At 41.4% G+C, this 144,179-nt stretch overlaps 2 protein-coding genes across 2 annotated transcripts; both read left to right on the top strand.

Annotated features, from left to right (window-relative positions):
• Positions 1-12,692: 12,692 nt before the first annotated feature.
• LOC109867308 (SH3 domain-binding protein 4) lies at positions 12,693-83,327 on the top strand. Its single transcript, XM_020456411.2, has 5 exons — positions 12,693-12,861; positions 56,321-56,544; positions 56,632-59,018; positions 80,473-80,661; positions 81,999-83,327. The coding sequence occupies exons 2-5, from the start codon at positions 56,424-56,426 to the stop codon at positions 82,221-82,223; spliced, it is 2,922 nt and encodes a 973-aa protein (XP_020312000.1). The 5' UTR covers positions 12,693-12,861; positions 56,321-56,423; the 3' UTR covers positions 82,224-83,327.
• Positions 83,328-101,371: 18,044 nt separating this feature from the next.
• On the top strand, positions 101,372-103,456 carry LOC109867318 (ADP-ribosylation factor-like protein 4C). Its single transcript, XM_020456422.2, has 2 exons — positions 101,372-101,788; positions 101,882-103,456. The coding sequence occupies exon 2, from the start codon at positions 102,096-102,098 to the stop codon at positions 102,672-102,674; it is 579 nt and encodes a 192-aa protein (XP_020312011.1). The 5' UTR covers positions 101,372-101,788; positions 101,882-102,095; the 3' UTR covers positions 102,675-103,456.
• The last annotated feature ends 40,723 nt before the right edge of the window (positions 103,457-144,179 follow it).

A 144,179-nucleotide genomic window follows, 5' to 3' on the forward strand; every position in this document is an offset into this window, starting at 1 on the left:
TTAGTTTGGGGATGAGAAAAGGAGGTGTGTTTGAGGGGTGGGTGTGTGGAGTTTGCCATTACTCGCCATGGAAACACAGTCAAAAGAGATCTAGGTGTTTGATAAGTTAATTTGGAGATGATATTAAAGCGTTGGCAAATATCCAATAGCTGCATGAGGGACGTCTCAGAGAAACATTTGCATTTCTAAAACTCGATACTGTGTGAGGAGAAGTGAATGATCAGGACTCCTAAGTGTGTTGACTCTCTCCTTGCTCCATAGGGGGGCATGCAAAGACTTGGGTTTCCTCAATCAATATTTAATGTTGTTTTTCAGAATTTCACCCAATGCAGACATTTTCTTTTCATTGCAAAGCATGAACTGCTTTTATTACCATTTTTAAAACTCGCCCAAAATCATCTGAGTTAAAGCATGTCGACTGTCCCACAGACTACTCAGGAGAGAGGACACATACAGAAGCCTTTGGAGGTTGTAGAAAGTTTTACACTGTGTGCGTGTGTGTGTGTGTGTGTGTGTGTGTGTGTGTGTGTGTGTGTGTGTGTGTGTGTGTGTGTGTGTGTGTGTGTGTGTGTGTGTGTGTGTGTGTGTGTGTGTGTGTGTGTGTGTGAGTGAGTGAGTGAGTGAGTGAGTGAGTGAGTGAGTGAGTGAGTGAGTGTGGCTAGATATATTTTACAATATCTACAATACCTTTTAAATGACCTAATTCAATTTGAGTAAACCAGGAAGTGGAGGAATGCATAATGTGTGTTGCTTATCAATGGCTGTGAAGAAATTGGTGTTCCTGTTCTTTGTGTTGTTGCTTCCACCTTTTCTTTCAGAGGTGGTGCAGTAGTTGGCCCTCTTGGATTGTGCCAAATGTAATCATTTTTTTAAAGGGCCATGTTTATAGTTGTTTTGGAGGTAAACATTTTCCTGTCTGGCAAAACACATTCTCACCTTTCTAAATGTCCTCAAACTCTGAAAGGCCTGAAATGCTGTTGTGAATAGATTAGCTTGACTGTCTTGCAACAGTTGACCAATTTTACACCAAAAACACATTCTCCTGTAAAAGCTCGCTTGGATGATAATAACCGATACTGTAAACAGCTACAAGTCAAAGACTTAGCCATGCATGGTGATGACACACCCAGTCAATGCTCCAACATGAGAAAACACCACAACCCACTGTCACGCATAGGAAACATGACACAGCATGTGCTCCTCACTACATTGCATAATTCTAAATATGTGCCCAACACACGTTGCCCCTGAACAGTCCCACCTTCTTGCAAGGATCACACAGCAGCAGTAAATATGTATTACATTTATAATAGACATTGCTTACAACTTTGTTAGTCATGAGGCCTTCATTCCAGTTGCTTACACTTGACTAAATCTGTATCATGGCTTTATACCTAATTAATCACACAACTTCTATTAGTTTCATCTGAAATGCAACATTTACTCTGTGAAACAAGACTAAAATCAACGGGATATCAACTTGAATAACACACACTCTCTCAAGGAAGACAGTTGTCTTGCCCCACCCAGAAACGTTTTGATTGAATTGAATTGGGCCCTCCATAGAAATGAAATAATGATATTTATATGCCTCAGACTTTACACAGGCTGCATCCCGTGTCTTTCTCTCTGTTCTGTGAGCACAGTGTCATCTTGCTTCATTGCCTTATTGCTGCTGACCTGCAACTATTGTATGGTTATGTAACAGCTCTGTCACTCATGATGTAGAATCGAATAGGCAGCCAGGCCCCACTCTCTAAATTGAGACACTGTCTCCCAAAGCCAATTACTCAACACACCCATTACTTATCATCTATCAACCCGAGACAACTGATTTAAGGAGTTAATAATGATAATACAGAACACATAACTCAGTTGGTGCCTCACTTTGTATTTTTTTATGAGAATGATTTGAAACTTCTGAAATTACTGACCTGACTTAATTTTCTTGGCCCCCTTTGGGAGCGTAGGGCATCCACCATGGGTCGATCTCCACCACACTATCTTCTGTGCAAAGAGATCTTCTGAAATGAGCATATGACATTTTTTAATTGTATTTTTACCTTTATTTAACCAGGCAATTCAGTTAAGAACAAATTCTTATTTTCAATGACGGCCTGGGAAGAGTGGGTTAACTGCCTGTTCAGGGGCAGAACGACAGATTTGTACCTTGTCAGCTCGGGGGTTTGAACTCGCAAACTTCCGGTTACTAGTCCAACGCTCTAACTAGGCTACGCTGCCGCCCCATGACAATGACAAGATACGAGGCATCATGACATGGTACGATATGACATGATTTCATGTGTTACAACCTTAAGTCAATAGAACACTGCAATACAATACGCCCACTGTGCGGTTTGATATGAGACACCACACAATAGAATTAGGATTCATAAGCTTGTGTGCAAACTTGTTGAAATCATATTATGCTATTCATGCAATTTCTGGAAAATGTTTAGGGCTGTACGTGAACTCTGATGAAGGCTACACCAGGCACGTTTTTCAAAAGCTTCTGAACCAAATTATGTAAATAGAATTAATTATTTATTTGAGCAATGAAATCAAATAATGATAGAAAATCATTCAGAATATTTACAGTATTTTATAGAACCCTTTGCACCATAATGAAATATTTAATTGTGAATGATAGTTCAGGAGCATTGTGCAAAGACTCATATGAGTGTATCCAATTAGCAATGCCTTTATTACTGTAATTAGAATTGACACCTTATGGCGGCAAAAACAGACCTAGTAAAGAATGCTTGCCTAACAACTCAAACGGAATTCTTCCCCTGACCTAATGTTCGCTACACACTTCAGTCTGAGACTTCTGTCTATGAAGTAGTTTGATTGGAGCGGGGTTAATGGAATGGTAAAAAATAGATAAAACACATGGTTTCCCGGTGTTTGATACTATTCCATGTGCCCGTTCCAGCCATTATTATGAGATAATTATATTTTCAAAACGCTGCTTTACCCACATGTTTTCTGTCTCTGGCTCACACCATCTGGTACCAATCAGAATGGTTAGAATATGCATGCGTTCTAGAAATAGTTGGGGAGGTACTCAGATCCACACCAAAGATGGTCTATTATATTGACAAGATAGTCAAGTGACCACTCTAATAATGGAAATGCGTGTCCTCAAAGATGGAAGGCAGGCGGGAGGAGGCGAGATCAGGTGGGACCATTCTAGCCAATGAGAGGGCAGATACACAAGTGAAAGGGCCATAGAGATAGACATTGAACTCATCTTTGTATCTGTGCCATTATACCGTCTGTGACAGCATGTGCAGCGCCATTGAGGCTATTTCCATTTTAAAGTACTACATTTTCTTCTTCTTCATTGACTGATTGCTCCCAACTCATAGGAATCCCCTCCCAGTTGACTACTTTAAATTTGTGGAAGCCCCATAGCTCCCGAAAACCCTTCTCTGTAGGGTTTTCAACAGTTAGCTTTGCTCACAGTTAGCAGCGTGTGAACTATTCATTCCACCGCTGTTTTAACATGAAGAAATGTCAAAAATCATTACTTGCATATGCTGATATGCCCCTTATATTTCATATCGAGAAAGAATCTTTCAAATCCAAAATGTACACTTACTGTAGGAGTTTTGCACAGATCCATGTGCTGTGTGTGCCTCCAGTTGACGAACTACAATTCCTCGCCAGTTACACTTACACACAGGTGTTAGAGCCAACAAGATAGCTAATTAGCACAGGTGGCGACCTCTGTCTTCCGTAAACAAGCACTGTAAAATGGAGATATGGCCGTGTGGGAACACTAACCCTAACCATATAAAGGTGTGTAGTAATTTAACCTTTAGTTTTCTGAAAATTACATCTCACTGTTATGAAAGATATGATCCTTATGTTTTCAAAACTGTCCCGCAAGTGATGTATTTCAACGTTCCAAATGAACGTTGGGGCTTTTAACAAAATTCCCCCGGGCCAGAAGATACATTGTCAATAGGCACTAAAGTGAGTTAGCATCTATGCATGACTTAGGAAGCCCTCACTGGCAATGTCCATGCTAAAATGGGTAACGTCCATGAGTCCTCTATCTATTTTTATGACAAAAGGCACAACTCTGATCTCAAGTTTGGTTTTTTGAAGTTGCCGGAATGCCATTTACATCAGTGCATTCGTAACAACCTAACCTGTTGTGTCATCTGCAAATTTAACACCATCGTTAAATTTTCCGATGACACAACCAGTGGTAGGCCTGGTCACCGACAACAACGAGACAGCCTATAGGGAGGAGGTCAGAGACCTGGCCATGTGTTGCCAAGACAACAACCTCTCCCTCAACGTGATCAAGACAAAGGAGGTGACTGTGGACTACAGGAAAAAGGGGACAGAGCACGCCCCCATTCTCATCGACGGGGCTGCAGTGGAGCAGGTTGAGAGCTTCAAGTTCCTTGGTGTCCACATCACCAACAAACTAACATGGTCCGAGCACACCATGACAGGCGTGAAGCGGGCAAGACAAAACCGATTCCCCCTCAAGAGACTGAAAATATTTGGCATTGGTCCTCAGATCCTGAAAGAGTTCTACAGCTGCACCATTGAGAGTCTCCTGACTGGTTGCATCACTGCCTAGAATGGCAACTGCTCGACCTCCGACCGTAAGGCACTACAGAGGGTAGTGCAAACGGCCCAGTACATCACTGGGACTAAGCTTCCTGCCATCCAAGACCTCTATACAAGGCGGTGTGAGAGGAAAGCCCTAAAAATTGTCAAAGACTCCAGCCACCCTATAGAGTGTTCTCTTTGCTACAACACGGTAAGCTGTACCGGAGCGCAAATTCTAGTTCCAAGAGGCTTCTAAACAGCTTCTACCCCAAGCCATAACACTCCTGAACATCTAGTCAAATGGCTACCCAGACTATTTGCATTGCCCCCCTCCTCTCCACACCACTGCCACTCTCTATTGTCATCTACGCATAATCACTTTAATTAACTCTACCTACATGTACATACTACCTCAACTAACCGATGCCCCTGCACATTGACTCTGTACAGGCATTGTTATTTTATTTATAATTTTTTACTGCTGTTCTTTAATTACTTGTTACTTGTATCTCTTATTCTTATCTGTACTGTTGGTTAGGGGCTCGTAAGTGAGCATTTCACTGTAAGGTCTACTACACCTGTTGTATTCGGCCCATGTGACGAATAACATTTGATTTGGTTTGATTTTAAATCATTACGAAACTTCTATTTGATCAAATAAGCCCCACGTAGCAAATCAGAAATTACATTTTTTGATGACCAAATTGGACACTCTCATCGACCTCCATACACAAATTCCTCACTTTGTGGGCTTATTTGTGGTAGACAGATTTTGGGCCGAGTAAAACCTCTCGCTTCGCCTCTTCCTTTCTGTCCAGACTCAATGAGGACAAGAAACTAACATCTGTGGGCATGGAGTAGCATTTGGGGAGCCAGGCAAACAGAATGCACCAAGTTAACAATGAGGGGAGATGGAAGATTGAGCACATTGTACATGAGAAACGTAATACTCTTTCTGATTATGTTTAAAGTAACTGGCAAAAATATTGGCACAAGGAGTAGGAGACGTGTAGTAGCCCTAGAGCTAATCTGGGGGTAACCTCCAAACTGGTAAAGTTAAAATATAATTTTATTCAACAGTATGGTCTGTAGATGTCATGAGAGGAAACTTTCCTTATTCAAACTGTCATTTATTAATGATGTAGAAGTTTTTTTTTATCAGGAAAGTTTCATATCACGACCTCTACAGGCCAGAATGTTGAAAAAAATATATATTTTAACTTTACCAGTAGTCGGTGAGGTTGGTAATTTTGCAGGTAGAAATGTGAGACACATGAGGATGCTGAGGGGAGGACAGCTCATAAGAATGACGCAGAACGGAGCAAATGGAATGTTTGATGTATTTTTTTACCATTCTGTTCCGCTCCAGTCATTGCCACGAGCCCATTTTCCCCAATTAAGATGCAGCCAACCTCCTGTGATGTGAGACAATATATACACAGGAAAGTATAATTAAATCAACTTTTCAAAGCACTGGTAGTGCATTCGGATTTCTATCACCTGATTGCATGCACAGAACCACACACGTACGAGCTTGGCAAGTAAACACGCAATTGTACTTTCCTGTGCATATCAATTTCCTTCAACTGTTTAACGACACTCTGAACCTCCACAGGCTGTGGGGCATCCACTGCAATATCTTCAGCTCCACTCACTCCTTCAGCTACTTCTCGTGCCTCCGTGTAGGAGACCTGCTGTATGTCCCTGACCCTTACCACTTCAAACTTCATTACCCTAAATGGGCTCTCAGGGGAATTGGGAATGTGATTTCCAGCACAGTTGCAACACCGTATATCCTCAGATTCCATTAACAACTTTACTCCTTTTGTTCCATTTTCCTTTATTACTACCTTCCACTCCTTTTCACTATATTTGCTCAACACTTCTCAAATTCAAGTTTGTCCATCCGCCTTCAATATTCATCCAAACCGTCATCCTTCTAGTCCTCTCGTTATATCTAGCAAGCTTCTCCATTCCGTCTACCAACCTTGCTGTCTTGACAGTTCTCTTTGTGATCTTCGCCTCATTAATTATTAAGCAAATGCTGAGCATTTGTATGGGGGCCAATGAGAGAGTGTTGAATTTATTTAAGATAAAAATGTATTGCTATTTCAATACGTGAGGCTTATTTGATCTAATAGAAGTTTAATCAATTATGCTTAGGTTGTTACGAGTGAACTGATGTAAGTGTGATGCGCGTTGGCCCAGAACAGAGCAGCACGGCTGGCCCGTGCACAGAGGGCGAATATCAAAAACATGCATGTCAATCTATCCTGGCTCAAAGTAGAGGAGAGATTTACTGCACCACAACTTGTGTTTGTGAGAGGTATTGACATGTTGAAAGCACCAAACTGTCTGTTCAAACAGCTAACACAGCTCAGACCCCCATATATACCCCACAAGACATGCCACCAGGAGTTTCCCAGAGAACAGTCTCTGGGAAACCCACAGTGCTACATAGAGCCATGACTACATTGAACTCTATCCACATCAAGTATTATACACGTAAATGCAGTAGCATATTCCAATAGCCCAGGATTCCTGGTGGTAAGGAGGGTATTTTAGTTGAGTTCGACAGTGAAGGAGGGGAACAGATGTGTATGGTGCGTAATTTGAAGTTTGGGCTGGGCCAATATATTTTGCTACAAGTACACAGAAGTTTATCTTCTTGTAAATACGTTTTTATTTGGTCTTAAACACATGAATGCAGTCGTCAGTCTGGAAATCATCTTTCCTCCTGTGCCTGCCTAGCCCAAGATATACTGCTAAAGGGAGTCAGATGAACTCTTGTATACTATGTTCATGTCTCGGCGTCCAGTTTGATGGAAATTTGCAAAGACTGTAAGTCTTTTGGTACAGCCACCCGAAGACTTCCAGTATTTGTTCTATGCTAGCGCTAACGCTAGTTACATCGGCTCGTGAAACTACCTCTAACTTCCATCATACTGGACGCAGAGACATAAAAATGGTATCCACAAGTTCATAGGACTCTAGGGAAGGATTTACTGACAAAATAACTTCTCCGTTAATGTCCAAAGACTAGAGGTAAACTGGCACTGGCAGCCAAAACAACCAAATACTCCATGTAAACGTGAATCGATTCTCAATTGCAATACGGTTCTAGTAACATAAACCCATCTACTTTCATATCACATCAAAATAATTGTATAAATGCAAATGTACAGTCCCCTGTTTTAACACAGTTGCAGCTGACAGTATTTTTCTGTTATAAGTCCTTATTCCGTTACACACAGGTTAGGGTTGCAAAGGGAGGGTAGGCCTACGTTCGAGGTTTACCAGCAAACTACCAGATTTTTGGTAACTTTCAAGTTTTGGGGGGAATTATATCACATGACACAGGTGTCTGTAGTTATGTCTGGCCCTCTGTGTGGCCTTATCCATAGGGATGTGTATAGATCGCAACATTGTATCTGTCCCATTATGGTGTCTATGAGCGCACGAGCTGCACTATTGAGGCCATCTCAATTTTGAAGTAGTCAATTTTATTCTTCTACAACATATATGGGTTTGTCAACAAACTGAAAGGGTGCATACTGCCACCTGGAGTGTGTTGTTTGAACAGGTATAAAGCCAAGATTGGCAATTTACTGCCACCTGCAGTTGTGGAATATTTGCTCACTAGTATAACCCTTTGGCTGATTTCTCGTTTGGGTAAAAGTCCATCCTCCGTCCTCTCTCCTCCGTGACCTGGAAACCGATAAGTGGTCGAGTGGTCGAGGAGTGTGTCAATTTGTTAGTAGGCAAACGAAAGATGGTCCTACCCTCCTCGATAGCTTCCTTTTGGCAAAGAAGCACAATTGTATCCTACCTCGGTCGCTTTGATATCTGCCACACCTCTGAATCAGCTGTATTGTCGGAGGAGAAAACCATGTACACACTTATAAACAATATGCTACTTGTTTTATCTATAAAATGTTGTGCACAACTAACTTAATGTGTTTTTATCACTTTACACATTTATTTTGTGATCCACTCCTGTAAACGTCATTTTCCTGATGACGCACGAGTGGAGAAGGAGCTTCTCATTTCATACAAGCGCACTTTCTTCCACATTTACACTCCTCGCTGCCTCTCTAACTTTGACACTGGATAGAATTATGTGATCCTTCCTTAACCGATAGGAAATCCCTCCCAGTTAACTACTTCAAAATGGTGAAAGTCCTCAATGGCCCTACCGATGCTAAAACTGGCTTCTGGGCACTAGACTCCTCTATACATCTCCTCTATACATGTCAAATATATCAAATCAAATGAGATTATTAAAAAAATAAAATAAATAGAATGGCATAGTTGTAAAACATTATCCTAAAAATAAACCTTAAACTTGGTGGATACCATTGATGCTTATTATGAGGGTTTGAGAAGGAAATATCCTTATATATTTTTTTATGCACTTTTACTTATTTTACCATGTCAATATGACATTGTTGTAAATATTTTGAAAAAAGTAAATAGTTGGAAGAAGTTTGGGGAAATCATTTCATTGTTGATTAGATGCCTTTTCATTAATTAGGCTATTTTCTCTTGAACCATGTGTTCTATCCACAAGAAAGTAATGGACAAAATGGACACATATTGTATATAAACATTATTTCTGTCCAATATGAAAGATAAGTTCCAAATGTTTCCAAGAACGTATCGCAAGTGAGGTGTATTAACGTTTAGACTGTAAACCCAGAAGACCAATGGATTGCAATACCAATGACTGTATCTGTGAATGGACAAAGCCATTGATCACGCGACACCATTCATTCCTATGTGAAGACTCAATAGCACATTGAAGCCAAATGAAGACGGCTAAGATGGCGATTCATGGAGAGATAACATGCAAACTTCGAGCTACTCCAGGAAGTGACGTTGCAAGGCTAGCTCAGTTCTGCCCCCGCTCAATGAGTAACTCAAGTTGAAGGCCGACCAGGTTACTGATGTTTGCATTAGCAACTAAATTATCCATATAACGTCTTCTGTGTGCAATATTAAAATAATCGGTTCAAGGACATACATCTGGTTCATTAGAAGCAATTGTTGGTACCATGAGTGTCTTTAGAAAAAAATGTGACCACGAAAATTGCCATTTTTCCATTCACTGTAATGGGGAAGCTGTTTTCTCCTAACAATGCCTGCAGTACTGCAGTCGGCCTTGAACTTCCGTGGTCGGCCTTGAACTTCCGTGGCTTCAATGAGAGGGGACAGTCCTCCCCTGAGCAATACATTAGGGGGCAGTCCTCCCCTGAGCAATACATTAAGCACAAGCACAGCCTACATTGCGAACAAATATATACATTTTAGTGTGTGTGTGTTATCTGATGAAATTACTTTTAATTATGTTGTAAAGTCACATAAGTTTACATTGACATTTTTGTCATTTAGTAGATGCTCTTATTGTACTTTTTCATATATACACAAGTGAAATCAAATTGTATTTGTTACATGCGCCAAATAAAACTGGTGTAGACTTTACTGTGAAATGATTGCTTACGATCCCTTCCCAGCGATGCAGAGTTTTAAATGAATCATAAAAATAAAATAGCAACACATGAATAAAATAAACAAGAATGGAGCTATGTATAGGGAGGACAAGTACCACATCAATGTGCAGAGCAGTTGTGTAAAAAGTACCCAATTGTCATACTTGAGTAAAAGGAAAGATAACTTACTGTCACGACTTCCACCGAAGTCGTTCCCTCTCCTTGTTCTGGCGGCGTTTGGCGGTCGACGTCACCGGTCTTCTAGCCATCGCTGATCCACCTTTCATTTTCCATTTGTTTTGTCTTTGTTTTCTACACACCTGGTTTCATTCCTCAATTACATGTTCATGTATTTAACCCTGTTTCCCCCATGTTTTTGTGTGTGATTGTTTCTAATGTTCATTTGGTACGTTATGGCTGGTTTTCGACGGGTGCTGTTTTCACCTGTGTGTAATTGATTACCGTTTATTGTTGGTCAAGTATATTGTTACCTTGTGCCTTTATTTTGAGTAAAGTACGTTGCTCACTCATTCTGCTCTCCTGTGCCTGACTTCATGCACCAGCTACACCCACCTTCTGACACTTACTCATTACTCAAGTAAAAGTGAAAGTCACCCAGTAAAATTCTACTTGAGTAAGTCTAAAAGTCTAAAAGTATTTGATTTTAAATATACTTAAGCATCAAAAGTAAATGTAATTTCAAAAATATACTTAAGTATCAAAAGTGAAAGTATAAATCATAAAACATTCCTTAAATATGGCAAACCAGATGGCACGATTTTCTTGTTTTTAAAATTTACGGATCGTCAGGGGCACACTCCAACAATCAGACATAATTTACAAAGGAATTGTATTTAGTGAATCCGCCAAATCAGAGGTAGTAGGGATGAGCAGGGATGTTCTCTTGATAAGTGTGTGAGTTGGACCATTTTCCTGTCCTGTTAAGCATTCAAAATATAACGAGTACGTTTGGGTGTCAGGGAAAATGTATGGAGTAAAAAGTACATTATTTTATTTAGGAATGTAGTGGAGTAAAATTTAAAGTTGTCAAAAATAGAAATAGTAAAGTAAAGTACAGATACCCCCAAAAACTACTTAAGTAGTACTTTAAAGTATTTTTTACTTAAGTACTTTACACCACTGGTGCAGAGCTACATAATATTTGAAGTAGATACTGTATGTACATGAAGGCAGGGTAAAGTGGCTGCGCATCAGGAAAGATAATAATAAGAGTAAAATAAAGAACAGAGTAGCAGCAGAAAATGATGAGTGTAAAAGTGTGTGAGTGTGCGTGTGTAATGTGTATGAATGTGTGTTTGTGTTGTGTCGGTATGCGTGTGTGTTGTATGCGTGTGAATGTGTGTGGGAGTGTCAATGTAGTGTATGTGAATGATTGTGTATAGGGTGTGTATACATTGTCTACTGACTGTGCGTAGGGTCAGTGCAAGATCGAGTCAGTGCAGACAGATAGAGTACCATTAATAGACTATTTAGCAGTCTGGCTATTTGCAGTCTTATGGCTTGAGGGTAGAAGCTGTCTAGGAGCCTGTTGGTCTGAGAGCCGATGCTCCGGTACCCCCTGTATATAGCCTCGCTATTGTTATTTTACTGGTGCTCTTTAACTATTTGTTACTTTTATTTTTATTTATTTTTTTAGGTATTTTCTTAACTGCATTGTTGGTTAAGGGCTTGTAAGTAAGCATTTCACTGTAAGGTGAAATGTTGTACCTGTTGTATTTGGCGCATGTGACAAATAAATTGTATTTGATTTGATTTGTTCAGAGAATACTGGGTGAATCAGGCCTTCATGTTTGGATTTCTGCAAAGAAACCACTACTAAACAACACCAATAATAAGAAGAGACATGCTTGAGCAAAGAAACAGGAGCAATGGACATTAGACCGGTGGAAATCTGTCCTTTTTGAGACTCAGAGTAGGTCAACAGATTATCTCAGCATGTGTGATTCCCACCGTGAAGCATGGAGGAGGAGATGTGATGGTGTGGGGCTGGTTTGCTGGTGACACTGTCTATGATTTATTTAGAATTCAAGGCATTCTGCAGCAATACGCTACCCATCTGGTTTGCTCTTAGTGGGACTATCATTTGTTTTTCAACAGGACAATGACCCAACACACCTCTACAATGTAGAAAATAGTAAAAATAAAGAAAAAACCCTTGAATCAGTATTGTAGGTGTTTCCAAACTTTTGACTGGTACTGTAGATATTACATTGGCTAACCTGTACCCCACCATGTATTTAGCTTTGTTATTGTTATTTTATTATTGCTCTTCTATTTTTTACTTTAGTTTATTTAGTAAATATTTTTCATTGTAAATAAGCATTTCACGGTAAGCTCTATAACTGTTCTATTCGACGTATGTAACAAATAACATTTGATTTGATTTCACACATTTGCTTTTCACATCAGTTTGAGAACTCTGCGTATTGACCTTACGAATCTGTTATGTGGTATTTTGAAGCAAGATTGTAGTATGGTGAGAATGAGAATAGTAGGCCAGCCTATTATCATATTTCTTCTTTACACTAAAGCCAAGACAGTGAAAAGTTATCTGACTGCTAATGACATCGTTTCCATATGAAACTCATCAGATCCTCGCCCCTCCCTCTCGCCATGACGTCACCTGGGTCCTGCTCTCGCTCTCTCTTCCCATCGCGAAGTCATTCGCCAAAGACTGTGGACTCACACTAGGCTACAACTGGATAGTCGGAGCACGCAAAACTACGCCCATTTGATGCATTTATTTCAATGGACTTATTCACAGGACTTTTACAAGGTGAGCTAAGATTTTAAAGTTATTATTCCATTGTTTTCAAATGTTAAACGTGTTCTCTCACCCAAACAGAAGTGCTCACGTCGACAAAACTGTTTGCATCATCTAGGTGCGTTCCCGTAGTTTATGCCGCGTTCAAAACAACACGGAACTGGAAATTCTCTGACTTCAATGTGCTCAAGACAACAGAGAACTCTGGAAAAAACGATACCGATTGGTCAAAATCGTATTGAACGGTCATCCAACTCGAAATTCCATGTTTGAAACTCGGACATATTTCTAGTGCACCGACTTTCCGACTGTCTTGAATGCACAATTAGATTCAGGTTATTACCACATTTTATGAATAACTTTAGATACATTCAGATTGTGGACCATATAGTTGTAATGCTCTATCAATGGGAATTGTTGTCGTTTTTAATGCTGGGACATTTTTAGGAGCTGTATTCGGTGAGGGGTAATGCCGCGTTCATAGGTAGTCGGAACTAGAAAACTCGGTTATTTGAAACTTGCTAACTGTTTGTAGTTATACACGTGCCGCGTTCATCCAGTTATCAAGTCAGATATGTCCGAGTTATCTAGCTCCGACTATCACATGAACGCGGCGTTACTCCCAGAGCAGCCACTTTACTGCGCAAAGGTGGGTGGGCTTTTCTGTCTTTGCGGTCCTAATTTGTAACAATTTATGACTAGCTCTAGCTACATTGTTGCTTTTTGTTTTTTTGTACCACGACACGCATCCTATACGTTACTAATACAATGTATGTCTTCCACCTCTCAAGTTTAGCTCCCATCAGTTAGAAAACCAGTTTTGCCTTCTTGAGTAGAATTGACTCCACTCAGCATCATCCATTGAACACAATTTGCAATGTTTTATGAGTGGTGCATATGCAACATTGATGTAGCTTAATCAAGTCTCTCCCCGCCATATAAAGTTGGTATAACGGCACTGGGCTCGCATGCGTGACATTCGTTGGCAATCGCCATGGTTTCAAACAATCCAACTCACCCAATATGTGAATTGTAAACTCACCCAATATGTAAATTGAATTTATGTTGGGTGGATATGGTGCGCTTTCTGCTCTTCATGTTAAGTTTTCCCAAATTGCATTCAATTTTCCTTTGTGAGTCACTGCGTTCTATTCTAAAACCTTGATAGCAGAGAAAGCTTCATTGGTCAGAATGTTAATTTATGCATTGGATGCTAAGAGGGACATCTCACAACCTTTTTAAACAGTAAGCCTATTTATCTGTTCGTTCCTCTATGCTCTTTTGTCAGTGGTGGAAAAAGTACCCAATTGTCATACTTGAGTAAAAGTAAAGATACCTTAATTAATAGAAAAAGACTAAAGTAAAAGTAACCCAGTAAAATACTACTTGAGTAAAAGTCTAAAAGTATTTCGTTTTGAATATACTTAAGGATTAAAAGTAGAAGTGTACATCGTTTCCAATTCCTTATATTAAGCTAAACAGGTGGCACAATATAACAATATATTTATTAATATTTACGGATAGCCAGGGGCACACTCCAACTCTCAGACATAATTTAAAAAGAAGCTTGTGTTTAGTGAGTCCGCCAGAGGCAGTAGGGATGACCAGGGATGTTCTCTTGATATAGTGCTTTCGGAAAGTATTCAGACCCCTTGACCTTTTCCCCATTTTGTTACGTTACAGCCTTATTCTAAAATGGATTAAATACTTTCCTCCCCTCATCAATCTACACACAATACCTCATAATGACAAAGCAAACCGTTTTTTTTTATGTATGCAAATGTATAAAAATAAACATATATCACATTTACATAAGTATTCAGACCATTTACTCTGGACGTTGTGAAGCACCTTTGGCAGCGATTGGCACACCTCTGCAGATCCTCTCAAGCTCTGTCAGGTTGGATAGGGAGTGTCGCTGCACAGCTATTTTCAGCTCTCTCCAGAGATGTTAGATCGGGTTCAAGTCCAGGCTCTGGCTGGGCCACTCAAGGACCTTCAGAGACTTGTCCCAAAGCCACCTGTGTTGTTTTAGCTGTGTGCTTAGGGTCGTTGTCCTGTTGGAAGGAGAACCTTCGCCCCAGTCTGAGGTCCTGAGCGTTCTGGAGCAGGTTTTCATCAAGGATCTCTCTGTACTTCGCTCCGTTCATCTTTCCCTCGATCTTGACTAGTCTCGCAGTCCCTGCTGCTGAAAAACATCCCCACAGCATGATGCTGCCACCACCATGCTTCACAATAGGGATGGTGCCAGGTGACAATTGGCATTCAGGCCAAAGAGTTCAATCTTGGTTTCATCAGACCAGAGTCTCTTGTTTCTCATGGTTTGAGAGTCCTTCATGTGCTTTTTGTCTACGCAATCTCTACTGCACTCCACACTGCCTTTTCCCCCCTGGACGAAAGGAACACCTATGTGAGATTGCTGTTCATTGACTACAGCTCAGCGTTCAACACCATAGTGCCCACAAAGCTCATCACTAAGCTAAGGACCCTGGGACTAAACACCTCCCTCTGCAACTGGATCCGGAACTTCCTGACTGGCCGCCCCCAGGTGGTAAGGGTAGGCAACAACACATTTGCCACGTTGATGCTCAACACAGGGTCCCCTCTGGGATGCGTACTTAGTCCCCTCCTGTACTCCCTGTTCACCCACGACTGCGTGACCAAGCACGACTCCAATACCATCATTAAGTTTGCTGACAACACAACAGTGGTAGGCCTGATCACTGACAACGATGAGACAGCCTATATGGGGGAGGTCAGAGACCTGGCAGTGTGGTGCCAGGACAACAACTTCTCCCTCAACGTGAGCAAGACAAAGGAGATGATCGTGGACTACAGGAAAAGGAGGACCGAACATGCCCTCATTCACATCGTTGTGGCTGTAGTGAAGCGGGTCGAGAGTTTCAAGTTCCTTGGTGTCCACATCATCAACAAACTAACAAACTATCATGGTCCAAACACACCAAGAAAATCATGAAAAGGGCACGACAATGCCTTTTCCTCCTCGAGACTGAAAGGATTTGACATTGGTCCTCAGATACTCAAACATTTCTAGAGCTGCACAATCAAGAACATTGTGACTGGTTGCATCACCGCCTGGTATGGCAACTGCTCGGCATCCGATCGTACGGTGCTACAGAGGGTGGTGCGTACAGCCCAGTACATCATTGGGGCAAGCGGTACCGGAGCGCCAAGTCTAGGTCCAAAAGGCTCCTTAACAGCTTCTACCCCCAAGCCATAAGACTGCTGAACAATTAATGAAATGGCCACCCGGACTATTTGAATTGACCCCCCCTCCCAATTTGTTTTAACATTGCTGCTACTCACTGTTTATTATCTATGCATAGTCACTTTACCCCTACCTACATGTACAAATTACCTCGACTAACATGTACCCCTGCACATTGACTTGGTACCAGTACTCCTGTATATATCCTGATGTTATTTTATTGTGGTATTATTTTTTACTTTTGTTTATTTAGTTAAGAAAATAGTTCAGAAAATATTAACTGCATTGATGGTTAAGTGCTTGTAAGTAAGGATTTCACTCTAAGGTCTACACCTATTGTATTCGGTGCATGTGACCAATACAATTTAATTTGATTTTGGCAAACTCCAAGCGGGCAGTCATGTGCCTTTTACTGATTGGTGGATGCCTGATTGGTGGAGTGCTGCAGAGATGGTTGTCTTTCTGGACAATGCAGAGATGATTGTCTTTCTCCACGGAGGAACTCTGGAGCTCTGTCGGATTGATCATCGGGTTCTTGGTCAAATCAAATTTTATTGGTCACATACACATGGTTAGCAGATGTTAATGCGAGTGTAGGGAAATGCTTATGCTTCTAGTTCTGACAGTGAAGTAATCTAACAAATTCACAACGACAACCTTATACACACAAATGTAAAGGGATTAATAAGAATATGTACATATAAATATATGGATGAGTGATGGCCGTGCGACATAGGCAAGATGCAGTAGATGGTATAGAATACACTATATACATATGAGGTGAGTAATGTAGGATATGTAAACAAAATTAAAGTGGTGTTATTTACTAGTGACTTGTGATACCTTTTATTAAATCCATTTATTAAAGTGGCCAGAGATTTGAGTCTATATGTTGGCATCAGCCTCATGGCTGTTTAACAGTCTGATGGCCTTGAGATAGGAGCTGTTTTTCAGTCTCTCAGTCCCAGCTTTGATGCACCTGTACTGACCTCGCCTTCTGGATGATAGCAAGGTGAACAGGCAGTGGCTCGGGTGGTTGTTGTCCTTGATGATCAGGTCAAGGGGTCTGAATACTTTCTGAATGCACTGTAAGTGTGTGAATTAGTCCATTTTCCTGTCCTGCTAAGCATTCAAAATGTAATAAGTACTTTTGGGTGTCAGGGAAAATGTAGTGAAAAGTATAATATTTTCTTTAGGAATGTAGTGAAGTAAAAGTTGTCACAAATATAAATAGTAAACTACTTAAGTAGTACTTTCAAGTTTTTTTTTACTTAAGCACTTTGCACCTCTTGTCTTTTGCTCTCTCTTCACTGAGCAAGGCTACAATTAAAGGTGCTACATGTTCAATCGGACGTCTGCATTGATCGCATTTACGGTGATATGACCTCTGCAGGAGTCAGGGCATTCATACTTCTTGACCTTCGCCGAGCAGCGCAGTGCTGTTGTGAAGGAAGTTGTCATGGAAATTAGTTTGTGTTCATCCCCCGACCAGAAGACACTATCGTCAATAGTCACTAAAGGTTATTTCCATCTACGAATGGGCAACATCTACCCCAGTTTGCAGAATCACACCATACCTTGTCAACCAATCATTTCACTGCGGAGCTATATGGAGCCCCCTGCATTGTTATAAAAATTGAGAGGCTCACAGCCATGTGTTACAGAGCTCAATTTGGCCGTGCCTTGCTTCAAATATCCATATGGTGCCTCCGACCACATTTCGACTCAAGCATAAATTGGCTCTTACTGTGCTTCTAAACAAGGTATGGTGTGATTCTGCAAACTGGGGTAGATGTTGCCCATTCGTAGATGGAAATAACCTTTAGTGACTATTGACGATAGTGTCTTCTGGTCGGGGGAGTTTTAAGAGCCCTGACACTGTCGGAATGGTTTTGGAAACGTAAGGAATTTATCTTCCATATCAGCAAGAAATAATAAAAAATGAAAAAAGGTTAAATTACTACACACCTTTTTATAGGGTTCCCACACAGCCATATTTCCATGTTACGGCGCTTGTTAATGGAAAACAGACGGAAGACAGAGTTGACTATCTGTGCAAATTAGCTATCTGCGTCTCCTAACACGTGTGTATACGGAAGACTGCCGCCACAAACGTGTTGTCACTGAAAAATACTGCCGCTGCATCTGTGTTACAAACGGGTTAAAACAGTGCACAGCAGCGGAGGCTGCTGAGGGGATGAAAGTAGAGGGCTTTATGTTTCTAGAACCGTACAGCAATTGAGAATCGATTCACGTTTAGATGGAGTATTTGGCTGTTCGCTTCTAAACAGAACATGTATGGTTCTTTGACTATAAGGAGTAACGTTAGGCTCCTTTTGTCCATTATTGGGCTAGGGTAGGCGTAACATGATAAACAAAAATATGGGACACTCAAATGAGTATGTGGTATGGTATGTATTCATTTGTGGTTGTTCATCATTCATTTCGTGTGGTGTGTTACGAACTACAATTCATATGATATGTTACAAATTCCAATTCGTTGTGGCTAATGTTAGCTAGGTGGCTAATGTTAGCTAGGCTAGGAGATAGGGGTTAGGAGTTGGGTTAAGGTTATTGGAAGGGTTAGCTAACATGCTATGTAGTTGTAAAGTAGCTAAAAAGTAGTAAACATCCACCCCCACCAACCACCATCATTTGTTTTTTTGCCTTAAGTAACCTTCTGTCTTATATAACCATACCAAACATAACATATTATACACATTTGAGTGTCCTGGGTTTTCGTAACTATGTCACATATAGCCTGAGACCAACCTGAATTCTGTGGACCATTGATGCAAATAGACTGCTGACTGCTGTGATGACTGCTGTCATGTATGTCCTCTGTTCTATTTGTTTACTTTCACATATCTGCATTAGAGGGACACCTTGGAGAATAACAATCAGTGTGCATAATTCATCTGCCAGGCCTGCGGAACAGCATATAATCTAAAATGCTTGCCTTTTCCCATCATAATGTCAGTGACCTTCAAGCTTTATAATTGGAGCAAAATCTCTACAAAACTACTTTGCACAGCTGTTTCTTCAAATTACCATTTATAGATAAATAACTTAAAACTTTGTGCAACGGGTCCTGTGTGACTCAGTTTGTAGAGCAGAGCCCTTATAATGCCAGGGTTGTGTGTTCAAGTCCCACAGGTGACCAGTATGAAAATGTATGCACTCACTGCTGGAAAAACATGACTGTAAATCTGCTAAATTATTATGCTGGTAACACTTTACTTGATACCCAGTGTCATAACACATTATGACAGTCATAATATGTCATGACTGTTATGTATTTAGACCTTTTGTGACATATATTGCGTTAATTTGTTGCTGGTAAGACAAATTATATTTTTCGCGGCAAATAACTTTTCTTTAGTTTGAAAGTTTTTCTTAAATCCTTTATTGTTGTAATGAATTATTTACAGCCATGTTTTTTTTCATCGTATTTTAAATTAGAGGTCGTCCGATTATGATTTTTCAGTACCGATACCCGATTATTGGAGGACCAAAAGGCCGATACCGATTAATCGGCCAATTTTTTGGGATTTATTTTATTTATTTGTAATAATGACAATTGCAACAGTACTGAATGAACACTTATTTTAACTTAATATAATACATCAATAAAATACATTTAGCCTCAAATAAATAATGAAACATGTTCAATTTGGTTTAAATAATGCAAAAACAAAGTGTTGGAGAAGAAAGTAAAAGTGCAATATGTGCCATGTTGGAGAAGAAAGTAAAAGTGCAATATGTGCCATGTAAGAAAGCTAACTTAAGGTAAAGAAAGCTTAATTTCCTTGCTCAGAACATGAGAACATATGAAAGCTTGTGGTTCCTTTTAGCATGAGTCTTCAATATTCCCAGGTAAGAAGTTTTAGGTTGTAGTTATTATAGGAATTATAGGACTATTTCCCTCTATACCATTTGTATTTCATTAACCTCTAGCGTCGAGCAATCCCGTATCCGGGAGCGTAATTATATACCTCAAGCTCATTACCATAACGCAACGTTAACTATTCATGAAAATCGCAAATGAAATGAAAGAAATATATTCACTCACAAGCTTAGCCTTTTGTTAACAACACTGTCATCTCAGATTTTCAAAATATGCTTTTCAACCATAGCTACACAAGCATTTGTGTAAGAGTATTGATAGCTAGCATAGCATCAAGCCTAGCATTCAGCAGGCAACATTTTCACAAAAACAAGAAAAGCATTCAAATAAAAGAATTTACCTTTGAAGAACTTCGGATGTTTTCAATGAGGAGACTCTCAGTTAGATAGCAAATGTTCAGTTTTTCCAAAAAGATTACTTGTGTAGGAGAAATCGCTCCGTTTTGTTCATCATGTTTGGCTAAGAAAAAAATCTGAAAATGCAGTCTCTACAACGCCAAACTTTTTACCAAATTAACTCCATAATATCGACAGAAACATGGCAAACGTTGTTTAGAATCAATCCTCACGGTGTTTTTCACATATCTATTCGATGATAAATCATTCGTGGCAGCTGTGTTTCTCCTCGAAGCAAACGAAAAATACACGCAGCTGGAGATTACGCAATAATTGCAACGGAGGACACCAAGCGGCCACCTGGTAGATGTAGTCTCTTAAGGTCAATCTTCCAATGATTTGCCTACAAATACGTCACAATGCTGTCGACACCTTGGGGAAACGACAGAAAGTCTAAGCTCATTCGTGACCCATACACAGCCATATAAGGAGACATTGGAACACAGCGCATTCAAAATCTGGGGCACTTCCTGTATGAAATGTCATCTTGGTGTCGCCTGTAGCATTAGTTCTGTGGCACTCACAGACAATATCTTTGCAGTTTTGGAAACGTCAGAGTGTTTTCTTTCCAAAGCTGTCAATTATATGCATAGTCGAGCATCTTTTCGTGACAAAATATCTTGTTTAAAACGGGAACGTTTTTTTAATCCATAAATTAAAAGAGTGCCCCCTATATCCAAGAAGTTAACCTTTGACTATTGGATGTTCTTATAGGCACTTTAGTATTGCCAGTGTAACAGTATAGCTTCCGTCCCTCTCCTCGCTCCTACCTGGGCTCGAACCAGGAACACAATGACAACAGCCACCCTCGAAGCAGCGTTACCCATGCAGAGCAAGGGGAACAACTACTCCAAGTCTCAGAGAGAGTGACGTTTGAAACGCTATTAGCGTGCACCCTGCTAACTAGCTAGCCATTTCACTTCGTTACACCAGCCTCATCTCGGGAGTTGTGAGGCTTGAAGTCATAAACAGCGCAGTGCTTGACGCACAACGACGAGCTGCTGGCAAAACGCACAAAAGTGCTGTTTGAATGAATGCTTACGAGCCTGCTCCTGCCTACCACCGCTCAATCAGATACTTGTATGCTTGTATGCTCAGTCACACACTAGTTAAACTAGTAATATCATCAACCATGTGTAGTTAACTAGTGATTATGATTGATTGATTGATTGTTTTTTATAAGAAAAGTTTAATGCTAGCTAGCAACTTACCTTGGCTTACTGCATTCGCGTTACAGGCAGGCCCCTTGTGGAGTGCAACGAGAGGCAGGTGGTTATAGCGTTGGACTAGTTAACTGTAACGTTGCAAGATTGAATCCCCCGAGCTGACAAGATGAAAATCTGTCGTTCTGCCCCTGAATGAGGCAGTTAACCCACCGTTCCTAGGCCGTCATTGAAAATAAGAAGGTGTTCTTAACTGACTTGCCTAGTTAAATAAAGATTAAATAAAGGTGTAAAAAACTGAATTTTCGGACACCGATTTGGTCGATTGTTATGAAAACTTGAAATCGTCCCTAATTAATCGGCCATTCCGATTAATCGGTCAACCTCTATTTTAAATAGCTTGTATAAAATACACCTTATGACACTGTCAGGAAGACTTATGACCATCATAATCATATAAGCCAGATAGGCCTATCACGTACATGCCCTTATATCAGTCATCAATCTAAAAGAGGGTGTCTTGTCCTGCTCCTGAAATCTGCTCCTACATTCATCATTCATATTTAATCATCAACAAAAGAGCATTGGGTAGGTGCATGTCTGACATCACTGTGTGCGCAATTACAATGATAATTTAATATGGTTAATAAAAAAATGTTAGATAGCCAGATGTCAACAGTATGTTTGTTATGTTGTAGTGGAATGTTTTTCCCTGTGTGGTAGGTTTGGAGGTTTTTGACACTCTTGTGTCATAACCAGACATAAAATAACGCAATATATGTCAAAACAAGTCTAAATATACAGTACTCCCAATTGAAATGGTTTGGGATGAGTTGGAAATATCAATCCAGGTGAGGCTGGTTGAGAGAATGTCAAGAGTGTGCAAAGCTGTCATCAAGGCAAAGGGTGTCTACTTTGAAGAATCTCAAATCTAAAATATATTTCGATTTTTTTAACACTTGTTTTGGTTACTACGTGATTCCATATGTGTTATTTCATAGTTTTGATGTCTTCACTATTCTACAATGTAGAAAATAGTTAAAATAAATAATAACCCTTGAATGAGTAGGTATGTCCAAACTTTTGACTGGTACTGTATGTGTCATGACAGTGGTAAGACCATATTATAACAGGTTATGTAATTTGATATGGCATGGTTATGTCCGTGTCATAATGTGTTATGGCACTGGGTGTCAAGTAAAGTGTTTCAAAAATGTCAAATGTAAATGTGACATTAACTCATGTTGCTATCCAATTCACAACATAGTGTCTACTGTAGATGTAATGGATTCAAATATATTTCACACAGTTTGTGTGTGCCAGAAGAGGGGTCATACTAGGCTCCATAGTCTCGCTTTCTATTTAGTCAGCCGAGGCATGAGAGAGTGTCTTACTTCGCTAGTGGGTGACATGGAGATCAGACATTTTTGTGGTATTGTACTGTATGCTCTTCAGATATCTGAAGACATGTATCAGTCAGCAGACAGACATATTAATATCAATGGAGGCTCCTCACAGGAGGAAGTGGAGGACCATCCTACTCAGTGAATTTCAGAAAAAAAATTGTGAAACATTTAAAATGATATTTTTTAGATAAAACAAATCTAAATATCGTCATGTCACCAAATAATTGGTTAAAACACTGTTTTGCAATGAAAGCCTCCAGAAGCCTCGTCTAGGGCTAGCACCATGGTGTAGCCAGAGGACAGCTATTGGCTTCCTCCTCTGGGTACATTGACTTCATTATTTTTTTAACCTTTATTTAATTAGGCAAGCCAGTTAAGAACAAATTCTTATTTTCAATTACAGCCTAGGAACAGTGGGTTAACTGCCTTGTTCAGGGGCAGAACGACAGATTTTTACCTTGTCAGCTCGGGGATTCAACCTAGCAACCTTTCGGTTACAAGCCCAACGCTCTAACCACAAGCCTACCTGCCACCCCAATACAAAACCTAGGAGACTCATGGTTCTCACCCACAACAATTATGACGGGTTCCGGAGGACGTCCACCAATCTATTCAAACTCTTGCAGTATTAACTGACATGTTGTCCAGCCAATCAAAGGATTAGAGAATAAATCTACTGCTAAAAGGAAAAGCTCAATCTAGCTATCGCTACAGTGCATAAAGTGTGGTGAGTAGTTGACTTGGAGAGAGAAAGACAATAGTTGAACAGTTTTAAACAAAGTCATTTCTTAAATAATGACATTTGTGGAGTGGTTGAAAATAAGTTTTAATGACTCCAACCTAAGTGTATGTAAACTTCTGACTTCAACTGTATATCCACAGTAAAACGAGTCCTATATTGGCGTAACCTGAAAGTTCGCACAGCAAGGAAGAAGCCACTGCTCCAAAACTGCCATAACAAAAGCTAGACTACGGTTTGCAACTGAACATGGGGACAAAGATGGTACTTTTTGGAGAAATGTCAACTGTATATTGTCTTGATATGCAGCCATTGTCAATGGTAGAGGGGCGGCAGGGTAGCCTAGTGGTTACAGCGTTGGACTAGTAACTGGAAGGTTGCAAGTTCAAACCCCCGAGCTGACAAGGTACAAATCTGTCGTTCTGCCCCTGAACAGGCAGTTAATCAACTGTTCCTAGGCCGTCATTGAAAATAAGAATTTGTTCTTAACTGACTTGCCTAGTTAAATAAAGGTAAAATGTACCTTTAGGATGTCTGCTTCAAAACCCTAATGACATACACTTCTTTTAATTTATTTGTAATAATGACAATTACAACAATACTGAATGACTGAATGAACACTTATTTTAACTTAATATAATAGTTGGAAGTTTACATACACTTAGGTTGGAGTCATTAAAACTCATTTTTCAACCACTCCACAAATGTCTTGTTAATAAACAAACTATAGTTTTGGCAAGTTGGTTAGGACATCTACTTTGTGCATGACAAAGCATTTTTCCAACAATTGTTTACAGACAGACTACGGTTTGCAACTGCACATGGGGTCAAAGATCGTATTCTTTGGAGAAATGTCCTCTGGTCTGATGAAACAAAAATAGAACTGTTTGGACATAATGACCATCGTTATGTTTGGAGAAAAAGGGGGATGGTTGCAAGCCGAAGAACACCATCCCAACCGTGAGGCACCGGGGTGGCAGCATCATGTTGTGGGGGTGCTTTGCTGCAGGAGGGACTGGTGTACTTTATCAAATAGTTGGCATCATGAGGGAGGAAAATTACGAGGATATATTGAAGCAACATCTCAAGACATCAGTCAAGAAGTTAAAGCTTGGTCGCAAATGGGTCTTCCAAATGGACAATGACCCCAAGTATACTTCCAAAGTTGTGGCAAAATGGCTTAAGGACAACAAAGTCAAGGTATTGGAGTGGCCATCACAAAGACATGACCTCAATTCTATAGGAAATTTGTGGGCAGAACTGAAAAAGCGTGTGCAAGGAGGCCTACAAACCTGTCTCAGTTACACCAGCTCTGTCAGGAGGATTGGGCCAAAATTCACCCAACTTATTGTGGGAAGCTTGTGGAAGGCTACCCGAAACATTTGACCCAAGTCTAACATCTCACATTCTTAAAATAAAGGGGTTGATCCTAACTGACGTAAAACAGGGATTTTTTACTAGGATTAAATGTCAAGAATGGCAGAGACAATTAGACGACACAGTGGTAGAATAAATTCAACCACACCTTTGTTTCGTCACAAAACTGGAGAGCAGCCTTTGTCCAGTGAAGTCACAAAGCATATTGCATGTAACAAACAGTTACATGACCTACATCATGGTCAAGCAATTTAATGTTTCCGATGTTGTCGAACCACTAAACAACTATTGATTTAGAATCACATTGAGTTACCGCAAGTCGCGAAGATCAGCTAAAATGGCGCCGGAAGAAATGGCAGCAGTTTTACGTGCGCCCAACCAATTGTGCAATTATGTGGGTTTTTTTCTTGCTTTATTTGTAACTTATTTTGTACATAATGTTTCTGCAACCGTATCTTCCGGCAAAAAATTGCTTCTGGATATCAGGACAGCGATCACTCACCTCGGATTAGACAAAGATTTTCTTCTTCAACAAACAAGATGCATAAGACATCCTCCAAACACCCGGCAGGGCTGACATCCACGATATTTGCAAGAGGAAGCGACGCAGGTACAGAGGACAAAGAGCCGGATGCCTGGTCAGGACCCGGCAAAGGCGACTGGGAAAGCTGCCGTTACCGTCAATACAATAAATTAGACGAGGTACGATCACGAATATCCTACCAACGGGACATCAAACTGTAATACCCTATGTTTCATGGAATCTTGGCTGAATGATGACATGGATATTCAGCTAGCGGGACACACGCTGCACCGGCAAGATAGAACAGCACACTCCGGTATTGTGATAAATTGCAGGCCACACTACTTGCCTAGAGAGTTTTCAGCTATACTTTTCGTGGCTGTTTATTTACCACCACAGACGGATGCTGGCACTAAGACCGCACTCAGTCATCTGTATAAGGAAATAAGCCAACAGGAAACCACTCACCCAGAGGCGGTGCTCCTAGTGGCCGGAGACTTTAATGCAGGGAAACTTAAATCAGTTCTACCAAATTTCCATCAACATGTTAAATGTGCAACCAGAGGGAAATCCAACCACAACTCTATCCTCCTGTTTCCTGCTTACAAGCAAAAATTATAGCAGGAAGCACCAGTTACTCGGTCTATAATCAAGTCGTCAGATGAAGCAGATGCTAAACTACAGGACTGTTTTGCTATCACAGACTGGAACATGTTCCCGGGATTCTTCCGATGACATTGAGAAGTACACCACATCAATCACTGGCTTTATCAATAAGTGCATCGAGGACATCGTCTCCACAGTGACTGTACGTACATACCCCAACCAGAAGCCATGGTTACAGGCAACATTTGCACTGAACTAAAGGGTAGAGCTGCTGCTTTCAAGGTGCGGGACTCTCTCCCGGAAGCTTACTAGAAATCCTGCTATGCCCTGCGACGAACCATCAAACAGGCAAAGCGTCAATACAGGGCTAAGTTTGAATCATACTACGCCGGCTCCGACGATCGTCTTACAGTGAGGGAAAAAAGTATTTGATCCTCTGCTGATTTTGTACATTTGCCCACCGACAAAGAAATTATCCGTCTATAATTTTTATGGTATGTTTATTTGAACAGTGAGAGACAGAATAACAACAAAAAATCCTAGACACACTCCAATTTGCATACCGCCCAAACAGATTCACAGATGGTGCAATCTTTATTTCACTCCACACTGCCCTTTCCAACCTGGACAAAAGGAACACTTACGTGAAAATGCTATTCATTGACTACAGCTCAGCGTTCAACACCATAGTACCCTCAAAGCTCATCACGAAGCTAAGGATCCTGGGACTAAACACTTCCCTCAGCAACTGGATCCTGGACTTGCTGACGGGCCGCCCCCAGGTGGTGAGGGTAGGTAGGCAACACATCTGCCACGCTGATCCTCAACACTGGAGCTCCCCAGGGGTGCATGCTCAGTCCCCTCCTGTACTCCCTGTTCACCCACGATTGCATGGCCAGGCACGACTTCAACACCATCATTAAGTTTGCAGATGACACAACAGTGCTAGGCCTGATCACCGAAAACGACGAGACAGCCTATAAGGGAGGAAGTCAGAGACCTGGCCAGGTGGTGCCAGAATAACAACCTATCCCTCAACGTAACCAAGACTAAGGAGATTATTGTGAACAATAGGAAAAGGAGGACAGAGCACGCCCACATTCTCATTGACCGGGCTGTAGTGGAGCAGGTTGAGAGCTTCAAGTTCCTTGGTGTCCACATCAACAACAAACTAGAATGGTCCGAACACACCAAGACAGTCGTGAAGAGGGCACGACAAAGCCTATTCCCCCTCAGGAAACTAAGAAGATTTGACATGGGTCCTGAGATCCTCAAAAGCTCTACAGCTGCAACATCGAGAGCATGGTTGCATCACTGCCTGGTAGGCAACTGCTCGGCCTCTGACCGCAAGGCACTACAGAGGGTAGTGCGTATGGCCCAGTACATCACTGGAGCTAGGCTGCCTGCCATCCAGGACCTGTACACCAGGCGGTGTCAGAGGAAGGCCCTAAACATTGTCAAAGACGCCAGCCACCCCAGTCATAGACTGTTCTCTCTACTACCACATGGCAAGCGGTACCGGAGTACCAAGTCTAGGACAAAAATGCTTCTCAACAGTTTTTACCCCCAAGCTATAAGACTCCTGAACAGGAGTCTACCCTATGCCTACCCGGACTATTTGCATTGTGTTCCCCCTCCAACCTCTCTTTTTACGCTGCTGCTGCTACTCTCTGTTTATCATTTATGCATAATCACTAACTATACATTCATGTACATACTACCTCAATTGGGCCGACCAGCCAGTGCCCCCGCACGGTGGCTAACCGGGTTATCTGCATTGTGTCCCACCACCCGCCAACTCCTCTTTTACTTTACTGCTACTCTCTGTTCATCTATACATAGTCACTTTAACCATATCTACATGTACATACTACATCAATCAGCCTGACTAACCGGTGTCTGTATGTAACCTCGCTACTTTTATAGCCTCGCTACTGTATATAGTGTCTTTTTACTGTTGTTTTATTTCTTTACCTACCTATTGTTTACCAAATACCTTTTTTGCACTATTGGTTAGAGCCTGTAAGTAAGCATTTCACTGCACGTGACAAATAAACTTTGATTTGATTTGAAAGAAAACAGGAACTGTTTAAATTTTTCCAGCACCATTTCAACTTCAACATTTCAACATCATCAAATCACCAATGCTTTGTCTAACACAGTGATGTACCAAAAGCTATTTAGTCCAATCAACATAAGCTAAATCTGACGTGGCTCTCCATGGTTCTGATTTACAGTATATGTGTGCACATTCAAGCAAGTAGAAAAAACATGTTGACTCACCCCACTTGTAGAGAAATGCCAATGCCATCCTCTTTCATTTTGATGAAAAGGTCTATCACTCTGTCATAGAGTACATGCTTTTATTTTGTTTTGTCCTAGCCTACCTGGCTAAAATGCTTGCTCACTAGCCTAACTTCCTTTCTACATTTAGCTACATATTGAACTTCCATCCTCTTAGGCCAGGGGCACAATATATGAATTAATGGTTGGATCAGAATCGCCACTATAATCATTGGCCAGTATGGAGAATTAAGTAAAACCACAAGTCCAAATCCCCATCTCCATCCATGGCTAATTTAGGAAAGGGACCATTTTAGTTAGCTAGCTAGCCCCCGGAGGACAACAACACAATGAGATGCAACAATTCAAGTTGTTTCTGTCAATGACGTATGTTCTCAATGCGATTTGATAGGAGTGATGCCAAATCCAAACTGGATTCCCTTGACACTTTTTTGGTGCGCCAGGACCATTCACAGTTGATTTCACTCAGTTTAGCTCAACGCTGATTGGCTATTTGTTTTATACTTTTTTTTAACAAGAGAGACCAGATGCTTGCTGGCTTCCCTTGCATTCAATGCTACGGTCGGCAACAATGTCATACACTTTTGGACCAGACAGCATCACATAGATGGCCTACAGAGACAGAGGGGTTCTGTTTCACTCGCTTGGATGCTTTCTCTGGTGACGTACATTCAGCCTCTGCGAATTTAAGGAAAATTATGAAACCCAGAGAGACGAAAGATACATTATTTTATATGTTTATTTTTGCTTGGTCAATTATTTGGGATAGCCTGGCTTCCCTTGGCATCCATGAATACACGCCACTGGGAATATGAAAGACTGTAATGGAAATCAGGTCATGCTCATTAACAAAATCGTCCTCCCTAATCTTAAATGGCACTGACCGCCACTGATTGATACACGATATCAATGGCAACATAGTGCAACCAATAATGAGTAGATGAGGACGTTTGTTCTGTGTGACATTTGAAATTGTAATTTGGTGATACCATTTAATTTCTGACGGATGGAACTTATCTCCATCTCCCATCTTCAGCCTACTTTCTGATGTTCTGTTCAGGTCATCTGTTTAATGCCAAAGTCTCTGCCCAAGCATAACTTATTTTTCCTTCTCTTAGCTCGCTCTTGAGTGACAACTCGATTTAAATGGAGTTCATTGTGTGAATGAATGTGCATGTGATTCCAGATAAGATGCTCCCACAGTGAGAACATGCCACAGTCTCTTGGTTTACGATAGTGCTGAACCGAGAGTCCAGTTGGTTAGTTACATGCATGCATTACAACATAGCGGGCACACTGGCACAATTGGCATGAGACAGTGCAGCTGCGTTGGCCCCAAGGCAGCCTGGCACTCTCTGACTCATTGGATCATAGCCAATTATTACCAGGTGTGACTCATGCTAGAGGTTAGGTTGGCTCATTCTGTATCGTTGGTTTTAAGTGGCCGTGTTCTCCCAAGTGTTGAACCGTTTTAATCAACATTGATTGCCGAAGAGGGAGCAGACCTTCCCTGTAGCTTGTGTTTTTTATTTGTTCCAATATTTTGAATGCCCATCTCCATAAACTATATTAACTGGAGAACTTTTCTCTCCGCTTTATTTGTATAGCCTCTGAAATTCTGGGTCTTTGTGCACAACCAGAGTGTTATCAACCTGGAACATGCAGAGCAGGTTGTTGAAAGTGAGATTATGAAGAGAAACCAGAGGGTACATTTTCCCTTTCATTCCAATGTTTCTGTACCATTTGTCATACTCCATGCATGGCAAGACTGGCGTTGTGATGAGAAGTCCACTGAAATGTCTGATTAAATTGCCTGAAATGACAGTGGGAACACACCCTCTAACCCTGACCTTGTTATTGAAAAAAATATATGTTTTCCCCGTCTTCTCCTCTTTACATGTTTAAGGCATGGTATCTCTTTGAGTCCAGACATTCTTGCCATTCCTTTTCACTTCTTCCCTTGCACAAATGTACAATGATGTGTTTATATTCAAAGCTTGCAATTGGATTGAATGAAGTGGAGAGGGATAGCCAAAGCTAGCAGGAAACATTTTCCCTCAGTTTTCCACAACCATTTAAGGAATAATGCCAGTTTTAGAATCTGCAATCTGTAAATTGTATTACCATTGTCTGATTTGCAAGACAGGTGATTGCATGCAGATAGATGTTTGGCTATTAGTCAAATGTTTACCAACCAAGTAAAATCTCTTCACTGTCTGTAAGATTATCTCAGTAGGGTACTAAAGGGGTAACTAGCCCCCTCTAAGAACAATGTCTAATTGCTGACACAAAAAAGCAACGTTTGTAGAAAATAAATGCTATGTAGATCAGTAGAGGTCGACCAATTAATTGGAATGGCCGATTAATTAGGGACGATTTCAAGTTTTCATAACAATCGGAAATCTGTAATTTTGGATGCCGATTTTGCCGATTTTTAAATATTTTTTTACACCTTTATTTAATCTTTATTTAACTAGGCAAGTCAGTTAAGAACACATTCTTAATTTCAATGACGGCCTAGGAACGGTGGGTTAACTGCCTTGTTCAGGGGCAGAACAACAGATTTTTACCTTGTCAGCTCAGGGATTCAATCTTGCAACATTACGGTTAAATAGTCCAATGCTCGAACCACTTGCCTCACGAGGAGCCTGCATGTTACGCGAATGCAGTAGGAAGCCAAGGTAAGTTGCTAGCTAGCATTAAACTTAATCAATCATAATAAATAGTTATAACTACAGATGGTTGATGATACTACTAGTTTATCTACCGTATCCTGCGTTGCATATAATCGATGCAGTGCGCATTCGTGAAAAAGGACTGTCGTTGCTCCAACGTGTACCTAACCATAAACACCAATGCCTTTCTTAAAATCAATACACAGAAGTATATATTTTTAAACCTGCAAATTTAGCTAAAAGAAATCCAGGTTAGCAGGCAATATTAACCAGGTGAAATTGTGTCACTTCTCTTGCGTTCATTGGACGCTAATTGCTAACTAATTTGCCAGAATTTTAAGTAATTATGACCATAACATTGAAGGTTGTGCAATGTAACAGGAATATTTAGACTGATGGTTGCCACCCGTTAGATAAAATACGGAACGGTTCCGTATTTCACGGAAAGACTAAACGTCTTGTTTTCGAGATGATAGTTTCCGGATTCTACCATATTAATGACCTAAGGCTCGCATTTCTGTGTGTTATTATGTTATAATTAAGTCTGCGATTTGATAGAGCAGTCTGACTGAGCAATGGTAGGCACCAGCAGGCTCATAAGCATTCATTCAAACAGCACTTCCGTGCGTTTTGCCAGCAGCTCTGTTGTTTATGACTTCAAGCCTATCAACTCACGACATTAGGCTGGTGTAACGATGTGATGTGAAATGGCTAGCTAGTTAGCGGGGTGGGCGCTAATATCGTTTCAAACGTCACTCGCTCTGAGACTTGGAGTAGTTGTTCCCCTTGCTCTGCATGGGTAACGCTGCTTCGAGGGTGGCTGTTGTCGTTGTGTTCCTAGTTCGAGCCCAGGTAGGAGCGAGGAGAGGTACACAAGCTATACTGTTACACTGGCAATACTAAAGTGCCTATAAGAACATCCAATAGTCAAAGGTATATGAAATAAAAAATGGTATAGAGAGAAATAGTCCTATAATAACTACAACCTAAAACTTCTTGCCTGGGAATATTGAAAACTTATGTTAAAAGGAACCACTAGCTTTCATATGTTCTCATGTTCTGAGCGAGGAACTTAAAACGTTAGCTTTCTTACATGGCACATATTGCACTTTTACTTTCTTCTCCAACACTTTGTTTTTGCATTATTTAAACCAAATTGAACATGTTTCATTATTTATTTGAGGCTAAATTCATTTTATTGATGTATTATATTAAGTTAAAATAAGTGTTCATTCAGTATTGTTGTAATTGTCATTATTACAAATACATTTTAAAAATTGTCCGATTTAATCGGTATCGGCTTTTTTTTGTCCTCCAATAATCGTATCGGTATCGGCGTTGAAAAATCATAATCGGTCGACTTCTATGTGTATGAAGGTGATGCTTAGGCGAATAAATGCTAAAGGGAAATAAATGGCTACACTTTTTTAGTTATTTCATTAAATTCTGTTTTTTAGAAAAGGGTGTTTTTTTTAAAGCACCGAGGTAACTCCCAGTAGTCTTTTAAAATTACATTCAGGAGCAAAAGGTTTTCAATGGTTGTTTTTAGTTCCCCCAAAAAAATATTCATTGGAATATAGAATTGGAATTGAATATAACTAATAGTATGAAATAACATTGGAATATAACATTTTATAAAAATAACTTAACTAATGATTTCAGTGTAACATTGTGACAATTCTCTGGTGCTCTGCTATTGCACAATACTAATTTGTACATAGGTCACAAATAAAGCTATCCCCAGTAAAATTGGAGTACAACTCATGAGCCCACCTCTTGCACTGCTCACGCCTAATCCAGTCCCCACCTTTGAGAGATGACAATTGAAAAGCTCTCTCTTAAAAATGTAGCTATCTATCTAGTTATATGACATAACATGTTATGCAAATAGCTAAAATGCTATAAAGTAACATTAACTGTAAAGCTATCAGTCACTAGTGGAAACATTTACAATTGCTATTAAGTTACGTTATATTTTTTCATGTATTTTACCTCAGACAATCTGGTGGTAAGGTTGCTAGCTAGCACTTCTAGCAGCTTATGCTAACTAGTTAGCTGGCTAGCATTTATTGCTAGTGAAGTTGCTAGCTAGCAAGTTAGCATAAACTAGCTTAACTGGGCTAGGCATTGTCTAAATGACAGTGTTTCTACCTGAAACACATTCATAACCATAAAAGGGAAACTAACCCCCAGGGGCCAGTTACCCCCTCTCTCTAAACCGGTGGATTATTTATCTTAAGGCCTTCCCACTTGTATATTTAAAAAAAACAATTATAGATACGTCATTGGAATATATCTACAACATTTTGAAAATGTCCCAAAAATTGATCAACTTGCCACAAAATCGTTTTGTTGAAGTAACGACACAATTTGTGGTGACACAGACAAAAAAAAATGTTGCGCAAGAGCAGTGGGAAAGTGTTGGGAAAACAATTTGGTCACATCTTTTTTTATTTTACCTTTATTTAACTAGGCAAGTCAGTTAAGAACAAATTCTTATTTTCAATGACGGCCTAGGAACAGTGGATTAACTGCCTGTTCAGGGGCAGAATGACAGATTTGTACCTTGTCAGCTCGGGGGTTTGAACTTGTCCAACACTCTAACCACTAGGCTACCCTGCCGCCCCATCTTGTGGTCTTAATGTGAATTACAGAGAGGGGGTGGGGAGGGGGCAGTTACCCTAGGAGGCTAGTTACCCCCTATTTCTCTACCATGTAAGACTGAGTTGATGTCCCTGAAGAATCCAGATACTGAAGCTGTCAGAGCTCGCAGACAACATCAGTCAATGTAGACAGTGAGGTGTCTGTTATGGTTCTCATCAACATGTCTTGGATGACATTATCTTTTAAAGACTTGCCAATGGTCAATATAGCCCCACATGGTACCATGAAGAGTGTATGTCTGTATTATGTTAGAGTTCTATTTTTCTGCAGACTATAAGGACCACAGGCTGGTTATAAAACTTACGACACAGAGGAGTCTAGACACATACTGAAACGTTTACACCTATTATTTAGTGCATGCTTTTAGTACATTTGAGGCTCAGTGGTAGCCACAGGTATTCAGGCCTCAAAGGTAGTAAAATGGTTTACAAAAATAAATTCCACCATATTCCCGTGAATTTAGTTTATAGTACTGTATCCATTTAATTGCCATATTCCATTGGTTTTGAGACAAAGTAGAGTCACAATTCAACGGCTCAGACACAAGAGGTATGTGGCGGGGTCTACAATTAATCACGGATTACAAAAAGAAAACCAGCCCCGTCGCGGACCAGGATGTCTTGCTCCCAGACAGACTAAACAACTTCTTTGCTCGCTTTGAGGACAATACAGTACCACTGACACGGCCCGCTACCAAAACCTGCGGACTCTCCTTCACTGCAGCCGACGTGAGTAAAACATTTAAACGTGTTAACCCTCGCAAGGCTGCAAGCCCAGAGCATGCGCAGACCAGCTGGCTGGTGTGTTTACGGACATATTCAATCAATCCTTATCCCAGTCTGCTGTTCCCACATACTTCAAGAGGGCCACCATTGTTCCTGTTCCCAACTGAGCTAAACGACTACAGCCCCGTAGCACTCACTTCCGTCATCATGAAGTGCTTTGAGAGACTAGTCAAGGACCATATCACCTCCACCCTACCTGACACCCTAGACCCACTCCAATTTGCTTACCGCCCCAACAGGTCCACAGATGACACAATCACACTGCACACTGCCCTAACCCACCTGGACAAGAGGAATACCGATGTGAGAATGCTGTTCATCGACTACAGCTCAGCATTTAACACCATAGTACCCTCCAAATGTGTCATTAAGCTCGAGACCCTGGGTCTGTGCAACTGGGTACTGGACTTCCTGATGGGCCGCCCCCAGGTGGTGAGGGTAGATAACACCATCTCTACCCCGCTGATCCTCAACACTGGGGCCCCACAAGGGTGCGTTCTGAGCCCTCTCCTGTACTCCCTGTTCACCGACGACTGCATGTCCATGCACGCCTCCAACTCAATCATCAAGTTTGCAGACGATACTACAGTGGTAGGCTTGATTACCAACAACGACGAGACGTCCTACAGGGAGGAGGAGAGGGCCCTCGGAGTGTGGTGGCAGGAAAACAACCTCACACTCAACGTCAACAAAACAAAGGAGATTGTCATGGACTTCAGGAAACAGCAGAGGGAGCACCACCCTATCCACATCGATGGGACAGTAGTGGAGAGGGTAGTAAGTTTTAAGTTCCTCGGCGTACACATCACGGACAAACTGTTTTGGTCTACCCACACAGACAGCGTGGTGAAGAAGGCGCGGCAGCCTCAGGAGGCTGAAGATATTCGGCTTGTCACCAAAAGCACTCAAACTTGTACAGATGCACAATCGAGAGCATCCTGCCGGGCTGTATCACCGCCTGGTACGGCAACTGCTCCGCTCACAACCGTAAGGCTCTCCAGAGGTTAGTGAGGTCTGCACAACGCATCACCGGGGGCAAACTACCTGCCCTCCAGGACACCTACACCACCCTATGTCACAGGAAGGCCATAAAGATCATCAAGGACAACAACCACCTGAGCCACTGCCTGTTCACCCCGCTATCATCCAGAAGGTGAGGTCAGTACAGGCGCATCAAAGCAGGGACCAAGAGACTGGAAAAAAAGCTTATATTTCAAGGCCATCAGACTGTTAAACAGCCACCACTACATTGAGTGGCTGCTGCCAACATACTGACTCAACTCCAGCCACTTTAATAATGTAAAAATGTATGTAAAAAATGTATCACTAGCCACTTTAAACAATGCCACTTAATACAATGTTTACATACCCTACATTATTCATCTCATATGTATATACTGTACTCGATACCATCTACTGCATCTTGCCTATGCCGTTCTGTACCATCACTCATTCATATCTTTATGTACATATTCTTCATCCCTTTACACTTGTGTGTATAAGGTAGTTGTTGTTAGGTTAGATTACTCGTTGGTTATTAATGCATTGTCAGAACAAGAAACAAAAGCATTTCACTACACTCGCATTAACATCTGCTAACCATGTGTATGTGACAAATAAAATTGGTTTTGATTTGAAAGTGCTTGAATTTCTGTTTAATCACAATAACTGAGTCCAATGCACAAGTCAAGCTGAGTCACAGTTGAAATTAAGGTATTGGAGGGATGGGAGGGAGGCAGTGGGAGGCATGGGGGATCTTGATGCCACTCATCAGAAAGGCATTTCCTCCTTATTGCTGCTCCTCAGGCACTTCCTGTTCACGAACAACCCTCAAACACAGAGGCAAGAACCTCCTCAGTTCCTCTGTACTGTGCGCCAAAGAGAACATGAACCCAAATCTCTCAGCTATCAAAGTCCTGCTCTCACACAGGGTGCTAGCATGTACTGTCTGTGCATCTTAGGCCGTGAACACAGATTTACTACAACTGTAATGACGATAACTGTCAGTGTTCATCCTCTGTTTTTTCATGTACACATACTGATTAATGTTCTGAGAATGTTTCCCAGTCTTACATAGAGTGAGTTAGCCTTCCTCTTGTGTGGAACAGTGTCATTACTCAAAGTGATCTGCAGTACAACAGAAAGGAAGTCATAATCTATTTTCATGATATTCAAACTAGCATTTTGAAATTGTTGCTCATTGCTCACTCATTTTTACAGCTCTGATGACAAGCGAAGCCAGCATTGTTCCACACATGTCTGATGTGCACTTTTATTGCCAAAACAGGTCAGCAGTATCTCAAGCCTAGAGTTGAAATGAATAACATCGGCACAGAACCAAATATTCTGTATGACATATTTATTACAAACGGTTTGGATCCTAAATTAATTTCCCATCGTTTTGTTCTGAACAGAACCATTATTTTTGGGGGACGGTAGGGATATCCTTGTCTCATCGCGCACCAGCGACTCCTGTGGCAGGCCGGGAGCAGTGCGCGCTAACCAAGGTAGCCAGGTGCACAGTGTTTCCTCCTGGCTTCCGGGTTGGAGGCGCGCTGTGTTAAGAAGCAGTGCGGCTTGGTTGGGTTGTGTTTCGGAGGACGCATGGCTTTCAACCTTCGTCTCTCCCGAGCCCGTACGGGAGTTGTAGCGATAAGACAAGATAGTAATTACTAAACATTTGGATACCACAAAATTGGGGAGAAAAAGGGAGGTAAAATGTATTTTTTAATTTTTTATAATTAAAAGCCTACAAGAGAAATGTCCTCCATGTGGACAAGTTTTAATATAGTAGTGGACTAAGATGAGAAGAACTTTGGCGCGGCCAAATGCAGGATACTGTGCAACTCGCTATTAAGGTAGAATGATAATTAGTTTAATCATTATTATTGTATATCATTGTTATTACTGTAAGCCTATTTATTTATCAAAACCAGTTCTTTAAATATGCTAAATTGAAACATTTTTGTTGACTAAATTAAGGTTGATTTATAAGTAGGCATATAGTACCAAAAATCTCACATTTGGACTCATCAGACCTAAGAACAGATTTCCACCACTCTAATGTCAATTGCTCGTGTTTCTTGGCCCAAGCAAGTCTCTTCTTCTTATTGGTGTCCTTTAGTAGTGATTTCTTTGCAGCAATTCGACCATGAAGACCTGATTCACCACAGTCTCCTCTGAACAGTAGATGTTGAGATGTGTCTGTTACTTGAACTCTGTGAAGAATTTATTTGGGCTGCCATTTCTGAGGCTGATAACTCTAATCAACTTATCCTATGCAGCAGAGGTAACTCTTCCTTTCCTGTGGCAGTCCTCATAAGAGCCAGTTTCATCATATTTTTTTGTGGTACGGGAAAAATGTTGGGAACGTAAAAGCACATTACTAACCGGTTCCCATGATTTTAAAATAATGTTTCTGTTTCGCAACATTAAAGATCACTTTCGTTTGCGGTTCTGATTCTGTTCCCTGTCAAATTACATTATTTTCAGGTTTTCGGTTCTTTTCCCTGAACCGGTTCCAACATCTGATTTTACAAACGCGGTACACACCAGTGAAAACTCATCATAGGACTGCTCGGTCCATCTGGTGTCAGTAAACATTTCAATGTAATTAATCATGCTAGTAAATGTATCAACTTCCTACTTTAATCAGATCTGGAGTACAATGTGCACAGTCAGTCAGGAATGCAATGCCACTGTCTATAGGGAGACAACAGTGCCCGTACTCTCCTACAGAGGGACGACTCTACATTGAACATTAATCACATCACCTTGGTGTCTGAGTCCATATCCTGTGTGGAGGATGATGATATATTGAGAATATCTTTATAGCTGAATACATTATCTTGAAAAAGTAGAGGCAGTTAGCAAATGACAGTGGTTTTGATGTAGATGGCTGATTACACAATGGCTATTACACAATACACAATGTCCTTTGTAGGCATTGTTTTACTTGGGAACTCTTTCCCGTTGAAACTTGAAAGAAAGGTCACCTCCCTTCCCTATTTCAGTTGGTCCACTTGAGTTCCACACTAATTCTCAACTTCACACCAAAGCAATGAAAACTGTAGAGCCATTTTTCAATTTTCAAGTTCAGCAGATTGTCTGATAACAGAGAGTAGTCTAGACTTTGCAGTAGAGTGGAGAATTAAGTGCCAATTCAAGAAGCACACATTCTGGGATTATTTTAATTATGCAGCCTGTCTCTTCTTTTCTTGCACTTGCATGGTAGGACAGATATACTGTACTACTGTTGGGCGGTATACTGTATTTTGAAAAACCCACAGGAGTTTTTCAATAAATGTGAATATTTGTAGCAATCTTGTAAGTTAATACATGCAGTCAACTGGTGCAATACATTAGGCAATAAAGCAGATTGCGTTCTTAATTTCACCTGTCACAAATATTTTACATTATTAAGCTTACTATAGTGCCCCAGAACAGTTGAGCCAGTCACATGTTCGTTTTAAAGAGCACAATAAGAGAAGCATGAGCTGGTGAGTCCATAGCGTTCTATTGGAAAGTGTCTGTTGTGTGGAGGTAATGAAGTTACACTTGTATGCAATTTACAACTAAATGTTTGCCGTCAGATATCTTATAACTGCTTTCTGCCATGTTTTAGAAGTCAAGAGAGCTCTGTTAAAGGCACAGCTGCCATTTTTCCCTGTGCTTCCTACTAGAGTTTTTTTCCTCCGTTCTTCTCCCCTCTGCTCCCCTCTTCTCGGTGTTCAAAACTTTGTTCATTTGCACAATTTCTCTCATTCACTTTTGCTTGTAAATGTCCACACTCACCGAAAATGACATTCGTAGCTACTAGATATGCTTGTATAACTTTAGGAGATGGATTTGCCTATCTTAGCAATTATTTCATGTTAGTTTTCGCTTGTTAGCATTTAGCTAACAGTATCTTTGGGATTTTGCTATTACTTGTGCTAATCTTATTAGCATTTTAGTAATAGAGGCCCAATAGGATTTTTTGTGTGTTTTTAGCGCATCCTTGTGTGCGATGTCAGTGATACCGTAAATCCGGGGATGGCAGAAGAACGGTATGAAAATCTCCATACCGCCCATGCCGATTAACTGTATTTAATTACCAAAGCCCATTAATTTACATTTCATTGAACATATTGATTGCTTTTGTGTTTTTGCATGATGTATTTAATGACATGTTACACCTTAGATGAGGATTATGAGCACATGTATCTGACCTGGATGTAAAAGACAGGCGTAGTCTGTAATAAAACCATTTGCACCAGCCCTCCCCTGGGGGGCCTGAACACAGTAGGAACCAAATCACTGGATAGAAGGAGTGGTGTGGATGATAGATTCATAGTGCATTTCCCCTGTAGGGATTTAAGAGAAAGGGCATTCCGGTTGTTCTGTCATGGCCTCAGCACTGTTTCAGAATATGATAGGCTAATCCGCATACACTGACTGGTGCTGCAGTTGCGTTACCTGCCACCAACGCATGGTGATGGTAGGCTCCTTGGAGCAGCAGAGGTAAAATTTATAACAGATGTAGTGTTTATATTCATGCTGTGGTGTGTCTATGCCAGGGCCTACGTATGTGGGCAAGTTGCACTAAAATCAGCCTATCCTCTGCTGATTGCACCCTATCTTTCTCTCTGCCTCGCTCTGTCTCTCTCTCGCCCTCTCTCTGCATCTCTCTTTCTCTCTCTGCCTCTCTGTCTCTCTCTCCCTCTCTGCCGCTCTCGCTCTGCCTCTCTTGCAGCCTCACGCTCTCTCTTTCTCTCTCTCTCTCTTTCTCTCTCTCTCTCTCTCTCTCTGCTTCTCTCTCTCTCTCTGCTTCTCTCTCTCTGCTTCTCTCTCTCTCTCTGCTTCTCTCTCTCTCTCTCGCTACCTCTCTCTCTCGCTGCCTCTCTGAAGTTGAGAATGCTGACAGGAGGTATGGGTAAAAGTATGAGTCAAATTAGGGCAGCACACAAGGGACCATCTGATTCATATAACCTGCAGCCACGTAGACTAACCAACCCAACCACCCCATAATATTATGGCAGTTTGTCACTCATAAATAATTATGTTGTTCATTGTTTCTTTATGTGACTTTAATGATGTAATTAATTTGGCAGGTGAGGTTTAGAAATAGATGGCCTGCAGTAATGGTACTTATCAGGGTTTAACTAAAGGTACCACCTGTAGGTTGATTGATTTGGTTTAACCCATTTTTAAAGACTGATGAAGAAACCTCATGAATGCAAACCTCACACCCCCTTGTCATTCATTAGTCTAATGGCACCATCAGCAGTGGCAAAAAAATCTTTGCTTTTTGTTTGGTTTACATTGGCTTCTTCCACTGTTTTTGAGAGATATTTTTGGCGATAGCAAGACAGTGTTTTTCCCCACCCTTCAACCCCCTTGCGCAACCTAATGCGGGAAACAAATATCTTTAGGTTGTCATCCAGATTCACATGTATCTATTTTCCAAGCTTAAAGCACACTACATTTGACCAAAAGTTTGCTCTGCTTCATGTTTTCAATTTTGCCATGGAAAAAATATTGTGATACTGGTACCATCACAGCCCTACTGATGAATGTGTAATATCTTGCTAAAGCATCTGCGTTTGTTCGATTCCTCACAAACTAGACACATTTTTGTGGGATTTGCATGGAATTTCATCGATTAGAAGGGTCCTTTGGAGGAAGGATAGTTGACATCTATCTGACATTTGTATCATAAAGCTTAATTGAGAAATAATTAATTGAAGTTGGAACATTTGACTTTAAGACTCCATAATGTTTCATCTGTAGGTGCTACAAAGCAAAATATGGGGTCATATGACGCTTTAATCCTTGCTCTATAATATGAGTCATAGTTTTATTTCAATAAAAACATTCATACATTTATTTATGAATATGAAAAAATATTAATATTGAAAATAAACCATTTTAATTTGCCAAATGTTTCAATATATTGTTGAACACAGTATACTCTATAGACATGTCAAAGTTCCAGTGTGGGATCTCTGCTAGTTACTTTACACAGAGAAATTGGCATTATAGGCAATGTACCCAATCACAGCCCTCCTTTTACTTGCATCATTGCACATCCTGCAAATCACCAGCAGAGGTTGATCATTTTGAATAAATTTAACTCTGTTGACAATGCTTACAAATTGGATCATATCTCTAAAAGTAGCAGATATCCCAGAACTTTAATATACAGTGCCTTCGGAAAGTATTCAGACCCCTTGACTTTTTACACATTTTGGTACGTTACAGCCTTACTCTAAAGTTGATTCATTTGTTTTTTTCCCTCATCAATCTATACACAATACCCCATAATGACAAAGCAAAAACAGGTTTTTAGAAATGTTTTCTAATAAATAAAAAATTAAAATTAAATAACACATTTACATAAGTATTCAGACTCTTTACTCAGTAATATATTTAAGCACCGTTTGCAGTGATTACAGCCTTAAGTCTTCTTCGATATGATGCTACAAGCTTGGCACACCTGTCTTTGTGGAGGTTCTCCCATTCTTCTCTGCAGATCCTCTCAAGCTCTGTCAGGTTTGATGAGGAGCGTCGCTGCACCGCATATTTTCAGGTCTCTCCAGAGATGTTTGATTGGATCCAAGTCCTTGCTCTGGCTGGCCACTCAAGGACGTTCAGAGACTTGTCCCGAAGCCAATCCTGCATTGTCTTGGCTGTGTGCTTAGGGTCGTTGTCCTGTTGGATGGTGAACCGTTGCTCCAGTCTGAGGTCCTGAGCACTCTGGAGCAGGTTTTCATCAAAGATCCCTCTGTACTTTGCTCCATTCATCTTTCCTTCTATCCTGACTACTCTCCCAATTCCTGCCACTGAAAAACATCTCCACAGAATGATGCTGCCACCCCCATGCTTCACCTTAGGGATGGTGCTAGGTTTCCTCCAGACGTGACGCTTGGCATTCAGGCCAAAGAGTTCAATCTTGGTTTCATCAGACTAGGGAATCTTGTTTCTCATGGTCTGAGAGTCTTTAGGAGCCTTTTGGCAACCTCCAAGCTGGCTGTCATGTGCCTTTTAATGGCTTCCGTCTGGCCACTCCACCATAAAGGCCTGATTGGTGGAGTGCTGCAGAAATGATTGTCCTTCTGGAAGATTCTCCCATTTTCACCTCCCTGACCAAGGCCCTTCTCTCCCCCGATTGCTCAGTTTGGCCGGGCGGCCAGCTCTAAGAAGTCATGGTTCCAAGCTTCTTCCATTTAAGAATGATGGAGGCTACTGTGTTCTTGGGGACCTTCAATGCTGCAGACATTTTTTCCCCAGATCTGTGCCTCGACACAATTCTGTCTCGGAACTTTAAGGACAATTCCTTTGCCTCATGGCTTGGTTTTAGCTCTGATATGCACTGTCAACGGTGGGACCTTATATAGACAGGTGTGTGCCTTTCCAAATCATGTCCAATCAATTGAATTTACCACAGGTGGACTCCAATCAAGTTGTAGAAACATCTCAAGGATGATCGATGGAAACAGGATGCACCTGAGCTCAATTTCAAGTCTCATAGCAAAGGGCCTGAATACTTATGTAAATAAGGTGTTTCTGTTTATATATTGAATGCATTTGCTAACGTTTCTAATTACTCATTTTCTCTTTGTCATTATGGGGCATTGTGTGTAATTTAATACATTTTAGAGTAAGGCTGTAATGTAACAAAATGTGGAAAATGTCAAGGGGTCTGAATATTTTCTGAAGACATTGTATATATGTATTTGTAAGGGATAATCAATGAGGGACTATGCATTTTATGGGAAATAATGAACGACGTGGAAGGTGTGTTCCACGAACTGCTAGCGGAGTGCAACTAACCTTCCATGGAGTTTCATTATTTTACTGAGATCGCATAGAGACCCGAGTTTATCCCTTTAATATCATGGCTATAATTGAACACATTATCCATTAGAAAAGTAGAAATGTGCTCAACATCCACTCAAGTAGCTAGCAAGTTTACTAGATATACAGTAGTTGCCTTTGTAACCAAACAAATAGACTTGCTAGTTTAGCTAACCAAACCATCAGTCCTAGCTTGCTATTATGAAAATTGAATTCAACAATGCCAATAATGTCAACTTTTGCTTTCAAAGCAGCTCAAACATGTAAGAATGAACTAAAGCTATTGAATTCCACCGTGCTGATATACCGTGCGTTATAGGAAAATAATGCACACTCTAGAATGCCCTTCAAGCCAATCAGAAACGAGTACTGAACTGAAGCAGCACACTCGTAGTTTTTTATTTGGAACAGAGCCCTGTCTCCCCACCATCACACAATTACTGTTGTTATTTACGCAATCCAAAAACGTTCCATTATAAATCGCAATCTGGGACATTTGAAAGCGTATTCTATTGTCAACATGTCTATCTAAGTTATAAAATACAATCTTACAGTGTCAGGCTTTTAAAAGGCACTTCAGACAAACCGATTCTAATTTTGGTACGCATTGAATGGGGAGTCATGAATGCTTTCAAGCGTGTGGTCCACAGCAAATTTTCTTCACAATACAATAAACCATTCTGTTCAGGACAACCCAGGGTATAACGCATGTCATCCTTCTAACTGTGGATCAAACAAGCAATCATAAACATTGATGCTGTAAATTACATGAGTTTTCAAATATGGAAATGTAAAGTGCACATTTTGGACTCATGGGTGTGTGGTTTGCTTGTATGACATCAATGCGGTATTTATTATAATCCTCAATGTCTCATCTTTCAGAACATACTGACTCCTCTTGATTTACAGCATTTCCCTCACTCAGACAACAAAACATTTGCATAATTAGCGGGAGGGATGGCGGCATCTCCTTGTCGTGAGCGGCGCTCAAGTTCATAATGGCTGTCAATGAAAACCAATACAGAGCATAGAACTGGAGAACCTGAGCTCTAACCTTGTGTATAGCATGTTACTGTACAGCCACTGGGTTCCAATTTACGCGCTTATCAATGACAAAATCTGCCATTTTCAACCCGTATGTATACCAGTGTTTTCCACAAGCACATGGAGTAGCCAGCCAAATAGAACAAGTAGCCAGCCAGGATCCCCGGGGCATTCGAATGCCTCTGGGACATTCTAATGCCTTGATTCCATCAGAAATACACAGCTAAATTATTGAATAAAAACATTTGTTGTGGTATTGATTACAATTTAAATGACTTGTGTATCAATTCAGTTTATTTTCGGGATATTGTCTAGGGGTATTGTCCCTTGAGATTGAATTATTTTATTGGATGATATGAATTGCCATATTTATGTTTGTTCTTCAAATGAGGTATTTTATGAAATCAGATTTGTTTTGTAAATAGTCCAAGTTAATTTGACAATGTTTTAAAGGTTACATATCAAATCAAACAAATGGGTCTCTAAAATAAACAGAACAGATGCTCAATTAAGTTCTGGGTCCATACGTGTTAAGAGAAGAGGTTAGTTACATTAGTGAAAGAATGTCAACAAGTGTTTGCAATTCTCTTTTTGAATTGCTGTATTTAATTTATTTAAAAAAATACTTGTTTTAATTAACAACTGACGCACAGAATTCTTCTTAAAGAATCGTGTAAGAGTCTGCTGATTTCCACAGCCTTCTAGCTTCCTTTTAAGAGGCCTTTTCTCAGCAACCTAAAATACATGTATGATCGAAGAATGAAGCAGGTGTTAATCATGAGCTTTGCTACACAGAAAGCAGCAGTTGACTCCTCCATTGTCAACACTTTGATTAAATCAGTAGACCTATATCGTTATATCAAATTAGGGAGCCAAATTAAGGTGTCTCTGAACAATGTGATTCAGTATGCTACAGACGAGTCACTCACTTTAATGGTACTGTTTGGCAAGTTCTAATGAACTTCATGAAAAAAATACCAACTACATCTTTAGTTTACTTGTCCTGATGCGATACCATGTATGATTTATGAAGGATATAAAGTCCCTTCAGAAAGTATTCATACCCCCTATTTTTCTCACCCAGCTACACACAATACCCCATCATGACAAAGTGAAAACATGTTTTTAGACATTTTAGAAAATATATTGAAAATCAAATACAGAAAAAACGCATTCACATACAGTTGAAGTTGGAAGTTTACATACACCTAGGCTGGAGTCATTAACTCGTTTTTCAACCACTCCACAAATGTGTTGCTAAGAAACTATAGTTTTGGCAAGTCGGTTAGGACATCTACTAGTCAGCCACCAATTGTGCAAGTTCTCCCACTTAAAAATGAGAGAGGCCTGTAATTTTCATCATAGGTACACTTCAACTATGAAATACAAAATGAGAAAAAAAATCCAGAAAATCACATTGTATGATTTTTTATGAATTTATTTGCAAATTATGGTGGAAAATCAGTATTTGGTCACCTACAAACAAGCAAGATTTCTGGCTCTCGCAGACCTGTAACTTCTACTTTAAGAGGCTCCTCTGTCCTCCACTCGTTACCTGTATTAATGGCACCTGTTTGAACTTGTTATCAGTATAAAAGACACCTGTCCACAACCTCAAACAGTCACACTCCAAACTCCACTACTGCAGAGAGCTGGGACCAAATTAACAAAGCCTAACCATCAGTAACACACTACGCCGCCAGGGACTCAAATCCTGCAGTGCCAGATGTGTCCCCCTGCTTAAGCCAGTACATGTCCAGGCCCGTCTGAAGTTTGCTAGAGAGCATTCAGATGATCCAGAAGAAGATTGGGAGAATGTCATATGGTCAGATGAAACCAAAATATAACTTTTTGGTAAAAACTCAACTCGTCGTGTTTGGAGGACAAAGAATGCTGAGTTGCATCCAAAGAACACCATACCTACTGTGAAGCATGGGGGTGGAAACATCATGCTTTGGGGCTGTTTTTCTGAAAAGGGGCCAGGACGACTGATCCGTGTAAAGGAAAGAATGAATAGGACCATGTATCGTGAGATTTTGAGTGAAAACCTCCTTCCATCAGCAAGGGCATTGAAGATGAAACGTGGCTGGGTCTTTCAGCATGACAATGATCCCAAACACACAGCCCGTGCAATGAAGGAGTGGCTTCATAAGAAGCATTTCAAGGTCCTGGAATGGCCTAGCCAGTCTCCAGATTTCAAACCCATAGAAAATCTTTGGAGGGAGTTGAAAGTCCGTGTTGCCCAGCATCAGCCCCAAAACATCACTGCTCTAGAGGAGATCTGCATGGAGGAATGGGCCAAAATACCAGCAACAGTGTGTGAAAACCTTGTGAAGACTTACAGAAAACGTTTGACCTCTGTCATTGCCAACAAAGGGTATATAACAAAGTATTGAGATTAACTTTTGTTATTGACCAAATACTTATTTTCCACCATAATTTGCAAATAAATTCAGTAAAAATCAGACAATGTGATTTTCTGGATTTTTATTCCTTCTCATTTTGTCTGTCGTAGTTGAAGTGTACCTATGATGAAAATTACAGGCCTCTCTCATCTTTTTAAGTGGGAGAACTTGCACAATTGGTGACTGACTAAATACTTTTTTGCCCCACTGTATATGTAAACTTCTGACTTCAACTGTAAGTTTTCACACACAGAGTCAATACATGTTAGAATCACCTTTGGCAGGGATTACAGCTGTGAGTCTTTCTGGGCATGTCTCTAAGAGCTTTGCACTCCTGGATTGTACAATATTTGCCCATTATTCTTTTTTAAGGTATCCGTGACCAACAACCAATACATCTGTATTGCCAATCATGTGAAATCCATAGGTTAGGGTCTAATGAATTTATTTCAGTTGACTGATTTCCTTATTTGAACTGTAACTTGTTGAATTTATATTTTTGCTCAGTCTAATTTTATTTAAAAAAATTATGCTCAAGGATACACATGTCAAATACAGTGGGATCCAGAATTATTGGATCCCTTGATAAAGATGAGCAAAAAAGACTGTATTAAATAAATTATACAAATACTGATTTATATTGTATGCTCCAAAACATACAATTTATATAATTTTATACTAATACAATTGCTCAGAGAAAGAGATTTCTTGTTATCCTCTCAATGGGAGGGTGTTGTAATATTGTAAAAAGGATAACGAGAAATATATTTCTCAGTGCAATTCTATTAGTATAAAATAATATCATTTGTATATATTGTTTGCATACAATATCGCTCAGTATTGGTTTTATTTATTAAAAAAGTATTTTTTGCTAATCTTTATCGAGGGATTCAAAAATTCTGGACATCACTGTATATGTCTACAATCCTTCCCCCAAAGGAGCCTTCTTTGTATTACATTTTGTGAAAACCCACCAAAAGTCTTGGCCTTTTGTTCTCATTTTTGAGGAATCACCCTGCTGGAATAAATCCCTGACTAGTTATCTTCCCATTATGTGAAACAACGAGGCAGAGATTATGGCTGAGCAGCTAAGCAGAGCAGAAAGGGCTTCTGAGATGGGAAGTGAGACTCTAAATGACATGCCATTGTTAGTGACGTTATCTTGAAACCTAATTTAGCTTTCTCTCTCAAAACGCTTTGTTAATGTGCTGCTTTTGCAACTAGATTTACATGTTGGGTATCATGTCACTTTCCGCTATTGTCCTTCTTGATCTGCTGCTGTGAGGTTAAGTAAGTACTGAAGGGTGGTCACTGGTCAAGGTCAGGGGATAGGTCAGAGAGTTGTAGACCACCCAGAGGTAGTGTCAAAGCAAATGGACAAAGTGGAGTAGTGCTGCCTGGAGAGGTGGATATGTTTCCCAACGGCCCACCTGGCGAAGGAAAGACGAGTGGTGTGAAAAATTGAAAAAAAGGTGTGATCTAGAACCTTAAAGGGTTCTTCAGCTGTCCCCATAGGAGAACCCTTTGAATTACCCTTGTTGATTGCAGGCAGAACCCTTTTGGTTCCAGGTAGAACCCTTTTGGGTTCCATGTAGAACCCTTTCTAGCCGAAGAACCCTTTCTGAACCCTTTTTTTCTAAGTGTATGAGAAACGGTGACATACACTCTGAATTACATACAATTATTCATCCCATATTGGTTTTTCACAGTCAGGACAACCCAAGCTGTACTGTGCAAGTACGCTAATAGTAGGCTTACTATTGAAACAGATAAAGGAGTCAGAAATTCATGCACAGGTTTCTGCCAGGTAAGCGCAGGCTATTTTGCAGCTAGTTAACATTTTAATTGCGAAAGTTTTTTGGATTAGGCCTATCATTAGTGTCTCTTTATTTTTCCTGTTCCTTCATTGTTTGAAACCTCTACGTTTTACTTCATATTATGATGGATGTCTTACCTTGCTTCAAAGTAGCCTATAGCCCACCATAGAAACATGAGGCAATTATTTTATAAGGACGTCCTCATATGCGTTCTCCTGTTCTATTGGTTTTCTTTAATCTTTCTTTCATTGTCTAGCAGCCGAAGGCATTATCCTAGTCATATTAGCAACCCATGATAGTTGTTGCTTCTTTAGATCTCCCTCTTTCAAAATGTCTAATGGATATCTCCATCTCTGTCCATGAAACGGCTGGCATGTGCAAAGAAATAATAGTTTATCAACATTTTAAGCTGAAGATTTTGATCTGTTCCATCAGCCTTATTCATTGATATGACTTATACCTCCACTACTCTGATATCCATTGTGGGGATTTTTATATATTTTTTATTTATTAACTATGCAAGTCAGTTAACCTATTTGCGATAGGGGGCAGCATTTTCACTTTTGGATGAATAGCGTGCCCAGAGTGAACTGCCTCCTACTCTGTCCCAGATGCTAAAATATGCATATTATTATTAGTATTGGATAGAAAACACTCTGAAGTTTCTAAAACTGTTTAATTGATGTCTGTGAGTATAACAGAACTCATATGGCAGGCGAAAACCTGAGAAAAATCCAACCAGGAAGTGGGAAATCTGAGGTTTGTAGTTTTTCAAAGCTTGGCCTACCGAATACACAGTGTCTATGGAGTCAAGTTGCACTTCCTACGGCTTCCACTAGATGTCAACCGTCTTTAGAAACTGGTTTGAGGATTCTACTATAAAGGAGGGGCTCATGAGACCTGTTTGAGTCAGTCGTCTGGCAGAGTGTCTCAGGCTCGTGACGCGCGCTTCCAACAGAGTTGGCTCTCATTCCAGTGCTTTTCTTCAGATATAGGAATTCTCCGGTTGGAACAGTATTGATGTTTTATATTAAAAACATCCTAAAGATTGATTACATACATAATTTGACTTGTTTCTACGAACTGTAACGGAACTTTTCGAGTTTTTGTCTGGACGAAGTGCTCGTGCCTCATGAAGATGGATTACTGGGATAAAACAACAAGTGACTATTTGGACATAAATTATGGACTTTATGGAACAAATCAGTCATTTCTTCTCAAACTGAGATTCCTGGGAGTGCCTTCTGATGAAGATCATCAAAGGTAAGTTAATATTTATAGTGTTATTTCTAACTTCTGTTTACTCCAAAATGGAGGATATTTATTTGGCTGGATTGGGCTCTGAGCGCCGTTCTCAGATTATGCTTTTTCCGTAAAGTTTTTTGGAAATTTGACAGAGGTTGCATTAAGGAGAAGTCTATCTTTAATTCTTTGAATAACACTTGTATCTTTTATCAATGTTTATTAGGAGTATTTCTGCAAAATCACCGGATGTTTTGAAATCAAAACATTACTGCACATAACGCGCAAATGTAAACTGAGATTTTTGGATATAAATATGCACATTATCGAACAAAACATACATGTATTGTGTAACATGATGTCCTATGAGTGTCATCTGATGAAGATCATCAAAGGTTAGTGATTAATTTTATCTATATTTCAGCTTTTTGTGACTCCTATCTTTGGCTGGAAAAATGGCTGTTTTTTTTACTTGGCGGTGATCTAACATAATCATATGTTGTGCTTTCGCTGTAAAGCATTTTTGAAAATGGACATGATGGGTAGATTAACAACATGTTTAGCTTTCATTTGCTGTATTGGACTTGTTAATGTGTGAAAGTTACATATTTTAAAAAAATATTTTTGAAATTCGCGCACTGCCTTTTCAGTGGAATGTTGTCGAGGGGTTCCGCTAGCCTACGCTAGAAAGGTTAACCTCTTATGGCTGCGATCCCTGTACAGAGATCAACATCAGGGGAAATTTCAGAGTGACAACTAAAAATACAACGTCGTAATATTAAACATACTTGAAAATGCAAGTGTCTTACACCCTTCAAAAGATTAGAATCTTGGTAATTTAAAATAGCTATTACAGAGAACAAATACCATGCTTTTGTTTGAGAAGAGCAATCAACAACAGAAACATTTTCCACCATGACAGTTTTTACACATTCACATCTGAAGGTAAAATTATGACTTACATTCTAATATCTTGCTCTTATTTCTCTTCCTGAGGGTCCCAATGATCAAATGAAGTGCCGTTTTCTTTTTATAGCTTAAATCGAAACATTTTGTAACCCGTTTGTGCCGTGAATTCCATCTCTATCAATTTTTTGCGGAGCATTCAATGTAATTACACACAGTAAACCATTGTTTATCTAGTCATGGTTGGTTTCAGTGCATTCCTCTGGATGTTTGCAACACAGCCAAACGTCATTGTTTTTTTGCGGGGAGTATTGACCGAAGTGAACTGATTTGAAGACAACGAGCAATGACTCCCTTGCGCACCAATCATTTTTGCGAAGCTTCATTGATGGAGTGTATTTCTGCCCAATGACCACTGATCTTCTTGAAATCTAGCTGGGTAGATAGCCAATGAGCTGAGGTAAACGCCAGCATGTAATGGTTTTGGGTTGGACCTTGTTTGTAAACGCATGCGTAACGAACTCCATTCTCGTCTTGACGATCAGAGGAGTTGCTGTGAGGCTTGTTACGTGCAGCTGTATTTCGGAAAGTTGTATTTTCAACGATTTCATTGAAGATATCATGGCGAATAAATCAGGAAAAGCGAAGTCAGATTTTTTGTTTGAGGAATCTTTGAGTGTTATGATTTAAATAGGAACTGAGGAGCTGTTTCTGCAAGGACAGGACGTACTTCTGCTAATGCTGTTTTCTGAAATATATATATATATATATATATATATATATATATATATTTTATTTATTTATTTTTATTTTTTTTGCACAAAAAAAAATATAGATATATTTTTATTAATTTGCAATGAAGTGTATGTGTGTTGGTTTGTTTGGGTGTGTGTGCATATATATATATATTCCATGTCAGATATATATATTTTCTATGTCAGATTATATTTTCAATTTTTTTATTCAAATGGAATGGAGTAGAACAGCAAACACACACATGGCCACTGCGCCTGCTACTCCTCTCCATTTCCATACAAAATAGCCATTGGGTGCTGTTCAGGGGAGGGCAGGCCCACAACAATGGCCGGAGTTGAATGGAACAGCACTTCACCTTAGTGACTGTTCCCTCTGCTCTATATAATACATATCTGTTTATTTTATGTGATGATAAAAAGGCTTATACAATACAAATATTTTTTTATGTTTTCTTTCACAGTGATAGCGACTCCGACTGGGGGCCCCCGGTGCCAAGCTGCCCGCTCTACCTCTGCCCCCCTGTGGTGTTCATAAGCCACAGTCCATTACTGCAGGCATGAGTGTGCCTCAGAGCCAAAAGGGCAAAGCATGGAGGCATCGTTGTGTTCTGTGTCGCATGAACTGCACCACTTGTTCAGTTTGCCTCTGCTTTACATCAGAAAGAGACTGCTATGGGACATGGCACAGGCAGCAAAATATTGTGTCGAGGACGCCGAGTTGAGTTTTTACCAAAATGTTATATTTTGGTTTCATCTGACCATATGACATTCTCCCAATCTTCTTCTGGATCATCCAAATGCTCTCTAACAAACTTCAGACGGGCCTAGACATGTACTGGCTTAAGCAGGGGGACACGTCTGGCACTGCAGGATTTGAGTCCCTGGCGGCGTAGTGTGTTACTGATGGTAGGCTTTGTTACTTTGGTCCCAGCTCTCTGCAGGTCATTCACTAGGTCCCCCCGTGTGGTTCTGGGATTTTTGCTCACCGTTCTTGTGATCATTTTGACCCCACGGGTTAGATCTTGCGTGGAGCCCCAGATCGAGGGAGATTATCAGTGATCTTGTGTGTCTTCCATTTCCTAATAATTGCTCCCACAGTTGATTTCTTCAAACCAAGCTGCTTACCTATTGCAGATTCAGTCTTCCCAGCCTGGTGCAGGTCTATAATTTTGTTTCTGGTGTCCTTTGACAGCTCTTTGGTCTTGGCCATAGTGGAGTTTGGAGTGTGACTGTTTGAGGTTGTGGACAGGTGTCTTTTATACGGATAACAAGTTCAAAAATGTGCTATTAATACAGGTAACAAGTGGAGGACAGAGGAGCCTCTTAAAGAAGAAGTTACAGGTCTGTGAGAGCCAGAAAACTTGCTTGTTTGTAGGTGACCAAATACTTATTTTCCACCATAATTTGCAAATAAATTCATAAAATATACTACAATGTGATTTTCTGGATTTGTTTTTCTCATTTTGTATTTCATAGTTGAAGTGTACTACCTATGATGAACATTACAGGCCTCATCTTTTTAAGTGGGAGAACTTGCACAATTGGTGGCTGACTAAATACTGTTTTGCCCCACTGTACATTTGACAATCAAATTCCCCCATACTCTTTATCAATGTCTCGTGTTGGCAGTCTTAAGGACAGAGGAGTTCATCTTCACCACTTTGTAAAGCAATGTTGCATTCCCTACATCATACCTTTTTTTTCTCTTGCTGGTGTCTGTCGGAGCTCCCTTAGAATCACTCATGCTCTAGTAAAAACATGTCAGTGGTGTCATAAGCCCTTTCCTCCATGAACACCCCTTCCCCAGAACCTATGAAGTTACTGAATTATAGATGAATTGTAGTTTGTTGTGTATCAAGAAACAGTGCTGTGTTCTACTGACCCACATCTGGTTACAAGAATAGAGCAATAGAGTTGAGGTGTAAGTTTTGTTTATTGTGTTCTGCTGCATTTTGACCTCCTTTAGTCTGGTTTTTCAAAGAGGTTTTAGAGTTTGGTGTTATTGGTACATAATCTCTTTGTCAGGTGAGCATCTATAATAGTCACAACTGAAAGCCAGTGCTCACCAACCGGTCGACCATTCCTAGTCGATCACCAAACATTTCAGTGGAAAAGCCAACGATAAAGGCTGTGATAAAGGCTTGCTCTCCTTTTATTTTATCGTTCATGTTGCACTGTTGGCGGTAGGTGCACTTGATTCAGAAGCCTTGCGCACCTGGTAAGCAAAGTATTTTCTATTTTGAACCATTGAATTTGTCTGAAAAGAGGAACTCCGCCTACCAGGCGGACCGGAGGATCTGTGGGTAAATCAAGTGCGTCTACTGCACTGGCCAATCGGATAGCTCAAATCACAGTGCCTACAGAGCTTCTACGCCCCCGGCCACAGCAAAGTTTGACACTAGCCTAAGTAAGATTTAATAACTTTTAAAACCATGGCCACAGCGAGACTGTCAAAGAATATAGCAAAGAGCTGCTGTTTTTCTAAGAGTTCATGTAAAAAAAAAAATATTCAGCACTGTCAACACTGTTTTTATTCAACACTATTACAAAACAGAAATCGTGTTTCTCCCTCCTTCCAGCTGAGACTAATGGTGTGTTAAAACAACTGGCGACTCGGAAATCTCCGACTTCCGTGCGTTCAAGACAACTGGGAAAAAACGTGATCCAACTGGGGATTTTTTAAAATGTTTTATTGTTTTAATTAATTTATTTGTATTTAACCTTTTATTTAAGTAGGCAAGTCAGTTAAGAACAAATTCTTATTTACAATGACGGCCTACCCCGGCCAAACCCTAACCCAGACGACGCTGGACCATTTGTGCACAGCCCTATGGGACTCCCAGTTCCAAGTTGGAAACTCTGACATCTTTCTAGACCCCTGACTTTCCGACCTGAAGATCACTGACGTCCCAGTTGTCTTGAAAGCACCATGTCCATCAGATGCAGGTACACCAGTAACATAAAAAATCTAATTATTTCAATTCATGCTCCGCTGTGCTTCGCAAGTGATACTCCAACTGATCTATTTTGTAATCAAAGGTCAAGTTTTGAAATATAATATGGTCTGAGAATAACAATATTTCAGGCCAGGCGTACAGCCAATATGCTGTGATAATATATTAGGCCTACTGCACAAACCTCATTCCTACATAACTATTTTTATTAGGTTAATGTTGCATCTTCTATGTCATGTTTAAAAAATAATCTTGACTAAGAAAAGGTTGTTGACCACTGCTATAAGTCATATTACAGTTCAAATTGTATACTTTGCCACAAGCTTATTCATTTGTCAGAAGCCACTGTGTGCTGTTGCCTTCATACTGCACAGGAGAGTAGGCAGGGGGTTATGGCACTTTACACAAACCACCTCTCCTTGAGTGTGGGAGAGGCAGCAGATGTGACTGTTTTTTTGATGTGTGTTGCCGTTGGTTCATCAAAAAAATATGCGGAAAGAGAATGGAGACTACCTGAGATAAGGTCTGGATTTTCCCATAAGACATCAGCGAGTAGCAACACCTGGTCTGTCGTTTTGTTAAAAGCAGTAAAAAATATAAGGCTTCATGTAGGTTGTCTTGACCAAAACATTGTTTTTAGCCAAAAAGTAGGCTATAATAAAAGTTGTTATGTTGTGATTCATGCCTATTTTGTCCGATTTATTTTAGGCTGCAGCTCAAACTGCTGTCTACTCTCCCGTCTGAAGTCTGTGGGCTAAAATGTTTACTTGAATTCAAATGGAGCTTTTTGGATATGCACTTCATTTATCATTCTGTTTCCGTATGGGTCTTTAGCTATCCCATTTCTTCCTCCAGGTCCTTTTTGATGGCCCTCAGTGCAGAACTATCCTCTCCAAAGGATGATCAAGGATTAAAAAAAAGTTTCACAGGGAATGGATATGGAAATTAGCTCTACACACTATTTGTAACGTACATATTCTAGAAATTGCTTTCACTGATATCTCCTTGATGGTTAGATTTTTTTTTTCAAAGTACAGGAGAACTAACTGAGTGGAGTGAAACCCACAAACGCTTCAAAGTTAAAACAACATTTGGAGGACCCAAGGGTTTACTATTTCAAGCATAGCGTAATGAAGGGCCCTGCTAACATCAACGCGATATATTTCAAAGACGAGAGGAGGCAAAAAAGTTATTAAGCTGTCCGTTGCATTCTCTCAGGGCGACCTGCCTTTTGGTATAGTATAACATAATGCATAATGTCAAGGTTGTAGACCAAATAGAGATGAGGTTAATACAATTCAGTGTCTATAGGGTTTCACATGAAATTCCAATAATAGTAATGCATACCTTGAAATCTCACGTTGAATGTCCTCTCCACCCACCTCGAGGTAGAGGAATTTGTGTTTTGTGTGTGCAGAAATTACATGGTCAGACCCACCCCCAACCACACACACACAGAGACACTAGGGATTTGTGTTTTCTTGTAATTGCCTTGTCCAAAATCCTATCTTCTGGGATGTGGAACTTGTAAATATCTGGGGGATATTTACATTCTGTCACCATTTTGGCAATCCATTATTTGTGCCTCTTAATTATATTAGTGAGCAGGTTGCAAGATATATTGTTCTAATCAGAATTCATCAGGCCCATTTAATGAGATTGTCAAGTGTCGCTAAAAGCTAATTAGATATAAATAAGCCATTAGTTAAACCTGTTTTTTTTCTCTTCCATCTCCAGAGACTATGAAAGGCTGTTGACGACTAACTCTGCCATTGGCTGAAAGGGAACCCAGGAGAGCAGCCTGAGCACATAGGTTGTGTGTGCAGGGAAAGAACCAACAATGGCTGCCCATCGAATCAGGGCGACCAACAACATTGCACTGCCGCGCTGCAAGTCAGAGGGGACACTCATTGATCTCAGTGATGGAGTCTCTGAATCTAACTGCCTCACAGATGTCAAAGGTATGAAGTTGATTCATATTTGAGATATTTTGTTGTAGTATTGATTACCTGTTAACAGATTTACTTTTTTGGTGTTTTTTGTTGCAGTGCCTTCTCCCAGTGCCTTAAGACTGGACGCCACTGCCTCCTTTGGCACTGCCAGGGAAGTCATTGCAATTAAGGATTACTGTCCCTCCAGCTTTACCACCCTCAAGTTCTCCAAGGGAGAACATCTCTTTGTGCTGGACACATCGGGTGGAGAGTGGTGGTACGCCCACAACAGCACTGAGATGGGTTACATCCCTGCAGCATACGTCCAACCTATCAACTACCGGGACTCCTCATTCAGTGACAGCGGTATGATCGACAGCCTAGGAGACTGCTCTGTTGAGGAGGGAGCCAAGGAGCTGGACCTCCTTGAAGATTGGACCGGGGTGTTCCTGAAACCCACTGCCCCCCAAAACGGGAACCCCTTTGCCCCCCATCACCAGCCCCTTAGTCGTAGCGCTACCAACCCTTTCCTCAATGGAGCCCTTCAGGGTTCGCTGGATCAGAACAGTAATGAAAACAGTAAGTCAGTGGATCTTCTTCTTTTTGACACAGCACCCTCTGTCCCACCAAACCCCACCAGCAGCACTGCCAACATCAATGGCTTTGGCAGTGACATCTTTGATCTGAACCACATCAGCCCCAACCTGGGAGTGGGCCAGACCTTACGCAGGGACAACCCATTCTTCAGGAGCAAGCGATCCTATAGTCTCTCAGAACTTTCCATCCTGCAGGCTCAGAATGACGCCCCAAAGGCATCCTCCAGTTTTTTTGGAGGCCTAAAAGCACCTGCGCCTGAGCAGTTCCAGAGCCGAGAGGATTTCCGGGAAGCATGGCTCAATCACCGCAAGCAAGCCAGGTCCTGCCATGACCTGGACTCCTTGGGCCAGAACCCAGGCTGGGGCCAAACACAGCCGGTAGAGACCAACATTGTCTGCCGTCTAGACAGCTCTGGAGGAGCTGTCCAGCTTCCAGACACAAGCATCAGCATTCACATCCCTGAGGGCCACGTGGCCCCTGGAGACACCCAGCAGATCTCCATGAAGGCCCTGCTGGACCCTCCTCTGGAACTCAACAATGACCGCTGCACCACTGTGAGCCCCGTTGTGGAGATCAAACTCAGCAACATGGAGACCAAAACCACAGTCACCCTTGAGATGAACGTGTCAGTTGTGGTGAAGAAGGAGAGCAGACAGATGACAGAGGTCATGTGTGTGAGGAGTGACTGCAAGGAGGGCCCCTACACTCCAATCCCACAGGCGTACATGTATGGGGACACCGTCCAGGTCTGTCTGGATTACCTCGAACCCTGCATGTATGTGTCTGTTGTAGCCCAGGCACAGTCGGTTGCTCCAGGCACCACAGTTTGGGATAACGTGGTGAAAAAGGTCACCCTGGGCGTCTATGGGCCTAAGCACATTCACCCCTCCTTTAAGACTGTGGTGGCTATCTTCGGCCATGACTGTGCCCCAAAGACATTACTGGTGAGTGAGGTGGGGAGGCAGGCCCACTCTGCTCCTCCAGTGGCCCTTCAGCTCTGGGGGAAGCACCAGTTTGTCCTGGCTAGACCACAGGATCTTCGGGTCGGGGTTTACTCCAATATGGCCAACTATGAGGTCAAGGACAGTGAGCAGGCCAGGGTGGTCAGGGGGTTCCAGGTCAAACTGGGAAAGGTTAGCCGGCTTGTCTATATGATTGCCTCACGCACTGCTGACGATGTCTCAGATTTCACATTGCGGGTCCAGGTCAAGGATGACCAGGACTGTATTCTCGCCCAGTTCTGCGTTCAAACACCAACACCTCCACCCAAGACTGGTCCACGGACGTCTGCGCAGAGGCGCTTCCTGAAGAAGAAGGAAGTAGGGAAAATTGTTTTGTCCCCTCTGGCAATCACTAACAAGTATCCTGTGTTCCATGACCAACGAATCCACAACCTGAAGTTTGGTAAATTTATCAAAACAGTCATCCGTCAGACCAAGAACCAATACTTACTGGAGTACAAAAAGGGGGATTACGTTGCCCTTCTAAGCGAGGAGAAAATCAAACTGAAGGGACAGTTGTGGACTAAGGAATGGTACATTGGTTACTATCATGGTAGGACAGGACTTGTCCATGCAAAAAATGTTCTGGTGGTGGGGAAAGTGAAGCCCATATACTTCAGCGGTGCTGAACTTACCACTACACTCTTACTGGAGCAGATACTTAAGCCCAGCAAGTTCCTGACGTACATCTATGCCTCTGTAAGGACTATACTGATGGAGAACGTAGGAAGCTGGAGGGCGTTTGCTGATGCCCTGGGTTACGTCAACCTACCACTGACACATTTCTGCCGTACAGAGCCTGACAGTGAGCCTGAGAGGGTGGCGTCTGTTCTGGAGAAGCTGAAGGAGGACTGCAACAATGCAGAGGGCAAGGAGAGGAAGTCCTTCCAGAAGGAACTGATGACTGTAAGTAATGGCCTAGGGCAGGGTTCCGCAACTGGAGGTTTCCCCAGTTTTCTGAGCAAAAAAATATAAAAATATACAGTACTAGCCAAACGTTTGGACACATACTCATTCCAGGGTTTTTCTTTAGTTTTACAATTCATGTAGTAACTAAAAAAGTGTTAAACAAAAAAATATATAGTATCCAACCTTTGCCATGATGAATCTTTGCACACTCTTGGCATTCTCTCAACCAGCTTCATGAGGTAGTCACCTGGAATGAATTTCAATGAATAGGTTTCCCTTGTTAAAAGTTAATTTGTGGAATTTCTTTCCTAAAAGAATCTAAAATATATTTTTATTTGTTTTACACTTTTATGGTTACTACATGATTCCATATGTGTTATTTCATAGTTTTCGATGTCTTCACTATTATTCTACAATATAGTACAAATAAAGAAATGAGGTGTTCAAACTTTTGACTCGTAGTGTGTGTGTGTGTGTACATACAGTTGAAGTCAGAAGTTTACATACACCTTAGTCAAATACATTTAAACTCAGTTTTTCACAATTCCCGACATTTAGTCCTAAGAAAAATTCCCTGTCTACATCAGTTAGGATCACCACTTTATTTTAATAATGTGAAATGTCAGAATAATAGTACAGAGAATTATTTATTTCAACTATTTCTTACATCACATTCCCAGTGGGTCAGAAGTTTACATACACTCAATTAGTATTTGGTAGCATTGCCTTTAAATTGTTTAACTTGGGTCAAACATTTCGGGTAGCCTTCAACAATAAATTGGCCCTTTCCTCCTGACAGATCTGGTGTAACTGAGTCAGGTTTGTAGGCCTGCTTGCTCGCACATGCTTTTTCAGTTCTGCCCACAAATTTTCTATGGGATTGAGGTCAGGGCTTTGTGATGGCCACTCCAATACCTTGACTTCGTTGTCCTTAAGGCATTTTGCACAACTTTGGAAGTATGCTTGGGGTCATTGTCCATTTGGAAGACCCATTTGCAACCAAGCTTTAACTTCCTGACTGATGTCTTGAGATGTTGCTTCAATATATCCACTTAATTTTACCCCTCATGAAGCCATCTTTTTTGCGAAGTGCACCAGTCCCTCCTGCAGCAAAGCACTCCCACAACATTATGCTGCCACCCTCGCCTCGAGCTGGCAAGCCTCCCCCTTTTTCCTCCACACATAACGAGGGCCATTATGGCCAAACAGTTCTATTTTTTTTTCATCAGACCAGTGTACATTTCTCCAAAAAGTACGATCTTTGTCCCCATGTGCAGTTGCAAACCGTAGTCTGGCATTCTTTTGTGGTTTTGGAGCAGTGGCTTCTTCCTTGCTGAGAGGACTTTCAGGTTATGTCGATATAGGACTCATTTTAATGTGGATATAGACACTTTTTGTACCTGTTTCCTCCAGCATCTTCACAAGGTCCTTTACTGTTGTTCTGGGATTGATTTGCACTTTTCACACCAACGTACGATCATCTCTACAAAAGTATCTATATCCACATTTTTTTTTGTTGCTAGGATTAAATGTCAGGAATTATGAAAAACTGAGTTTAAATGTATTTGGCTAATGTGTATGTGAACTTCTGACTTCAACTGTATGTACATATTCCATTAAAAATCTGCCGTTTCCAGCTACAATAGTCATTTACAACATTAATAATGTCTACGCTGTATCTCTGATCAATTTGATGTTATTTTAATGGATAAAAACGTGCTTTTCTTTCAAAAACAAGGACATTTATAAGTGACCCCAAACTTTTGAATGGTAGTGTATAAATTATATATAAATACACACACATAACTTTTTTGTATTATTGTTGGACATGAAATACTTTTAAAAACACCAGCAAATTAGTATCAAGTGATTTTCAATTTTGGAAATCTGTTCCCAAGTATTCCCGCGCATAATAGAGAGACGTGATCATATACGAATCTAAGCAATGTTTGAAATGATTATATTTTAGTTCAATGTTATCTGTTTGGGCTTCAGTCTTAAATGGTTGTCTATATCTGTCAATCTTTTTTTTGCGTGATTCACTTAATTTTTTCTTGAAACCAGGTTTCCATCCAACCTTTTTATGCGAGTCAAGTACATTTCTGAAAGAAAAATGTCACGACAGGCCTGATGGAAACAACTCTCGTCAAGGTCGGATATTTTTGTGCCGGTAAAATTAATTATACGAGAAATGGTAGTGGTAATGCTTTTATGCTCAAATATTGATAAAATAACCATCATATCAAAGTAAATTTGGAGTCACACAACGACATTGTGTGGTCCTCCCACTACGACTCGGGAAAGCAGTTTATTAGTCTACAGATTAAATAAGTTCTGATGAACTTCACAGGGTGATGAAAGTGCATGGTGATTAGGTTGATGAGTCTTTCAAATAAATATTGAGCGTTTTATTCTGATGACATGATGATTGATGCTTGGCTGCCATTTGACATTAAAAAAAAATCTTGCTCTATTTGTCCACAAATAATCTCATTATGTAGTCCGGTGTTTCCCAACTCTAGCCCTCAAGTATCCCCAACAGCACACATTTTTGGTGTTGCCCTCGGCAAGCACACCTGATTCAACTTGTCAACTAATCATCAAGCCGTCAATGAGTTGAATCAGATGAGTTTGTCTGGGGCTTCAACAAAAATGTGTGCTGTTGAGAATACTGGAGGACTGGAGTTGGGAAACACAGACGTAGGCTTTACCCACACTGTATCTGAAAGTTGTTGGCTAGAGTGCACGTGCCAAGACCAGAGTGGGCACATTTGCTATAAAACACATTGTTTTGGGACAAAACCATCAGTAGAGTTGAAAATGTGATGGAAATCCATTTAAACTAGTATTTGTTATTCCGTACATGGGAATTTAACCACAAAAGTCATTTTATGTTCACTTCATCACGCACAGCCTTTTATCCGCAACCAATCAGTTTGATAGAAACGCTTCGCTGGTTGGGAAAATGCGCATATTTATAATATTTGCATGAAAATCTGTCGCCAAATGGATGGAAACCGAGGTTATGTGTTTAGCACTTTTGTTTCTTCTGTTTGTTCTAGTGTGCATATTTGTGTCTTGTGTTTGGTCTTGTGTGTGCGCTGTGCCTGCATCTGTCTCTATACTTGTGTGTCTAGCTTAGGTCTTTTTCAGGTCAGTTGTGGCTTTGGTTCCTTATCTACTTACAGCTGCCTGAGGCTATGGTCCAGTGGGCTAATTCTGTTGAGTGTGCAGTCAATAAGTGCTGCGTGGGCATCAGGGTCTTATGGGGACTAGAGAGTTGTGGAGAGCAGCAGAATATTTTGGCACAGCACAAACCCACACCTCTGTCTCGAAAACATTGAGTTAGAGATACTGTATGTGCTGCATTCGTAAATCCAAATCATGGCTCAGCCTGTGTTGATAATGCTCCGTCTTCATTTCTAGTCATAATGTGTGAATCAAAACCTACAGGAATACAACCATACTGTCAAACACTTTTTATTAAAAAGTCCTTGGTTTGATTTTGGAAGTGATAATCAGTGTTTTGACCATTGTAGATGGTGTCGAGCACTGACTGCTGAGGCTAGGATGGCTCATCATAATGGCTGGAATTGAGTGTAATGGATGGAATGGTATCAAACATATTAAAACCATGTGTTTGATACCATTCCATTCACTCCATTATGAGCCGTCCTCACCTCAGCAGCCTCCGCTGGTGTCGAGAATAATACGTGACTTAGCATCGGTGTTTCCCCTAGGATGTTTTTTAGCAGCAGTTGCAAAGTTAGCGGGGAGGGCGTGGTAGTGGGCACGGCCAATGGCGTGGTTTTAGAAGCCACCCTCTTGGACGCAGACACAAAATGCTTATTTTCTTGTAATTCTACACATTTTGCTATGGGGCGGAGAGAACATTTTTACAGGTTTAAAGCTAATTTCATACAATTGTACACATTTTACCATGGCTTATTTGATGTTCTTGTGCTTTCTGAGTGACTCAAACGTTATAACAAAAATCAATATGTATCTGCCATGACATTTTTTTAAATTTTAGATTCTCCCTGACTGTCTAGTTTTTATTTTGGTGATTTTTAGTTCTTAAAGATTCTATTTAAAAAATATATAGTGTAGCTCCATTATCTTTTTCTACATCCTTTATATCATGTTTTAGTCGTCCCGATAAAACATTTTTGGGTGTGGGGTCAGCAATTTAGCCCTGACACTTTTCAATGAATATGGAGGAAACACTGAACATGATTGAAGAATAGAGCCATATAAGCATGTCATACTGTATGGATTAGCAGTATATCCAATGAATATTCTTCACCTCATGTTGCTGAGGGAGTGCAGAGAGTATCACTTTGCTCTCTGTTCTCTTTGACAGGTGAAGTTCATGTCACGCCGTAACAATGACATTGATATGAGGTGAGACGGTTTCCCCTCAAAAGTGTCTGAGACGGAAGAGAGGGCACACACCAGATATAACTTTTGTTGTAATCTTTAAACATCTGCACTATTCAGTCGGCTCTGTCCCCATTGTTGACCCTGTCGTGTCAAGACTCGTTAACACTGTAGCCTCACCCCACCCACCAATAGACCAGAAACCAGCTGGTTTGGGCCTGACTTGGAAACTTTCCTGCAAACCCAACCCTTGTCTGTCTGTTTCCCTTTCTCACATTATTGTGTGCAAAGATGTTGTCCTCAAGACAGTTTCATTCAGTATTTTCCAGTATTGCTTTTGGCAAAATTGGCAGCAGGCCCTGCAATAAGTTTCTATACGGAACAAAATTGAAAAATGTTTCAATATGTAGTCTCTCCTTCGTGTTTCAAAGTGTTGACAACCTCTGAGATGTGATGTTGATTTGAAATCATTGATTTTTTTGTCATCTGCGTGCCAATATCATTCCAAGTTCGATACAGTGTGTGTTGGGTAAGAACGTTCACAAACTTAAAGAGAAAGAATACTCAACGTCAGCCTCACTCGCTCTCAGTGCCAACATAATGATTTTCTTTTTTTCAATAACATCCCTTTGTTGAAGTCTCTTAGAGGTCATGGTCATAATAGAACAGGCTCTGAGGTAGGATGGAACATAAACACAATATAATTTACGCCGGGTTGTAAACACCAATTACAACCATTTATAGACATGGGGGAGCTTCAGTGAGGAGAAGAACTATATATAAAGACGAGTCCGTGGTGGAGAAGACATGTCCTTCACAACACTTCCCATTTCTCAGGCTCAGTTGTTTGGTGTACACTATGTAATGATGTGATAGAATCAGTACTATTATCAAATCAAATCAAATCAAATTTTATTTGTCACATACACATGGTTAGCAGATGTTAATGCGAGTGTAGCGAAATGCTTGTGCTTCTAGTTCCGACAATGCAGTAATAACGAACAAGTAATCTAACTAACAATTCCAAAAAAAAAACTACTGTCTTATACACAGTGTTAGGGGATAAGGAATATGTACATAAGGATATATGAATGAGTGATGGTACAGAGCAGCATAGGCAAGACACAGTAGATGATATCGAGTACAGTATAACATATGAGATGAGTATGTAAACAAAGTGGCATAGTTAAAGTGGCTAGTGATACATGTATTACATAAGGATGCAGTCGATGATATAGAGTCCAGTATATACGTATGCATATGAGATGAATAATGTAGGGTAAGTAACATTATATAAGGTAGCATTGTTTAAAGTGGCTAGTGATATATTTACATCATTTCCCATCAATTCCCATTATTAAAGTGGCTGGAGTTGAGTCAGTGTCATTGACAGTGTGTTGGCAGCAGCCACTCAATGTTATCGGTGGCTGTTTAACAGTCTGATGGCCTTGAGATAGAAGCTGTTTTTCAGTCTCTCGGTCCCAGCTTTGATGCACCTGTACTGACCTCGCCTTCTGGATGACAGCGGGGTGAACAGGCAGTGGCTCGGGTGGTTGATGTCTTTGATGACCTTTATGGCCTTCCTGTAGCATCGGGTGGTGTAGGTGTCCTGGAGGGCAGGTAGTTTGCCCCCGGTGATGCGTTGTGCAGACCTCACTACCCTCTGGAGAGCCTTACGGTTGAGGGCGGTGCAGTTGCCATACCAGGCGGTGATACAGCCCGCCAGGATGCTCTCGATTGTGCATCTGTAGAAGTTTGTGAGTGCTTTTGGTGACAAGCCGAATTTCTTCAGCGTCCTGAGGTTGAAGAGGCGCTGCTGCGCCTTCTTCACGATGCTGTCTGTGTGAGTGGACCAATTCAGTTTGTCTGTGATGTGTATGCCAAGGAACTTAAAACTTGCTACCCTCTCCACTACTGTTCCATCGATGTGGATAGGGGGGTGTTCCCTCTGCTGTTTCCTGAAGTCCACAATCATCTCCTTAGTTTTGTTGACATTGAGTGTGAGGTTATTTTCCTGACACCACACTCCGAGGGCCCTCACCTCCTCCCTGTAGGCCGTCTCGTCGTTGTTGGTAATCAAGCCTACCACTGTTGTGTCGTCCGCAAACTTGATGATTGAGTTGGAGGCGTGCGTGGCCACGCAGTCGTGGGTAAACAGGGAGTACAGGAGAGGGCTCAGAACGCACCCTTGTGGGGCCCCAGTGTTGAAGATCAGCGGGGAGGAGATGTTGTTGCCTACCCTCACCACCTGGGGGCGGCCCGTCAGGAAGTCCAGTACCCAGTTGCACAGGGCGGGGTCGAGACCCAGGGTCTCGAGCTTGATGACGAGCTTGGAGGGTACTATGGTGTTGAATGCCGAGCTGTAGTCGATGAACAGCATTCTCACATAGGTATTCCTCTTGTCCAGATGGGTTAGGGCAGTGTGCAGTGTGGTTGAGATTGCATCGTCTGTGGACCTATTTGGGCGGTAAGCAAATTGGAGTGGGTCTAGGGTGTCGGGTAGGGTGGAGGTGATATGGTCCTTGACTAGTCTCTCAAAGCACTTCATGATGACGGATGTGAGTGCTACAATGAATGCAGCCTCCGGATAAATTGTTTCCAGTTTGCAGAGAGTTAAATAAAGTTCGTTCAGAGCCATCGATGTGTCTGCTTGGGGGGGGATATATACGGCTGTGATTATAATCGAAGAGAATTCTCTTGGCAGATAATGCGGTCTACATTTGATTGTGAGGAATTCTAAATCAGGTGAACAGAAGGATTTGAGTTCCTGTATGTTTCTTTCATCACACCATGTCACGTTGGCCATAAGGCATACGCCCCCACCCCTCTTCTTACCAGAAAGATGTTTGTTTCTGTCGGCGCGATGCGTGGAGAAACCCGTTGGCTGCACCACTTCGGATAGCGTCTCTCCGGTGAGCCATGTTTCCGTGAAGCAGAGAACGTTACAGTCTCTGATGTCCCTCTGGAATGCTACCCTTGCTCGGATTTCATCAACCTTGTTGTCAAGAGACTGGACATTGGCAAGAAGAATGCTAGGGAGTGGTGCACGGTGTGCCCGTCTCCGGAGTCTGACCAGAAGATCGCCTCGTTTCCCTCTCTTTCGGAGTCGTTTTTTTGGGTCGCTGCATAGGATCTGCTCCGTTGTACTGTTTGTAAGGCAGAACACAGGATCTGCGTCGCGAAAAACATATTCTTGGTCGTACTGATGGTGAGTTGACGCTGATCTTATATTCAGTAGTTCTTCTCGACTGTATGTAATGAAACCTAAGATGACCTGGGGTACTAATGTAAGAAATAACACGTAAAAAAACAAAAAACTGCATAGTTTCCTAGGAACGCGAAGCGAGGCGGCCATCTCTGTCGGCGCCGGAAGTTGTTGATTAATTGGATGTGTTTTCCCCTTTTGATATCTACATAGAACATCTTGGCAAATAGGATGCACTTCATTGGATGGACCTTTGGAAGCGATGGTGCAGCAACCAGTCATACTGATATCCTTACAGAATTCAAAAGTATTCACAAAGCAAGTGGCATACATAGAGCAAACTCATCCAGCCTTGCATGCATAGAATGTAGAACTCCTGATGAATAACTACCAAAGACATCAACAAACACTCTTTTGGTTTATTTATGGAAAATACTTCAATCTAAACAACTTCACACAAGGTTATTTGGTACTTATGCAACAAGAGTTGTAATGGGCACTATAAAGTTAGAATCCACTTCCTTCCACTGAGAGGATGTTAGTGTTATTTAAGCCCAGCTAAGATATCCTCACATTCCACGGCAGGCTACAAGGGAACCAACGCATACCGGATGGATAACTGTTTGCAACCAGTGTGTCTACACCAACCCACCTATCCAGCTTCACAGATTAGGATTGATGTCTAGGTTAGGCTAATCCAATGTAGGTAACCGCTGTTCCTGTGTGCACAACAATAACAAAACAGTTGCCGCTTGTTCACCCTGGTTTTTCTCGAGGAGTTTTGTGTACTGACTTTTTTTGCAACTGTTTATCCCCCAAACAATAGATTACTTACATAGTGGTGGGCTTCAATTGCGGTCTTCTGAGGCTTTGTATGTGGCTGTCAATTTAATTACCGTCTCCTACGTCTCTCGGCAATTAAGTGTTTTCTCTGACACTGAAAATAATCCCTCCTGATTCGCTTGCATATCATTTGACGGAGAGCTAAGAGTGTATTTTTAGATGCAAAGGAAATAAAATATTGTGTGCACCTCAGAGGAGATGACAGCCTTTGCTTGAGTATCTGAAGGCATGCACATTTTATCTCATTGTTCAGGAAGAAAGGAATTATCAGCAGTGTTAGGCATGGGCCTATATCCACACATCCCAAATAGAGAAAGATTCCTCTTATTTGCCCCGTCCACTTCCCCCTTTTGTCCCTTTCTTAGTTGGTAGAACTGCATTGCCTGTAGTAATTGCCTATTGAAACATAATCACAATTAATTAACACTTTGTATTTCAAAACAAATATATGGAAAATGATTTTGCATATGGTAATGGTGAACACATTGAACACGTGCCCACTACCACGCCCTCCCAAAACAGTAGTGCCCATGTTCAATCCAACTCTAGGAGCGAGCTTGTGAATTAAACTTTGTTTTAATGAAACCTGCAATGCCTATGAGGTTATCTAATCACCACATATGATCAAGTATGTTTTGTACATTCTGTTAATTTTGCATTTTTATTTCATTCAAGACTCAGCCCTGATATGCTTTTGTGATCTAGCTAATTTGCCCATTACTGATTGTGTAGGAGTTGAGCTATGGATGTATAATTCAGAGCTGGGTTAATCAAGTACTAATTGTTGTTCAGTCGAATCTACATTTGACAACAAAAAAACCAAAAAAAGATTTTGAGCCTGATAATTAAGCCGACCACAACCAGAAAGTATTCTCTTCCTGGTACATACATACAATCCTCTAGGCTTTGGAGAACAAGCCTGTAACAGGTGCGCTGGGAGTCGGGAAGCAAGTTCAGGGAGTGAATCATTTAATCAATAAATGAAACCTAATACAAAACAAGAAACACGAACAACGAACAGACATGAAACTGAAACCAAAACAATAACACCTGGGGAAGGAACCAAAGGGAGTGGCATATATAGGGAAGGTAATGAGGGAAGTAATGGAGTCCAGGTGAGTTTGATGACATGCTGGTGCGTGTAACTTGGGTGACAGGTGTGCACCATAACGAGCAGCTTGGTGACCTAGAGTGCCAGAGAGGGAGTATATGTGACAGTACCCCCTCCCCAACGTGCAGCTCCAGCCGCAGGACACCGACCAAAGGGACGATCCCGGGGATCAGGAGCGGACCGGTAACCTCTGCTGAGGCGCAGGAGCCTGGCAACCTAGAGTGCCTGAGAGGGAGTATACGTGACAGTACCCCCTCCCTCGTGCCCAGCTCCACCCGCAGGACGCCAACCAAGTGGTCGATCCCGGGGATCAGGAGCGGACCGGTCGCCTTCGCTGAGGCACAGAAACCAGACAAGTCAGCTGAGGAGTAGGAGCCGGATGAGGAGTAGGAGCCCGACGAGCCAGCTGATGCTTGAGAATCTGATGAGCCGGGTGAGGCGTGAAAGCCCGACGTGCCAGCTGATGAGTGAGAGTCCGACGATCCAGCGGAGGCTTGAGAATTCGACGATCCGACTGAGGCTTGAGAATTCGACGATCCGACTGAGGCTTGAGAATTCGACGATCCGGCGGAGGCATGAGAGCCCGACGATCCGGTTGAAGCTTGAGAGCCCGACGAGCCGGCTGAGGACTCCCCGGATAGCTCCGGACCAGACATAACTTCCACCACAAAAAAAAAAAAAAAAACACTCCATGATGCTTCCCTTGGGTGAGGGGTTATTCTGTATTCTGCTGGGAGTCGGGAAGCAAGTTTAAGGAGTGAATAATTGAATCAATAAATTAAACATAATACAAAACAAAAAACACAAACAACGTACAGACATGAAACTGAAACAAAAACAATAACGCCTGGGGAAGGAACCAAAGGTTGTGAGTTGTGAGTTGAAGTCGGAAGTTTACGTACACCTTAGTCAAATATATTTAAACTCAGTTTTCCTGACATTTAATCCTAGTAAAAATGCCTTAGGTCAGTTAGGATCACCACTTAATTTTGAGAATGTGAAATGTCAGAATAATAGTAGAGCAAATTATTTATTTCAGATTTGATTTCTTTCATCACATTCCCAGTGGGTCAGAAGTTTACATACACTCAATTAGTATTTGGTAGCATTGCCTTTAAATTGTTTAACTTGGGTCAAACGTTTCGGGTAGCCTTCCACAAGCTTCCCACAATAAGTTGGGTGAATTTTGGCACAGGCCTGCTTGTTTGTAGGCCTGCTTTCTCACACATGCTTTTTTCAGATCTGCCCACAAATATTATGGGATTGAAGTCAGGGCTTTGTAATGGCCACTCAAATACTTTGACTTTGTTGTCCTTAAGCCATTTTACCACAACTTTGGAAGTATGCTTGGAGTCATTGTCCATTTGGAAGACCCATTTGCGACCAAGCTTTAACTTCCTGATTGATATCTTGATTGCTTCAATATATCCACATAATTTTCCCCCCTCATGATGCCATCTATTTTGTGAAGTGCACCAGTCCCTCCTGCAGCAAAGCACCCCCAAAACATGATGCTGCCACCCCTGTGCTTCACGGTTGGGATGGTGTTCTTCGGCTTGCAAGCCTCTCCATTTTTCCTCCAAACATAACAATGGCCAAAAAGTTATATATTTTTTTCATCAGACCAGTGGACATTTCTCCAAAAAGTACGATCTTTGTCCCGATGTGCAGTTGCAAACCATAGCCTGGCTTTGTTATGGCAGTTTTGGAGCAGTGGCTTCTACCTTGCTGAGCAGACTTTCAAGTTATGTCGATATAGGACTCGTTTTACTGTGGTTATAGATACGTTTGTACCTGTTTCCTCCAGCATCTTCACAAGATCCTTTGCTGTTGTTCTGGGATTGATTTGCACTTTTCGCACCAAAGTATGTTCATCTCTAGGAGACAGAATGTCTCATCAGAATGAGTCTGATGACATGCTGGTGCGCGTAACGATGGTGACGGGTGTCCGCCATAACGAGCAGCCAAGTGACCTACAGCGCCGGAGAGGGAGTATACTTGACAAAGACCCCAGATTCACAGTAGACTTTGGTAGTGAAATACAGAGCGCACATCCTTATCCAATTCTGAGGTGCATATTGAAGATATTGGAAGAACTGTCCACATTTACTTTTCGTCAGCCAAAAAGATGAGTAGGCCTAACGAACAGCCAAAGCACTAGTCTATGTCAATCTACTATCCCCCATAGTACAAAGGTTGACCTATTATATTCTGTGCGAGAAATAAATATTCCAAACATAGTCTGGGACAGTTGGGGTATGCAATAGATCCCAAATTAATACAACCACTAGCATCAAAACAGTTTTTATGCAATGTGGCTGACGCAACAGATCAGAACGTTTATCTTAGTGTTGATTAGGGTATTTCTTCACATTATAGGCGCAGCAATGCACACATGGTAGTACCACACATGGTAGTACGGTATAAGTACAGCAATGCACACATGGTAGTACGGTATAAGTACAGCAATGCACACATGGTAGTACGGTATAAGTACAGCAATGCACACATGGTAGTACGGTATAAGTACAGCAATGCACACATGGTAGTACGGTATAAGTACAGCAATGCACACATGGTAGTATGGTATAAGTACAGCAATGCACACATGGTAGTACGGTATAAGTACAGCAATGCACACATGGTAGTATGGTATAAGTACAGCAATGCACACATGGTAGTACGGTATAAGTACAGCAATGCACACATGGTAGTATGGTATAAGTACAGCAATGCACACATGGTAGTACGGTATAAGTACAGCAATGCACACATGGTAGTACGGTATAAGTACAGCAATGCACACATGGTAGTACGGTATAAGTACAGCAATGCACACATGGTAGTATGGTATAAGTACAGCAATGCACACATGGTAGTACGGTATAAGTACAGCAATGCACACATGGTAGTATGGTATAAGTACAGCAATGCACACATGGTAGTACGGTATAAGTACAGCAATGCACACATGGTAGTATGGTATAAGTACAGCAATGCACACATGGTAGTACGGTATAAGTACAGCAATGCACACATGGTAGTATGGTATAAGTACAGCAATGCACACATGGTAGTACGGTAAAAGCGTGAATGTTCCATTAGCGGAAAACACCATTATCAAAAGTGACAGCAAATGCGATTATGCATGTAATGCTTTTATTATAAAGGTGCATTTTTATGGTGAAAATGATCTTCCCCAAACTTGAAACTCACGTTCTGCGTATGCATGCCAGTTAGGCTCTACACCCCTTGCAAAGTGGATTAATGTGCTTAATTTTTAAGAAGTTATTTTGCCATTTTAGTTGTGATACAAATCTTATTAAAACATATAGGGCTATAGGCTAGGCTACATCAGGTGTGTGACTATGATTTGAAAAGTTGCAAAAAAAACATGGTTTCTTATGCTTGGCATCATTCACAAGTGATAATATATCATTCACAAGTCATAGGCTAATATTGTCACCAATCAGACTATTCTTGATTTCATCTTGATTTTTCATATCCTAAATAACATATGTGTGAAATTTGATTTTGATTCAGAATGGACCATTATCGAAACAGGAAAAAATGCATATCATCTATGCACTTAAATAGCAAATGGGAGACGCTTTTCCCTGTGGTTTATTTTCATGCCAGCCAGGTAGACTATACTCCTGTTGTAAATATAAGCAATGTGGTTAATATTAGTTGAGAAATAAATATTCAATGCATTCGGAAAGTATTCAGACCCCTTGACTTTTTCCATGTTTTGTTAGGTTACAGCCTTATTCTAAAATGGATTAAAACGTTTTTTTCCCCTCATCAATCTACACACAAAACTCCATAATGAAAAAGCTACATTTATAAAAACAAAAAAACTGAAATTGCATATACATAAATATTCAGAACCTTTACTCAGTACTTTGTTGAAGCACCTTTGGCAGGGATTACAGCCTCAAATCTTCTTGGGTATAACACTACAAGCTTGGCACACCTGTATTTGGGGAGTTTCTCCCATTCTTCTCTGCAGATCCTATCAAGCTCTGTCAGGTTGGATGGGGAGTGTCACTGCACAGCTATTTTCAGGTCCCTCAAGAGATGATCAATCGGGTTCAACTCTGGGTTCTGGCTGGGCCACAAGGACATTCAGAGACTTGCCCCGAAGCCACTCCTGCATTGTCTTGGCTGTGTGTTCAGGGTCGTTGTCCTGTTGGATGGTGAGCCGTTGCCCCAGTCTGAGGTCCTGAGCACTCTGGAGTAGGTTTTCATCAAGGATCTCTCTGTACTTTGCTCCATTCATCTTTCCTTCTATCTTGACTAGTCTCCCTGTCCCTGCCTCTGAAAAACATCTCCACAGCATAATGCTACCACCACCATGCTTTACCGTAGAGATGGTGCCAGGTGTCCTCCAGACGTGACGCTTGGCATTCAGGCCAAAGAGTTCAATATTGGTTTCATCAGACCAGATAATTTTGTTTCTCATGATCTGAGAGTCTTTAGTTGTCTTTGCGCAAACCCCATAGCGTGCTGTCATGTTCCTTTTACTGAGGAGTGACTTCCGTCTGACTTCCGTCTGGCTACCATAAAGGCCTGATTGGTGGAGTGCTGCAGAGATGGTTGTCCATCTGGAAGATTCTCCCATCTCCATAGAGGAACTCTGGAGCCATGTCAGAGTGACCATCGGGTTCTTGGTTACCTCCCTGACCAAGGCCTTTCTCCCCTGATTGTTCAGTTTGGCTGAGCGGCCAGCTCTAGGAAGAGTCTTGGTGGTTCCAAACTTCTTCCATTTAAGGCGGATGGAGGCCACTGTGTTCTTGGGGACCTTCAATGCTGCAGAAATGTTTTGGTACCCTTCCTACGGACAATTCCTTTAAACTCATTGCTGGTTCTTTACTCTGACATGCACTGTCAATTTTAGAACAAGTCTGTAATGTAACAAAATGTGGACAAAGTCAAGGGGTCTGAATACTTTCCGAATGCACTGTAGTAGGCCTAGCCTAAAGAAAGCTGATTCTCCTCTTTTTAGTTGAGGCCATCACTCTGTTTTCTCGTGCAATTGCATAGCATATTGTAATGTTGCGCAGTATTAAGTGTTTAATTCGATTTTAAAATACATTTGTATTGATGTCAGAGTGATTAGAGGGACAATAGAGTGCTGAGTACCATGAAGTTGCCAATTTTGGTAGGCTACTAATGACCGTCAGTAGCATCAGAGCTTGGAAAGGCCTTATTACCGTGATTGAACGATCACGTGGAATTTCACTGCCTTCATAACAGCCCTAGCCACTGCTTTTTGCACACATTTGCGTGTGTCTGGCTGTGTGCATAGTGAATTTGTGTGTGTATGTATGCACCTGCTGTAACCCAGCCTAAGTTCATATTTGTGCCCTGCTTTTAATAATGTATTGTATTCCTTTCGCTGTGTAATTTGTTATATTACTGATTCACAAAGCCTCTTAATCAGTTTACTAACCTGTCCCTTATGCCCCTCATCCTTGTAAGGTTTAAGGCCCCTGTGTGTCCTAACATTATGGACGCATTTAAACTGCACATGCATCCTGTGTTTACAAAATGGCCACTTGCATAGTATGTGTGCAATAATAACCACATTAACGCTTGGCGGTCAGTGAGCTCTATGGACCATTTCAGCCAAATGCACTTGAGTCTAGATGAAATTAAAACTGTAAATTTTCCTCGGCATTAAGCTTCTTCTATGTCTCCCAACATTAACATTCAGGGCAGGACAAGATCATCAGCACAATAATAATACTTAAACAATTCCCAAGGTTGACTTGACACATATACTCTCTTTTACTTTGTTTTGTCCGGCAGTTTAATGTAATCCCGAATAGAAAGAACCCAATACTTTGTCAGACCTGCCTTACTGTATGTATGAAATTAAGCCCCAGCTTTGGAATCTCTGCTCTGACATCAAACATCCAGCCCTGTCACTGACTGAGAGACTAAAATAAGCAGAAACACCATATTGTTGTTTATTGTGTGTATTGAGTTTTTTAGACTCCTAGTGGGATTGTATCAACCCCAGTCTGAGGACTAGAGGTCTGTGTGAAATGGCCGTGGCGTTTGGCGTCTGATTGATGGACATGGGCAAAGACATGTCTCTGTGGAGGATCATTACCCCACAGATGTTTCCTGTCTCATTGTTGAGACTAAACAGAAGTGCCAGTTATGGACCAAGAGGCGCCTGCATTCCACACCACCTCCCCTTGCCCCTCACATAGCCCCTCTACCTCAACTCAGCTATGACCAGACAACTATGCAGAAACACTCTACGGAGCTGCCTGTTCTGTCTGGTGTTGTTGGGCCACGAATTGGAGGCCAGTGAGTGTGCTATGTACTGTGTTGTGTGTATATATACTGACTTCAGTTTTAAGGCGGGTTCTGAGCCACCATTGCACCCATTCCTCAAATAGGATTTGGAAAAAGAGGAAAAATCTGGAGGAGGTTCTAAACTGCGCGGTGGGCACCCCACTGTGTCCTGCACTAAGAGGGATTTAGTTCCCACTCACGCACACAACTCTGTAGCAGACCCTCCCGAGTCCCAATCCTCATCCTACGCTTTGAATTATTTGTGGAGAGAGCAAGAGAGAGCGAGAGAGAGCAAGAGAGAGCGAGAGATCCCTGAAGTTGATAGCACTTGGGAGTAATAATAACAATCTATTTCTGGAAGATGACTTTGGGAGCGGCCATCGGGATGATCATGTGCAGTTAGCTCTGTGTTGCCATTTTTTTACCACCCTGTTTTTTTCTGCATCCCTAGACTCCATCTTCTGTTCTTCACATCCTGCTCAACACTCTCCCTTCCTCCTTCCTTCAGCAGTAGGGTGTGGCCAACTGCTGTGCTGGTACAGTTGACAGCACGACATATCTGTCTCACTCTGGAGACACGTTGTTTGTGTGTTTTTCGTCTTCTGCCAGTCTGGGTAGAATGGACGAGGTTCACACACAGGGCGTAGTGTCACGAAAAGAACCCAGAATTCTCTCATCTCAGCTCAGCAGACTGTTTGGTTGAGGGTATAAAGGCGATCAGGTGGATTTGTGTATTCAGAACAGGAAAACAGTAAGAGAAGTACACGTTGAAAGTACAAGTTGAAAGGGGAAAGTAGAACTTAGTAGTCAGGGGTTCTCAAACTTTTTGGGGCCGGGGACCCCTTTTGTAATAGCTAATTCACCAGGGACCCCTCATAACTCCAGTGAGAGAAAAAATAGCATACAAGGAGTTTTACTATGACTTTGGCAGTGCATGGCAGGACAAACAAAGTCTTGGGCCCTGCGAAGGAACATTTTAAAGGCCCACCTCTTGGCATTGGAGTTAACATTTAGCAGTTTAAGCTAATTCTACACGCCTCTGTTTTGGTTTAAAGCTGAGGGATGGGCCTGGAGAAATGCAACCACTCTCAAATTCAGAGACAGGACTATGGATGCAAGGACGGACCATCCATAATATCGAAATTATAGTTTTAGCAATGTTTCAGGCTATATATTGTTTGTTTACATTTACATTGTTTACAAACATTGGGTTATATTTTGGGTTCTGCTTATATTTCTGGTTCTGATTGGGTAGGACAGTTGAACTAAGCTCCTGAGGCATTTATAAATCATGTTCTTCAAGAATAAATGGGCTATATCATGGTATGCCATACCAAAAATGCATGTATCAACTAAGGATTCTAGCTTTAAATTACAGTGCGTTTAGGTAAAATTATCTTATAACTGGTTGAAAAATGTATAATTGGTGAAGCACTGTGGATACCAATATCCCATGTGACCCTCCCAGTCCCATGTTTCCCAAGGTTAAGAGTATATGAGTATATTAATAATATTACATTGTATTTCATTGTATTTTATTACACCCTCAAATTATTCTATGGATACTTTAGCCAAAATGTGTTTAGTCTGTTGGTAGAAATACTCTTAAAAGATATGAAATGTTATTTTGAGATCTGGCCGCGGACCCCTGCAGTAGAACCCCTGAAGTAGAGGGCAAGACTGTGACTGAGATACAGATTAGAGTGAGTGGCTAAGATGGGAAGAGCGACACGGGAACCTTTCAGACATAAATGGAGATGGAGAGCGAGATGATAGAAGAGAGGGGGAAAAGATGGAAGTATAGACAAAGCCAAGGAATGGGAGGAGGAGGAGGAGGAGACTGGAGAGACAATAGATTGCTATTCTTCAAGAAGCATCACATTTATCAAATGAAGTCCCTCAGTTCTCAGCCTGACAATGATCACTCTGAGCTATCCTCACTCTGAGCTATCTTGCTTTCATACACTTTGTTTTCAAATAGAAGACGATACCTTCGAAGACTGATTCACACTATGTAAAGACGCATACCGCAGAGCTCCCCCCCCCCCCCCCCCCGCCCGATCGCCCCTTTCAGAAATATGCCTGACAGAGTTGCATTCTCACTTTGACAGTGAGATGTTTTATGGAGTTGAGAAGATGCAGTGTGTCTCTGCACTGATGTCTGCATTGATGTCTTTGTGACATTTAGCTTAACCAGTCGCATGCAGACAGGCAGACACACACACTCGGACACACCCACACACACAATACACCAATCCCTTGTGCCTCAGTGACATTTTGAGAATAAAAACACAGCATCTACACTCAGTATACCAAACACTGGGAACACTTTCCTAATTTTGAGTTGCGCCACTCCCTCTTTACCCTCAGAACAGCCTCAATTTGTTGGGCATGGACTCTACAAGGTGACGAAAGTGTTCCACAGGGATGCTGGCCTGCTGCTGGATGCTGACTCCAATGCTTCACACAGTTGTGTCAAGTTGACTGGATATCCTTTGTGTGGTGGACCATTCAAACGGGTGCACATGGCACGTACTACCATACCCATTTCAAAGGCACTTACATCTTTTGTCTTGCCCATTCACCCTCTTTTTATTTAACTAGGCAAGTCAGTTAAGAACAAATTCTTATTTACAATGATGGCCTACCCCGGCCAAACCCGGACGACGCTGGGCCAATGGTGCGCCGCCCTATGGAACTCCCAATCACAGCTGGTTGTGATACAGCCTGGAATCGAACCAGGGTCTGTAGTGACACCTCTAGTACTGAGATGCAGTGCCTTAGACTGCTGTGCCACTCAGGAACCCTCTGAATGGCACACATACACAATCTGTCTCAAGGCTTAGAAATCCTTCTTTAACCTGTAATTTCCTCTTAATCTACACTGATTTGAAGTGGATTTAAATAGTAACACCAATAAGGGACCATAGCTTTCACCTGGATTCACCTGGTCAGTCTGTCATGGATCAAGGTTTGTTAATATTTTGTATACTCAGTATGTAATTAAGCAATAAGGCACGAGGGGTTGTGGTATATGGCCAATACACCACAGCTAAGGGCTGTTCTTACGCACGGCACAATGCAGAGTACTTGGACACAGCCCTTAGCCATATTGGCCATATGTCACAAACCCCCGAGGTGCCTTATTGCTATTATAAACTGGTTACCAATGTAATTAGAGCAGTAAAAATAGATATTTTGTCATACTCGTGGTATATGGTCTCATATACCACAGCTGTCAGCCAATCAGCATTCAGGGCTCGAAACCACCCCGTTTATAATTCCTCTTCAGCTTTCTGTGATGGTCTTTGGCCTAAAGCTGTGTAAATGGCAGTTAGCTCAAACTTCCTTGAATCTGGTCACAATGCCGACGTGGTTATCATACAACTCTTGACAGCATGAATTTATGACATGTCAAGTGTGTCATGCGTCATTACAGTAGTAACACTGCATCTCCTATTCAGTCTTAAAGCCTTTTGCTATATTCATTATATTCTGTGATCATAAACGCTCACCCCACATCCATGCAGCCCCTCACCCCTCAACAGTGGACATATTGACGACTATATCCAACCCTTAGTGTGAATAGATGTCATTTCTGGATCTCCGTTCTTGCCCTCATAATCTTTGGTAATACTTGGCAAAAGCCTTCACAGTTCAGCACCAAGTCACAGTGAAGGGGAGGGATCAGGCACAGATTACCCTGCAATTTGACTGGAGCTTGCAGTATTAACAGTGTGAGGCGAACAAAGAGGCACATGGGAACGGAGCATGGTGGAATGGGCTTACTGGCTCTGTCAATGATTTATCCATCTCTCAGTTCTAACAAGGACGAGAGACGTGTTTATAATGTGAAGGCGCAGTTGTGTGGTGGGAGTTCAACACACGAATATAAACCTAATAAGAATGTTTGTTTTGTTCCTGACTGTTTCCTTAATGAACCAGTAACAGGCTGTTAGCTTTGTGGTCAGAAGAGGGCCTAGATCTCAATAATTATTTGCTTTTGTCAACCCAGGCAAACAGTGTAGTAGGTCAGCACTGAACTACTCTCTGTGTGCGTTGTTTGTACAGTCAACTGGTTTTATATGTGGAGCATCGTCTGTCTGTCTGTTAGCATGACTCCTAGCTGTGTCGGGATCTAGCTCGAGGTGACATGGGCAGTACTCTCCTTGAATTCTGCAGGGATTTCCTGTTGCTGTTACCCGGAGAGGAAGCAGGTGCTTGTCTGAAGCCTTATCTTTCAGTAGGACTCTTCCTTCCACAACATACACAAACACACAGAAACACACGTACGGAAATACATACTAACAAATGCACACAGATGGGATCGTTCAATGTTCTTATTCTAAATCATTCTGCATAAGAATGTTTGCATAGTTACTAAAATGGAAATGAACTCCATGTTGCTTTAGCAGAAATAATCAGATTATATAATGTAGTCTGGGCTGAAGTGGAAATCCCCTCTGCTTTTTTACTGTGATCTGGGCCGAAACGGTGCATTCCTGGCTAACTGTTAACAGGAGCTCCAGGCATCCAGCACACTATCTCATCCTCGTGTGTGTGTGTGGGGGGGGGGGGGGGGGGGGGGGGGGGTCTGTGTGTGTGTGTGTGTGTGTGTGTGTAAGAGAGACAAGCATCACCACATTCCTTCACCTCCTCAACCCCCCTCCCTGCCCGTTTCCTGTCATTCCATGCATTCCTGCCCATGGAACTAAAGCCCAAATCAGAGCTTTAGTTGGCTGCACTTTAATGTCCCATTTATTCTCCCTGGCTCTGTTGAGTCTAACCATGTATTCTGTGGTTGCCGAGTATCATTTACGGGAAGGCTCTTTGGTGTGTGCATGGGTTTGTTGTGAGTTCATGTATTTGCATTTGTTTGTGTGGCTGCATTTGACTTTGCAAATGTACACGTGTGCAGCACTTCAGTCCTGCCCTATGATTCTCTTTGCCTGAGGTTGTGCTTATATTGAAAATACTCCATAGTGTTTTCAGATTCAATGAGCACAACACAAGCACAGTTTAGTTTCACCCCAACTTGATAAGACGTGGTGGGGGGGGGGGGGGGGGGGGTTAAAGGGTGAAGGATTGGTCTGGATCTTTCTCCATTTGAAGTAGTGTAGTTTTGGTTCCCTGCTGTTAGCTGTGCTCCATAATGGCACGTAGTCCCCTGCTCAGCTCCCCTGCCTATCGCTGAGTTAATCAAACAGCTAGCTAGCCGGAGCCAGAGAGTTGGAGCCTGCATGGCCTTGGAATGCTGTAGCCCTCCTGGTGAGGTGGTGCTTAGCGGCTCAATTCCCGTCAGGCCTTCTAGAATACATCTGAAGAAATGACACAGACTTCAGATGATGGAAAATAGGATGTTTTGGGAGCAATGTGAAGCATAGCCAAGAAACAAAATGCAGAGGAGGAAGTCATGGAATTTCATGGGCTCTTATGCTTGTGTTCTTGTGTGTTTGTTTATGTGGGTTTTGTATGTTATCCTGTCCTGACCAGCGTCTCCTTGTCTATGAGCCAGTCATTTCATGGAATTGTATTGATAAGAATGTACAGTGTGTTTATTTTTTATCCTGACCAGTCTGTCTCTCTGTCTTCCTTCTCAGGCATTGCTGAAGATGGACTGCCAGGGCCTAGTGGCCAGGCTGGTGATGGACTTTGTCCTGCTGACCACAGCAGTGGAGGTGGCCGGTCGATGGAGGGAGCTGGCTGAGAGGTTGGCCAAGGTGTCCCGTCTGCAGATGGATGCATATGAGGCACCCCACAGAAACAAGAATGGAGTAGTGGACAATGAGGTAAGTGGTTTGGATGGCACGATCCTACTGAAACATTGTTGGCAACCATATTGAAAAATGGAACACTAGACATAGCTGTTTGAAATGATATTACCTGCGATCTATAGATAGCGACATGCTTATTCATTTTTTAATTATACTTTTGGAATGATATACAGTGAATGTCACCCATATAACCATGACCATAGTAAATTAAACTGGCAGAACATAGCATGCAATTTATTGTCACACTGTTCAATATGTTGTCAATTGCCACCCCTCATTGTCCTCTGACCTTATCTCTCCCTGTACTGTGTGTTCTACAACGGGTTGGTCAAAACTGAGAAATCCCTGTGCAGCTACTGTCCCATCAGCCCTGCCAGTCAATTCATTATCTTGATCTACACTGTAAAAAGCATCTACACATTATTTCTCCTTGCGTCTAGCCTAACATTTGGTTTGCAACAACGATCGGGGTTGTACAGACGATGTTGTCTGTCTCTCGACATTTGCAACATTGTTTCAATGTTGAAATTCGATCTCCACTGTCCTATTGAGAATGAATGTGTCAGGAAGAGAGACATCTTTTCTCAGCCAGTCGAAATCATGAATCAGCATACTTATTATGGATATATACAAATAAATGTCAACAGAAAAACAGGTCAAATGACATGAAATGCAGCAGTTTGCCGTCTTGCCAGCTTCAGTTTGAAGTGATTGCGCTAGCTTTGTAACTGGCTAGCTCCTCTGAACAGTGTCCCGCTGAGAGGCGAAATCGCGCATCATTAGCTCGTTGTTATACATGTGTCCAAAACAGCTTCAACAAACGCAAATGCAGCTACATTGCGGTTATTCTAGCTGTTTGACCTAGCCATAGTTAGCTAGCTAGCAAGGGGTAAGAGCATTGCCCGCCAGCATGGCAATGGAACATTTAGAATGAACGACTGGATATAGAACAAAAAATACTTTACGACTGGGTCAAGTCTTTGGCAACCTAGAATGAAAGGCCAGCTAGCAACCATAGATGTGTCGGGACTAGGCCTATATTTTCATTGAGCTGTTTAGCCAGCTCTCTCATGTGCAATTGCTTCACTTTAACCTTTATTTAACTAGGCAAGTCAGTTAAGAACAAATTCTTCTTTTCAATGACGGCCTAGGAACAGTGGGTTAACTGCCTGTTCAGGGGCAGAACGACACGTGTATATATATATATTTTTTTACCTTGTCAGCTCGCCAACAACATAATTATGACCATAGAAACATCAGGAAACAGCATGGAAGTCCCATGTGATCTACTTTCAGTTAAATATGGTCGCTTCAATCTCCACCTCTTTCTGTTTCACTCTCTCCCTGTGTAGGCCATGTGGAAGCCAGCCTATGACTTCCTGCTGACGTGGGCGGCCCAAATCGGGGACAGCTACCGGGACGTGATCCAGGAGCTGCACATGGGCCTAGACAAGATGAAGAGCCCCATCACCAAGCGCTGGAAACACCTGACGGGCACACTCATCCTCGTCAACTGTTTGGATATGCTCCGGAGCTCCGCCTTCAGCTCCGCCTCTCAGGACGACTGTGCCATCTAGACCAAACTAGCCATCATCATCATCACAATCGTCATCCCTCACAGGTTGCAACTTGTCTCCTCCTCTTTCAATTTCTTTCCCATCAGTATAGATAAATGAACGAGGAAGAGAGAAAGCCCCCTTACACTGTTGAGTTGGACCTACAGACTCCATCTTCTGCTGTCCTTCCAATGTCGATCACCATCCTAACCCAACCCCTGACCCTACCCTTCTGGATCATTTTTGCATATCTACCTAAAATGTAGAACATACCTTATTCCCTGTTTTTGTATTGGAGATTCTGCACAACAGCTGCCTGTCTGTCTGCTCCCTCTGAGTCCTGCTTCCTCCGAATCTGCCTTCAGTCTCTCACCCCTGGGAGGACGAGAGCACTAGACTGCCCCCCTCACCCACCAACCTTCGTATTGCCACCAGCCAAACTACACAATGCTACAGTCTCAGTATACACAAATACTATTTTAATTGTCACTACCTGGCATGGTATGTATTTTTGTACTCTAAATATGGCACCACATTTTTTTTAAGACTCTTTGACACCTTCCGTTCATGACTGTGGACTCGACCCATTTCTAAGAGAATAAACCATTTTGAAATGGTGTCCATGTTCTTTAGTCTTTGTCACGTGTGTCAAACAAGCTGAATGCGTTTATTTATAAAGCTCTGTAATTGTTAAGATGAACGTGCACTCTTGTTGTTCAGGGTTTCCTCCTCAACTCATTTGTTTGAGAACTGTGTATATTTCAAATAGTCTTTCTGCTTCTTCTCTCACTTCTTTATCACCTCGTTCTTTTAAAAGGAACCTTAAATGCCTGCCGTTGTTTTTTTTTTACTCCTTTTTTAAAGATATTTTGTACCAAAGCTTGTCAGCAGTTAATATGGTTCCACATATAGCTACTGTAGATGGCCTCATTCAATGTCCAACCACTGTTGTGCAATGCTAATTCTACGTTAAAGATCATGTATATGTTTCGACCACTGTATGTGTTGTGTTCCGTGATGAGTACTGTATAGCTTGCTTCATGTTCATCCACATTTTGCATCCGTTTTGACTGCATACTTTTGTGGAGAATAATATGAATAAAATGTAAATATTTATACACAATTCATAATGCTGATTGCTGAATAACTGGATTCATTACCACATTATCCATATTTTGTCTTCAGGTCAGATTTGTTTGAATTTTTTTTTTTTCAATTTTACCTTACAAGCACACAAATCATGTTAAAGAGGCAGGAAATGACAAGAAAGGTATGTGACAGGTACTGTTTAGTTTCTAATCAGCATTCAGTTTGTGCAGACCACCCAACAACATCCCAGAGAATACAGCATGTTCTGCTGAGAACAAAATAAATGTACTGGCACACAGGGAGATAATCTCTCACCCCATCTTCCCTTTGTCTAATGGCTAACTGGGTGATACAGCCGGTGTGAAAGAGAGGTCAAAATACACCGGAGAGGGGGATAGATAGACACCCATGAAAGCGAGGAAGAGGTAGAGATAGAGACACGTATGGAAAAGAGGAGGAAGGGGGATGTTTAAGTTTCAGTCTGGATGACCTCCAGCAGCCGGTTTGCTTATCTAACTTTCTGCTTTGCCAAGCATTCCCATCACTCGATACGTCTGATGTTGAAGCAACCATGAAACCGTTTACAGCTCCAGCAAAACGGTTCCGAGGGGTGTCTCTCTCTCTCCGTGTCCCATAAAAGCAAGGAGGGCCTTAATTAAATACACAGATTAATGGAGGAGAAAAAAAGCCAAAAGGACTGGAATTAATTACGACAGAATATGGGCAGACATGCATCAAAACCCTGCTTTGAGGGTGGGTAATGAGCTCCCCCGGGCAATGGCAGGGAAAATACAGTTTGCCACTTCGCATAGCACAGCCAACTTTCTGTATACACTTTCTAAATGTGTGTTTAATCTTGGATAATCCATAAAATGATGTGAGTTCTTGGTGTGCCACTGGGAGTCAAGTTTAAGCTTGTCTTGGTGTTTTGAAATTACTCTTATCCAACTTGGTGTTCAGTGGTTACTAGTCAGTTGCCTGTGATTTAGCTTCTCATGCTAATGTTTAGCATGGCACTTTTTTGCTTAGTATGGAGATTGCTCAGTTTGAGACGTGTCTTGGGTCTAACCAGTGACTCTGGACAGAAATGTTAAGCTTTTAGTCTGAGCTGATGGAGTAATGGAAATGCATAGATCATTACTGTCTTGGGCGCTAAAGATCTGAGGGATGAAAACATAATTCCTTCCTTCTTACACACACCCATCTACTCTCTCCTCATTTGAGAGGGATAAGTGTGATCCCTTATTAATTCCATCCCTGCTACTATCTCTCGCTCACTCTCTCTCCCTGTATATTTCTCTCTCTCTCTGTATATTTCTCTCTCTCTCTCTGTATATTTCTCTCTCTCTCTGTATATTTCTCTCTCTCTCTCTGTATATTTCTCTCTCTCTCTCTCTCTCTCTGTATATTTCTCTCTCTCTCTCTCTCTCTCTCTCTCTCTCTCTCTCTCTGTATATTTCTCTCTCTCTCTCTGTATATTTCTCTCTCGCTTGCTCTCTCTCTCTCTCTCTCTCTCTCTCTCTCTCTCTCTCTCTCTCTCTCTCTGTATATTTCTCTCATAGCTCTGATCTAAATGTGGCCCTTTGTGGTGACCAGACAGGAAACACATCCAATCAAAGTGCAGATTTGATGGGGCTTGCAGTTTAGGCCTCTAATGTGGTGTGTCATCTATATTTTGCTTGAGGTGGCAGGTAATTGAGTGTAAGGACTAACAGTGGGATGAAGGGATACACAGAGCTGAAACAGAGAAATGAAGGTGAGAAGAGCTAAAGCAATACAATTGATGATAGCTTCCCTCTGTCATTATTATCTCTTTCCTATTTAGACGTTATCCATCGAACAACAACTATATTTCCAAGAAATACGTCTGATCTCTATAGACAGCCTAGTTTTAATCTTAACACATCTTTTGTCACATTTTATGAGGGGGAAAAAACAGAAGGAACACAGTTGGGTTGTGAAAGTAGAGCTAAGAAAGATCCGACTTTGATTGGCCTGCCAGTGACATTTTCACCCCGCATCGCTATTCCTTACACACTCCCACTGTGTTCGAAGACTTCTAAAGAACCACAGAAATTAATGAAGATATGTCTGCACACCAAATTAAAAAGTAAAACATGATTACTCAAATGAATCTTCTAACTCAGTCATGAATGATTTGCAGTGAGCAGGAGTACACAGCCACCATGGACATCAACATCATTTGGCTCAAGGCTGTAAACCAGAACCAGACCATAGAGGAAAGTCTACTTTATGAAAGGAAAAGCACAGTATAATTTGTCTGAGTCCATTTTTTTATTTTTATCATTCTGTCGTTATATTTTTGCAGCTGTCAGGAGAACCAAATAAAGGTCTGCCCCTGGATGATCCTCTCAAACTGAGCACGCTGAGGGCGTCTCAGAAAAAGGTATTGGGACTATTTCATTTTACGCTTAAAAAAAATTGTACATAGAATTACATTGCTTATGCACTGTATCCTTTCCATCATCTTTGCAAGGAAATATCAAAGTGTGAAGAATGTCTTTTTTCAGTTTGACATCTCACGCAGGCGAAGATAGCCACTGACTTGTTATTGACCGAGATTAGTGGGCTTGGAAGTGGAATGGTTTTTTCTATGATCCTCCTGTTGGCAATTAAGTGTGTGCGGCTGAATTTCACGGGTAAGACTTGTTATTAACTCCTCATTCAATCCGGACCATCATTCACCCAATCAACCTAACAAGGTAAGTAAACACCCTTTCACCTATATATAATGGCACAGATCTACTTAGGCATTGCAATCACACCCACTGTCTGCTTATCCAAATGACATATGAATCAGAGATCATTGCTAAAGCCAAATAAGACCTGTTCCTTTCATGTGTCTATGAAGGTCCAACTGGCTGGCTTTGAACAATAGGGTGAGCCAGTGTTAGCAAGCAGAACTCAGCTGTGGTGAGTGTGATTATATTTTCTCTTTCTCCCAGAAGCTTTAAAATGGCTGTTGATTGAGACAGAGCGATATAGACTCATCAATTTCACAGTGGGTCAGCCGCTGACCTTTTCCAGACATTTTCCCAGACAGGTCCCCCTTGAATTTTTATTTTTCATTTAATCTGACATTAGGTGAACAATAGGTTGCTTGTTCTCTCTCTCTCTCTCTCTCTGTGTGTGTATCAAAAGGTGAGCAAGATCGAAACCTCCTGCTCCTTATCGAAACCTTGTCCTGCTCCTGCCTGTGTAAGACCCTGTGTAGACCCCTCTTTTGGCATCGCCTTAGTGTGATGGCAATGGACCCGCTTAACCCTTTCTATGGTCTTTCAAAGAGAGATTAACAATATTTCTAATCGATAGGCCATCTAACCATCTAACCTGTGCAACACTTTCGAGTGTTTAGAGGTGAGAGACATGCTGAAAGGCTTTGGCTTTGTATTCCGTCAAATTCCTATGTGTCATTGTCAGTTTCACCACAGCTGACTCCTCTCCACCCGAAGGCCAGTCAAGTGTCCATTTTTCAGTCCTTAGATGACAGAAATGGCATAATACGATGTATGGGTGAATTGTTGGTCTCCAAGGAAACAGCTCTAATGTTATTGGCTACAGGGAGTGAGAACAGTGAGAGTGTGTGAGAGATGCTCCTGAAATGTCCACTGCATAATAAATGTAGGTTATATTCTACCCTACCCACACAATAGTCAGACAAACTGCCACACTACTTGGTTAAGTGCTATGTTCCTGTGGAGACGATTCATATATTTACCTGATCAGACTTCATTAACACTTCCGTGATTCTCCAGTGCCTATTTTTCCAACACACGTTTACCACAATCACTTCATTTCAAGTCAAACTCACAAGTATTTATTTTTCATTAAAGATGGATTATAACAGGGATATCAATTAAATTAAATTCAAATGTATTTATATAGCCCTTCGTACATCAGCTGATATCTCAAAGTGCTGTACAGGATATAGGATAGAATTAAGTAACAATGGAAAAAAATATGGGAAAAACTGATGATTAGGATGAGCAGAGAGGGGAAAGAGTATGTTCTCACTGTGTCATTATCTGTGAATATGGGGTAATGATCTGAGAGAGGCTGGATTTGACCGGGTTCAGATGGCTGCTTCCTCTCTCTTTCCCTCTCTCCCTCTCTCTTCCTCTCTTCCCCCCCCCCCCTCTCCCTCTCTCTCTCTCTCGATCTCTCTCCCTCTCGGTCCCTCCCTCCCTCTCCCTCTCTCTCTCCCTCCCTCTCCCTCTCTCTCTCTCTCCCTCTTTCTCTCTCTCTCTCTCTCCCTCTTTCTCTCTCTCTCTCTCTCTCTCTCTGCCTTCTCCTACAGAGACATTCTCTTTACTACCTGCTCTTCCCTTTAATTTATCCCAAGACAGAGGTATCCAGCCATGAAAAAAGTAATATCCTTGATAGCCTGGTATCATATCTAGATCTCTCTGGAAAACGACACTTTGTCTCAATAGGCAAAAATATGAAGTAAAATAGAAAATGGTGACTACATTTAATATATTACTTGCAAATGATAATCTCCAAACATTGGTGAAAGGGGATAATAACTGTGTTGTGTGGCAGTGACATTTGCTTTTTTATCTCAGGATTAAGGAGGTAGATTGTTGCCACATAAGGCCAAGGAGAGAGGACCCTGTCTTGTTTCATGAATTCTTATGGGGCTTGCAGCTTAGGCCTGAAGAATGTAAGGGATCAATGTGTACTGTCATGTGTCTCTCTCTTTATGCCATTATCTTTGACATTGTCTTTCTGTATCTCTCTCGTTATCTCTCTCTCTCTCTCGTTATAGCTCTAACTCTACCTAACTCTCTCTTGTTATCTCTCTAACTCTAACTCTTTCTCTATCTCGTTATCTCTCTAAGTCTCTCTCTCTCGTTATCTCTCTAACTCTCTCGTGTTATCTCTCGCTATCTCTCAAACTCTAACTCTTTCTCATTATCTCTCTGACTCTCTATAACTCTAACTCTCTCTCTTGTTATCTCTGTAACTCTCTCTAACTCTAACCATCTCTCTCTCGTTATCTCTCTAACTCCCTCTAACTCTCTCTAGTTATCTCTCTAACTCTCTCACTAGCTCTCTAACTCTCTCTCTAACTCCCTCTCTAACTCTCTCTCTCTCTTGTTATCTATCTAACTCTCTCTCTCGTTATCTCTCGAATTCTCTCTAACTGTCATTATCTCTCTAACTCTCTCTCGTTATCTCTCGTTATCTCTCTAACTCTAACTCTCTCTCATTATCTCTCTAACTCTCTCTAGTTATCTCTCTCGTTGTCTCTCTAACTCTCTAACTGTCATTATCTCTCTAACTTTATATAGTTATCTCTCTCTAGTTCTCTCTCTCTCGCATTATCTCTCTAACTCTCTCTCTCTCTCTCGTTATCTCTCTAACTCTAACTCTCTCTCTTGTTATCTCTCTAACTCTAACTCTCTCTAACTCTAACTCTCTCTCGTTATCTCTCTAACTATCTCTAACTCTAACTCTCTCTAGTTATCTCTCTCTAGTTATATTTCTCTAGTTATCTCTCTCTCTCTCTCTGTGTGTTCTATGTCTAATGTGGTGTATATCTATATGTTGCTTGAGGTGGCAGGTAATTGAGTGTAAGGACTAACAGTGGGATGAAGGGATACACAGAGATGAAACAGAGAAATTAAGGTGAGAAGAGCTAAAGCAATACATTTGATGATAGCTTCCCTCTGTCATTATTATCTCTTTCCTATTCAGACGTTATCCATCGAACAACAATTATATTGTTGCTGTAAATGGAAATGCAATCAGAGGACATGAAAACCAATCTTATTTTCTCTCCCCTGCTACTAGAGGCAGGGGGACTAGAGAGACCACCTATTGAAGGAAACACAGTTATTGTGCTCCTAGTAAACAGTGATGCCATGGCAACCCCCAGAATGCACTAGCAAATCTCCTTAGCCTTTGTGTTGAAGAGTCTGTGTGTTTGTGAGTGCTTGGTGAGAGAGATGGGGAAAGGAATAGAGAGAAGAGAAGAGAGAGAGAAGGGAGTGCAATATTTACTCTTAAATTGTATTTGTTTTTGTTAATTTTGTTTTGTGTCTTCTAACTTGTTTATTGTTTATTTCACTTGCTTTGGCAATGTAAACACGTGTTTCCCATTCCAATAAAGCCCTTTGAATTGAATTGAGAGAGAGAAGAGAGAGAGAGAGAGAGAGAGAGAGAGAGAGAGAGAGAGAGAGAGAGAGAGAGAGAGAGAGAGAGAGAGAGCAGGGGGTTCATAGAGCTGGATAGATGAAAATAGATAGGGAAGTATGGGGTGCAAAATGCTGTCCCTAGCGACAGAATCTGAGAATGCAAATGAGAACTATAGGCTGTATTACTAGTGACTGTGACTGATGTATTCAATTACTAGCATTTGTGATACAAAGTGCACAAACGGCTTTAATGAACAACAACAATGTAGCAGTAAACTAAAATATCAAAACATTGGGTGATGGGGTTTGTTAGAGCATGAATGTTCATTATTAGTTGGCATCACAGACACCATTAACTGACGCTATTAACTCTGCATCCAACATTTTTTGCCCCTCCATTTATTTATACGCAACGTGGTATGTAAATGAAATCAGCAAACTGTGGCTGCGAGATGGCTTAGCACATTCACATTAATAAAGCAGTAGTATATGCCTATTAGAATGCCATCTCTGCAGACAGTTGTGTGGAAGGGTAAAATAAATCAGCGGTAAATTTGTCGCATCCTGAGGCAGAGTCTATTATTATGTCCCCCAGTTTGAGTGACGGCTACAGCTAGACATGCATGAGGCGACAATCAAAATCTTGGGAGCACTCACATTCAAATCGTGTTATCCTGAAGTCTGCTGACCTGTGTGCTCACATTATCCACATTTTCTCACATTGCGACCTGTCTAGACCCCTCCCCTTTCCTGGGATTTCCAGATGTGTCGTGGCCCTGGAGCTATAGATCGCTATTGAAAAAATGTCACAATACGGTGCAGAGCGTTCGATTTGGCATGTTAACTATTTCGTTTTTATATCCTCACCTTTTGCATCGCATAGTCAGAACAACACATATACGATTGTTCCACATTTAGTTCTATCAGTTATACAGCAAGTAACTGCCTGCTTTTCACGATCAATAAACATCAATTGATCATGCAAATTCAGATACATGAGGGTAAACTATTCATTTGGCATGTAGCTAGCTAGCTAAACAAACAACATGTGCCATTTAGCTTGTTTCATCAGAGATCAGGCTTTTGGAAAGAGCTTGACGCCATCAAGTCCTCATCCTGGTAAAGTTGTCTGTTGGACTACTGTCATCACCACTATAGATGGCAAGCAAGATGGCATGCAAATCAAGCAATATTTGGACATAGCCATCTAATTTATCCCCTGAAAGTTAGCTTGTTAGCTAGCCATATTGACGTGATCTGTTATTAGCTAGCTAGCCAATTTGACGTGGTCCATCAATCAATGTTGCCTATCATGTCTGTCAGCATCAATTGTGTTTAAACACTCAAAAACAATGTTGAAAAGAGGATGTTAGGTAACTTCGCTGGGTAAGCCTACATTGTTTGGAGAAAAAAGTACATTCGGTTTACATACCACTATGTTTAGCCAACTGTACAAAGTTTCTGCTGAGCTTGCAAAGCAAACATGATCATGCTAACAGTAGGCTACATCGGCAAATGTGCCCTTCTGCTGCTTTGCAGCCAGTCCACAAGGATGGGAAGTTAACCTAAACCACTCATATTTGTCAGGTATAGTTCACTTTTATTTTATATCACTCAAATATCCAACTAATGGTGGCCAATATTGAGAGATATCGTGAGCCTACCCTCACCAATCAGAATTTACATGATCAATTGATGTTTACTTATCATGAAAGCATGCAGTTACTTTGCACGGAATAGTCAAACATTTGTAGTTCTGATTATCCTCTTGAAGAGGCGATGATATTACAACCAAATAGTTCAAATGAATTTAACAATCCCTTGAAAACGGCACGCAGTTGTCAATGGTTTTTAGCATAGCTGGGAGTCTCCTTACCCCCCAGCAGGCCAATCGAACGCTTTGCACCGTATTGAGACATTTTATTGATAATGACCTATACAATATTCGACTGCCCATGGCTTTAAGAAGTGTCCCCTTCTACCCCTTCTACTCTGTGGTTGCAGCCGAGCAAAGGAGCACAAGTTGCATTGTAGCAGCTCCCTCACTACACACGTTACGAAAATGGCTAGCATGCCAGAAAAACTATTGGGACCTAAGATGCGGATCAGGAGAGAGCAAAAACCCTTTTGCACATCTTTCATCCACTCACATTATGTGACCTATGACATCTTGGTCAGAGCCTGCGACGATAAAATTCACCAGTGATCCTAGGAGTTGCTTGTGGATCCCAAATTGTTTCAAAATCGCAGTTTAAAATGGTGTAATATGTGGCCAGCATATGTTGATTTGGTTGGCATACATTTGGAAAGGCTGATGGCTTCGAATACCAGGGTCATTTTCTTTGCTGAAACTTGAATTTCTTATCTCTGCATTGAGATGATATTACTCTGCTTGAAGTGTGAAAGTGCAGGGCAGAAAGTTACAAATGGCATCCTACTCCTGTATCCAAACCATGATCTTAATGGATATTACGACCTTCCCAGAATGCTCTCTGGTAGGCCAGCCCATGTCAAACAGAAGCCAGCTCCGTTCCCATGCAGCCCCTCTCTGACAAGACCCTGGTGAATCAGCTGATTTTCTGCCGCCGTGCCGCCCGTAAAACATTTACCATGTCAACGTGGGGAAATAGGCCACAGCCTGAATCCATGCCATCATCCCAGAGTCTCTTTGGCACAGCTTCCCTTTCAGCTACTACTGTATTTTTCTATGCAATGCGATGGGAGGTTGATGAACTAGGGCAAGCTTTGACATCAACAGCAGTAACCTAGTGGCTATCCTCCCAAGCATGAAGCCTAACTCACAATATCAGTAATCTCTTTCTCTGTAGAAAGATGAGAACTGTATCTGTCACAGTTGGGACTCAACTACCTTTTTCCGGTTTTCCCATCCTCCAGCCTATTGGCTTTGCAGATGGCACTCATCTGCAAAGAGCGAGGTAGTATCATTTATTAAAAGCCACTTTATGGGCTGTTTGGCTTTGTGTATAGGCTACAGGCTCTCCATGTCATGTCTGCTCTACTTTCTCAGATCATGTAATGCCATAACATCAACCCTCCACAACGTATACACTACCGCCATACATTGGGTAGCTTTTTTGCCCATCTTAACCTCCTCTGCCTTGTCTCTGTTGAACGTACAATGTGCGAGTACACAAACTACGAGCCCAATGTGTGAGTACACACCTGCGCGCACTCTATATCCTCCACCTTTACATCAAAGCGTTTCAATGCTTTTGTTGATACATGAAGCATGAAAGTGGGATTTCATTCAATCTTCCTATCCTCCATACATCCACTCTCCCTCTCTCCCAACCCCCAGAAAGCACTCTCGTGCTCCACCTGAGAATAGAAGTCAGGATGCTCTCTTCAGTGATGCAAGCTGGGGATGTCTGCTACCATTATCCCCCATTACAGCTTATGGCGAGGTGTATCTACCATGACATAACCCAGGCTTTTATCTGCAACTGTCAGCCTCAGAATAATGTCAACATGGACCTCTTTTAAGGTCAGCATGGGTGGGTGGTCCTGTGTGCCTGTGATAAGGTAGCAGCCTAAGCATGTCCAGAAGACTATGGATATCCATTCAGACGCAGAATTGTTGTTCCTCTTGTTCAATGTGTAAGAATGTATGATGTGTTGTTTAATGGGTGGGGTAAATATGGGTGGTAGTTGTCTATGAATGAGGATGCTTGTGAAAACGAATCTGGAGGGCTACACGTTAAACGTCTATAGTTTCAGAAGTCATTTCAGTGTATTATAGATACGATCTCACTTGTATTAATTTCAACCTCAGCAATAGTAGTGAATGGTGAAAAATATGGACATTAAAAGGTGCATAGGCTAACATGGCAGCTTGAGAACGTCTTCAAAGAGCATTGGTTGAAAGAAGTCTCAGGTATGCCTTATTGAATATCAGTAGACATTTCTAGAGATAACTGGTGCACTGTACAGGGGGTTGTGTGTGTGTGTGTGTTGTGTATCTGACAAGATAACTGCGTAAACTGGCTATAGATTACCAGGACCTAAAACCTGCCACCCTATTATCAGTACTGAACATGATGTCTTTTTGTCCTCGAAAATCTAGCCATTAATATTCTCATGAACTTTTCCTCCTACATCTATTCATAAATTATAGCTTGTTGTAAACCTGGTGTGCTGGTGTTGTTACTGGTTCTAGATGGTGGAAAACCTGATGTGTTGGTATTGGATCTAGATTGTGGATAACCTAGTGTGTTGGTACTGGTACTGGTTCTAGATGGTGGAAAACCTGGTGTGTTGGTATTGGATCTAGATTGTGGATAACCTAGTGTGTTGGTACTGGTACTGGTTCTAGATGGTGGAAAACCTGATGTGTTGGTATTGGATCTAGATTGTGGATAACCTAGTGTGTTGGTACTGGTACTGGTTCTAGATGGTGGAAAACCTGGTGTGTTGGTATTGGATCTAGATTGTGGATAACCTAGTGTGTTGGTACTGGTACTGGTTCTAGATGGTTGAAAACCTGATGTGTTGGTATTGGATCTAGATTGTGGATAACCTAGTGTGTTGGTACTGGTACTGGTTCTAGATGGTGGAAAACCTGGTGTGTTGGTATTGGATCTAGATTGTGGATAACCTAGTGTGTTGGTACTGGTACTGGTTCTAGATGGTGGAAAACCTGATGTGTTGGTATTGGATCTAGATTGTGGATAACCTAGTGTGTTGGTACTGGTACTGGTTCTAGATGGTGGAAAACCTGGTGTGTTGGTATTGGATCTAGATTGTGGATAACCTAGTGTGTTGGTACTGGTACTGGTTCTAGATGGTGGAAAACCTGGTGTGTTGGTATTGGATCTAGATTGTGGATAACCTAGTGTGTTGGTACTGGTACTGGTTCTAGATGGTGGAAAACCTGGTGTGTTGGTATTGGATCTAGATTGTGGATAACCTAGTGTGTTGGTACTGGTACTGGTTCTAGATGGTGGAAAACCTGGTGTGTTGGTATTGGATCTAGATTGTGGATAACCTAGTGTGTTGGTACTGGTACTGGTTCTAGATGGTGGAAAACCTGGTGTGTTGGTATTGGATCTAGATTGTGGATAACCTAGTGTGTTGGTACTGGTACTGGTTCTAGATGGTGGAAAACCTGGTGTGTTGGTATTGGATCTAGATTGTGGATAACCTAGTGTGTTGGTACTGGTACTGGTTCTAGATTGTGGATAACCTAGTGTGTTGGTACTGGTACTGGTTCTAGATTGTGGATAACCTGGTGTGTTGGTACTGGTACTGGTTCTAGATTGTGGATAACCTAGTGTGTTGGTACTGGTACTGGTTCTAGATGGTGGATAACCTAGTGTGTTGGTACTGGTACTGGTTCTAGATGGTGGAAAACCTGGTGTGTTGGTATTGGTTCTAGATGGTGGAAAACCTAGTGTGTTGGTACTGGTACTGGTTCTAGATGGTGGATAACCTAGTGTGTTGGTACTGGTACTGGTTCTAGATGGTGGATAACCTAGTGTGTTGGTACTGGTACTGGTTCTAGATGGTGGATAACCTAGTGTGTTGGTACTGGTACTGGTTCTAGATGGTGGATAACCTAGTGTGTTGGTACTGGTACTGGTTCTAGATGGTGGATAACCTAGTGTGTTGGTACTGGTACTGGTTCTAGATGATGGATAACCTAGTGTGTTGGTACTGGTACTGGTTCTAGATGGTGGATAACGTAGTGTGTTGGTACTGGTACTGGTTCTAGATTGTGGATAACCTAGTGTGTTGGTACTGGTACTGGTTCTAGATGGTGGATAACCTAGTGTGTTGGTACTGGTACTGGTTCTAGATGGTGGATAACCTAGTGTGTTGGTACTGGTACTGGTTCTAGATGGTGGATAACCTGGTGTGTTTTATTAGTTATAGAGGAAGTACAGTAGTTACCAGAGCTTCAAAAATTTTACTTGTAGCAGTGGTGTGAAGTACTTAAGTAAAAAATACCATAAAGTACTACTCACTGTAAGTATTTTTTTGGAGTATTTGTACTTTGCTATTTATAGTTTTGACAACTTTTAGTTCACCACATTCCTTAAGTAATGTACGTTTTACTCCATACATTTTCCTGACACCCAAAAGCACTCGTTACATTTGAATGCTTCGCAGGACAGAAAAATGGTCAAATTCACATACTTATCAAGAGTCCACCCTGGTCATCCCTACTGCCTCTGATCTGGCTGACTCACTAAACACACATGCTTCATTTGTAAAGGATGTCTGAGTGTTGGAGTGTGCCCCTTGATATCCGTAAATTAAATTTAAAAAATGGAGCAGTCTGGTTCTTTAATTTGAAATGATTTATTATTTTACTTTTACTTTTGATAGTTAAGTATATTTCAGCAATTAGGCCTACATTTACTTCCAATACTTAAGTATATATAAAACCAAATACTTTTTTACTTTTACTCAAGTAGTATTTTACTGTATGACTTTCACTTTTACTTGAGTCATTTTCTATTAAGGTATCTTTACTTTTCCTCATGACAATTGGGTAGTTTTTCCAGCACTGGCCATTGGTTTGTACCATGGCACACAGTTCAATGTGACCTAGTTCCATTCTTTTAATTCATGAATGTTTAATATCTTATCTTTGCTTCACAACCATACCATGTCTAGACATGATGAGCTGCAACTTAGCATGAAATTTGCACAAGTCAATGTGGTAACGGGAGTGTAGACTAAAACGATTTAACCACACCTTGTGGTGTACTCTAAAGACTTGGGCTGACCGAAACTAACAAAAACATGTCCAAGCATAGTCCAAATATTTGGGGTAAGGCTCACTCCTACACAAAGAAAAACCCTAAAAACGAAATGCTTGTTGGAATGAACAAATCACGTAAGAAAATGTTAGTTTTTATTACTCTCATTGGAAATTGTAGGATTTACTCCAAAAGCACTCAATGATTGCAGGTTCTTGAAATGAAACTTTAATGAATCTTTAAGAGGTCTTATCAAAAGCAGGAGGAGCGGAGGTAACTAAAAGGAGATGGATTATTACTGACAGCACATCTGCTGGGTCTCCTCTAAGACTCCAGGTTGAAAAAAAACTCTTCCTCCCTCCCTCTAACTCCTGCTGCAGGATGAAACACACCTGGGAGTATGTGTGTGTGCGCTCGTTGGTACGTCCGTGCGTGCGTGTGTGCGAGAGAGAGGGGGTGGTGCAATGTTTCTGCAGTGACTGGCACACCGAGGAATAGTGATAAACAGTTGTACCTGGGGCCAGTGTGAGTGTTAACATGAGTGTGTGTTTTTGCTCCTTTGACTGATGTTACATGGCGCGGTGGTTGACTTTAGAGTGTGTATGCGTGTGTATTTTGCTGTGGCTGTGAAAATACAAAATACAGATGGTATTAAACCATCCATCTATTTCAGTTGTGAACTAGACCTGACCCTAATCTCTGATCCTGGCTAGTGTAAATAGTGCGATTTTAGTTTATTGCAATAACCTCTGGAGAAGATAGCGAGAATTTGATGCAGGGGCTTGGTGTCAGAGTCTGCCATCTAGTGGACAAATATTCAAATGTATTTGGGGTCTGTTCTTTGAGCATTAAAGTTTCAGTGAAGTGATGAAGTGCTAAAACATTACTGCCATCATAAATGTATGAAGTTATTACCACCCAACCTAATGTCACATTGCTGATCTCTACCATAAACCTGAAGCATAATGTGCTAAAACCCTTACAATTTCACCCTGATCAGGCAGTGATAATGAGTTGTGAACTAAAACATCTTCAGTCCGTCACAAAAGCCTTTAAATCTTGAAACGTAGAGAAAATACATTCCAATATACTCCCACGATAATGAACCATCTTCTAGGTAACCTGTTCCTCCCTGTGCCTCTCTGTGGGGGATTGTGTGTCCATTAGCAGGCTTGAAGCATCATGCCAGGCTTGTGCAGGCTGGAGCTCAGAGAACCATTCCATTTGTTAGGGTCAGCAGAGGGGCGGCCCAGAGAGATGAGATATTAACCAGTGCCCATTACCACAGTGAGAGTAGAGACTGCATAGGTTGAGGGAGACTAGGGCTGTCCGATTTCGTTGTTAAGAGCTCCTCGTGACTTCAGGAGGAAAGGAGTGTGTGTGTGTGTGTGTGTGTGTGTGTGTGTGTGCACCTGTGTGTGCGAGGGGGATGAGGAGAAGAAAGTGCGCGTGTATGTGTGTGTGTTTGTTTATAAATCCTCACGAGGATAGTAAAACAAGGAAAATTCTGATAAATGTGGACATTTTGCCAGTCCCCACGAGGAAGAATACTATTTTAGGCTTAGGGGTTAGGTTCAGGGTTATAATTGGGGTTAGGGTTCAAATTAAGGTTAGGGTTAGGGGTTAGAATTAAGGTTAGGAAAAATATAATTGTGGATGGGAATCAATTATTTGGTTCCCACAAGGATAGCGGTACAAAACTGTGTGTGTATGTGTGTGCACGTGCACACATGTCTGCTGGGCGAAAGGGACATGGAGGGTGAGGACTGAAGAGGTAAAAGGTAGGGAGAGAGAGAGAAAAGAGAGCGAGGACCCCTCCCCTCCAGTCATCAATCAGAGTGAGCACTCCTCTGTTGCTACTTCATTAGATTATATAAAACAAGGCCTGTGGAGGACAGAGAAATTCTGATGAAATGATAAAGTGGCTAACGAGGATCCCTTTAACATTAATATAAATCTGGGTTCATAGCAACTCTGCTAATGGCAATTAACAATCACTTCCGTATTCCCATATGTTCACAATGAAATAAATCAAACATCAATTGCTGAAATTGAATATGAGTAGGCTATTTTATGTTTTTATTAGTGTCAAGTGGAGTATTAATTTGTATAGCCTATGCCCTTTCATGCCCTCTGCTAATGTTTTGAATTTCAGACTCAACCAGGAACATATGGGATGGGGCATCAGATACAGTATGTGCATGTGTTCTGTTAAGTAAGGGGCTTATCTCTGTGTATTTGTGGAATGAAGGCTACTAGAATACAACAGGATTACAGTTGGTTTTCTGGGGTCAGAGTGAATGACGATACCAATGTTTTTCAACTGTTTTTGACAGTTTCATGTATTGTAAGCCTATCCGTTCTAAATGTGAAAAATTGAATAGAAGTTTATTGGTCAAGTACACCAGTTATCAGATGTCATAGCATGTGCAGCGAAATGCTTATGTTACTAACTCCTAACAATGCAGTAAAATGTCAAACACGTACACAAATAATCAATTGAAAAAACAGAAAGAGCAACAAGAAATCAAGAAATGTCGGAACAAATCCAATTAACAACCCAAATAGCGCTGTAATAGCAATCCACATGCAATCAACACGCATCTACGCCGGATGAATTCTAGGAATTATATGTACAGTAGTAGATATATTAGCGGGAGCTATGTCAAGAATCCTGTATATAAATAAATGTGTGGTGTGTATAAACAGTGTAACTAAAATGCAAAGTACAGTAGTAGTATAAACATTTCAATAAGCTATGTTGAAAATACAGTATACACAGTGCATTCAGAAAGTATTCTAACCCCTTGACTTTTTCCACATTCTGTTATGCTACAGACTAATTCTAAAATTGATTTTTGTTTAAGTCCCCTCAGCAATCTACACACAATACCCCATAATGACAAAGTGGAAAAAGCTTTTTAGAAATGTTTGCAAATTTATAAAAAATAAAACCTAGAAAAATACCTCATTTACATAAGTATTCAGACCATTTGCTATGAGACTCAAAATTGAGCACAGGTGCATCCAGTTTCCATTGATCATCCTTGAGATGTTTATACAACTTGATTGGAGTCCACCTATGGTAAATTAAATTGATTGTACATGATTTGGAAAGGCACACACCTGTCTATATAAGGTCTCACAGTTGACAGCGCATGTCAGAGCAAAAACCATGCCATGAGGTCAAACTAATTGTCTGTAGAGCTCAGAGACAGGGTTGTGTCGAGGCACAGATCTGGGGAATGGTACCAAAACATTTCTGCAGCATTGAAGGTCCCCAAGAACACAGTGGCCTCCATCATTCTTAAATGGAAAAAGTTTGGAATTACCAAGACTCCTGGATCTGGCCGCCAAACAAAACTTATCAACCGGGGGAGAAATGCCTTAGTCAGGGAGGTGACCAAGAACCCAATGGTCAATCTGACATGGCTCCAGAGTTCCTCTGTGGAGATGGGAGAATCTTCCAGAAGGACAACCATCTCTGCAGGACTCCACCAATCAGACCTTTAAGGTAGAGTGGCCAGACAGAAGACTCTCCTGAGTAAAATGCACATGACAACCCATATGGAGTTTTTACTCAAGTAGTATTTTACTGGGGTACTTTCACTTTTACTTGAGTAACTTTCTATTAAGGTATCTATAATTTTACTCAAGTATGACAATTGGGTACATTTTCCACCAGTGCCACGCAGTCATGAGTGAACAGGGAGTACAGGAGGGGGCTGAGCACGCGCACCTATATGGGGACGTGTGTTGAGGATCAGCGTGGCAAAGGTGTTGTTCTCTTTCTTCACCACTTGGGGTTGGCGTGTCAGGAAGTCCAGGACCCAGTTGCACAGGAAGGGGTTCCGACCCAGTATGTATGACCCAGTATGTAGTATGTACCCAAATGTATATGGGTGTGTAGGTGGGTTATTATTGTGTGGAATCAGGCCAAAAGCAGCTACCGTATCCCTACTACACCTATATAGGACATCCTCTACCTCTACAACACAGCTTTCACGCTTGCTTTTTCAACACTGTCCACAGTTCTAAATCACCATTTGGATACCTGTGGTTTGAAATAGTAAACCCAGTCCCATAACACTCAATAATCTGTGTGTTTTTTCAGGGGCAGAATTGAGAATGACAACCAAAACCTGGAACAGCATGTTTGGAGTGTTGCTGAGGGGATGGATGCTTTTCACATGAGGTAGGTGCAGTCCTGCTATAGTGCCCTGCTGGAATTTATGTCACCTCAAATTCCTGTATCATGGTTAGTAAACAAATGCTCTAGTAGCTTGGCTTAGTAAACAAGGTTTACCAACACCAAGGCAAATGCTTTACCCTTTCTGAACATAAACCTATTCTATCATATAGGTTAGGGGAGGCTTATCACATGACTGGATTTGTTTATGAACCTATTCAAACATGACATGATAGAGGTGTCATTGAAATGTCCCCAGTCCCCACAAAATAGCATGCGCTTAAGCGTGCTTCTATTTATTTACGGTCTGTTGTTTCTGGGCTTCGACAGAAGGTGGCGTCGTCCTCCGTGTATTGACTTCTATCAAAAAACCTCTTTACCCTTATGAAAATGTTGCACTATAATCTCAGGAGGGAATTCTGAAATGGTTAAACCTATACAAATGCTCTCTACTGAATATAGGTCAGTTATAGTTAATCGTTTAATTGTGCATGTATTTAGGATATTAGGCATATTACTAGAACCAGTTCAATTGTTTTTTACGTTATACTAATGTTATGCACATAAAGTGACATCGAAATAGTCATTCGTAGCCAATGCCTACAATAAGGTGCTCATTCTCAATATTAAAATACCTACTAATGTATTAACTAATAGCATTCTAATTGATCAATAGCTTGCACAGCTGCATAGGCGTATGCTTTAAACCTAGGCGTATGCTTTAAACCTAGGCGTATGCTTTAAACCTAGGCCTATGCTTTGCACTGTGTACATTTTCGTTATCATTATCTGGAATATTCTCGCTCCTTTAATCCACAGGCCTATTGGTGAATCGAATCAAATTAGAAATTCGCAAAGGGGTAGGCTATTTATTACGCATATACATTTCTAGCTATATGGATTTCGATATGCATGTCGATAAGCACGACATAACAACGTACATGTGGCCATAGCAACGTGCATGTGGCCACAATAATAATACATGTGCACTTTGTTTGGCATGGCCGGAATGGGTGGAGCGTATGTTATGGTAGGCAGGCTACTGCGCTGTTTTGCTTTCTGCTCCCTCATCAGTGTGTATGCTGCGGCCGCAGTGGTAGGAGTCGGACCGCATGTGCCGTCACGTAGCCTACCATAGAGCTCATAACATCAACCCAAATTCATAGCTGCAATAATTGTAATTTTGTTTATGGACGCAGTGTAGCCATTTCTCGCGATAATTTGGACTCATCCACGAATCGCAGGTGGATTTTTTTTCTTTCTTCTATCCCGGAACGGAGGCTCGTTTTTTGGACAGCCAACGTGCATAGAGGAGACGTGGGGACGGGAGACAAGTGCGCAGTGCTCACGGAGAAAACAGTAGAGAGAGACAGCAAGCAGTGTGTTTGTTGTAACCCACCAGGATCGTCCTTTAGCTGTCTGGTGAGTGTGGGGAGTTCGACAGTTGCGAAATGAAATGAATATTAACTGGAGTGTGGAGAAGAATTCTAATGAACCCCGCTCTGCGTCCTACAGATGAGGACACTGTTCCCCAATGTTTCTGAGGGGAAAACGAGGATGAACCATCCAAAGCGCACGTCGGGCCTGTAAACACATTGACTTTACGTTTGTTGATAGGCTATCGTTGTTGTGGATTCATCGACGAGCCTATTGAACATTGAAACGCTGTTTTAGGTCATCACATAGGTTCTGTAGAGAAGCTAGACGTTCCCTTCACCTGCTATTGAAAATGGGCAACAGTTTCTCCAACATATCTGCTTTCCAATCCCTTCACATTGTGATGCTGGGGTTGGATTCGGCTGGCAAAACGACTGTTCTTTATCGTCTGAAATTCAACGAATTCGTAAACACCGTGCCAACAATTGGATTCAACACTGAGAAAATCAAACTCAGTAATGGTACGGCAAAGGGGATCAGCTGTCACTTCTGGGACGTCGGAGGCCAGGAGAAGCTCCGACCCCTATGGAAATCCTACAGTCGGTGCACGGACGGCATCATCTATGTGGTGGACTCGGTAGACGTCGATCGGTTGGAGGAGGCTAAAACGGAACTGCATAAAGTTACCAAATTCGCGGAGAACCAGGGGACACCGCTGCTGGTGATAGCCAACAAGCAGGACCTGCCCAAATCTCTTCCAGTCGCGGACATTGAAAAACAGCTGGCTCTCCACGAGCTCACCCCATCCACCACATACCACGTCCAACCTTGCTGCGCCATAATTGGCGAGGGACTCCACGAGGGTATGGACAAACTATATGAGATGATTGTAAAGCGGAGAAAGTCTTTAAAGCAAAAGAAGAAACGATAACGACCGCCTATGGGTCGTAGCCTATGGACCGTTCATTAACCTAAACCTACGCAACATTACCGTATCTAAATGCTGTTTGGGTATGCCAATGTTGCCCTAAAATGACATTTACTTTGCGGTGATTGTTGTATTTCCTTTCATTGGGTTGTAAAAGTTGCTGACGCTGTGAATCCTATAGCTGAATGATGCTTTTGCACGCAAGAGAGTGATCCTATTGGTGCAAGATATTTACTAAGGTTAACCAAAACAAACTTGATATTACTTTTGTCATAGGAACAAAAGCATTACATGAATGCGGGCTGGCCCGTCATTTACTGCTTTACCACGGACTATAAATCTGTAGCTAAACATGTTATTTTGAAGAAGCATCCCATACAGTATAGGCCTATACTGTGATGGACTATGGACATTCTGACGGAATGCTTCTTTGGACAGCAAGTTTTACTTTGCACGTTAAGTGGATGTGGGTCACAATGAAATGGACCCTGTTCATTCATGGAGAAGAAAAAAACTGAAACCAAGATATCTGTATTATGAAAGTCACACCTCAGTCCCTGTTTGGGTTTATTAATGCAGAGGTCAACAAGGCTTTGGAGCGTTGAAGTTTACTATGCGTGGTGGACTGAGGATAACATTGTCTGCAACGTGGTCCACTACTTTGCACTTTTAATTTCCTAACAAAATAGTAGAGTACTACACTGTATAGCAAAAAACAGGCTGTGTATGTACCAAAAAGCCCAAATTGAATTATTTTTTGAATATTAAAATGTATACAAAATGCATGGTGACTGATGACTTTTATTTCCATGATGTGATAGAGGAATGTAAATGTAATCTACAGTAAGAGGATAATGTCAACAGCTGGCCAAGATGACTGTGATCAACAGGAGATGTATTTTAAACCTGGTGAACTGTTGACCTGAACACATGGACGGACTGGTTTGTCTCTATCTCCCCTGAGAGACCCTCACATTTCAAAGGTGTGTATTAGGGAGAGGAGAGGAAGACAGGAGGGGCGGTCACAGTCTATCAATGAACTAATGGGAATCTATTCAATGTTGTCACTTGATCTCTCAAAATGTCTCAATTTAACACATTCTCATGCCCATCGTGGTTTGTGAATTGGTGTTAGAATGTAGGTGTTTTGGATAGGCCTACCCGTTGGTGTTAGAATGTAGGTGTTTTGGATAGGCCTACCCATTGGTGTTGAATGAGTCTCAACATTCTATTGTATTCACAGTCCAACATCAAGCAAAGCAAGGGTTAATTTGTGTGTCATTTTTAGAGCTGCAATGCGTTGTCATATGTATTTGTGCACAGACCTTGTTAGGAGAGGTCATTCAATTCCCTGTTGTGTAGCAGTAACTATCTTTGTGTGTACCAGAGTTTGGAAACTTGAGTTTCCTAGCATGCTGTATCACTCTCACTCACTCAATCACTCTCAGCTATGGCACGCACATACACACACAGCAGTCTTTCTCCCTCTTTGGCACTCATACACGTGCATGTGCTCTCTCTCAAACACATGCACACACAAACACACCTCATCCCCTCTCTCTGTTAGTGATTAGGATATCCATTGGAGTGTGAAAGAAGAAAAGAGATTCTTTGGGAGGGGTTTTGACTAGATGTGATACAGCTTCAATCAAATTTGACATTTCGTTGCAGGTTAGGAGAACTTACACAACAGCGTTGGATAATTAACATAGCAGGTTAGGATAATTAGGTTAAGGTTAGGAAAAGGGTTAGGGTTAGATAAAATGCTAAAACGTTTGATGTTATTTGGACAAAAGCTGTATCCCTTCAAGCCATGACCCTAGGTAGGTGAACATTTCCCCTGAGTCAGAGGTAACAGTACCAGTACTTTGTGTGTGTGACCCAGCCAGCCGTACCCTGGTAGTGTATTTGCACTATAGGTCAGGTCACAGGAGGGGATGGTTACCTGATATTGGCAAGACAGTTTGATCAGTCCGTCTATGTGTAACTATGTTCCTACTATACACAATCATTGCCATGTATGTATTGACCATGGCACTGCCATATTCTGACCATTAACACTATGAAAATAGTTTTCTTAGTCATGACTCATGAGGATGGGGATAGTAACCAGCGGTTCTTACTACAGTATATTCCCTCACTCAAAGGCCGTGTGGTGTTTTTCCATAAGTTGACCCGACTTGCGTGAAGTGCAGAGGGAGAGAGTATGTGTGCATGTCCTGTTGATGTTATTTAGTCTTCACTGTAGATACAGCACATGTTTGCCTGTTGGGTAAACGGGCTCTGACAGATGACTCAATAGTAACTGGTGTATTCCCAGAAAGAGAGAGACCACACTGAGCAAAGGAAGCCATTGTGAAAGCACTAAAGCACAGCTAGAGGCGGTTTTCTTAGGACATCCAAGTTCTATGGCAACAACAGCAATGGGCAAACCCTCAGTGGTTTTAGAGACCTGGCCATTTTGTTAACCCTTTGGTTTGGTTGTAACTTCATAACAAAAAATGGTTTTGTAACTATTGTTCACTATTAAAAATACACATTTTATTATCAATTTCCTCATCTAAATCCTAGTCTAAATGTTTGGCCTTTGAGGGTTAACCGGAGTTTGATCATCATAAATGGATTGTATATACAAAGGTTATTTGTCAGGTGATAGATTTTACACTCAATTGAACAGATGTGAGTGCTAATGATGGGAAAGGTCAGAGGTGACAGGAGCGAACCCAATAATCATTTGTCTCCACACTCTTAATGCCTGCTAATGAACTACTGCTGTTTCCTTCTGTTTTATGTTGTCTCTCACTTTTATGTCAATTCATGAAAAACAATGAGAATCAACAACATTCTTTTGCCAAAACATACCAAGAATATGCAAATGTTAATAAAATGAAATTAGCTGATATCATATCTCCAGAAATCTGCAATTCAGAAAGGGGATCTGCTGTACATTTGAGCCTAGACAACAATGTGACCTCCAAAAGTGCTTGTTTTGTCCCTTCTTTAAGCTAGTTTCTGTTGATAAGGACTTAGTTATACTGTTACAAAGACTTTTCACGGGTCAAGAGAGACAATGGCAAGGCAGTAGTGTACAGTTACTCCACCCCACCAGTATAACAGATGGTTCCCTATTTCACAGGGCCTGCTCTCCAACTGGGCGCAAATGAAGTGCTAAATGTATCAGTTTGTTCATATTTGCTTAGCTTGAGTCTTCTTTGCTCTAATAATTATTCTCCATTCATTTGACACAGAAGGAGAGAGGAAAAAATCTGTGAAATCCACATTACCATTTTGGGAGGCACAGTTATGTCAATAGCTCGCTGTTGCCGGGGAGACGGTTACCAAAATACCTACGGTAACAACAAACATCTATTAATAAAGGGATTATTATTTAATGAACTGTGTATAATTGTTGAGGAGTGTGAGGGGCTCACCTCAACCTCTTGTCTGATACTGGAGAAGAGGGTTAGAGGTGGATGGTGGCCCCTGGCCCAAAGTTGATGGAAATTCAATTTGAATGGTAATCCATTTTAAAAGTTACTCTTCAATTAGATAAGGAAAGATGGTAATGCTGAGGTAGTGGGGGAAGAGGGATATGCCAGTACAACAACACCGTATGCTGCAATCCAAAGACAATGCTTCACAACCCACTCTACTGTGACGATGATCATGAACGTTTTGCAATTTCAAATTATTTATCTTTTTCCTCGTTCTTGTTTTCCTTCAATAGCCTATATGGTGGCTGACATACAGGACACATGTTAGTTTACACAGGATGCAAAGAAGCCAGAGATAGTGAATGGAGAAGTTCAGAACATCCCGAGACATTTTGCATGGTTGTTTTATTACCTTGTGTCTAAATATACAAGGGGAAGGTTAATCAGGCTAATAAGCAGTTAGTTAGTTGCACACGTCTAACAGTTGGATACACATGCACTCCATGCACATTCCCAATTTGAACTCCCATATTTAAAAGGATATCTGAGGGGGAAGTCCAGGATGTTAATAGTTAGGGTGTTTGTGTAAAAGACACTCCTTAACCTCCTGGTATAATAAACCTTATGAAGCAAAGATCATGCTGACGGAGATGTAAAGTTAGGCCAACAATAACATCTAGTGAGGGGAGAGGACACTGGAGACGAGAGGGTTCAATACAAACACAGTGTACACTCCTTTCTGTCGTGACATTGTGTTCTTATAAAGTAGCTATTTTCTCTTATGTGACCCAGGCATGTTTGTGCACTCCCTTCGCAGATACGATATTATTCTTTCAAGGACGGTATGTACAATTGTATAACATTCAGATAGGGTCAGAAGAACTAAGTTGGTGGCCATATTAGAAACATTTCATCTTTGTTAGCCACAGTACAACTACACAATTTCGCCTCTAACTCTGCTCTCCTTCTTCTTTGTTTCTTTTTCTTCCTCCTCCCTCCTTTGTTGTTTTCCGCTAGCTCTCTAATTACCCACTTACAGCAATAGGAGTCGTCGTGTCAGGGCAAAAGAAACCGCCTCAACAGGAGTGAGGAGGTTTAACACACTGCATAACCATCCAGCAACATGACAGTCTTTCTTTTCCTTTTTTGGGTGCTGTGTTGTTCTTATTGTTCATAGAAATGTGGTTCCATTTCTAAGAAAAAGTAAGGCTAACATGCCGGTTGTGTTATTCCAGATTCCTAAGTGTCATCTTTTGCACTCACCCTGCAATCAATACCACTGAATCTTTCACTGTTGATAATTCCCATGGGTTCAGTTGTCTGTTATGAACCATAAGCAACAACTGATTGCATTTTACATAGAACCTTTCCACCTACATAAACGCACAAAGCACTTTACATAGTAAGGGGTGAAACTCATCACTAATGTGTAGCACCGACTTGGATGATGCACAGCAACTATTTTATGCCAGATCACTCACCAATACTCAGCATTAGCTATCATGTTGGAGATTTAAGAAAGGATCTATATGCAAATTGGGGAAATTATTAGGTAGACATGATTGGAAGAGGCCAGGTTGAATATTTAGCCAGGACACCAGGGTTAACACCCATACTCTTACGATGAGTGCCATGGGATGTTTAATGACCACAGAGAGTCGGTACACCCATTTAGATTTTTTTTCAATTGTTTAAGCACAATTTTGAAAACAGGGCCCGGTTTGTCAAAACACTACACACAATTAGCACAACCCTACACCAAAGTAGCACAACACTTCAGATCATTTGCAACACTTTTGTCAAAACTATACACGACTTCATAAAAATAATATTTTGTTACCATATGAAACACACACATTTCATATGACTTCAATCTTTTTGAACCAGTTACACACTGCTGTTGCTAACCTAAAACACTTTTAGCAAGTCTAATTGTCAGGGATTAGAGTACTGTAAATTAAGTGCAACTACTACAAACACTACACAAGACCAATGCTGCAGACTGAGGAAAATATCATTTATTTCTCTCCATATACCCAAATCTGTCAACATGTCAACGTGGAGAATCACAACAAAACATGTCCCAGTTTTCATGCTACTACAGTAGTGTGCATAACACTGTTAGCTCGGCAAGCAGACAAATGTTAAATACTGTATCCAGTACAGGTTACAATTACAGTACATAACAACAACAAACATAAAAAATAATCTGAAAAGAACTGACAATATTGTACAGAAAATACTACAGTAAACATACTATTCATTATCTCTTCACCTAGCTGGATCTGGCCAGAGAATTTCATTGACATCACAAGCAATATCGTCATTAGCAAGACAACGCGGGAAGAACCGTCTTGAATGTCGAATCCATCCTTGCACAGCTGCGGTGTCGACTTGGTCACAACCTCCATGGCCTGAATGAGGGGGACCTGAGCCTGGGGCTGGAGATCGTAAACCTTCCACCGCCATGCAGAGAAAAACTCTTCGATAGGGTTTAGAAACGGAGAGTATGATGGAAGGTATAGTACTGTCAACTGTGGATGGTGTTGAAACCAGTTCTGGACCAAAGCAGAGGTGGAATGACACATTGTCCCAGATGACTGTGTATTGCATCTGGTGCATTTCATTACCTGCTGTGACGATGTGGTGCAATCGGGCCAAAAATGCGAGAATGCGAGGTGTTGTAAGGGCCCATTTTGGCATGATGGAGGACAAGCCCATGCTGTGAAATGGCAGCGCAAAGGGTGATGTTACCCCCACGTTGCCCTGGGACATTGATTATAGCCCTGTGGCCAATGATATTTCTGCCTCTTCCTCTACCTCCTTCTCCTCGTCTGTGTACTCCTCCTCTCACCCTCACTCTTCTTCTGACTCCTTCCATTTTGGTTGAAGGCAGGTGAACCTACCTGCTGCATTTTTATAGTGCTTTAACCTGATTGGTGTGTCTACAATTTAGCAATCATGTGTTTGTGCACCTGATGGCTGTGTTTAACAGATTGGCTCATAGGTGTGGTAATTTGACAGTCAGTGCTTTGGAATTGCAAGGAAGTGACATGTGTTTAGTGTTTTGCAAATCACTGTGTGTAATGTTTTGCAAATAGTGTGAAGCTGACAATGTGCTTACAGTTGTGTAAATCTAGCCTTGTGTTTTGCTCCTTGAGTGTAAGGTTTTGCTAATTGTGGGAAAAGTTCAATTTTAGTGTGTAAGCAATCGTAAAAAACTGTAACATCTCATCCAAATGACAGCACCTTAAGCAGGGCTACGTCCCCTTCCCTGCCCTGGGGCATTGGGCTTTCCTTAGACCAGAGGGAAGAGAGCCCCTTACTGCCCCTACAACACCACTTCCAGCACCACCTGGTTTCCCATCCAGGGACTGACCAGGACCAACCTTGCTTATTAGCTCCAGAGCCAAGCCAGCAGTGGGATGCAGGGTGGTATGCTGCTGGTTGGGAGCATTCCGTCATTGCCTCATTCCTTTGTTCCTCAATTGCATTACTTCATTCAGATTTTTTTTTTTTCCATGACCCTGTCTGATAGCACATGGAAAACCATTATCCCTGGTGTGTGTGTACTGTAGATATGTGGCTATGTGACTGTGCCAACACAACGACTCTTGTGACTGCATGTTTTCTCAGCTGCATTATGTCCTGCAGGGGTGATAAAACACGTATTATTTGGGTTGTCCCTGCATGGTATATGTAGGTCAGTGTGTGTGTGTGCGTGTGTGTGTGTTCAGAAGCCTATATAAACACTGTATGATGTATGCATGCACAAGTGAGTACGTGTGTGTGTGTGTGTGTGTGTGTGTGTGTGTGTGTGTGTGTGTGTGTGTGTGTGTGTGTGTGTGTGTGTGTGTGTGTGTGTGTGTGTGTGTGTGTGTGTGTGTGTGTGTGTGTGTGTGTGTGTGTGTGTGTGTGTGTGGAGAGAATTACAGGAAATGTACAAAAAAAACAAATCTCTCTGCCGTCAAGAAGGGGTCCACCAAATCTCGCTTAGGATCCCCAAAAAGCTAGGGCCGCCCCTGGTTAAGTACACACTATTAGTATGGACACTGGTAAGGGACAATGATCTGTTGAACTAGATGTGGTGTGATGTTTGAATGCTAAGTTATTTTACTGAGCTGGACTGGTGTAGTTTTAACTTGCCGTTGACCAACTGAAGACTAAATGGTGTTTAGATTGGTGGCAGTCACTAACATTAGTTTGTAATATCCGGTAAACTGCTGAGTTGACACAGGTAACAGGTAATGAATGCAGACAAAGACAATGGATAGATTGAATGCACACGCACTCACACACACACACCACCATGCACAACCACACAGGCTCCTCAATTAAAATACTACATGTGCTGGTGCAGGCAGAACAGCCAGCGAAACTGACAGAGGCTGAGAACACTTTGGGTGAAATTAGCATTCGGAGCAAACAGGCACAGCAAAGGGGGATGGGGAGGGGTGAGAAGGGGTGAGGTGGCCAGGATACAGCCAGCCGGGTGTTTAAGCAAACATCATCTGTCAAGGTCCAGCGACCACTAGTCTTCTCACCAGTTAATTTGTCCATGACCTTTTCGGGTCTGACAGATAGCTGCTGAGTCACACGGTATGAATGGTCATGCAGGCAGCACCATCTCTCTCTCTCCCCCTCCCCATCTCTCTCTCTCCACCATCTCTTTCCCCCTCCCCATCTCTCTCTCTCTCCACCATCTCTTTCCCCCTCCCCATCTCTCTCTCTCTCTCTCTCTCAATTCAAGGGGCTTTATTGGCATGGGAAACATGTGTTAACATTGCCAAAGCAAGTGAGGTAGATAATATACAAGTGAAATAAACAGTAAAAATTAACAGTAAACATTACACATACAGAAGTTTCAAAACAATAAAAACATTACAAATGTCATATTCTGTCATATTCTGTATATATACAGTGTTGTAACAATGTACAAATGGTTAAAGTACACAAGGGAAATTAAATAAGCATAATTATGGGTTGTATATACAATGGTGTTTGTTCTTCACTGGTTGCCCAAATCTTGCTGCTGTGATGGCACACTGTGGAATTTTACCCAGTAGATATGGGAGTTTATAAAAATTGAATTTGTTTTAAATTCTTTGTGGATCTGTGTAATCTGAGGGAAATATGTCTCTCTAATATGGTCATACATTAGGCAGGAGGTTAGGAAGTGCAGCTCAGTTTCCACCTAATTTTGTAGGCAGTGTGCACATAGCCTGTCTTCTCTTGAGAGCCATGTCTGCCTACGGCGCCCTTTCTCAATAGCAAGGCTATGCTCACTGAGTCTGTACATAGTCAAAGCTTTCCTTAAATTTGGGTCAGTCACAGTGGTCAGGTATTCTGCCACTGTGTACTCTCTGTTTAGGGCCAAATAGAATTCTAGCTTGCTCAGTTTTTTTGTTAATTCTTTCCAATGTGTCAAGTAATTATCTTTTTGTTTTCTCATGATTTGGTTGGGTCTAATTGTGCTGCTGTGATGGGGCTCTGTGGGGTGTGTTTGTGTTTGTGAACAGAGCCCCAGGACCAGCTTGCTTAGGGGACTCTTCTCCAGGTTCATCTCTCTGTAGGTGATGGCTTTGTTATGGAAGGTTTGGGAATCGCTTCCTTTTAGGTGGTTGTAAAATTTAACGTCTCTTTTCTGGATTTTGATCATTAGTGGGTATCGGCCTAATTCTGCTCTGCATGCATTATTTGGTGTTCTACATTGTACACTGAGAATATTTTTGCAGAATTCTGCATGCAGAGTCTTAATTTGGTGTTTGTCCCATTTTGTGAAGTCTTGGTTGGTGAGCGGACCCCAGACCTCACAACCATAAAGGGCAATGGGCTCTGACTGATTCAAGTATTTTTAGCCAGATCCTAATTGGTATGTTTGAATTTTATGTTCCTTTTGATGGCATAGAATGCCCTTCTTGCCCTGTCTCTCAGATCGTTCACAGCTTTGTGGAAGTTACCTGTGCCGCTGATGTTTAGGCCAAGGTATGTATAGTTTTTTTGTGTGCTCTAGGGCAATGGTGTCTAGATGGAATTTGTATTTGTAGTCCTGGCGACTGGACCATTTTTGGAACATCACTAGTTTGGTCTTACTGAGATTTACTGTCAGGGCCCAGGTCTGGCAGAATCTGCGCAGAATATCTAGGTGCTGCTGTAGGCCCTCCTTGGTTGGTGACAGAAGCACCAGATCATCAGCAAACAGTAGACATTTGACTTCAGATTCTAGTAGGGTGAGGCCGGGTGCTGCAGACATGTCCTAGTGCCCGCGCCAATTCGTTGATATATATGTTGAAGAGGGTGGGGCTTAAGCTGCATCCCTGTCTCACCCCACGGCCCTGTGGGAAGAAATGTGTGTGTTTTTTTGCCAATTTTAACCGCACACTTGTTGTTTGTGTACATGGATTTTATAATGTCGTATGTTTTACCCCCAACACCACTTTCCATCAATTGGTATAGCAGACCCTCATGCCAAATTGAGTCGAAGGCTTTTTAAAAATTAAACAAAGCATGAGAAGACTTTGCATTTGTTTTGGTTTGTTTGGTTGTCAATTAGGGTGTGCAGGGTGAATACATGGTCTGTTGTACAGTAATTTGGTAAAAAGCCAATTTGACATTTGCTCAGTGCATTGTTTTCATTGAGGAAATGTACGAGTCTGCTGTTAATGATAATGCAGAGGGTTTTCCAAGGTTACTGTTGACGCATATCCCACGGTAGTTATTGGGGTCAAATTTGTCTCCACTTTTGTGGATTGGGGTGATCAGTCTTTGGTTCCAAATATTGGGGAAGATGCCAGAGCTAAGGATGATGTTAAAGAGTTTTTGTATAGCCAATTGGAATTTGTTGTCTGTATATTTGAAAATGTCATTAAGGATACCATCAACACCACATGCCTTTTTGAGTTGGAGGATTTTTATGTTGTTCTATAGCTCATTTAAGGTCATTGGAGAATCCAGTGGGTTCTGGAAGTCTTTAATAGTTGATTCTAAGATTTGTATTTGATCATGTATATGTTTTTGCTCTTTATTCTTTGTTATAGAGCCAAAAAGATTGGAAAAGTGGTTTACCCATACATCTCCATTTTGGATAGATAATTCTTCGTGTTGTTTGTTTCGTGTTTTCCAATTTTCCCAGAAGTGGTTAGAGTCTATAGATTCTTCAATTATATTGAGCTGATTTCTGACGTGCTGTTCCTTCTTTTTCCGTTGTGTATTGCTGTATTGTTTGTGATTCACCATAGTGAAGGCGTAGACTCAGGTTTTCCGGGACTCTATGTTTTTGGTTGGACAGGTTTCTCAATTTCTTTCATAGATTTTTGCATTCTTCATCAAACTATTAGTCATTGTTGTTTTCTATTTGAGATTTTTAGATTTGATAGGGAAGCTACTGCCAGGTTTACACCTGATTTTCTACTGCCAGGTTTACACCTTCACTATTACAGTGGAACTTTTTACCCAGGAAATTGTCTATAAGGGATTGAATTTGTTGTTGCCTAATTGTTTTTTGGTAGGTTTCCAAACTGCATTCCTTTCATCTATAGCATTTGTTAATGTTACTCAGTTCCTTTGGCTTTTTTGCCTCATGATTGAGTATTGCTCTATTCAAGTAGACTGTGATTTTGCTGTGGTCTGATAGGGTTGTCAGTGGTCTGACTGAATGCTCTGAGAGACTCTGGGTTGAGGTCAGTGATAAAGTAGTCTACAGTACTACTGCCAAGAGATGAGCTATAGGTGTACCTACCATAGAAGTCCCCTCAAAGCCTTCCATTGACTATGTACATACCCAGCGTGCGACAGAGCTGCAGGAGTTGTGACCCATTTTTGTTGGGTATGTTGTCATAGTTGTGCCTCGGGGGGCATATGGGGGAGGGAATGCTGTCAGCTGCAGGCAGGTGTTTGTCCCCCTGTGTGCTGAAGGTGTCAGGTTCTTGTCCGGTTCTGGCATTTAGGTCACCACAGACTAGTACATGTCCCTGGGCCTGGAAATTATTATTTTCCCCCTCCAGGATGGAGAAGCTATCTTCATTAAAGTATGGGGATTCTAGTGGGGGGATATAGGTAGCACACAGGAGGACATTTTTCTCTGTTAAGATAATTTCCTTTTGAATTTCTAACCAAATGTTCCTGTTTTGGTTAATTTAATGGAGTGAGTTAGGTCTGCTCTATACCAAATTAGCATACCCCCTGAGTCCCTTCCCTGTTTCACACCTGGTAGTTTGGTGGCTGGGACTACCATCTCTCTGTAAACTAGAGGGCAACCAGTGGGGCCGGAATAATGGCTGGAATGGAGTGAATTGAATGGTATCAAACCAGCAGCCTGCACACTCCCAGACATGGCCAAGGGCGTCAAGGCTGGAGGTACAAATCACGCCGAGCTACAGGGGGAGGATGAAGTGTTTACAGAGCCTTGACTGCAAGTCTTGGGTAAACTCTACGGCACCCCCACTCTACCGTTTAATCCTCTCGATTGACATCAGGATTAGTGGGAAATGCTCTGTGCGTGGGGGGGAGAAACATACATGCCAAATGTAGACCATATTGTGTTCTTACAGATTATATTAAACTACCTGTTCAGACCCCAGTCCTACCTACCTACAGTGCCTTGGAAAATATTCAGAACCTTTGATCCCTTTTCCACATTTTGTAAGGTTACAGCCTTATTTTTAAATATTTTATATCCCATTAATATCTGCAGATCCTCTCAAGCTCTGTCAAGATGGATGGGGAGCCTTGCTGCACACCTATTTTCAGGTCTCTCCAGTGACGTTAGATTGGGTTCAAGTCCGGGCTCTGGCAGGGCCACCCAAGGACATTCAGAGACTTGTCCTGAAGCAACTACTGTTGGAAGGTGAATCTTCATCCCAGTCTGAGGTCCTAAGCATTCTGGAGCAGGTTTTCATGAAGGATCTCTCTGTACTTTACTCCGTTCATCTTTGCCTCAATCCTGACTAGTCTCCCAGTCCTTGCCGCTGAAAAACATATCCACAGCATGATGCTGCCACCACCATGCTTCACCGTAGGGATGGTGCCAGGTGTCCTCCAGCCGTGAAGCTTGGCATTCAGGCCAACGAGTTCAATCTTGGTTCATAGAAACAGAAACTTGTTTCTCATGGCCTGAGAGTCTTTAGGTGCCCTTTGGCAAACTCCAAGCAGGCTGTCATGTGCCTTCTACTGAGGAGTGGCTTCCGTCTTGCCACTCTACCATAAAGGCATGATTGGTGGAGTGCTGCAGAGATCGTTGTCCTTCTGGAATGTTCTCCTATCTCCATAGAGGAACTCTAGAGCTCTGTCAGAGTGAACATTGGGTTCTTGGTCACCTCCCTGACCAAGGTCCTTCTCCCCCGATTGTTTGGCCGAGCGGCCAGGTCTAAGAAGAGTCTTGTTGGTTCCAAACTTCTTCCATTTAAGAATGTTGGAGGCCACTGTGTTCTTGGGGACCTTCAATGCTGCAGACATTTTTTGGTACCATTCCCCAGATCTGTGCCTCGACACAATCCTGTTTCTGAGCTCTACGGACAATTCCTTCAACCTCATGGCTTGTTTTTTTCTCTGACAGGCACTGACAACTGTAGGACCTTATATAGACAGGTGTGTGCCTTTCCAAATCATGTCCAATCAATTGAAATTACCACAGGTGGACTCCAATGAAGTTGTAGATGCACCTGAGTTCAATTTCGAGTCTGAATACTTATGTAAATAAAATATTTCTGTTTTTATTTATCTTTATAGATTTAACATTTTTTTAAACATTTTTTTTCAACCTGTTTTTGCTTTATCATTATGGGGCATTGTGTGTAGATTGCTGAGGAAATTGTTGAATTTAATCCATTTTAGAATAAGGCTGTAACGTAACAACATCTGAATACTTTCTGAAGGCACTGTACCTACAGGTTATGTGAATGCTATAGTATGTAAATATAGTAATATTACAGTATTTAGACCAATGATTAATATAGTACTTTTTTTATATGGGCATGTATATTAGACTACATCCATGTTTTTGACTCTCCTTCTACTTGGAGATCCCACTGCAGTGTTTTCAGTGAGGAGAGTGAATGATGTTTTCTGCTGGTGTACAGTTTAGTCTGTCAGAGAGTCATGCACAAAGCTGTGTTCTGGGAATCATGCCTCTTTATATGGTGAGAGAAGAGGCTTCTGGGACATGTGCTAGCACAGGCAAGCATTACAGCCCATTCATCTTAGCACCTTGTGCTAACACTACGCTATGGACAAAAGCTAGCATTACTACAGCCCATTCATCTTAGCACCTTATGCTAACACTATGCTATGGACAAAAGCTAGCATTACAGCACATCCATCTTAGCACCAACACTCTCCTCTCAACCCCACACACACACACTGGGAAATCAGTATCTATTCTGCTCCTGTCCTTCCCTCCGGGCCAATGTGTGGATGAATAATACATTTCATCTGGTGACAAAAAGGACCCTGTTAAACGTTGAATAAGGAAGCGGCCAATCAACATGGCTGACTGGGAACATCAGTCATCGGCTGGGGCAGAGGCTGGTCACTCAGCTAAAGTGCACACTGAAAACCTACAAATGAAATGTACAAAAGGAGAGGGGAGGATTCTCCTTTATGGTTGTGTTGTCAATGTGTTTTGGTGTGTCCGGATATGTATGTGTGGGTACAGAACAGGTTAAAGTGCTCATACTGCTGCACTTTCTGCACCCAGTAGACAAGCTCAGCAGCTTAATACATTTCAATCGGACTTCTTGCTTTTGCTGAGTGAAAATACAAGCCACACATTGTCATCTGAAGTGTCCTGTTTCCTCAATTTATTGTACCACCTTCACCTCCTATTGGGAAAGCCTGAGAGTGCCTTATATTAGAATTGAAATTGTATTGACCAGTCTTATGAGGTGGTTGGTAGTGATAAGGATGACTGCAGTGGAGGCAGAGGGGAATGAGTGGGTGGGTATGAATGGTTGGGTTGGTGCAACAGGAGGGGGATTTTGGAGTTGTGTGTGTGTGTGTGTTGGGGGGGATACACACCCCAGTAGTGTCGTGCCCTGCCTCATTTTTCACTGAGTCGGCGCCCAGCAACAGCTGATGGCAAAAATGATTTCCTTCCATGAGTCTTGCTGGGCCAAGCAGGGAAACTTCTTTCACATGGAAATGAAGCAGACTCTTTGTTGCCACTGTTTTCTTCCGCTCCTCTTCTCCCACTCACTCTGTCTCGCTCTCTCACTTTCCTGATTTATTTCAGTCCTTCCTCATTCTTCCTCAGACTGGTACAGATGTGTATTGTCCAAATCAAATGTATTTGTCACATACACATGGTTAGCAGATGTTAATGCGAGCGTAGCAAAATGCTTGTGCTTCTAGTTCCGACAATGCAGTAATAACCAACGAGTAACCTAACAATTCCAAAACTACTACCTTATACACACACAAGTGTAAAGGGATAAAGAATATGTACATAAAGATATATGAATGAGTGATGGTACAGAACGGCATAGGCATGATGCAGTCGATGGTATCGAGTACAGTATATACATATGAGATGAGTAATGTAGGGTATGTAAACAAAGTGGCATAATTTAAAGTGGCTAGTGATACATGTATTCCATAAAGATGCAGTAGATGATATAGAGTACAGTATATACATATACATATGAGATGAGTAATTAAGGGTATGTAAACATTATATTAAGTAGCATTGTTTAAAGTGGCTAGTGATATATTTTGCATCAATTTCCATCAATTCCCATTATTAAAGTGGCTGGAGTTGAGTCAGTGTCTATTGTCTAATGTTATCTCTGTTGACTTATCCACACTTCTTACCAACAGAATTTTCAAGTGTTTTTTTGGTTTCAAATCACTGTTTTCCTCTGTTACAAGAAAACCAAATGTTTATTTTTCTCTAGTTTGCTAAGGGCTGATGGTGTCCTTTACATCTTGATGAAAGACATGGAGCTTTCTTGTGGAGTGGTCTCAGTTCAAATGAAAGCCTTTATAGAGGACTCACATTTTCATGATGGTCTACACCAAGCAGCAAGCACCTATTAATGAATTGAAATGGACACATATCCTATTTGGTCAACTTTCTTATGCTTGGCCAGTTTAGTTGATACTCTACTATAGTCTACTAGCTTCACTAATTGTAAAAGGGATTTGGTTTTTATAAGGATTTGCAATAGCACCTCATTTTAGCATAACTTGTCAGAGAAACAATGGTAGTTCACCTCAAATAAGAAAACATTTGTCCATATAATTTTTCTGTGAATGTGTATCAAATGCACCTCAGGAACGCACTGCACCACTATCTCGTTCCCTGTCTTTCGCCTCTCTCCCTAATCTCTCCTCCAATGACATAGATGGGACTGCAAGATAAGCAGCAGATTGGGTGAAACATAACTGGTCATGAATGACAGCAGTGTTCCCATCCGTAACAGCCAAGGTGTGCACAGATGGAGAGGCCTCAATTGGTATGGATTCTCCGGTAGTCTATCTGAAAGAAGATACAGCAGTTTATAATATTCTTGTGTTTACACACTTATTAATGTTTGCCTTATCTTTGACAATCTTTGACAATTTTGTCTTCCCAACATGGAGTGATGTCCTTTCCTCCTCTGACCTGCAGCTCCATCTATGTACTGTACATGACCTATGACCAGATGTCCCTTTGATGTGTACAGTATGACTTCAGCCATGTCCCTGTGGAACAACCTGCAACATAGTTTGAAACGTGGCAGACAGACTTAGAGCATTGTGGCGAATTGTGTTTGGAGCAGGTCACCCAGAGGCAAGGTGACGTGAGGTCCAGCCCATTGGCAGGAACTGCAGCAGTCACAGTGGGTTGGTTCATGTCTGTAGCCACTCTCTGTTCTGCGTGGTTCACTGACTTTCACAAGCAGACAAGCTGTCTACTGCTGCAGAAAGTACACCTACTCACCGACTATGATACATACACACGCAGGCACGCAGGCACACACACACACACACACACACACACACACACACACACACACACACACACACACACACACACACACACACACACACACACACACACACACATCAACACACAGCACGTTTGTTCGTAAATCTGTCCAGTCTGATAGGTTTATTGCCTTATTGTCTCACACCTGGGCCTGAACTCTAGTGCTTTGATCAGTTGCCTTGCCAGGTGTGTGGTTTACAACAGGAACCTTTGTTCTAACTTATTTTCCCTCCTGACTGAATGAAAGATCTATTTCTGAACGAGCTTCACTGACCTCACTCCAGTCTTAAATCTAAGCCAGACTCACTTTAGTGCATTGAATCCGTTTACATAGACAAACCATTGCTAAACAATTGTTCCACTTCTAGAAAATGTTCTGTAAGGACAGTCCCTGCCCCTTTGTTTCTTATAGCACTTTTAACACAAATTTTCATCACACATTTTAAACAATTTTTGTTCCCAATGTCAATTTTCTGCTGAGCAGTTATTTCTTATCGAAAAATGGCATGGCATGTTTAGCATTTAGCTTATGAGAGACATTGAAACATTTCCCCACGTGTAACCAAAGTGTGTTGAAATGGCTCCACAAAGACTAAACTGTCATAATCTCATGATGTACGCTGAGTTTGAAGTGATGTGTTTGCATCAAAGCCTGTGTGACCTTAATATAAGAAATGAAACAGACATTTTCCGGCTGCAGTACACGTTGGTTCGACAGCATTTCCAAAAAGAAAGATCCAGTACATATCACTGAATACTGTGTATCTTTTCACCACCTCAGCATTCCCTTTGGAAATCGATGCAATCTTCGCTCACTTTGTTTCTATTGTTAAAAGCCAAGCTGCAAACACAAAAACACCTTTTAAACCATGTTTTTACTGTTTTTAAGACTTTGTCCAAATCATTTAAGCTGAGCTCTGGTCTCCCCTCAGTCCATTCTGACTTGTTGCATAACATAGTGCTGTTCATTATAGTCGCTATCTTGTGACCTTGCACTTTCTCTGAGTAACTCATTTGTCCTTGTCTCTGCCGGGGTCTGCTGCAGTCTCTGCCGGAACTCCCTCCCTGGGAGCCGTGTGCTAAATGCCACACTCAGTTCATTCTGTGGGGAACATGGTGGAACATTCCTATTGGAGGAGAGGTCAGGGTTCACCTTTAAGAATGCGCCGGCTGGTGAAAAGTAATGTGGCAGGATTCCACAGGCTCTGACCAGAGTCCTTCTGGAGAAGTGCTTTTCAGTCGGGGGTGGGTAGGGATCAGGGGTTAGAGGACAGAGGTGGTGAGAGGTCATTGAGGCCCTGTTTGAGCTGGGTAAACAAACAACATTTGGCCATGCTGAACCTCACCAACCTTTAGAGATTTAGAGGGTCGCTAGTGCTTGGCAACTTGAAGAATAACCCTAAACTGTTTCACTTGTTTGTTAGAGTACTCTTAGAGTTGATATATAGCATTCTAATGTTATCACGGTGTTGCAACTTCCTGTGAGTTCTTGTTTACTTTACATTAAAATGTATAGCAATAGGTTGATATATTTACATTCACAAACAAATGCTTTCCTTTTTCAGTGAGAGGTTTTCTCCGGTGGTAGATCTTCCCAGGTGTTCATGGGGAGAGGAGTATCCAACGCAATAATCGATGGACCAAAAAACAGGATAAGCTGGAACAGTTCAAATCTGCAGCTTGAATGTATCCAATTAAGATCCTCCTTTAAGTAGTCACATAACAAATATGTTAACTGGGATTCATTACCAGTGTGATTAATGTGGTTGTTGTCAAGTTATTTTCATTAGCAGACATGGAAGCTGCAGAACAGAATCAGGGCCGTTTAACAATTGGCTGTGACATGCCCTTCTCTTCCGGTTATCAAATGCAGAGATACAGGCGGTCGGTGCCAAAATAACTTGGACACTCCATTTAATGCAGCACTTGAGTAGAGACAGAGAGGTGTATGTAACAAGGTCCATTAAACACAAGGTTAAACCATGAAGGGGAGTGATTGGGTGGGAGGGATGGATTTGGACACTAACCCCAAATAATTGACTTTGCTCTCTGTCAGTCTGTTACTGTGAAAAAGAATGATTGTAGCATTTCTGTGGGAGATGTAGTTTAGTGAAACCGGTGTGAAAGATGATGATATTCAGACCATGGAATGGCTGTGGAATAGAATGAAATGGTTCAGCTGTGAAAACAATGTTCTGATGCTCTCACGCTTCCCTTTCTTGTAAATTAGATGGTGTAGTGTAGATTCTGCTACACGCTTTGTTTCCTCTTACTTTCCTATTGAGAGGTCTGGTTCCAGATCAGTAGATTTAATGTAACTAGTTTGTCAGAGTTTAAATTAGATTAACATGAGAGTGAGTCCCTCTATATATGTCCCAGAGGAGTCCGTGGGTGTTGTTTTGTGTGTGCGTAGACTTTGAACAACATTTGTGAAAAAGCTGAAAGTATCTGTTGTTGTAGTGGCAGGCCCAGAGCCCCCGACCTTTCACACTAGGGTGGGGGAGAGGTAAAAGCTAGCATGGAGGAGAGTGTCCATCACAGTACAGAATTGGAGGCACATGTAGGCTGCTTTGGAAGCACTTGTCTGGATGGTGGAAACCCATTTGTGATGGCAGGCAGCGGGATCGCACACTAGACAGCACAATAACATCCATTATGAATATATTAATGTCACATACTGTCACATGTAAGTCATCCGTCTCTGACAGAGACAAGGGGATGCAATGGCAGTGAAATGAACCCAGAATGTGTTTTTAACCTTTAACCCCTAGAGACCACACCCTGACCCCTCTGACTGGTCCAATCTCTTACTTGTAACCCTGAGCTACATTGTAGTGAAATGAGTGAACATTATTTACATAAAAATGAAATAACAATCATTGTACATTCTTATGGTGCTGTAACGGAATGGTTCAACAAGCAACAATGCGCATCATAATGGATATCAAGATGTGTCAAATGTGTTCATGAGTTGTCTCACATCTGTTGAAGTGGCCATCTGTTTTAAATTCATCCTGACAAACCTTGATTTTCAAAGAAATACCATACTACCAGACCAGGCAGAGCAGTAGAGAAGTTGAGTGGAAAGCTTTTACAGGCCAGTGTGTTTACGGAAGGACCAACAGATGCGTCATGCTGGCTTGCTGGTGAGACAAATGAAAACATCTCAGGGTTTTGTTTGGTCTGAGAAAATGTAGCGTTGTCTTTGGAGAGGTAGTCACTGTGTGAGAGTTCAGTAAGTGTATGTGAGTGTCTGTGCGGGCAGGAGCTTGAGGCTTGTCATGATGACCCTTCGGCTAGGCTCTGGAACACCCAGGTTCGGTCCAAAATGGCGCCCTATTTCCTACAGAGTGCACTATTTTTGGCACAATATACTTTTTGTACTATGCATACCATTTCCGATTGGCCCCAGATTGAAAGATTGAGCTGTACTGTGATAACCAATTGGTAAGGATTTGAAACTTCCAGATTGAACTGCTGTCCTAAAGCTTTGTTGTTCATCCTCTGGGGTCTGACCACTGATGGACCAGAGGAGTGAAATTTATGCCCAGTGTGTCAGATGCATAATTGATGATTACACTAGGATTGGTCTTCCTCTATATCTCTCATATAAATCCCTCTCGGGACCTCATGCTGAGGTACAAATTGAGCTAAAAGGGGCCATTATATTATTGTAGAAAAGACACTGATTCATACAGAAGCCTTTGATTTTCCAAGAATGAGAAGCGGATGGTCTGGGAGTTTTATATCCTATCCACACGCTTTACAATTTACGCAGGCAGGGGGCTTCTTGAGCAGCGTACATGTTGGACTTTAGTTTGTTTTCCCAATTCACTGGCTGGCTGTTATATTTCCATCCCCACAGTGTGTGTTTTCCTAATCTTAGTTAAGTCTTTGTTTTTTGCTGACAGCAGGCGGTTGTCGTGGTAATGTGGAGAGTGGAAAAAGAAGCCAACGTGTAAAGAGGAGATATCAATAGTTCGGAAGTGCGATTACCAGAGTCGCACCTCCCATGTGCGAGATGAGGAGATCAAGAAGAAGTCATTATCACTTCTCGGCAGGGCAGAAAAAAAGATATGCAGAGAGAATTTCTTATATTTGTCTGTCTTTTCAAGGAAACATAGAGCCATTATAGTATTGCATTGTGGCAATGCAAGACTGATGTTAGTGCTCCAGCACTTCTATAACCAGCCTCTGAAGACTAGTGAGAAGTAATGCTAGATATAGCCTTCTATCGATTTCCTTTCTCTGTCTGGTGAGTGGATCAGCAGAGTTGTTTCCCCAGCAACCAGACCAACAGAGAGGTTTGGGATAGAGCAGGAAGAATGTAAATGAAAGCAAGGAGTCTGTCTTATTGTCAATTTGTTTGGGTCTGTAGAGATGTCATTACCTTGTTGTAGAAAGTGGAGAGTTGGAATTGGAATTGTCTAATGATACAATTAATGACTGGTGTGAGCAGAACCACAGCTCAAAAACAGGCTATCCAAAAAGTCTGGGCCCTTAGTCTATGACTTTGGACTGGCAGACTGAGGATTGGATTAAAGGGGGATTGTTGTGGTCAGCCCGATTTGTTTCAGGATGAAAGGGTGCAAGAGGTTGACATAGCAACCAGTCAGCTGGTCTTAGTCCAGCTGTCTATGGGTGTAGGGGTGTTTGGGAGAGGCTATGCAGCCGTAGGAATACAGCGGATTACTAGTGAATAGAGTTCAGTGCCCTGGCGGCTCTCTCTATCTCTCTCTCTCACACACATTTCAATTTAAGTGCTTTATTAGCATGGGAAACATATGTTAACATTGCCAAAGCAAGTGAACTAGATAATAAACAATAAAAATGAACAGTAGTGTCATATTATGTCTATATACAGGGTTGTGGGGGCGGCAGGGTAGCCTATTGGTTAAAGCGTTGGACTAGTAACCGGAAGGTTGCAAGTTGCAAGTTCAAACCCCTGAGCTGACAAGGTACAAGGTACCTTGTACCTTGTATGTTGTTCTTCCCCTAAACAGGCAGTTAACCCACTGTTCCTAGGCCGTCATTGAAAATACAAATTTTTTCTTAACTGACTTGCCTAGTTAAATAAAGGTAAAATGAAAAAAATTGTGATGCTGTGCAAATTTTGCTGCTTTGATGGCACACTGTGGTATTTACTCTATGGGATAGATATCCTCTATGGGATCGGGGTCCCTATACCGGGATGGTTGATGCTAACGTGCGCTAACGTGCGCTACTGTGACTAGAATGACGTTGTAAGTAACAGCAAACTTTCCAGGACGTATACATATCTTATATGGGCAGAGAGCTTCACTTCTTGTTAATCTAACTGCACTGTCCAATTTACAGTAGTTATTAGAGTGAAAAAAATACCATGCTATTATAATCCTCTCACCAGGCTCGAATTTGACTCTCACAATATTAACTTACGTAGAGTATCTCAACAGCATGGGATGTTAGGTGAGAAGGACATCTCCAATAAGAATTCCTATTGTTAACTATCTAGGGTGATGACAATAGGGTATTAACTTCAGATGAAATGAGTATAGGTTTCTGTGATTGTATCATGATAGGCTATCCCATGCATTAAATTAGACTATAAACTTTACATGACTCCACCAATGCAACATACATAGGTTTCAATATGTGTATTATTACGTTTTCATAGCACAACATCAAAAGAAATAAAAAACAATAAACCCCAACGAGTCGCGCACAACCCGTGTCCAAATGAGTTAAAGTTTGCTTAATAACCCGTTGGCGCACGTTGGAGCAAAAAAAAAAAGAAATGCAATTAACATTATAATTTAGTAGCAATTCAATCACCTGTTAATTATAATTCCAATTAATTATAACCAATAAACTCAATACTTGGTTCCAACAAGAATAAACTCAATACCTAGTTCAAACGAGGGTATTACACTATTGTTTGAGGAGAGTGCACAACAACAAAACACTTTTATCACGGCAACTGGTTTGATACATTCACCTCTGAAGGTAAATAATGTACTTACATTCAGTAATCTTGCTCTGATTTGTCATTCTGAGAGCCCCAGAGATAAATTGTAGCATAGTTTTGTTTGATAAAATCCATTTTTATATTCAAATGTAGGAACTGGGTTCTACAGTTTGAACCCCTGCTGTCTCCACCCCGCCCGTCCATCTAGATGTGTGAAAGTTAGTGTATAAGCTAATGATCCATCATGTATGACATTCCTGGGACTGTATAAACTTACATTTTGTATTCCTATATAATTTTTGTATGTTCTCTATAGTTATGTACTTGAAAATGTATCAATTAACCAATCCGGCACATTTGGGCAGACTTGATACAAAATACTGTGCATTATTGCAATGCTTCACTGGATCAATCTGAAACTTTACACACACACACTGCTGCCATCTAATGGCCAAAATCTAAATTGCACCTAAACTGCAATATTATATTATGGCCTCTTGCATTTCAAAGATGATGGAACAAAAACGTTTTGAAAACGCATGTTTTTTTTGTTTGTATTATCTTTTACCATATCTAATGTGTTATATTCTCCACATTAATTTCCCATTTCCACAAACTTCGAAGTGTTTCCTTTCAAATTGAATCAAGAATATGCATATCCTTGCTTCACGTTCTGAGCTACAGACAGTTAGATATGGGTATGCCATTTTAGGCACAACTTTTTTTTCGAAAAGGGTACGATCCTTAAGAGGATATGGGAGTTATTTGTGGATCTGTGTAATCTGAGGGAAATATGTGTCTCTAATATGGTCATACACTTAGCAGTAGGTTAAGAAGTGCTGCTCAGTTTCCACCTCATTTTGTGGGCAGCGTGCATATAGTCCGTCTTCTCTTCAGAGCCTATGGCCACCTTTCTCAATCGCATGGCCATGCTGCCTCTCTCTCTCACGCTCTCTCTCACTCTCGTTCTCTCTCGCTCACTGTCTCTCTCTCTGCTTCTGTCTCTGTGTTTCTCTCTCTGTGGGTGTGTCTCTCTTTCTCTCTCCATGGTGACATCTCCAGTTTAGTGAGCCAATCAGCCCCACTGCACTCAGTCATCAGACAAAGCCCAACCAAGAAGTACAACTGTGTACAAACTGTTTGGAGTGGACTGCTCCCACATAGGATCCGGAAAGTTTGCACTTGCTTTTCTACTAAGAAGGGCATGATAGACAACATTTTGACTTGTCATTCGTCCAATCGCCAAAAGGAAATTTTGTAAATAAGACATACCAAATGACCAACCAAGGCATAGCTTGGCCTATAGGCTTTTAAATGCAAAAGGACATTCCCTTACTAGCTGTAAGCATATAGTTCAGTTGAGGTTGAATGAAATGGCACATCTGACACAACAGATCTTATTCAACAGGGATATATATCCCTATTCCTCTGTGGTGGAGCATTTCTAAAAGTGGAGGGGTGGAGGGGACATCATTAGTGCTTGTGTCCTTGACTGATTTCTGGACTCTCATTATGAATTTAATTACGGTGGCAGAGCTGATCTCTCCTGGAGCCGTGGTTGGGTCTGGATACCTCTCTCACTAAGCCGCACCAAGCTAATTAATGAAAAGAGATTTGAAAGAGAGCAATGAAGGATTAGAAAGTGAGCCTTGTATTGTAGGTTTAACATCCACCTAATCTTAACTCTTTAATGATTTAACTATCCTTTTCGCTATATTTCAAATGGGGATCGTATTTATTACGATCCCCATTAGAAGCTTGGGGCGGCAGGTAGCCTAGTGGTTAGAGCGTTGGACTAGTAACTGAAAGGTTGCAAGATTGAATCCCCCGAGCTGACAAGGTAAAAATCTGTTGTTCTGCCCCTGAACATGGCAGTTAACCCACTGTTCTTAGGCTGTCATTGAAAATAAGAATTTGTTCTTAACTGACTTGCCTAGTTTTTAAAAACGTTACTCTTCCTGAGGTCCAAACAGGGTTAAAACAATTACATCACAGCAAAACACAAAAACAGAGTATATCAAACAATAAATAGACATTATTATTCAAAATGTAGAACATAACACTTTTTTACAATGTGTGTGTGTTTGTCTTTTCACAGTCCGCATTGTTCCATGTGGTCATGGCTCTATGTAGTACTGCACATTTCCCAGAGTCTGTTCTGGACTTGGTGGCATGTCTTGTGGGATATGTCTGGGTGTCTGATCTGTGTGATAGACAGTTCAGTGCTTTCAACATGTCAATACCTCTTACAAAGACACGTTGCGATGCGGTCAATCTCTCCTGTACTTTGAGCCAGGAGATGTTGACATTCATGTTATTGATATTGGCCCTTCCTGTACACGTAAGGGCCAGCCGTGCTGCTCTGTTCTGGGCCGACTGTAAATTGCTTATGTTCTTTTTTGTGGTACTTGAACATATAACTGGGCACTAGTCCAAGTATGATAAAACTAGGGTCTGTAGGACTTGTTTGGTTGATTGGGATGTCAAGAAACCAGAGCAGTGCTTTATCAAGGACAGACCTCTCCTCATTTTAGCTACCGTTGCATCAATATGTTTTTGACCAGGTCAGTTTACAATCTAGGATTACACCAAGCAATTTTGTCCCCTCAACTTGCTCAATTGCCACATTATGCGTTACAATATTTAGATGAGGTTTAGGGTTTAGCAAATTATTTGTCCCAAACACAACGCTTTTAGTTTTTGATATGTTTAGGACTACGTTTATTACTTCACACCCATTCTGAAACTGACTGCAGCATCTTTGTTCAGTTTTTTACATTTTGTTAAGTGATTTTTTGCAGGGATAGATTGTGTAAGGAAAATCCCTTACATCATATACTGCAGCTCTCTGATCCAGTCTGCTTTTAAAGGATGAGGGTCTCTTTACACTACACTACTTTGACGACACAAACTAGGTCCAGGGGAGATACTTGTGTAGTGTAAAGATACGGATCTAGATTCAAATCTCTCTTTAAGAGATGTCTCCAACACTACCTCCGGAGGTAGTGTGGTAGATGTCTGCACCGAATACCCCCGCTGAGTGGTGCCGTGTATGGACAAAGGCTCTCCCACACCACATGTCCCTGCCAGAATTACCTTCATTACCGTAATACCAGAAGACTGCATCTTTGCACTATTAGCTGAAAATGACAGGCTTTTAAAATATCCACACATCTGTGAATCATTGCAGTATGTGCAATATTTAGATGAGAAGCTCTTGTACAGTTTGAATTGCTATCCTTATTTTGTTTGTCTGTATACTATGGTATTTACGGTATGCTAATAGGTATGGTATGCTAATACTCACACATGAAGCAGGAATGTGGCTTTAGTCACACCACATCCAAGGATAGTGGAAACAGAAAGGTAGCAAATCTGATGTAGAAGAGAGATAGAACTCACGAGACATATTTTACTCATGTAAAACGTACCCAATTGTCATACTTGAGTAAAAGTAAAGATACTTTAGTCAAGTCAAGTCAAGTGAAAGTCATGCAGTAGAATACTAGTTGAGTAAAAGTAAAAAAGTATTTGGTTTTAAATATACTTATGTAAGTACCAAAAGTAAATGTAATTGCTAAAACATACTTAAGTATCAAAAGTACAAGTATAAATAATTTAAATCTCTTGTATTAAGCAAAAAAGATGGCACCATTTTCTTGTTTTATAATTTACGGACAGCCAAGTGCACACTCCAACACTCAGACATCATTTACAAACGAGGCATTTGTGCATATTGAGTTCGCCAGATCAGAGGCAGTAGGGATGACCAGGGATGTTCTCTTGATAAGTGTGTGCATTGGACCATTTCCCAGTCCTGCTAAGCATTCAAAATGTAACAAGATACCCCCAAAAAACAACTTAAATACTTTACACCACTGCCTATAGTCCTGCCTTATCTCCATCCCAGAATCCCAGATAGACAGGGGTCAGGGTTACAGACAGGCAAACATCCCTAAATGCTCACAAGGTCTCTGTGCGTAGAGGGAAAGGGGGAGGTGACCCAACAGTGGTGTCATGGTTTCTCCTGAGGCATTGGTGATCCATCGTCCAGCCTCACCCTGTTAAATAATGTTTATAGAAGCCCCTTCCCAGCCAGGCTGACTTACTACATGTTGATTAATCATCCAGCCAGTTCAAAGAGCACTGCTGTGATCCTATGATCCTAGCAGTGGTTTATAAACTGTGGGTCGGGATCCAGATGGGTCACCGGATGACATTTCTTGTGAATAGAAAACAATTTAAAAACTTTTTAGAAATACTATTTTTGGGATGGAAAAACACTTTGAGTGTAAACTTAAATGATTAATACAAATATAAAGTATATACTGTATAAAAGATCATGGGAAAAACAGGTTTTTAGAAATATTAGCAAATTAAGTAAAAATAAAAAACAGAAATACCTTATTTACATAACTATTCAGACCCTTTTCTATGAGGCTCGAAATTGTCCTCAGGTGCATCCTGTTTCCATCTATTATCCTTGAGATGTTTCTTCCGCTATATTGGAGTCCACCTGTGGTAAATTCAATTGATTGGACATAATTTGGAAAGGCTGTGTGCCTTTCATCAAGAAAATTACAGTGGTGTCCACCAGGATATTTGGCATGTAACCTCTAAAGCAACTCTTCCCCTCTTCCTGACAATAGAGCATTGGTGGAGGATCATAAACTGTGTAAAAACTGTAAAAACAGCCAACTTTGCTGCGTCCATATCTAGTGTGGCTGGGAACGTTTTTGCTTTGCTTCTTCTCCACTGCAGTATATTTATGCTAGAGGCTAGAACTGGAAATATATTGTGCACATTAACTGGTTGGATAGCCAGCCAGTCATGAAAATGGCTGCTAAGTAAAGTTACTACTAGTAGCTAGTCAATATTGACGAGACAAAACCAAAAAGAGGAATATTTGTCAAGTGTCATGATTAATGCATGCTATGTATACCTAACTAGGCAAGGCAGTACCACTCTTCATCAGCTATTTATGAGAAAACGACATCACCACTTTGTCCATTTCAATGACCCGCGCCAGCTAGTTGTCGTCGATGACAGATCAGGTTTGAATAACCTAAATGTGTTTTATGGTTGGGAAGGCCTGCACGGCCGAAAGTGAGTGATCAAGCTACTGCTAGCTGTTGAGCATTTTGAACGTTACAGTTTTCAAGCAACCCAAAGACAGCGAACTATCTAGCTAGCTAACTATTTTTGAATTAGGCATTAGTTTCATAGCCCATCTAGTTAAGTTTGCAAGCTAGCTTTATCTTGCGTGCATAATACTTTTTGCTTTGTTTGTCGATCTGTAATGCTAGCTAGCTATACAGTTCCATCCTGCCTAGCTGCCCATCCAACTAGCTAGCAATAGGCAGCTAGCTAGACAAATATTTATTGTACAAGATATTCTTTAAGTCTAAGTTGGATATTATCAGTGCTGTAGTAAAGGATCTATTATACAGGCAGTTAAGATGGCATGAAATATGATTTAATCCCCAAACTATAGCATGTTAATTCCAAGCAAAACACATGTAAGTGAATTGGTTATCCAAAGTTCTGAATGTTTCTTTACCCTTCCAGGTCTTTGCTAAGCTAAACAACGGACCTCACGTCATTGATGACACAAACCTGTCTTCAATAAGACCTTTATTTTACTCTGCATCTCTGCCTTCATCTTGAGAAAGAATAATATACAGTGAGTGGACATGATGCAATCCATTACATCATAATCATTCACTGTAAATCCTCTGGGATTGTTTGGTTAAGTTTATTATGAATCACAGTTGGTTTATGACTTTTTTTGAAACTGTTTCATCGCCAACAGCCAACTGCACAAGATTTAGGGGAGATAAAAGATATATGGATTAGGTTTAGCAGCGATTTTCTTTGGCATTTAAGGGTGGATAAGCTATAGAAATCAGTCAGTCACAGCTGTGGTCGTCTGGACCAAGAAGTATCCACTGGCTCTTAGTCATGCTTCTGGTAAGTGTGCAGTCCTCTCATGAGAATAGAGGGTTGGGAAATTGGCACAAGAATCACTCTCCAATATGGTTATGATCCTCCACCAATGCGCTATTGTCAGGAAGAGGGGAAGAGTTGCTTTAGAGGTTACATGCTGAATATCCTGGTGGACACCGCTGTAATTTCCTTGATGAAAGGTACTAATCTACCTCAGAAGTATTGTCATTATGGTCATCTGACTCACTCTGTTCTCAAAATCCGTGAGTAATGGAAATGAGGAGGGAAGTACAGTAGCCAGTACTTCAATCAACATGAGAAGAGATGCAGACGAAAATCATACGCATCAAAGAGAAAAATAGACGTGACTCTCGCTGACAATTAAAAGCTGATGGTTTTATTTTTATTTCAACTAGGGACTGGAGGCCATTTTCCTCCCCAAAGCCAGAGCCTGCCGTCTGCTTGTGTCTCGTCTGGTGAAATGAGGGGGTGATAAATATCCTCCACCCTCCTCTGGGGACACGCTACATTCACTTCAGGAGGCACAGAGGCATGATCTCATTCTCAAAGTAAATTATTGATGTGAAAATTGATTATTTGAAACTGGCCTAATGGCTTTTGAGGAAATGGCAGTAATCTGACCAATTTCACATACTTTACTCTAACAGAGCTCCTGTCACATGACTAATGAGGAATGGATGTCCATGTGATGTATAAAATAATATCTTTGTCCAGTCTATATGGTGTTGTTAGTGTCCTTGTACTATTATATTCATACCACAAATGGACAATTTAAATGTTCTTCCAAATTATTGTGATGTACATTGATGATGTCACAACTGCATCCCATCTTTTCATTGGTTGCTGACTGTCTTCCAATGTTTTTATTGGTTTCTGACTGTCTTCCCATGTTTTTGTTGTTGCTAACCCTGGGACACGCCCAGCATGGCAATATCAGGAGGTGCGTGCAATTTGATGTCACACAGTGGCAACGGCACAATAGTAGTTGGGATTATGGGAGTAGTAGGGATATTTCCGGTTCAAAGTCAGGGGGAACACATTCATAAAGCCCACCCTTGAATTATTGAATGAGCTCTGCTCCATGAATCATTGAGAAATTTCACAAGAACTCCCCCTTTCCCCCCCGACCCACTCTGCCAGAAGCTTCCTCTACCCTACCCACCCAGCTGTGAGATGGGCCTTAAATGCCGGCGGCTGAGAGTTTAAATTATTCAACTACTAGAGATGCCTCTAACGCTATCTGGAAAACAACAACAGAGGAACACATGGAGATTCCTGCCAATGGAAACCAACTGATGGAAGTCGGTGAAAGCCCCCACCAAAGTTCTGTCATTGTACTGTTCCTATGCCTTTCATGCTACACGAGACAAGAGGCTTGTGGGAGGAGCTATAGGAGGACGAGCTCATTGTAATGGCTGGAATGGAGTCAATGGAATGGTACCAAACACATCAAACACATGGAAACAACATTTTATTCCAGCCATTACAATGAGCCCATCCTCCTATAACTCCTCCCACCAGCCTCCTCTGCAGTATACCTACTCCATAATCCAGTCCTGTTTTTTTAACTCCACTCAAATCAGATGAATTGATCCTCCTCTCTGGCACATTCCTGCTCTCACAGATGAGAAATATATTTGTCATCATCATCCGAATCCACATTGGCTTATACTACCATCCAGCTATGCAATTGTTGTATTGACAGGGTAGAAGTGAACTGGACTGAAACCCTAATACGTAGAGATCAACAGCTTTGAGCAGGATTTGGTCTGTCAGTGCCAAATAACTGACTTTCTGTGGACACAAAGTCTTAGCCCTCCACTCTTATATTAGCCAGAGACAAAGCTCCCTGTTCTCCAGTCCTTGAAAGGGTGATGGACGGGGTGATTCTGTGTTCAACTATAAAACAGTGCTAGCTTCCATACTCTTCAGGCAGGACTGTGTTATTTTCTAAGGGAACTAAGAGGACCATTGCTCCTACTCTGACTGTAGCAACCCTCTCTCTCTGTCACTCTCTCATTCACTATTTCCTTCTTGGTTGCAAGTATGCACAAACACACACTCATGTAGGGTGACTAAACCATATACATGTGGTCAGTCATGCTTTTTCAGCAGGACTTTATCAGACCTCCATGACCTCTCTTTCCTCTTTCCCACCAGGTTCGAAAAATGAAAAGTGGCATAAGCCTTACATGTCCAATAATGGAGAATGATTTGCGCCACAGCTACAAAATAAATATTTGGTCAGTCATGCATAGTTCCCATGGTATGTTATCAGCTGTGTGTAACACTGAATGACCTTGTACCACCTGCCTGTTTACCATATCTTAGTTTATTTTCCCTGTTAGCCGTGTGGCCATAATGCAAGAGATCAGACTTGTTTGATTTGCATTATGGCTTTCATTGCTGTGTGCCTTTATTTTTGTTCAAATAACGGCAAAAATACAAACTAATGCTGTAAACCTATACCTTCGCTAAAAGCAACATTTCAAATCAACTCAAATCAAATTGTATTTGTCACATGCGCCGAATACAACCGGTAAGACCTTTCAGTGAAATGCTTACTTACAAGTCCTTAACCAACAATGCAGTTTTGAGAAAAATACCGTAACAAAAATAATTTAAGTAACAAATAATTAAAGAACAGCAGTAAATAACAATAGCGAGGCTATATACAAGGGGTACTGGTACAGAGTCAATGTGTGGGGGCACCGGTTAGTCGAGGTAAATTAGGTAATATATACATGTAGGTAGAGTTATTAAAGTGACTTATGCATAGATAATAACAGAGTAAAAGAGGGGCAGGGGGTGGCAATGCCAATAGTCTGGGTAGCCATTTGATTAGATTTGTCTTATTTGTCTTATGGCTTGGGGTTGAAGCTGTTTAGAAGCCTCTGGACCTAAACCTGGCGCTCCGATACCGATTTCCGTGCAGTAGTAGAGAAGACAGTCTATGACTAGGGTGGCTGGAGTCTTTGACAATTTTGTGGGCCTTCCTCTGACACCGCCTGGTATAGAGGTCTTGGATGGCAGGAAGCTTGGCCTCAATGATGTACTGGGCCATACGCACTACCCTCTGCAGTGCCTTGCGGTTGGAGGACAAGCAGTTTCCATACCGGGCAGTGATACTAACAGTCAGGATGCTCTCAGTGGTGCAGCTGTAGAACTTTTTGAGGATCTGAGGACCCATGCCGAATTTTTTTCAGTCTCCTGAGGGGGATCGATTTTGTCCTGCCCTCTTCACGACTGTCTTGGTGTGCTTGGACCAGGTTAGTTTGTTGGTGATGTGGACACCAAGGAACTTGAAGCTCTCAACCTGCTCCACTACAGCCCCGTTAATGAGAATGGGGGTGTGCTCGGTCCTCCTTTTCCTGTAGTCCACAATCATCTCCTTAGTCTTGATCACGTTGAGGGAGAGGTTGTTGTCCTGGCACCACAAGGCCAGGTATCTGACCTCCTCCCTTAATGCTGTGTCGTCGTTGTTGGTGACCAGGCCTACCACTGTGTCATTGGCAAACTTAATGATGGTGTTGGAGTCGTGCCTGGCCATGCAGTCATGAGTGTAAAGGGAGTACAGGAGGGGACTGAGCTCTCAACCCTGAGGAGATTGTGTTAATGATCAGCATGGCGGATGTGTTGTTACCTACCTGTCAGGATGTCCAGGATCCAGTTGCAGAGGGAAGTGTTTAGTCACAGGGTCCTTAGCTCAGTGATGAGCTTTGAGGGCATTATGGTGTTGAACGCTGAGCTGTAGTCAATGAATAGCATTCTCACATAGTTGTTCCTTTTGTCCAGGTGTGAAAGGGCAGTGTGGAGTGCAATAAAGACTGCATCATCTGTGGATCTGTTGGGGCTGTATGCAAGTTGGAGTGGGACTAGGGTTTCTGGGATAATGGTGTTGATGTGAGCCATGACCAGCCTTTCAAAGGACTTCATGTCTACAGACGTGAGTGCTACGGGTCGGAAATCATTTAGGTAGGTTACCTTAGTGTTCTTGGGCACAGGGACCATGGTGGTCTGCTTGAAACATGTTGGTAATACAGACTCAGACAGGGAGAGATTGAAAATGTCAGTGAAGACACTTGCCAGTTGGTCAGCACATGCTCAGAGTACACGTCCTGGTAATCCGTCTGGCCTTGCGGCTTTGTGAATGTTGACCTGTTTAAAGGTCTTACTCACATCGGCTGCGGAGAACATGATCACACAGTTGTCCGGAGCAGCTCTACCCTTTAGCTCAGTGCGGATGTTGCCTGTAATCCAAGGCTTCTGATTGGGGTATGTACGTACAGTCACTGTAGGGACGACGTCATTGATGCACTTATTGATGAAGCCAGTGACTGATGTAGTGTACTCCTCAATGTCATTGGAAGAATCTCAGAACATATACCAGTCTGTGCTAGCAAAACAGTCCTGCAGCTTAGCATCTTCTTCATCAGACCACTTTTTTATAGACAGTCACTGGTGCTTCCTGCTTTAATTTTTGCTTGTAAGCTGGAATCAGGAGGATAGAATTATGGTCAGATTTGCTAACTGGAGGGCAAACGAGAGCTTTGTACGCGTCTCTGTTTGTGGAGTAAAGATGGTCTAAAGTTGTTTTCCCTCTGGTTGCACATTTAACATGCTGATAGAAATGAGGGAAAGCAGATTTAAATTTCCCTGCATTAAAATCCCCGGCCACTACGAGTGTTGCCTCTGGATGAGCATTTTCCTGTTTGCTTATGGCGGTATACAGCTCACTGAGTGTGGTTTTAGTGCCAGCATCGGTCTGTGGTGGTATGTAGACAGCTATGAAAAATATAGATGAAAACTCTGCAGGTAGATAGTGTGGACTACAGCTTTTTGGTTGGACACTTACCCAGTAAAGGGCCAAAGTGCATATAACAATAAGGTTAGATAATTGTCTGGAACGAGCTTGAGTCTTGCTGCTAGACACTTTCCCAGGCTTTCTTCCTCTGTCCCAGAAACATATGCTGTGTAACGTAAGCCCTCTGTGGGCTTGACTAATTCTGAAGCACTGAGGGAGGGCTACCTTTACAGAGCCTGTGTAAACATCCCCTACATAGAGGGAGCCTCATTCAGCCATTGTGCTTGACGGGACAGGTGGACCTACCGCCTTTGTTTCCACAGCAAAGAGCTCGGGACTAAATCACAATGGCTGATCCTGGGGTGAAATGCCATCCGTCAGGAGGAGTACTTTGCCCTGTTGGATTTTTACCAGTTGGGGAGATTTGGGTGAGGGAGTGGAGGTATTGGTAGGTCTTTAGTCAGGTAGTAACTTGAGAGAGAAGGAGTGAGGAAAGGGGAGGGAGTGGGGGAGAGAGTGAGAGAGTGAGAGAGTGAGAGAGTGAGAGAGTGAGAGACCGCTCCCTTGGGATAGAATGGCTGGGTATGGGGCTATGGGAGGCAGTCTATAGTTGCAGTTAGTCCCAGCAGCTCCTGTATGGTGGTGGAGGTCAGGGGTATAGGGAGACCCCAACACAAAGGGCCTGTTGTCTGCTCTCATTTCAGCAGAGGTTTCCCAGGATAACATTGCTATTCAGAGCCATGCCCCTGATAAGAGCCCACCCTACCCTCCTCCACCCTCCCTTTGTGGGGTGAGATCAGAGGGGTCAGGGGAGGGGGCCGGAGAGGTCCCCAGATGGAGAACGTAAATCCAAACCTGTCCAAACCACCAGGCTGTGAATGGATGCATGGAGCTAGAGCCCCCTGTTAGCTGAGATCAAGCCTGGCCTGTAAAATAACTTCCCCTCTGGGCTTACAAAAGTCCCAGGGTACAGCAATCTAACACTGATGATGTCCTACTTAAACTGGGTTAAATGAACACCAACAGGGACTGGCTTCCTTTTTTTTATATGATTTAAAAATTCTGACCTTCTGAGTTATAATGCTGCTTTTACACTCAACTTCCTATATTATTGATCACACCATTGGAGGCTGCTGAGGTGTTTGATGTATTTGTTATCATTCCACTAATTCCGCTCCATTACCACAAGCCCGTCCTCCCCAATTAAGGTGCCACCAAGGGGTTTCCAAGCAGTTTGAACGTTGAGTCATATTATTTTGTGTGTTTCCTGACTTCCAGCTCTTTACTTTTTCCACATGTTGTTGTGTTACAGCCTGAATTAAAAAATGATTCAATTGTATTTTCGTCGCTGGCTAACACACAATATGTCAAAGTGGAATTATGTTTTTTGAATTTTTGACAAATTAATAAAAAATTTAAAGCTGAAATGTCTTGAGTCAGAAAGTATTCAACCCATTTGCAAGCCTATGTAAAAATGTGCTTAACAAGTCACATAATAAGTTGCAAGGACTCACTCTGAATACAATGATAGTATTTAGCATGATTTATTTATGATTATCTCATCTTTGTACCCCACATGTACATCTGTAAGGCCCCTCAGTCGAGCAGTGAATTTAAAAACAGATTCAACCAAGATGAGCAGGGAGGTTTTCCAATGCCTCGCAAAGAAAGGCGCCTATTGGTAGATTAATATCTACCAAAAGGTGCCTGAATATCATGGAGTGCATTCTTCTGAAACTCATCAGTCTATTCTTGTTCTGAGGAATGAAGGCTATACCATGCGAGAAATTGCCAGGAAACTGAAGATCTCGTACAACGCTGTGTACTACTTCCTTCACAGCACGGCTCTAACCAGAAGAGAAAGAGGAGTGGGAGGCCCCGGTGCACAACTGAGCAAGCGGACAAGTACATTAGAGTGTCTAGTTTGAGAAACAGACGCCTCACAAGTCCTCAACTGGTAGCTTCATTAAATATACCCGCAAACACCAGTCTCAATATCAACAGTGAAGAGGCGGGCCTTCTAGGCAGAGTTGCAAAAAAAAGGGCATATCTCAGACTGGCCAATAAAAAGAAAAGATTAAGATGGGCAAAAGAACACAGACACTGGACAGATGAACTCTGCCTAGAAGGCTAGCATCCCGGAGTCGCACCTTCACTGTTGACGTTGATATTGGTGTTTTGAGACTGGTGTCTCGTATGGAATAACCTTCATTTCTCAGAACAAGAATACACTGACTAGTTTCAGAAGAAAGGGCTTCGTTTCGGTCCATTTTGAGCCTGTAATCGAACCCACAAATGCTGATGCTCCAGATACTCAACTAGTTTAAAGAAGACCAATCAGAACAACAGTTTTCTGCTGTGCTAACACAATTGCAAAATAGTTTTTTAATGATCAATTAGCCTTTTAAAATGATAAACTTGGATTAGCTAACACAACGTGCCATTGGAACACAGGAGTGATGGTTGCTGATATGGGCCTCTGTACGCCTATGTAGATGTTCCGTAAAACAATCCACCGTTTCAAGCTACAATAGTCATTTACAACATTCACAATGTCTACACTGTATTTCTGATCAATTTGATGTTATTTTAATGGACAAAACATTTGATTTTCTTTCAAAAACACGGACATGTGACTTCAAACCCCAAACTTTTGAACAGTAGTGTATGTTTTTCAGATGTGCTGTGATTTTTCCCAAACGTTCTGAACCTTTCTATTCTCATATTTTCTAAAGATTGTAAATTAATGATTAAATGTTTTGCTAACAGTATTATTATATTATTGATCAATTGACTAGGACTTTTCAAATCACCCAGCAGTACTTTTTGCAGAGTTTGCTCCAGGTGTTGCAATTCTTCAGCCATTCCTGAAAGGCATTTCACTGTACTTGTGCATATGACATTATAACTTAACTTAAAACTTGAAACGAAACCTGCGACCAAAAACAAGCTACAGATGGACAGTACCAAAACAAATAATCGAATGATTCTGTCTCTTTGCAGCAAAATCAGCACAACTGGGATAGTTGTATCTTATACAGTGCCTTCAGAGGGAATACAGACCCCTTGACTTGTTACACATTTTTTTACATTACAGCCTTATTCTAAAATTGATTACATAAAACAATTCTCAGCAATTTACACACAATACCCTATAATGGCAAAAATAAATAAATACCTTATTTACATAAGTATTCAGACCCTTTGCTACGAGACTCCTAATTGAGCTCAGGTGCATCCTGTTTCCATTGATCATCCTTGAGATGTTTCTACAACTTGATTGGAGTCCACCTCTGGTAAATTAAATAGATTGGACATGATTTAGAAAGGCACACACCTGTTTATATATAAGGTCCCACATTTGTCAGTGCCTGTCAGAGAAAAAACCAAGCCATGAGGTTGAAGGAATTGTCCAAGACAGGATTGTGTTGAGGCACAGATCTGTGGAATGGTACCAGCATTGAAGGTCCCCCAAAAACACAGTGGCCTCCATCATTCTTAAATGGAAGCAGTTTGGAACCAAACAATTAGGGGAGAAGGGCCTTGATCAGCGAAGTAACCAAGAACCCAATGGTCACTCTAACAGAGCTCTAGAGTTCCTCTATGGGGATAGGAGAACCTTCCAGAACGACAACAATCTCTGCAGAACTCCACCAATCAGGCCTTTATGGAGTGGCCAGAAGGTAGTCACTCCTCAGTTAAAGGCACATGACAGCCCGCTTGGAGTTTGCCAAAAGGCACCTAAAGACTCTCAGACCATGAGAAACAACACTATCTGGTCTGATGAAACCAAGATTGAACTCTTTGGACTGAAAGCCAAGCGTCACATCTGGAGGAAACCTGGCACCATCCCTACACTGAAGCATGGTGATGGTAGCATCATGTTGTGGAGATGTTTTTCAGCTGCAGGGACTGGGAGACTAGTCAGGATCGAGGCAAAGATGAATGGAGCAAAGTACCGAGAGATCCTTGATGAAAACCTGCTCCAGAGCACTCAGGACTCAGACTGGGGTGAAGATTCACCTTCCAACAGGAGTTGCTTCGAGACAAGTCTCTGAATGTCCTTGGGTGGCCCAGCTAGTGCCAGGACTTGAACCCGATCTAACATCTCTAGAGAGACCTGAAAATAGGTGTGCAGCAACACTCTCCATCCAACCTGACAGAGCTTGAGAGGATCTGCAGGGAAGAATGGGAGAAATTCTCCAAATACAGGTGTGACAAACTTGTAGCTTCATACCAAGAAGACTATATGCTGTAATTGCTGCCAAAAGTGATTCAATAAAGTACTGAGCAAAGGGTCAGAATACTTATAAATGAAATATTTCAGTTATTTATTTTTAATACATTTGCAAAAATGTGACTAAAAAGCTGTTTTTACATTGTCATTATGAGGTATCGTATAGATTGAAGGGGGGGGGGAACAATTGTCAATTTTAGAATAAGGCTGTAATGTAACAAAATGTGGAAAAAGTCAAGGGGTCTGAATACTTTCCAAAGGCACTGTATATATAACACTCAATTGGTTAAACATTTTGTAAAATCATTTCCACAGAAAAACTGAATACGGCATCGTTTTTGGTATCAGTTCATAAACCATGTGCCATGGAATTGGTTCATCAAAAATCTATTCCCATCTATTTTGCAACCTATATGGCACAGTTGTCAATTTTTTGGTCATTAAATTGAACTGGTATACTTTTTTATTTATCACAGTTTTCTTTAAGCAATTTTGGTCTTTAATGCAGGGCCGACAGACAAGTTCCTTACTTTCTCCCTCTTCCACTTGCCTCTTCTATTTTTGCGGTAATGCTGCAATGAGTTGATGTTAATTTTGGGTAGAGTAGACATTTCCATATATTTTCGTTAGCTGCATGTGTGGCATAACTCCACCAGTCCTATTTATGATATCATTTACAAATATTATACCTTTTGTAAAAAAAATCATTCGTATAATATCAATTAGTATATTTGAGTTCAACCATGATATTTGTTGTAATATTTGTTATGTGTTTTCTGGTTGATTAAACTTAACTTATGGGGCTTGTTTTAAAAGTAGTGATATTTTGGAGAGTTTTTAATTTTCAAATAACCGAAAGTGAGAGGTTGTAATCTGAATTAACATGGGGTAAAACATTCTTACTAATCTAATAGGGAACCATATTCATTATATAAATAGGCCCATAAAATGTTTTCTGTCTCACCGTTCCAAATAAAACGGAATATTTGTTGCTCATATTAATAAAAAAAATCAAGTCGCTAGGTGTAGGCAAGGCCATAAGAAAATAGGTCAACTGGAATATGACTAAAGAGTTAATCAGGGTGATTTTCCACAAATAGACAGGTATTTTCCTTTCCATGGTAGATCTTATCTATTTTTCCTAACGTTCTATTAGAATGTAATTTACTAAGATCATTTCTTTCTTTCAGGGCATGAATACCGAGTATGTCCACTTCGCCGTCAGACCATTTTATTTGGTAAAGTACACAGTAATGTCATTTTTTAAAGAATCCAATACGCAGTATAGTACTGTACATTTATCATAATTTGATTGTAATAAAGTGAGGTTATAACAATTGTCTAGATCCTCTATGAGGCTGTGGAGGGATCCAAATTGTGGATTTAAAAGAAAACATGAATCATCAGCATACAATGACACCTTTGTTTTTAAGCACAGTATTTCTAGCCCCTTGATATCATTTTTGGATGTGATTTTAACTAACATTTCGATGGCCATATTAAATATATATAGTGATAGTAGACAACCTTGTTTTACTCCTCTTGACAGTTTAATACTTTCTGAGAAGTAGACATTATTTACTATTTTACAACCTATGGTTACTATACATAACGTTAACCCATTGTATAAGAGCTTCTCCAAAATTGAAATATTTCAGGCATTTATATACCAATTCCAGTAGTACATTATCAAGAGCCTTTTCAAAGTCAGTTGTGAATACCAGGCCTGGTTTGCCAGATTCTTCATAGTGTTCTACTGTTTCCAGTACATTTGTTATATTATCTCCAATGTATTGTCCATGTAATATACCTGTCTTATTAGGATGAATAATATCTGACAATACGTGCTATGTAATATGTGCTATGTATTTATCTCTTTTTTCTTAATCACAACACTGGTGTTTTTATGGACTGGATCTTTATATTTACCACTTGGGTCCTGTTTCAGTAATATTGAAGTCAGACATTCTTGTTGAGTATCTGATAACCTATAATTTTTATAGGAATGGTTAAAACATGCTAATAACGGTCCTCTGAGTACATCAAAAAAGGTTTGGTGTACCTCAACTGGTATGCCATCCAGCCCTGGAGTTTTCCCACACTTAAAGGCTTTAATTGCATCGAGAAGTTTATCTTCTGTAATTTGGCCTTCACATGAGTCTTCCTGTACAGCAGTTCATTTTACGTTATTAATATAAAAAATATTAGTGGAAATGGAGGAGACTGAAACGAAAACATATGCTTAAAGTACTTTGCTTCCTCTTTCAAAATATATTTTGGTGAGTCATGTGTAACTGTCATATAGGTAACAAGTTTCAGTAAATTATTTTTGGTAGCATTTCTATGTTGAAGATTAAAATAGAATTGGTAATTTTCCTCCATATTCCATCCAGTTCGCTTTAGTTTTATAATATATTTCACTTGATCTTTCTTGAATAAGTTCCTCCATTTAGTTTTTCAACTTATTCTATGCCTCTATGGTACAGTTTTTATCACTATCTATCTGTACCGTTAGTCCCTCTATTTCCATTGTTAATATCAACTCTTGTGACCTAAAATTATTTTGTTTAAAAAGATGAGTATTAAATGGTGTGGCATTTAAAGGCACATTTAAATGTGTCCCATACAATAAGGGGATCTGCTGTACCTATGTTTTGTCAGAAAAGTCACTTGTAAATAGTTAGGTCCTAGTTAAAAACAAGTTGTAATCCAATAGGCTTTGATTCCATTTCCAATATCCTCGCCCACGTGGAAATTCAGTAAGAGTAATTAACAGTACCAGACAAAAGTTTGTCCAACTTTAGAATGGTACTGTATTTGCCAATTATTTGATGGTCCGACCACATTCTGTCCCCTATCAACACTTTTTAAACTTTTTGTGCCGGTGAGAATGACATAAGAAAGTAGTCAAGATGGCTAGCTTGATTGAGCCCCCGCCATGTATATCTCACTATGTCAGGATATTTAAGCATCCGTAAAATAGGGAAAGGCACAACTGAATGCATATATCCACTATATATCCATGATATTTGTGATTTTCCTCCAGTGCACGAGGGTAATAGTTTGTAGTGTGATTTCCTTTACGGTCCATTGAGGTATTTAAAACCGTATTATAATCTCCCACCATAATAATAGAGTCTTGTATTGCTTAGGGTCTTTATTATTACACATATTTTCAAAGAAGCGTGGATCAACATTCTTCTGAGGTGTTGCTTAGATCCAACATAGTAATGTGTATGTCCCATATAGGATCACGCTGTAGCGACAGTTTCAGGTAGAACGCTTTTGGGTTCCATGTAGAACCCATGGCATGAATAGGATTTTGTTATAGTCTCCAAAATTCCATGAGAACTAGTGGAAGAACACAAACGGATGCCAAAACATGTTAAAACATACAATGACAATGTGACAGACTGTTGTGTGGTGATGATGTTGTTTTGACAAAGGTAGGTTTGAGGGAGGCCAACTGGAGTAAGTCCAGAAAACAGCTGTGTTCGAGTGTTCGAGCTGAAGAGACAAGCCATAGCATGTTCAGCAGTTGAAGACGTTTCAAAACATGGCTGTGATTCTGGTTGTAAGCAAGCTAGGACAGAACAGTTTTATTAGGGATAAATAAGCCTTTATCAGATTACATGTTTAAAGGTCCATCTGAATCCTATTTAATTTATAATCATTGACAGTGCATTAGTTGAGGGTGACAGTCTATTGAATATCCAGTGTGTTTGGATTTTGCTGCTACATTTTTTGTCTGATCAGGATAGGTTCATGAGTAATAAAACCCATTTCTCTGCATGGAGCATCTATGCTAACCAAAACAACAAACTCTTTGGCATTAATCTGGCTTTGGCATTGTGTCACCCCTCTGGCACAGCTTTGAGCAACCCCACACACCAGCCCCTCCAGTCTCCCTAGCACCCATTCCCATCTTTGATCCACACAATGGAAATGGGCAGGTGCCATAGGAGAGAATGTGATTGATAGTCTATATACCCAACAAAGGTTTCAGAATCACATTGCCCATTTCAGCAATATCTGATTGCTAGCAATACTGTCCACAGTCAGTTTTCTGAAAATGTGCAAATGAGTTGAGCAATCATAGCAGTGGGTATGGGTGTATCAGTGCAAGCTTGGAGGGTTCTAGAATCATCCTTTAGT

This window comes from Oncorhynchus kisutch, linkage group LG2 (genome assembly GCF_002021735.2).
Source record: "Oncorhynchus kisutch isolate 150728-3 linkage group LG2, Okis_V2, whole genome shotgun sequence".
In the NCBI taxonomy this organism is placed as follows: Eukaryota; Metazoa; Chordata; class Actinopteri; order Salmoniformes; family Salmonidae; genus Oncorhynchus; species Oncorhynchus kisutch.

Bases quoted from the DNA above. Each gene is read 5' to 3' on its own strand.
- LOC109867308 (XM_020456411.2), top strand. From the start codon at position 56,424: ATGGCTGCCCATCGAATCAGGGCGACCAACAACATTGCACTGCCGCGC. The intron at 59,019-80,472 runs GTAAGTAATGGC...CTTCCTTCTCAG, and splicing joins TCCAGAAGGAACTGATGACT to GCATTGCTGAAGATGGACTG. The intron at 80,662-81,998 runs GTAAGTGGTTTG...CTCCCTGTGTAG, and splicing joins ATGGAGTAGTGGACAATGAG to GCCATGTGGAAGCCAGCCTA.
- LOC109867318 (XM_020456422.2), top strand. From the start codon at position 102,096: ATGGGCAACAGTTTCTCCAACATATCTGCTTTCCAATCCCTTCACATT.